The sequence below is a fragment of the Salmo trutta genome, chromosome 23 (assembly GCF_901001165.1).
Source record: "Salmo trutta chromosome 23, fSalTru1.1, whole genome shotgun sequence".
NCBI classification, from domain to species: Eukaryota; Metazoa; Chordata; class Actinopteri; order Salmoniformes; family Salmonidae; genus Salmo; species Salmo trutta.
In genome coordinates this window covers 25,089,826-25,234,004 of record NC_042979.1, presented here as the reverse complement: position 1 = coordinate 25,234,004, position 144,179 = coordinate 25,089,826, and the positions used below count along the sequence as shown (strand labels likewise).

Genomic DNA, 144,179 nt, shown 5'->3' with positions numbered 1-144,179 from the left:
TTTTTTTTTAAGTGAGATTTCATCATACATGTGTTACTGTTGAAACAGGTTAATTGCCATTTCTACTGTCCCTTAGGGCTCTGGTCAAAAGTAGTACACTATATAGGGAATAGGGTCCCATTGTCTTCTTTCACCATATTGATTTTGTAATGTTCCTTTGGATGCCTCTCCTCTCTCAGGTTTGCTCAGCGAAGGAGCGATGGTGGTAGAGAGAGGAAGAGGGACTACGAGCAGGAGGAGGAGGATAGGGCTCTGAGGTTAACTCCTAGAACATCAGCTTTTGTACCTCGACAGCCTCTAAGACCTGAACTGGATATCAGGAAGTCATGGGCTGTATCCCAAATGTTACCCTATTCCCTATAGGGCTTTGGTCAAAAGTAGTGCACTTTATAGGGAGTAGGGTGCCATTTGGGACTCACATGGGACACGGATTACCCTTTACATACATATATACAGTACACTACACAATACACTTCCCAATACACTTCACATTACACTTCAACTATACATTTCACAACACACTTAACTATACATTCATCATTCACTAGAGTGTTATTTTTGCTGGGTACCCTAGGTGTAAGTCATCTGGCAAAATATTGATTTTTGTTTGTTTTATCTCCAGCGACAGATTCGGTGCATGCCCAGTCCACACTCAGATATCGGTCCTCCAGACGTATCCCAGAGTCCCCTGCATCACGTGGCAGAGCAGAGACAGTCAGGAACAGAGGAGCCCACAACAGTAAGAACGACTTCTGTTTGAATATAAGAATATATACCAATTAGTAGACCCATTTATCCCAAGTGAATGTGCATACATTTTACCTACGGGTGGTCAAACCCACTATCCTGGCGTTGCAAGAGTCATACTCTACCAACTGAGCTACACTAGGCTACATGTTGATATGAATGTAAAATATAGTATTTTCATCTGTATTGTATTGTGATTGCAGGGCAGAATGTCAGTATGTCTGTAGGTGGAGGTGGGTATGCTGGTGATGAACCTGACTGTAGAGGGAGGCAGGTCCCTATATATGTCTACAGTATGCTCCACAGACAGACACCCATGGACACACTACATGTAAGAGATTCTCTCTCAGGCTACATAGCAAATGGCATTCTATTCCCTATATAGTGTACTACGCATACGGCTTTGGTCAAAAGTAGTACAATACATAGGGAATAAGGTGCCAGCTGGGTCGCATTCTCAGACTGTGGTGTAATGGTAGTTTGTGTGTCACAGTGTCACTGTGTCGTCTCCACTCCTTTCTGCTCTGTCTTTATTCTTCTTTCTCTTTTCTTCTGACTGACAAGACCAGAAGAGGGTGATGGTGACACTGAGGCTATCCACAGTCACACTGGTCTTCATTCTCATCAATGTTCTATGTGTGGGAGGTCTGAGACATATTGGAACACAAGCAGTGAACACGGTGAGCAACAGACATGCCCTTATTAACATCAAGTCCTCCTATAGCTATCTACTGTCCACTCGCCATTCCCTCCAGTATGGCGCCGGAGGGAATGGTGGCCGTTTTACGGGCTCCTGACAAATTGTGCTACTCTGTGTATTTTTGGGCACTAATCTTAACTTTTTTTGTACATAATGTTTCCACAATCCTTTCCTATAACCGAATAGAGCATCTGGACATCTGAACAGCTATCACTATTTGGAGGAGGACTTCTACTTCAATGAGTCAGAGGCGAAAGACATATTGATTATCATGGACCAGGCCCAAATCCCCGACACTTGAAGAAGGAGGAGACGGTGCTATAGAGGCCGATGTGCTGGATACCTGACGAGACTTCGTTGGAGAGTGGATAAATCACCTCTAACCTCCGTTCTATTGGTGAAACTCAAACAGGAAGTACCAGTGACGCACTCAATACAGAAGTGGTTCGATGAAGCGGATGCTAAGCTACAGGACTGTTTCACTAGCACAGACTGTAATATGTTCTGGGATTCATCCGATGGCATTGAGGAGTTTACCACATCAGTCATCAGCTTCATTAATAAGTGTATCAACGATGTTGTCCCCACAGTGACCTTATGTACAGTTGAAGTCAGAAGTTTACATACACCTTAGCCAAATACATTTAAACTCACTTTTCACAATTCCTGACATTTAATCCTAGTAAATATTCCCTGTCTTAGGTCAGTTAGGATCACCACTTTATTTTAAGAATGTGAAATGTCAGAATAATAGTAGAGAGAATGATTTATTTCAGCTTGTATTTCTTTCATCACATTCCCAGTGGGTCAGAAGTTTACATACACTCAATTAGTATTTGGTAGTATTGCCGTTAAATTGTTTAACTTGGGTCAAATGTTTTGGGTAGCCTTCCACAAGCTTCCCACAATACGCTGGGTTAATTTGGGCCCATTCCTCCTGACAGAGCTGGTGTAACGGAGTCAAGTTTGTAGGCCTCCTTGCTCGCACACACTTTTTTAGTTCTGCTCACAAATGTTCTATAGGATTGAGGTCAGGGCTTTGTTATGGCCACTCCAATACCTTGACTTTATTGTCCTTATGCCATTTTGCCACAACTTTGGAAGTATGCTTGGGGTCATTGTCCATTTGGAAGACCCATTTGTGACCATGCTTTAACTTCCTGACTGATGTCTTGAGATGTTGCTTCAATATATCCACATCATTTTCCTCCCTCATGATGCCATCTATTTTGTGAAGTGCACCAGTCCCTCCTGCAGCAAAGCACCCCCACAACATGATGCTGCCACCCCCGTGCTTCACGGTTGGGATGGTGTTCTTCGGCTTGCAAGCCTCCCCCTTTTTTCTCCAAACATAACAATGGTCATTATGGTTGAACAGTTCTATTTTTGTTTCATCAGACCAGAGGACATTTCTTCAAAAAGTACGCTCTTTGTCCCCATGTGCAGCTTTAAACCGTAGTCTGGCTTTTTTATGGCGGTTTTGGAGCAGTGGCTTCATCCTTGCTGAGTGGCCTTTCAGGTTATGTCGATATAGGACTGTACATTCGTCTCTAGGAGACAGAATGTGTCTCTTACATAAGTATTCAGACCCTTTGCTTTGAGACCGGATTGTGTTGAGGCACAGCTCTGGGGAAGGGTACCAAAAAATGTCTGCAGCATTGAAGGTCCCCAAGAACACAGTGGCCTCCGTTCTTTTCTTAAATGGAATAGGTCTGGAACCACCAAGACTCTTACAAGAGCTGGGCGCCCGGCCAAACAGAGTCATCGGGGGAGAAAGGCCATGGTCAGGGAGGTGACCAAGAAACCAATGGTCACTCTGAAAGAGCTCCAGAGTTCCTCTTTGGAGATGGGAGAACCTTCCAGAAACCCAACAACTCTGCAGCACTCCACCCATTAGGCCAGACGGAAGCCACTCTTCAGTAAAAGGCACATGACAGCCTGCTTGGAGTTTGCCAAAAGGCACCTAAAGAACTCTCAGACCGTGAGAAACAAGATTCTCTGGTCTGATGAAACCAAGATTGAACGCTTTGGCCTGAATGCAAAGTGTCACGTCTGGAGGAAACCTGGCACCATCCCTACGGTGAGGCATGGTGTTGGCAGCATCATGCTGTGGGGATGGTTTTCAGCGGCAGGGACTCGGTATCTAGGGAAAGATGAACGGAGCAAAGTACAGAGAGATCCTTGATGAAAATCTGCTCCAGAGTGCTCAGGACCTCGGACTTGGGCGAAGGTTTACCTTCCAACGGGACAACAACCCTAAGCACACAGCTAAGACAACGCAGGATGCCCTTCACTGGCCCAGCCAGAGCCTGAATGTCCTTGAGTGGCCCAGCCAGAGGCCGGACTTGAACCTGATCGAACATCTCCGGAGAGACCTGAAAATAGCTGTGCAGCGATGTTCCCCATACAACCTGACAGAGCTGAGAGGATCTGCAGAGAAGAATGGGAGAAACTCCCCAAATACAGGTGTGCCAAGCTTGTGCCAAGCGTCATACCCAATAAGACTTGAGGCTGTAATCGCTGCCAAAGGTGCTTCAGCAAAACACTGAGTAAAGGGTCTGAGTACTTATGTAAATGTGATGTTTCAGTTAAAAATAATTAATAAATTAGCAAAAATGTCAACAAAAAAAACCCAACGTTTTTTTCCTTTGTCATTATGGTTATTGTGAGTAGATTGATGAGGGACATTTTTTTTTACATCCATTTTAGAATAAGGCTGTAATGTGGCAAAATATGTAAAATGTTTTTTCGACTATTTCTCTTTTCTTTTCTTTGCATTGTAGGGACGGCCCGTATGTGAGCATTCCACTGTTAGTCTACACCTGTTGTTTACGAAGCATGACAAATACAATTGTATTTTATTTGATTCAATTCCTGTTTTCTGTTGTGTTTAAACGCTTTGTCATTTTAATTGACAACAAGCCTGTGTTGATTTCTGCATTGCAGACCGGAGGACGGAGAGAGAGACACGGGTCCCGCCCACAGAGGCACCCGGCCAATGAGCTCTCCCCACAGAGATGTGAGAGGCATGTCCTTTGTAGCCCCGACCCTTCCATGCTGGGCAGTGTGCCGCTGGTCCATTGTGTGCCAGTGTGCCCGCCAGTTCTGTGAGTTCCCTGCTCTCTCTCTCTTTTTCTTTCTTTCTTTCTTTCTTTCTTTCTTTCTTTCTTTCTTTCTTTTTTTCTCTCTTTCTTCCTCCGGACATGAAAAGTGTCAATTAGGTTAATTAATCATTTCGCTACAACCCCCTCTTCATCTGCTGCCAACCCTAATGAAATCTCTGAGTTGAGACACAGACTCACCACTTAATGGTGACAACACGAGCAAGCAGCACACTTATGTGGATGAACTCCTGCAGGTGCAGGAGTTAATATTTTTTCCAAAATACTGACTTGAGGAAATAGGTGCTTACGTTTTGCATTAATCCTCTAATAGTTTTATTAGTGTGAATATTTGAATCACACATAAGTATCTGTCATGATTTCAGCATTGTTTAATATCCCACTTTCTCCCCCTATGTAGTAAGACGAGTAGTAAGTAAGTGTAGTTAGAATCTGTCCTGTTCCCTGCAGGTACTACTCCAGCCCAGTGATAAAGGCAGCTCCATCCCACCCCCAGCCCATCTGTGTGTCTCTGAGTGGGGGTGTGGCCTCTGGAGTCAGGGGTTGTGAGCAGGTCAGAGGTGGAGCTGGCCGTTCCGTCTGCTGACCAGCGCTCTCTGAGCCATGCCGTTGAGGCGGCCAGGGGGATGAGGGAGGCCTCCAAACGCATGGCCCGCTCCATCGCCGCTGAACTGCACCACCAGAAGGCGCTGTCACAGTCCTGCATGCACAGATGGATCAGACCAGAAATACACCAGGGTCATATTTATTAGGCACCAAGCAGAAGAAAACCGACTGAAACGGGGAGGGACTTCCTGAATTTGTCCAATAAGAAACGCTTGTTTCCGTTTCCGTTGCAAAACGTTTTGTTACGGTTTGCACTAATGAATACGACTAGGCAAGTCTTTGGACTAACCACTGTGAGGACACAGATGTCTCTAAATGTGCCGTTATGTGTACTGTACACTTAATATTCGGTGTAAGAGTTTGATATGTGGAGTAACATGAAGCAAGGGACTGGGTACGGATATTAGGACCTCAACCCAGTCATTAAGCCGCTGGCTTCTTTGGACCTATTTGATCGTCACCCAGTGGCTCAGCACTGATAGTAAGGTAGGGTCTACACACACTGTACTTTATACAGGTTACTACAGGTTATAGGTTACTTTGTACAGTACATGTTATAGCTTTAGATCAAAGGTGGAGTGCCAATATTGCCATCTCCGGTATCATCTAGAAACAACAAAAATTCATCTCTTACTCATAAAATGCACTAGAATCTGAATTATTTATATATGAATGATTTACGTTTCAAAATAACGGACATATGCTCGTTGTTTGTTTAGTTTGCTTTGAAACCTGGAATATTCTTTTCACATTTGTTTTGTTACATTTGAACAATGACTGTGACAAAGACAAAATAAATAGCTGCTATGGATCTTCAGGTGAGGAGATTAACTACTCACACGTTGATTTCTTCCATTTTTTTACCCTAATTTATTGATTCTAAATAATTTGTTTTGTATTTTGTTCTTGATCATTTGTGTATTGTGTGTAATATTTAGTTAATACGGTTACTAATTGGTGTCAGTGTTACAGTAGTGTAAACTTGTACCCATCAGGAAAATATTTTATCCGAAAAATAAGCACGTTTGTGTATTAATAGAGTTTGTGTTGAACACAAAAATAAGATTTCAGAAATACACATTTATAGGATTTCAGAAATGCAGATTTGGAAAAATCTAGATTCTGGTATATTTTGTACTTTTGTACTGATTGATTATCAAATGATTTTTGTTCAAATATTTTGTAGTAAAACATTTGTATTTCTGATTTGAAGCCAAATAAATGTTGATGTTAAAACAGAACACAGAACACTTTATAATGTCACATTCTTGAAACAGTTTTCTATATTTCTCTGGTAATACTGAGTACATGACAGTATGCACCTGTCTCTAATGGTTTGCAAAGTTGTACTAATAGTTGTTATTAAGTAAAGCTAACTAATAGTTGTTATTAAGTAAGGCTGACTAATAGTTGTTATTAAGGCTAACTAATAGTTGTTATTAAGTAAAGCTAACTAATAGTTGTTATTAAGTAAGGCTGACTAATAGTTGTTATTAAGTAAGGCTGACTAATAGTTGTTATTAAGTAAGGCTGACTAATAGTTGTTATTAAGGCTAACTAATAGTTGTTATTAAGTAAGGCTGACTAATAGTTGTTATTAAGTAAGGCTAACTAATAATTGTTACTAAGTAAAGCTAACTAATAGTTGTTATTAAGTAAGGCTAACTAATAGTTATTAAGTAAGGCTAATGTTGGTTATAACCAGCTTGTTACTCTTGGCCATGAACTGCAGGTATGGATGAGTCACCTGGGTGTCACACTGTCAGAGACTGAGACACACTGAAGTTGTACAAAATATGTGTAACGCATTTGACACAACCCTTTTGATACAATGCAGAGTTTCTCTGTACAAAAATAATTACACGTTGTTGTGGAGACACCCCACAACTCCGTTGTATCACAAAAATATAATTTGTATCACAACCAACGAGTGAAATGTGTTGTACATCAGTTATACAACCTATGTACGGGGCCAGAGATATTCTGCAGGATCTTACTGAAAAATGTGAACCTGAAATGAGTGTCAACTCACAGATACACCACAATGAAGAATAGCATAATTGCAACAGAGTAGCTTACAATGTAGCTAAGAATGTGCTGAGTCTTTTGTCCTTGTAATGGAAGCCAATTTATTAGACAGCCTTAGTACATTGGTACACATGAAGTATACTTTTGTTTGTGCTTCAACACTTGCAAATATAGAATCCCAATAAGTTAAACCGGTTAAGGACACAGACTTATGTTTCATTTATTAATATTTCTTCCCTCTGACAAAAATCTTGGATATAAATTAATTGAACAGACAGTGAACCCTTTACAACAACTGATAATAGAAAAAATGAAATAGTGTTGGCATAACAGAAAACGCATAGTGCTATCAATATACAACCTGTTTTTCCAGGAAATAGAGAGGAAAAACAGAGAAATAAAATGTTAGAAATATTGGGGTTACATTTTCTTTGCAAAGCCATTCACCATTGGAAGAGTTAAAATGTACCAAAAGATAAAACTAACGGACAGACAAACAAAATATAGATATTAGTTCTTTTCCCAGTTGACCACTACAGCTACAGCTAAAACATCACAAACACATGACTTCATATTGGATTTTTTTTAAAGGAAATCTTTTACTACTTCACAGTCAAAAACATCACCAGTCAACAGTGAGACACTAAAACATCAACATATGGCATATACACAACACACTACTCAGTGCATGACCTGGTTAAACATTTTGATACTAACCAATGATAAGACTTACAATGTGACAGGCTACAATACTGAAATACAAATCGGCCCTTTATGATTATTCTTTAAACATCTGCAAGCAATGGCCTTTTGACACTCAACCGTGAAATCTCTCCAGAGAAAAGGAAAAGGATGTGGTGAGTAAATACTTCCAGTCTTATGGCTGGAGGAAGGATGCTTCTACCATTCTGTAGCTATTTACAGAGTCCCGTTTTTCTCTATCCTCAGACCTAGGGTCAGTTTGGCTGTTTGTTACTGTCTAACTCACAGAGAGCACTGTGATTAAAGGATCTCTTAGGTCGCTTGGTCTCAGTATTGCCATACTGAAGGATATACAGTAACAGTCCACACAATGTTCAGGCATGCTACCAGGGATGGAAATTAAGCTAGCCTGCGGCTAGTACTTTTCAGACCGGGCTAGTAGAAAATGTGCCCAACTAGTCCAACGGCTAGTGAAATGTTGTATTTTCAAATATCGCATGGCACAGATTTTGGACTAGTAAAAATTGCAGTCTACTAGCCTGGCTGGCCAGTGCCCAAAATCCTTAGGTTCCATCCCTGTATGCTACTGATACAAATGTCTTGACCAGCTAGGATTCTCCCCCCTAATAGGACAGGGATGAGTTATATTGCATGTTGAGTGATATGATCTTACTGCATTGACTTTCCTAGTGCCAACCAACTCCAGTAAGGCATCCCTCCTCCACCCACTACCAATACAAATCACACCAATAAGATAAACTGAGGGAACAAACAGAGAAAACCTCTACGTTTTACACATTCTAGCAGGTTTCATAGCATACAATATTACATTTGGTACTTTCAGTTTCAAATGACCTTAGTTGATATTTAAACCTTTTTTAAATAAGTTCCGTTATTTGCATCCATTGTAAAACATGAGAATACTTGCAACATGATTTTATTTCTGTTTCAACATATATTTTTTTCACCAATGCTATCATTGTTTTCTATTTTTATTCTTCTCGTGCAAGATGAGATGCTTACACAATTCATGAAGGATTTTTGGGAGGGTGACTGGGGGATGTGTAGGGTAGAGGAAAGGAGATAGATAGATGGGGCTGGGTGATTTTAGCTTGCTGGTTCCTCGTCTGGTTTGTTCATGGTCTTGAGCTGTTCCAGGAGGGCGGTGGGGGTGAAGACGTGGGTTGATCCTAGAGAGGTGGACAGATACGCAGCAGAGGAAGCACACAGACAGAGCATTATATTAGAGCTGCCCAAACATAAGCCTGCCAGGAAAATGTGTTTTCAGCTCTTGCTCTGAATGCTTAGATGAAACCACTGTATTCTTGAGAAAGAAAAATGTTGGAAATAAGATAAACATATACGTACAACCAAAAAACTTGAAATCATAGTCAATAGTCAGCATTTGGAGAATGTATTGGTTATCATTATTGGTTATCATACGATGTGTGGGCTATTCACACGTTTTAGAGATTCAAAGAAGATTGGTGGGGTAATGGACTGCCTGCCAAAAACACACATGCACTGACATCACAGCGCTGGCAGGATTCTGTGAGCTGCAAAGCACTGGTGGTAGAACCCTGTGACCACACCTATAGGAGAGTGCAGCGAACCAGCTGTAAGCTTGTGCATGTGACCTAAGAAGCTTTTATCACAGTGCATGCAAACATCAGCAATATGAAAAACCTGGTCAAAACACTTCAAAAAAAGAAAAGCAGATTTCAGTCCAACCATTCTCTGATTGGATGACATCAGGGAAGTAATTTTGCCTATGCTTGTGAATGAAAACGTGAAATTGAAAGCTAAACACAACAGCACCACCAAAATATGAATGAGCTGACTTTTTCATAGCTGAAGACACATTTCGGACACAGTATAACTCAGGAGGTATAGGATTGGAGTCAACCAAACATTTGTCCATCTAGTTTATCACTTTGTCACTAAGATGTTGAGTGTGTCAATGGCTTACCCTCCATCTTGGACAAACCAAGGCCTTCATAAAGCAAACCGCTGGACCAAAGTTTTGATTTACTCCCCATACCTACTCAACAGTTTAATCAGTAGTATTGTTATTCTTCATCGGTTTGTTTCTAAAGCAAAGCTGCATGTTTCTGTCATATTGGCTCAACAAGGAAGACGCATAGGTTTACCTGTTGCTAGGTAGAATTCAATTAAAGCTCAGTAAATCTAATTGGTCCTGGCAGTTAGGCCTTTCTAGCTGTGGCATGACAGCCAATCAGGAGTGGTTTATCCCAGCATCAATAGGCATAGGCAGAGACAGGAGAGGAAGAGGCAAGTCCATCTTAAGTTGGGTCACCATGGGGATGCAGGCATCATGGGTGTAAGGGAGCGTGGGGTGGGGTGAGGTGGGGTTGGGGTGAGCAGTAGTCACAGATCAACTTTGGACTGGCCTTGCCTGGTTCTCTCCTGTCTCTCAGCGTCTGAAACACACATCTTTGCAGGCCTTTGGCCAGAAACACAACACTTTGATCCATGTTGCTCCCCAACACTCACTACATATCCAAATACCAGATAACAGAAACAAACAGTTTTTTTGTAAATAAACAATGGTCATTTTGTTCTGGAAGTGTTGAATGTGGCAATATGTGGTAAAGAGTCCATACTGCACGGTGATCGATACTTACTAAGAAAACACCAAAACCATGAAACCAAAAGTTGTTTGAAAAGGATATAGCTTTAGCAGATAAGCAAGAACGAAATGGATGTCCTTTGCTAATGTGTTGAGGGAAACTCACTCAGGAGACAGCTTTAAAGGGACAGTGCGAGACTCTGGCAATTAAGCCGTTTTTCTACTTACCCAGAGTCAGATGAACTTGTGGACACCGCTAGCGTACCTGTTGACTTCCAGTCGTTGTGCTAACACTAGTTAGCATTAGCTTGTGAAACTACCTCTAACTTCCTTCATACTGGACACAAAGACATAAAAATGCTATCCACTAGTTCATTTGACTCTGGGGAAGTAGAAAATAAATTTTAATTGCCAGAATCTCACACTATCCCTTTAACAAAGTGTGCAGGAAAATATCTTTGACAGTGTGGGGAAAATCTTACTTACTTAATTAAACAAAATCCCCAAATTAGGCAGTGATGTGGTAATTGATAATATTGGTGTTCGAAAAGTAGACCTATGATATGTGCTTTTATATGCCTGTCTTTATGTCCCAAAACCCATATAGGTCTACTATTGGTTGACTATGCTGTATGGGCAACATATGGTGTTGCTAGGGGGAAAATATGGAGCTATATGCGAAAGAAAGTGAGGGAGGCAATTGTGAAGGCTTTTTATGATGTGTCACATCTTTTCTAGGTGCTAAAGCATATCGAGTGAACATCGCTACATTCCCAGTGTCAGTGTCTGCAGAGAAGCACAGTGTCCGAGGGAGTGGAGATAGCAGTAGGGACAAACATTAGTGTTCTCTGCAGATGACTCGTGGGCCATGTAAGCATGCATGTGATGTCTGGTGGACTGAGAGAGCGTGAAGTGGAGGAGAGGGGGAGAAAGTTGGAAGATTGAGAAAAAAAAGAGAGAACGAAAAAAACGAGAATCCTTTCTTGAAATCCAACATCAACTCAAGAACCTATCCTGTAAGAAACCACTAAATCAAGTTGATTGTCTTGAAGGTGTTAATTATAAAAAAAGAATTAGATTGTAATAATAAAGTAGAAAAAGATGGATCTCGGGGGTAGATTAAATCTGCGCCAAAAAGGATTAATTCTGGGAAGTAGGGTATGAAACAGGCTGAGAGGGCCCTGAGGGCAGAGAGGGCGATTTAATCCACCCAGCTGAGATGATGTGGAGGGGGAGAGGGGCAGCAGGGATGAGGTCAGGACGCCTGTTGCAAGGCCAGCTCACACAGGCTTCACTACCTGAAGGCCCAACAGACAGATACTGCAACACATGCCCATTCTATCTGTCAGCAGCATGGCATGGCCAATCGCTACCGGCTGTGAAGGTCACCAATCACACTGTATCACGCTGTGATTGGGTGTTGGCCTGCAGGAGGTGGAGCTTGAGGTAACTGGGAAATGCAGTGAGCCAGGGACCAGACAGCCATCCCTGAGGGTAGGGGGCGGAGTTAAACAGTACTGAGTGTAGTAAGAGGAGTACGGAGGGGAAAAAAGCCCTTGTGCTGTGGGGGTTCAGAAAGGGCTTCTTTGCGCGGCTGCCTTTACTTTGTCAGAGTGTGATTTCTCTCTCCCTCCCTCCCTCTCTCTGTCTGTCTCACTCGTCTGAGCCTGCGTCTGGCTCCTCAAAGGACACCCTAGTGGACTCTCGGAAGTCAGGGTGCTGCAGGTCCGTTAAGAATTTGATGGGGGTGATGGTGTGGGTGGAACCTGTGGAGGAACAGAGGGTGCTTCACGCTCATTTCTCATCACATGCCACGCCCCCCACGCCACTTTCTCTCTTCTGCCCCTTCCTTGCCATCTCCAAAAGAAGGGGTTAAACACGCCACTGCACAGCACCACCCACATACTGTACACACACACACACACACACACACACACACACAAAACCCAGATGCACAGAAAAAGACAGGGTGTAGCTGCAATTCAAAGACAACAGTGTTATAGACAGAACAAGACTGAATCCAAAAGTAAAAGCATAGCACAGCAAAAACAACATAGGAGACACCCCCTCCCTTAGGACAAGGACTGGCTGACTCGACAGACAACATTCAATGAACAGGGAACACGTGTCACCCAAAAGGGGTTTAAACATATCATAGGTGGTATTCCAGATAAGTGTTCATCAGAAACATAACGTTTTCCTCCATCTAAGTTGCTAGATATAGCACTAAATCCAGCACTACAAAAATAGTGTTGATTGCTTCAATAGGAAAACTAGGGTCATGACATAAGCTTATGCTTAATTAACCTTTACTGACTGGGATTCATGGAGTGGGTGTATGGGAGTCAGAAAGCAAATTGAGGTCAACTCTGTTGGTGTGTGGATGAGTCAAAATGTTCATGAAGTACGGTCGAGTGCGGTAGGCGCTCAAAAGAGAAAGATTATCTGGATGACTTCTCTGCTTCGTTCTTCTTTATTCACTTGTGGTCAACACAGTGGGAACAGAATACAGTTACATTGGCACTGATGATGGCAGACATATGTATTCATGTTCTGCTATGCTGACCACAATGAATGGGGACATAACAGAAGTAGCTAATGTACGATAGTCAGTCAGTTAGTGAAGGACGCCCATTTCACAATCTACGTCCTAGCCCACATCCCTAAGGCACCTTGTGTAGATCTTGAAAAGAATTGTGTAGATATAAGCCATTCCACCTAGCCTATCAGAGGGCATTGTGGACATATTACCGTACTGTGGCTACCTATCCAGACTTTTCAGACCTACAAGTGCCCAGAGGGAGGGGCTCTGTGTCCATTTGAAATGAATCTGCATTCTTGAATAAATTAAAGGAATCTGTGTGTTAATGTACCACCAATGTCACACTCCCTACGGAGGAGTCCCTCGTATCCCCCCCTCGACCTGCGCCCAGTGGCGCCCCCCGGTGTCAGACTCACCAATGATGGCCTCCCACTTCCCATTGGCCTGCGTGACCTCGTAGGCAGAGCGCATCTCGCTGAAGGACGCGCCTCCAATGATGAAGACCATGACGCGTGGCCCAGTGCGGTACTCGCCTGGGGTCTTATTCTTGTGCCAGTGGCCATAACGGGCACTGCCAGGGAGGGAGAAGCACAATCACAAGGATGGAATATCACAGTCTTACTCTATTGAACTATTTCAACACTGCTGTACTGAGTTAGGAATGAGTCTATCTAACTAGGAAGAGAGGTAAGAGGGCAGAGGTAGAGTCCTCCTCTGTGTGGAGAGAACTAGCTAATCTTATCCATCTGTCTTTGTTCCAGGGTCTGTCTCCAACTGAGTCAATAACACACACCGCCACGTTCCAGGCTGAATACATTGCAGAAACATGCCAGATCTCACGACGCCGGGATTATTTTTACAATCCTGAGTGACTTACAGTTAGTGTATTCATCTTAAGATAGCTGGGGGGGGGGGGGGAAGAGTCAAACGCAAGTGTTATAATGTATCAGCAAACCACATCATATGATGTAGCAATCTGATGCCTCACTGCGCAGTCTAACGTCTGTAATGTAGTCAGTCTGGATTGCGACCAGTGTGTGTGAGCGTGTTTGGCTGTGGCATGGGTGTGCGAGGTGTGAAATATGCTCATGTAACTGAGCCTGCCTTTGGATTCCCAGAGCTTCTTTCCCAATAAGTCAATAACATTGGAGGGGTGAATGACTGGTGGATGGTTTTGGAGGTGGCTCACATTCTCAGCAGCACAGATCTGATCAATGTGCACACAATGAAGGTCTAGAGGGGAGAGGGATATTCAAGATGCAGGGGTCAATGTGTCAGCACCCTCTCATCCTTCCCCAGTGCCCACACCACCACCAATCCTCTCTCCCTGTGGTAGTAGTGTGAGGGTCAGATACCTTGGCTGGGTCCCAAATGGAACCCTTTTCCTTATTTTGTGCATTACGTTTGAACAGAGCCCTCTGTTGCAGTATGTTTCATTAAATGCCCTCTTCTCCGTAACAGAATATTTGTTTGGTTTCACTGCTCTTAGTCCCGCTCTTCTACAGCCAATCAGAGTATAGATCTCCCCTCCCCTTCGGAGCTCAAATTACTATTAATCTACGTCCCTCCATTCTTTGTAATCTCAATAGTGCTACTATAGTGCAATACATTCTAGTGACTATTCTGCAATACATTCTAGTGACTATTCTGCAATACATTCCAGTGACTATACTGCAATACATTCCAGTGTGTGTGTGTGTGTGTGTGTGTACCTGACTGCAGTGCTGCTGAAGGAGGCAGAGGAGCGGGTAGAGATGTACGGGTAGTGCTTGGTGTCCAGCTTATCTTCAATAACATCCTACAGGGATGACAAGGAGAGAGGCAGAGCAAGAGAACGGTTAGCAAATACACACTAAAGACAAGCTGGGATGGCCTGAACCCCCCGCCACACACACACACATCCACATACAGACTATGTGAATGTCCAGTAACTGACCTCCATGATGTCCTTGACCAGTGGTGTCCAACGGGACAGCTGATAGGTCTGCGCACTCACACGTTCCTTCCTGTCCAGCTTCTTTCCCCTGCGAAGGGTGGACTAGAGGAGGGAGGAGGAACATGGGGGGAAAAGAACAAAGGGATAGAGAGAAATTATTCATTCGATTGTTTAAGTGTTTATTTGGAATCCATACAAAAGGAATAATATGGTAGGAACGTAGAAGAGAGCGTGTGACAGAGAGAGAGAGCGAGAGAGGATAGAGAGAGTGAGAGAGAGTGAGAGAGAGAGAGAGAGTGAGAGAGAGAGACAGTATGGGCAGGAGAGAGAGATGGTGTGTAGTAGGTGTTGAAAAGGTGTTGGTGCATCTATGCCCTTGATTGCAGCTCCAGGAGGGACGGAAGAGGAGGCTGGATAGACCGAAGGTGGAAGTGCTGACTCACGTCTGTGATGATGGGCACGCCCAGGTGGGCCATGTTGGTGATGATCTCACTGTCCTCAGGTGGGATCTGAGCATGCTGGATGAGCTTGTTCAGGTTCTCCTCCGTGATGCCTACCCAACAACACACCACAGCTTGTTAAGCTCTTATGGGTTACCATTAAACCATCATTTATACCCTTTGTATAGCATGCAAAATGGCGATCCTGCATCGTTGGATGAATTACAAATTGCGTCGCTGCACACATTTGTATATTGATATGCAACTACTGCCAATTTGCGCAGCTTGCATTACGTTTGTATGTAGGTTTTAAAATAAGCTTCAGGAATAAACAGGAAAAGCTGATCCTAGATCAGCTGTTAGGGTTAAGGTTGTGTTTGAGGCTAGAGTTGAACTGGGATGTGGACATGCAGCTAGGGTTACAGTTAGGGTTACAGTTAGGGTTGAACTGGGATGTGGACATGAAGCTAGGGTTACAGTTAGGGTTGAACTGGGATGTGGACATGAAGCTAGGGTTACAGTTAGGGTTACAGTTAGATTTGAACTGGGATGTGGACATGAAGCTAGGGTTACAGTTAGGGTTACAGTTAGGGTTGAACTGGGATGTGGACATGAAGCTAGGGTTACAGTTAGGGTTGAACTGGGATGTGGACATGAAGCTAGGGTTACAGTTAGGGTTACAGTTAGGGTTGAACTGGGATGTGGACATGCAGCTAGGGTTACAGTTAGGGTTGAACTGGGATGTGGACATGAAGCTAGGGTTACAGTTAGGGTTACAGTTAGGGTTGAACTGGGATGTGGACATGCAGCTAGGGTTGTGGTTGAGGGTTGAACTGGGATGTAGACATGAAGCTAGGGTTACAGTTAGGGTTGAACTGGGATGTGGACATGAAGCTAGGGTTACAGTTAGGTTTACAGTTAGGGTTGAACTGGGATGTAGACATGAAGCTAGGGTTACAGTTAGGGTTACAGTTAGGGTTGAACTGGGATGTGGACATGAAGCTAGGGTTACAGTTAGGGTTGAAATGGGATGTAGACATGCAGCTAGGGTTACAGTTAGGGTTGAACTGGGATGTGGACATTAAGCTAGGGTTACAGTTAGAGTTGAACTGGGATGTGGACATGAAGCTAGGGTTACAGTTAGGGTTGTGGTTGAGGGTTGAACTGGGATGTGGACATGCAGCTAGGGTTAAAGTTAGGGTTGTGGTTGAGGGTTGAACTGGGATGTGGACATGCAGCTAGGGTTACAGTTAGGGTTGTGGTTGAGGGTTGAACTGGGATGTGGACATGCAGCTAGGGTTGCAGTTAGGGTTGTGGTTGAGGGTTGAACTGGGATGTGGACGTGCAGCTAGGGTTACAGTTAGGGTTGTGGTTGAGGGTTGAACTGGGATGTGGACATGCAGCTAGGGTTGTGGTTGAGGTTTGAACTTGGATGTGGACGTGCAGCTAGGGTTGTGGTTGAAGATTGAACTGGGATGTGGACGTGCAGCTAGGGTTGTGGTTGAGGGTTGAACTGGGATGTGGACGTGCAGCTAGGGTTGTGGTTGAGGGTTGAACTGGGATGTGGACATGCAGCTAGGGTTGTGGTTGAGGGTTGAACTGGGATGTGGACGTGCAGCTAGGGTTGTGGTTGAGGGTTGAACTGGGATGTGGACATGCAGCTAGGGTTGTGGTTGAGGGTTGAACTGGGATGTGGACGTGCAGCAAGGGTTACAGTTAGGGTTGTGGTTGAGGGTTGAACTGGGATGTGGACGTGCAGCAAGGGTTACAGTTAGGGTTGTGGTTGAGGGTTGAACTGGGATGTGGACGTGAAGCTAGGGTTACAGTTAGGGTTGTGGTTGAGGGTTGAACTGGGATGTGGACGTGAAGCTAGGGTTACAGTTAGGGTTGTGGTTGAGGGTTGAACTGGGATGTGGATGTGCAGCAAGGGTTACAGTTAGGGTTGTGGTTGAGGGTTGAACTGGGATGTGGACGTGAAGCTAGGGTTACAGTTAGGGTTGTGGTTGAGGGTTGAACTAGGATGTGGACATGCAGCTAGGGTTACAGTTAGGGTTGTGGTTGAGGGTTTAACTGGGATGTGGACATGAAGCTAGGGTTACAGTTAGGGTTGTGGTTGAGGGTTGAACTGGGATGTGGACATGAAGCTAGGGTTACAGTTAGGGTTGTGGTTGAGGGTTTAACTGGGATGTGGACTTGAAGCTAGGGTTACAGTTAGGGTTGTGGTTGAGGGTTGAACTGGGATGTGGACATGAAGCTAGGGTTACAGTTAGGGTTGTGGTTGAGGGTTGAACTGGGATGTAGACATGAAGCTAGGGTTACAGTTAGGGTTGTGGTTGAGGGTTGAACTGGGATGTGGACATGCAGCTAGGGTTACAGTTAGGGTTGTGGTTGAGCATTGAACTGGGATGTGGACGTGAAGCTAGGGTTACAGTTAGGGTTGTGGTTGAGGGTTGAACTGGGATGTGGACGTGAAGCTAGGGTTACAGTTAGGGTTGTGGCTGAGGGTTGAACTGGGATGTGGACGTGCAGCAAGGGTTACAGTTAGGGTTGTGGTTGAGGGTTGAACTGGGATGTGGACATGCAGCTAGGGTTGTGGTTGAGGGTTGAACTGGGATGTGGACGTGCAGCAAGGGTTACAGTTAGGGTTGTGGTTGAGGGTTGAACTGGGATGTGGACGTGCAGCAAGGGTTACAGTTAGGGTTGTGGTTGAGGGTTGAACTGGGATGTGGACGTGAAGCTAGGGTTACAGTTAGGGTTGTGGTTGAGGGTTGAACTGGGATGTGGACGTGAAGCTAGGGTTACAGTTAGGGTTGTGGTTGAGGGTTGAACTGGGATGTGGATGTGCAGCAAGGGTTACAGTTAGGGTTGTGGTTGAGGGTTGAACTGGGATGTGGACGTGAAGCTAGGGTTACAGTTAGGGTTGTGGTTGAGGGTTGAACTAGGATGTGGACATGCAGCTAGGGTTACAGTTAGGGTTGTGGTTGAGGGTTTAACTGGGATGTGGACATGAAGCTAGGGTTACAGTTAGGGTTGTGGTTGAGGGTTGAACTGGGATGTGGACATGAAGCTAGGGTTACAGTTAGGGTTGTGGTTGAGGGTTTAACTGGGATGTGGACTTGAAGCTAGGGTTACAGTTAGGGTTGTGGTTGAGGGTTGAACTGGGATGTGGACATGAAGCTAGGGTTACAGTTAGGGTTGTGGTTGAGGGTTGAACTGGGATGTAGACATGAAGCTAGGGTTACAGTTAGGGTTGTGGTTGAGGGTTGAACTGGGATGTGGACATGCAGCTAGGGTTACAGTTAGGGTTGTGGTTGAGCATTGAACTGGGATGTGGACGTGAAGCTAGGGTTACAGTTAGGGTTGTGGTTGAGGGTTGAACTGGAATGTGGACGTGAAGCTAGGGTTACAGTTAGGGTTGTGGCTGAGGGTTGAACTGGGATGTAGACATGAAGCTAGGGTTACAGTTAGGGTTGTGGTTGAGGGTTGAACTGGGATGTAGACATGAAGCTAGGGTTACAGTTAGGGTTGTGGTTGAGATTTGAACTAGGATGTGGACATGCAGCTAGGGTTACAGTTAGGGTTGTGGTTGAGGGTTGAACTGGGATGTTGACATGCAGCTAGGGTTACAGTTAGGGTTGTGGTTGAGGGTTGAACTGGGATGTGGACATGAAGCTAGGGTTACAGTTAGGGTTGTGGTTGAGGGTTGAACTGGGATGTGGACATGCAGCTAGGGTTACAGTTAGGGTTGTGGTTGAGGGTTGAACTGGGATGTGGACGTGCAGCTAGGGTTACAGTTAGGGTTGTGGTTGAGGGTTTAACTGGGATGTGGACATGAAGCTAGGATTACAGTTAGGGTTGTGGTTGAGGGTTGAACTGGGATGTGGACATGCAGCTAGGGTTACAGTTAGGGTTGTGGTTGAGGGTTGAACTGGGATGTGGACATGAAGCTAGGGTTACAGTTAGGGTTGTGGTTGAGGGTTGAACTGGGATGTGGACATGCAGCTAGGGTTACAGTTAGGGTTGTGGTTGAGGGTTGAACTGGGATGTGGACGTGAAGCTAGGGTTACAGTTAGGGTTGTGGTTGAGGGTTGAACTGGGATGTGGACATGCAGCTAGGGTTACAGTTAGGGTTGTGGTTGAGGGTTTAACTGGGGTGTGGACATGAAGCTAGGGTTACAGTTAGGGTTGTGGTTGAGGATTGAACTGGGATGTGGACATGCAGCTAGGGTTACAGTTAGGGTTGTGGTTGAGGGTTGAACTGGGATGTGGACATGAAGCTAGGGTTACAGTTAGGGTTGTGGTTGAGGGTTGAACTGGGATGTGGACATGCAGCTAGGGTTACAGTTAGGGTTGTGGTTGAGGGTTGAACTGGGATGTGGACATGCAGCTAGGGTTACAGTTAGGGTTGTGGTTGAGAGTTGAACTGGGATGTGGACATGCAGCTAGGGTTACAGTTAGGGTTGTGGTTGAGGGTTGAACTGGGATGTGAACATGAAGCTAGGGTTACAGTTAGGGTTGTGGTTGAGGGTTGAACTGGGATGTAGACATGAAGCTAGGGTTACAGTTAGGGTTGTGGTTGAGGGTTGAACTGGGATGTGGACGTGCAGCTAGGGTTACAGTTAGGGTTGTGGTTGAGGGTTGAACTAGGATGTGGACATGAAGCTAGGGTTACAGTTAGGGTTGTGGTTGAGGGTTGAACTGGGATGTGGACATGAAGCTAGGGTTAGGGTAAATGTTAGGGTTAAAGGTCAAGCGTCTCTCAATCGCACCGTTCTTGAGGAAGATGTAAAGGAGGATGATGCGGATCTTGTCGTGCGTGGTGACATTGGCATCCAGCAGGATGGGCACGATGGCCCTCATGGGGTCCTTGATCTTCTCCCCCTCAGCGTCTGTACCCATGGCCAGATCCTACGTGCCAGAGACAGAGAGGAGATTAGCGATACATCCCATAGCACCCTATTCAATATATAGTGCCCTATATAAGGAAGTAAGTAAGTAGAGCAGAACGGCTCATAGGTTCCTGCTCCTATCTCCTGTTTCTGTAGCGTGAGGCAGCTTGATGTACAAGTACACTCCCTGGACAGGACGCTAGTCTATCGCAGGGCCTTACCCCCAATCTCCTTAATGCTAAGTGCCAAGTAGAGGATTCATCGGGTCCTATTTTTTACAGGTATGGCTCGGTCGGGGATCGAACTCCCAACCTTCCAATATCAGGGCGGACACTAACCACTGAGTTCATTATAGTGCCCTAGAATGAGTCTCTTCTCTCATCTTCTCATCCCTTTCCACCTCTTCTATCCCTCTGCCCCTTCCCTGCTCTCCCCTCCTCCCCTGTTTCTCTCCTTTACCTGCTCCACACGACACAACTTGTCCACTGTGCCCTGGTAGTGCTTCATGCAGTCCTCAGCCAGCTGCAGGTGAGTGGAGTACTGCAACACACAGGGAGAGGTCAGTATACACACACACACATACACGTCACATGCACGCACACACACACACACACACACACACACACACACACACACACACACACACACACACACACTCTAACCTTGCTCAGCTCCTTCTGGTACTGGGGCATCTTCTTCAGCATCTGAGAGAGGTCCCTCATGGTGGTCTGTTGGAACACACAACATGGTTACTTTCTCTCTCCACTCAGCCATAAAAACATACTGACAGGGAGGCTTTCTGAAAGCATCTCTCTCTCCTTACCTTATCTCCAGCAGTGTTCATCCTCTTGCTAGCAGAAAAGTCCTTCAGTTGGCGTGTCACCTCCCTGATGGCAGTTAGAGAAGATAGATAGCATAAGAGAGCTAGTAAGTAATAGAGCTCGACTTTGTTCTGACTTTATTGAGTTAATATCAACCAGTGGCAGTGACATACACGAGAGAGAGAGAGAGAGAGAGAGAGAAACAGAGAGAAAGAGAGGGAGAGAGAGAAACAGAGAGAAAGAGAGGGAAACAGAGAAAGACAGTGAAACAGAGAGAAAGAGAGGGAGATGGAGAGATAGAAACAGAGAGAAAGAGGGAGAGGGAGAGAGAAAGAGAGGGAGAGGGAGAGAGAAAGAGAAAGAGAGGGAGAGAGAAAGAGAGGGAGAGAGGGAGAGACGGGTATGTGACTTACGTGGACACCTCAGCGATATGTTTGTGTCTGAGCCCCACCCACAGGTCATCATCCTCATGCAGCAGGACCTCCTTCTGAGAAGTGTCTCCCATCCCAGGGGAATCATATCTGATACAGACAGACAGACAGACAGACAGACAGACAGACAGACAGACAGACAGACAGACAGACAGACAGACAGACAGACAGACATGAATAGACAGACAGATAGACAGACAGACATGAATAGACAGACAGATAGACAGACAGACATGAATAGACAGACAGATAGACATGAATGAACAGTCAGACAGATAGACATGAATTGACAATCAGACAGATAGACAAGGGGAGAGACAAAGATAAATTGGATCCATACATAAAAACAGGCAAAAGCACTCCACGTATATTTACTGTAATCAACTTTAGCAACATTATGTGTTACTTTTTCTACACTACAGAAACTCTAGCATTTGGGATTTCCAGCACAGCCAAGTATTTCAACACAAAACCTCACCAGATTCAAAAGCTATTCTTCGAACCTGGCACAGATGCTTGAGTCCTGAATGTGTGTGGATGGGAAAGGCACTCTGATCAAAGTCTCTAGTGATCTAAAACACCACAGATGATTACCTTGTAGTGAACGCTTTGTGGGCGCTACAGCAGCCCTCTCTCAACTGATTGTGTTCTTCTATTTACAGTAGTTACACCTAAACCTTAGCAGCTAGCTAGGCCTTAGCCTGTCTGTTTCCTTGGAGACAGCTGAAGAGAGGGATGTGAATACAGAGACACACACACACACACACACACATTGGAACATGCACATACATACACACACAAACACACGCACGCACGTACCTGTAGACGTCGTTTTCGATGGGCAGCAGGTCGTAGCCCATGGCCTGGAAGGTGAGCTCATGCAGGACGGGGGAGACGGGGTCAAAAGCCCTGTCCAGGATGATCAGCTGAGAACGAGCCTTATCAGGACCCTGCAGAGAAAGTAGGATGGAGAGATGGAGGGATGGAGAGATGGAGGAGGGGTAGAAGAGAGAGGTGAAGATTCACTCTGTGTCCTGATAGGTCCTACATGAAAGATATATGTAGTATAAATAATAATAATAATAATAATAATAATACATTTAATTTATAACATGCTTTTCATTGAAAGACAATTACAAAGTGCCACAGTGAGTGCAAGGTGGGATCTTTTGTAGCATGGTGCTTATTAAAGTAGCACACAATAACAATACATTTCAGTATAGTATCTTCTTCTAGGTTCTCATATTTTCACTGCTAAAACATTTCTTTCTGCCTCTCATTTTGTTGTTATCTAATAAGCACTCTCCCCTCCTTCCCTCGTTCCATCCCTGCCTCACCTCTCCCATGGTGGGGTCATCAGCCTTGTAGGCATCCAGTTTGTCCTGCAACAGCTGGGCCAGGGTGGCATTGTCTTTGTACTCACTGATAGAGAGGACAGACAGACAGACAGACAGACAGACAGACAGACAGACAAAGAGGACAGATAATGAAAACTGAAAATATTAGCCCCACCTCCCTCCTGTCAACGAGAGGTTGCCTCCCTCCTGTCAACGAGAGGTTGCCTCCCTCCTGTCAACGAGAGGTTGCCTCCCTCCTGTCAACGAGAGGCTGCCTCCCTCCTGTCAACGAGAGGTTGCCTCCCTCCTGTCAACGAGAGGCTGCCTCCCTCCTGTCAACGAGAGGTTGCCTCCCTCCTGTCAACGAGAGGTTGCCTCCCTCCTGTCAACGAGAGGCTGCCTCCCTCCTGTCAACGAGAGGTTGCCTCCCTCCTGTCAACGAGAGGTTGCCTCCCTCCTGTCAACGAGAGGTTGCCTCCCTCCTGTCAACGAGAGGTTGCCTCCCTCCTGTCAACGAGAGGTTGCCTCCCTCCTGTCAACGAGAGGTTGCCTCCGTCCTGTCAACGAGAGGTTGCCTCCCTCCTGTCAACGAGAGGCTGCCTCCCTCCTGTCAACGAGAGGCTGCCTCCCTCCTGTCAACGAGAGGCTGCCTCCCTCCTGTCAACGAGAGGCTGCCTCCCTCCTGTCAACGAGAGGTTGCCTCCCTCCTGTCAACGAGAGGTTGCCTCCCTCCTGTCAACGAGAGGTTGCCTCCCTCCTGTCAACGAGAGGCTGCCTCCCTCCTGTCAACGAGAGGCTGCCTCCCTCCTGTCAACGAGAGGTTGCCTCCCTCCTGTCAACGAGAGGTTGCCTCCCTCCTGTCAACGAGAGGTTGCCTCCCTCCTGTCAACGAGAGGCTGCCTCCCTCCTGTCAACGAGAGGTTGCCTCCCTCCTGTCAACGAGAGGTTGCCTCCCTCCTGTCAACGAGAGGCTGACTCCCTCCTGTCAACGAGAGGCAGCCTCCCTCCTGTCAACGAGAGGCTGCCTCCCTCCTGTCAACGAGAGGTTGCCTCCCTCCTGTCAACGAGAGGCTACCTCCCTCCTGTCAACGAGAGGCAACCTCCCTCCTGTCAACGAGAGGCAACCTCCCTCCTGTCAACGAGAGGTTGCCTCCCTCCTGTCAACGAGAGGTTGCCTCCCTCCTGTCAACGAGAGGTTGCCTCCATCCTGTCAATGAGAGGTTGGAAGGCAGGAAGCCTAGTGGTTAGAGGCAGGTAGCCTAGTGGTTAGAGGCAGGAAGCCTAGTGGTTAGAGGCAGGTAGCCTAGTGGTTAGAGGCAGGTAGCCTAGTGGTTAGAGGCAGGTAGCCTAGTGGTTAGAGGCAGGAAGCCTAGTGTTTAGAGGCAGGTAGCCTAGTGGTTAGAGGCAGGTAGCCTAGTGGTTAGAGGCAGGTAGCCTAGTGGTTAGAGCATTGGGCCAGTAACTGAAAGGTTGCTAGATCTAATCCCTGAGCTGGTAAGTTAAAAATATGTCCTTCTGCCCCTGCACAAGGCAGTTAACCCACTGTTCCTAGGCCGTCAATGTAAAATAAGAATTTGTTCTTAACTGACTTGCCTAGTTAAATGAAAGGGTGGCACCCTATTATTTACATAGTGTACTACTTTTGACCAGTGCCCAGAAGTACACTATATAGGAATAGGGTGACATTTGGGACACAGACATGTTTTTGTCCCTATAGTCTCAGTGGCGCCCCCCTGTGGCTCACCCTCGGTATCTAACAGCGGGGTACTCCTTCAGAGTGGCACACAGGGTGGCCAGCTGGTCTGCCAGCCTCTCCATCACTGGGTTCTTCAGCTGGGTCTTATGGGGGCTGTAGAAACTCTGGAAGGCATCCGGGTTGTCCAAAGAGTACACCTGCGCGCACACACACACACACACAATCAAATTTGATCAATTAAATGTTATTTCTATAGTGCTTTATGTAAGCAGAGCAGACATTGACAGGGAAAAGAGCATCATTCTCTAGCCAACCTCATTGTTGATAAGCTCAGTTTTATAGAAGAGAGTTATCATCCACACTACCAAGCTTACCACAGTTGTGGTACTGGGAGTTACTGCCAAAAAAATCTACATTGTAGAAAAATAACATTGTCTTGAAAGGTGTACAGTATCATACCGAAACGTCGACCTCAATAAATGTGCAGAGGTCAAATGTATGTGTGTGTGGGTGTTATAATTTTTCTACAAGCCTTAGTTCTATACCATGTAGATCCATAGTTACACCGTATATTATGTTCTAAGGATTGTGATGGTGTAATCATTTGATAGCAACAACAGAGTATTTTCTATCTAGGTTTCCTGTTTTGTACTACTGGCCTGCTCTGGGTCTTTCTGAGGGCAGAATCAGGCCTCCTAGCTTCTGTATGTGTGTGAGCTGATATTCAGTCACAGTGCCTAGACTGTGGCCTTTCCTTCCTGCCTTTGTCTCTGCTGCAGTCCTCTCTTCTCCTCTCCTCCCCCATCCTTCATCACATTCACTGTCTGTCTCTCTCATTGCATCTCCTCTCTTCTGTCCTTTCCCTCTCCTCTCCTTCACCATTCCTCTTCTCTCCCCTCCCGTCCTCCACTCCACTTTTCTCTTTCCCCTCCTTCTCCTCTCCTCTCCCCTTCCTATAGAACACAACCACCCCCCCCTGCGGCCCCATCTGCCCAAGGTCACATGACCACCCTTCTGCTGTACATATGGGTCCCTCTCCTTGCCCCACTCCTATTGGCTGCTGTATGGTGTGTGGAGGCTGAGGGAGCCAATGAGGCGGGGTCCTTAAACAGGCTTACGAGGCAGCATTTCGCCAGGAGCAAAAACCTATGGCTCTGAAATAATAATCCAAGACAGGATGAGCAAAGCATCGTCAGCCAGCCAGAGAGCTGTGAGTAGTTCTGGAGCAGTCTATCAGTAAACAGTCTATCAGTAAACAGTCTATCAGTAAACAGTCTATCAGTAAACAGTCTATCAGTAAACAACCCTTAGCTCACTGGTGACTCACACAGTCAGTCTACGTCCCAAATAGCACCCTATTCCTGATAGAGTGTGCCCTGGTCAAAAGTAGTGCACTATAAAGGAAATAGTGTGTACCATTTGGCGCGCAGACTCCGTCAGCCTACTGTGGTGTTAAAGACTCCGTCAGCCTACTGTGGTGTTAAAGACTCCGTCAGCCTACTGTGGTGTTAAAGACTCCGTCAGCCTACTGTGGTGTTAAAGACTCCGTCAGCCTACTGTGGTGTTAAAGACTCCGTCAGCCTACTGTGGTGTTAAAGACTCCGTCAGCCTACTGTGGTGTTAAAGACTCCGTCAGCCTACTGTGATGTTAAAGACTCCGTCAGCCTACTGTGGTGTTAAAGACTCCGTCAGCCTACTGTGGTGTTAAAGACTCCGTCAGCCTACTGTGGTGTTAAAGACTCCGTCAGCCTACTGTGGTGTTAAAGACTCCGTCAGCCTACTGTGGTGTTAAAGACTCCGTCAGCCTACTGTGGTGTTAAAGCTGCCATGGCCCTGGTGATATAGGTACCTATGTGGTTAGATATGTCTTTCTATCTTCTCTCTTTCTCCCTCTCTTTTTTGTTTTCATTCTGCCTCACTCCCTTTTTCTTCGTATCCCTATGTCCTTTCCTTGCTATCTATCCATCTATTTAGGGCTGGGTATTTCCAGGGACCTCACAATACAATATTATCATAATACTTAGGTGCCGATACGATATGTATTACCATTCTCACTATTCTATATGAATTGCGATTCGATACTGTGATTTTATTGCGATTTGATGTTCCAAACATATTGTTCACCATATGTCTGCTGCAAAGGGACAAGAGAGAGTCATGAGAAGATGAGTTTTTAATCAGTCATGGAAATAAAAGTGCTGAAAACAAATTGTCTCTCTATTTAAATAGAAGATACTGGGGTTTTGGTGCAGGTACAGTCAAGTAGCACAAAAATAACATTGTGATATTGTACAAACGATACGACATATAATGAAAAATAATATCCCGATATGTAACTGTATGATTTTCTTCCCCTCATCACTACTATTTATATATATATATATATATATATATATATATATATATATCTGATTCTCTTTACTGATATCCCTCCATACCTATTTCTATCTGTCTCCATCTCTTTCTGATCCTCTCTCCCTCCTACCTTTCTCCATCTCCATCGATCTCTCTGGCTATTCTAGGATCTCTGTATCTTGCGGTTGTATTTTTTCTACTATTTAATTCTGCATTGTTGGGAACATTTCACTGTTAGTCTACACCTGTTGTTTACGAAGCATGTGACAAATACAATTTTATTAGATTTTCTCTGCTTAGCTCTTTCTGGATTGATTCATCTTCCTCCATATCTCTCTCTCTCCCTGTTTCTGTCCCTCCCTCTGTTTCTGTCCCTCCCTCTGTTTCTCTCCCTCCCTCTGTTTCTCTCCCTCCCTCTGTTTCTGTCCCTCCCTCTGTTTCTCTCCCTCCCTCTGTTTGGTACCTGTGATTCGTAGGGCAGGAAGGCGATGTTGATCTCAGTCAGGGTCTTGATGGATTTGGAAGCACGGCTCTTTACTAACTCGTTGAACAGTGGGTCCGGGCAGGCTGAAACAGGGAGAGGTTGATGTGAGTTTTAGTGCTGGTTCTGTGTGGCTCATTTGGTAGAGCATGGCACTTGCAACATCAGGATTGTGAGTTTGATTCCTGCTGGGGCCACCCATATGAAAATGTATGCACACACTGCTGTTAGAGGCTTTGGATAAAAGCCTCTGCTAATGGCATATACTACATTGTATTAAAACATGGGCCTGTATATTGAAAACTCTTGTTTCATAGGATTATGTTGGTGAAATTCAGAGCCATTTTCTACTTTGGATGTCTAGATCAACTCCAGTTTTGTAATAAATTGAACAGTGAAAAAAAGTGTTCTCTTTGGTTACACATTATTCCTTCCATGAAACCCTTTTACCAACATCACAGCCCTCTCCACTAAGAATGAATGGCTGTGAGAGTATTCAATGAATGGCTGTGGTTGCATTCAATGAATGTCTGTGGTTGCATTCAATGACCTGTGTAGTGAATCTGCAGAGCACTCAAGGTGTAGTGGAGAGGCTCCTCAGGTATCTACTCACAGTCAGTGAAGAAGACATGGGCTGCTTTGTATTTGGCTGAATGGGGGTCTTTGAAATCTCCAATCAGGGTCTGCACAGACTGGAAAATGAAGGATACAAGATAGTGAGATGTCTGTGTGTGTGTGTGTGTGTGTGTGTGTGTGTGTGTGTGTGTGTGTGTGTGTGTGTGTGTGTGTGTGTGTGTGTGTGTGTGTGTGTGTGTGTGTGTACCTTGTCCGTGGGGGTAATCAGGTAAATGGCCTCTAGGGTGGGAAGAGGCTCTCGCCGCTTGTTTATGTCCTCCACAACTAGAGAGAGAGAGAGAGAGAGAGAGAGAGAAAACCGAAACAGAAGGGAGAGATGTGGTTATATCATGTTTGCTGATGGCTGAGTCATGTTTACCAAATGGTAGCTACAGTCAGAGATGAAGAGGAGAAGCAAGAGGGTTCAATCTCATCATAATCTGTCCACAATAAGTAGACCGATAAGCAGACTGCCTGTCTTCCGGCCTTTGGAACAACAAGTCCCATTAAGGCGGAGACAAGACCATTTCGTCATTATATACAGTATCTTTGCTGCAGTGCAGTATAACAATGAAGGCTGAAGAGGTTCAAAAACAGAGCAGAGTACTTACTGGTGATGCCATCTGACATGATGTCTGTCATCTTGCAGCAGGAGGACAGCATCCTCATGCTCAGCTGGTCCACAATCAGCGCCTGAGACCAGGAAGAGAAACCAATGAGAAACCAGGGAGAATGAGATACACAAAATAATTAGTCAGAGGTTTCAGAAAACACAGTTAGGGCTCTCTAACCATGTTGACTTTTAACATTGGGAGCACCGGTGCACCCAACGTTTAAAAGTTAGAAGCACCTGACCAAACAGTATTCAGGAGCACCAGAAAAAGACATTGATCTAAATTCATTCCTACATTAGGCCAATGTGACTACTTCTGAAAGACATGTCCTGAAGTAGCTATCCAGGAGCCCCTTTCCTGTCTTCCAGTGCCATCTTAAACCATACTCATCAAGTTACCAGGTTGTTGGTTACCAAACAAGTTTGCAGCCCGAGTAGTTTAATACAGCCCGTGACATGGTTTATGAAATGGTCAAATGTGACCCGCATATTTGTGAAAAAAAGGCTGTGACTACAGATCAGTGTGTAACACCCCATTCTGGGATACATCTTCATACTGGTCCCCCATGGGATTCAAACCCAGAACCCTGGCATTGCAAGCACCATGTTCTACCAACTGGGTACAAGGCCTCAAAATGCACCATTTTGTTTCTCTCTGTCGCCCATGCATTTTCAACACTTGGATAATAAAGCATTTAAAAGGCTGACATTGGTTGATTTTCAGTTTTTAAGTATACGTTTTTTCAAGTTGATTGACTACAAAAGTATTGTCCAACCCATAGGGTATCTCATTGCACCCTTACATGTCATGTCTTGAAATATGCAGACAGATGGATAAAAAAAATGTATTTCCATTGTAATACATCTGACAGCCAACTTTCTAACGCCACCACCAACTTTTGGACTTTATAACATTCCCAGAAGGCATGGATCATTATAACCTAATGAAAAATGAACCTGGTAATCTAATTTAATCTACTGCAGGCCTAAGTCCTATGGGTCAAACCTTCTGAATTAATGATTATATTGAAGATAGAAGCCGCCTCTTAACAGCTCCGAGAGCCGATTCATTACTGTTACGGATACAGGTATCCTGTGTGTGTATCCTGTGTGTGTATTTTCTTTCCTTCTCCCCTATTCACTGGTGTCGCCAATCAGTCGGCAATCAGAAGACACCTGCTATTTTTCCCTTACCCAATCACATCCCCTTTCCCTTGGTTTAAAAACCCAGCCAGTTGTTTTCTCTGGAGCTTGATCTCTCTGTGTCTCAATCTCTCTCCCTCTTTGGATTGAGCTCTTTTTTGTTTTTTGTTGCTACATGTCACATTTGTCAGGAATTATGTGAGTATGTATTGTTGCGCTTCATGACTGTTTGTTGGTGGGAAAAGGGGGTACCAAGACAAGTCGCCCATGGGCATACACTACCCGTAGGTAAACTTTGTCTAAATACCCTAGTTACAACTGGGCGGACCACCCACTGTATTTTTGGTTAGTTAGCTAGCTGTTAAAGCAGGCTAGTCTAGCTTAGGGGTGTTTGGATATTTATTTCTTTCCTTGGGTCCAGCTCGCCCCCCCCCCCCCCCCCCCCTTAACCGTGTGTTTACCAAATAAACGTATAGTGTTTGAAGGTAGATTTTAAGTTGTCTGTGGTTTGTTTTCACTGTTGCATGAGTTATGTTACTCTAGTGCGAAAGGAGAGGCTCTCGGACTGAAATATTCACACCACAATTAATTTACCAAAGGATAGTCTAATAGCTCAGCTATAGGTGTGAAAAATCCCCCAATTTGTGCCACAGTTTAGACTACCGATAGATAATGCGGTCAGAGTTGAGTCCTATTGTAACGTATGGCCAAAAAGGGCAAACTTGCAATGTATTTGATGCTTAAGTCCTCAAGTTTTACTTTTTGAACTCCTTTCCTTTTAAATATCACAGACCTGATTTGTCCTAACAAAATGCATCAACCTGTGCAAATATATATACATATAATCGCATAATTCAAATGTGATGTAGCAAGAGGAGACTGCATATGCTAAAGACAATCAGAAAGAATGTGTCTTTAACCCTACATTATAATATGAACAAAAGCCAGAAATGAGTGAGTCACTCAGCCCTCCCTATGCATCTGTTCCTGCTTCTGTTGCATATGTGAGTTTGTTTATCCTACTGATTCTGTGATCACCAAGCCTCACGCAATGCAAAGTGTCAAAGCCACTTCACAAATCTGTCTGTTTTAGAACTTTTCTATGCTGTATTAAAGGCTTTACTTTTTTCATTAGAACACTCTCTGTTTACTTATTTATTTAGTGTTTACACTGTTCCAAATGGGCAGAACAATTATATTGTAATCTAACAGCCCCTGTTTGTCATGCAACAGTATCTCTTGCACTTTGACAATGATTTTACATGCGGCCTAATTCACATGATATGCCTAAAATACTTATATACACTAGGCTAATAAATAATCACATTTTCCTTTGGGTTAGTTCAAGTTATCCCTTTGAAACGCATGCAAAAGTGACTTGGAGTTGTTGAACAGGAGTGACAAAATGTATTACAATTGAATTTGAGTGAACAGAATGAGGGTGACTAAATTTAGAACAATAGTGTAAGAATTACTCTTCCTCTGTAGCTGTTACTTACACTAACAGTTCTAGTAAGAAACTTATGTTATAGTCGTAATATATGGTTTACTGAATATACGCAAGTATGTCTGCTAAATTAACAAGTTGATGGCGAAGCCATAAAGCCTCGGCTACTAAGCAGACAAATAAAACCCCCGAAAAGGTTTGTTTTACCAGAGCTGTTTTTTATTACACTTACCTGTGGAATGTTACCGACTAGAAAGAAGCATCTGGTGGCAAAGAGTCATGCGGAGAATGGCGTGAAAGAGCACCGTACTGTAAGTAAGTTTGCGCAGCATTTCACTTCACCCAACTCTTTGCATAGTCTACCACATGCACTGTTTTCTAACCACATCTGGATGGATCCATAACGAATAAATATCACTGAAGGACACATATTGGAATAAAGTAGGCTAATGAAATTGTTGCATACTGAAACACCCAAAGTCATCCAATTGTTATAGGATTTGAAGCAATAGCCGGAGTGTGGTCAACTATTTCAGCACCGTTTCACTCAGACCATCTGTAAAACATTTTGTGTTGCTTGGCAAAACTAGGTTCATTAACCTTTCAGATAGGGTTTAGCAATCAAAACATCTGGCCTGCATGGACCTCTGTAGGATTATTTGTAAAAGTAAGCAAGCACCAACACGCTTCATAAAGACCCCCTCTGGTGGTCAAACTAGCATCAACGGCAATGTCTGACAGGAAAATAAAATACGTCATGCACTCCAACATGCCATAACATTGCGCAGCATCCCGCAAGCTGTATGACGCAACTTTTAAATGAGGACCCACTGTACTTTTGTGAATATCTGAACATTGGATCCAAAAATAAACTGGTCACATTCAGGACAACTTTGTAAGGACTGTGTTTGTGCAAAATGTTTCAATGAAAAAACTCTGGGACCAGCTCAAACCCTGACTGTTGGGTCAATCGAAACTGGACGTTCTAATCACACCAGTTTGAGAGTACACTGCAGGGACCACAGAATGATCACACCCATTTGTTGCTAAGTGTAAGAAAAGAAAGGAACACAAGGTGGACTGCAAAAATAAACTCTCACCTTCCATTCCCCCTTCTTCTTCACCTTCTTGATGACATCATTCATAATCTCTGTGAACGAGGAGAAGCACAGGTCAGAACATTCTTTTCTTCACATGCTTCTTCACTGTGTGCATCTGTCCAATTTCAATTGATACAATTCTATTTCTGTTACTTTCAATGTCAAAACCCCTAGCATATAGATTTGAGTGTACAGTACAGGTTCATAATATTCAGTCATTTTCTCTGTCTGATTTAATTTCCTTGACAGGAAGCAGACTGTTTCCATAGTGATGAGTGACAGTGGAGCACAGGAGACAAAAACACTCTCACACTCGCATCTGGGAACAAGGCTGTGAGAAGAGTCAGCCCTCTATGGAGGACTCACACACGTATACACACACACATACACGTTTCCCTGCACCAACTTCATGACATCTAACACAGCCCTTTGCTTGCTCCCAAGCCCTAACCCTGTCAGGAATCTATCAGCATCCTGCTGTGCCAAACACACCTAAGTCAGGCTGTGTGCCCAGAGAGCCCCATGCTCACAAATAGATACACACACACACACACACACACTTGTGAGATAAGTGACGAGTGAGAATATGTTGAATGTCAGTAGGGCCAGGTGAATAGTACATCCCTGCAGTGAGCTCCACTCCCAGATCAGCCACAGAGCACACTGAACCTTATACATGGTTCTATTGGACCGCATTGCTACTATATGCTCTTGACAGCCTGTCTCATAGCTGTCACGTATAATTGCTGGTCATCGGACCACTTTAAGAATACATCAGCATGCTGGCAAGGGTTCTGTTCTATGTTAAGTGAATGGGTTGTGTGTTCGTGTGTGAGTGTGTGTGTTTAGTCATGCATGCATTGCCGACCGTAATGAAATACTCACATCATTGTGAACATATGGCTCATACTGAGGGTATACGCTCTATTTGTTAGAGTTCATGTGTCTGTGACTCTGGGTATGACTGTGGGTACAATTCGGCAGGTAGTCTAGCAGTTAAGAACATTGGACCAGAACCCAAAAGGTCTCTGGTTCAAATCCCCGAGCCGACTAGTTAAAAAATCTGTCAATTTGCCCTTGAGGAAGGCATTTAACCCTAAATGTTCCAGGGTTGCCGTCAATAATGGATGATCCGTGACCACACTCTCCAAGGGTGTCTCAGGGGGAATGGGATTTGCAAAAAGCTAAATTCAAATTCATGTATAATACACAGTTGTACATGTGTGAAATAGGACAAACGTAAGCACCTACATTGTCTGTTGTGCTAGGTCCATACCTATAGTTATGTATAGTGCCTTCAGAAAGTATTCAGACCCCTTGACTTATTCCACATTTGTTGCGTTACAGCCTGAATTCAAAATGGATAATTTTTTTCTCAACCACCTACACACAATATCCCTTAATGACAAAGTGAAAATATGTTTTTAGAAATTTTAGCAAATTTCTTGAAAATTAAAAACAGATGTCTTATTTACATAAGTATTCACAACCCTGAGTCAATACTTTGTAGGAGCACCTTTGGCAGTGATTACAGCTTTGAGTTGTCTTGGATATGTCTGTATCAGCTTTGCACATCTGGATTTGGGATTTTCTTCCATTCTTCCTTGCAGATTTTCTCAAGCTCTGTTAAGTTAGATGGAGAGCGGCGGTGAACAGCAATCTTCAAGTCTTTCCACAGATGTTCAATGGGATTCAAGTCTGGGCTTTGGCTGGGCCACTCAAGGACTTTGACATTCCTATTCTGACATCATTATAGCATTGCTTTGGCTGTATGCTGTGGCTGTATGCTTGGGGTCATTGTCCTTTTGGAATGTAAATCTTTGCCCCAGTCTAAGGTCGATTGCACTCTGAAGCAGGTTATCATCAAGGATTTGCCTGTATTTGGCTCAATTCATTGTTCCCTCTATCCTTACCACTCTCCCAGTCCCTGCTGCTGAAAAGCATCCCCATAGCATGATGCTGCCATCACCAAGCTTCACAGTAAGGATAGTGTTAGGCAGGTTATGAGCTGTGCCCGATTTTTCTACAGACATAGCTCTTTGCGTTCAGGCCTAGGAGTTACATTTTTGTCTCATCAGACCAGAGCATCTTTTGCCTTATGCTCTGAGTTTTTCACGTGCCTTTTCGCAAAATCTAGGCGCTAACATGTGCCTTTTCCTTTAGGAGTGGCTTCTGTCTGGCCACTCTCCCATAAAGCCCAGATTGGTGAAGTGCTGTAGAGACTGTTGTCCTTCTGGCAGGTTCTCCCATCTCAGCCAAGGAACTCTGTAGTTCTGTCTGAGTGGTCACTGGGTTCTTGGTCACCTCCTTGACCAAGGTCCTTCTTGCCCGGTTGCCCAGTTTGGTCGGATGGCCAATTCTAGCTTAAATTTCCCAATGATGGAGACCATTGTGCTCTTGGAAACTTTCAACACTCTAGAAATAGTTTTATTCTCTTCCCCAGATATATGTCTCATAACAATTCTATCTCAGAGATCTAAGGACAGTTTTTTGGATTTCATGGTATAGTTTCTCCTCTAACATGCACTGTCAACTGGACCTTATATAGACAGGTGTGTTTCTTTCTAAATCACATCCAAACATTTGAATTGGCCACAACTGGACTCCAATCAAGTTGTAGTGACGTCAAGGATGATCAAAGGAAATTGGTTGCACCTAAACTCAGTTTATAGTGCCATACCAAAGGGGTGTGAAATACTTATGTAAATTACATATTTCTGTATTCCATTTCCAATAAATTTGCACACATTTCTAAAAACATGTTTTCACTTTGTCATTATGGGTTATTCTGTGTAGATGGGTGAGAATGTATTTTTTTAAATTATCCATTTGGAATTCAGGCTGTAACACAAAAAAATGGAATAAGTCAAGGGGTATGAATACTTTCTAAAGACACTGTATTGGACACCATTTTCTTTCATATTTATGTTATGTGCCAAATGCTTTTAGTGGTACACAAAGGTACCCACAGTATCAGATAAAGAAGTAATTTGACATGGAGCTAAAAGCCACAAGAGACTAGCATATCCACAATGCTACTCAGATCACTGCCTCTGTATTAAATGCTGTCACTGGAGGGAAGGTCTCTGAAAGCATCATGTCTACTCTATCTTACACTGTAGCTAGCGAAATGGAGGGCTGCCTCCACCAATGAGTCAAAATGCATGATGAAATACAGCTCGTCTATTGCCTTCTCATGCAATTCCATTCCAGAATGGACTGAATCTATTTTGACTCCATTACAGGTAAATAAAGAATCAAATGTATTATCCAATAAAGAAGACACATTTTTGCTAGATGCAAAATTCATTCTCTGAACTTACAAATCAATTATTTTTGGTTGGCTCTAGGTCTTCTCTGCTGCAGTATGAATAAAGTCATCCCATTGGTCATCTGTGGATCAGGCCAAGGCAGGGCCATGTGTGTGTGGCAGAGCCATTATTAGCCTGATCGCTGTTGTTGGCCATCTGGCTGCAGTATTGGGATAAATCCATTTAGGATCACTCTCTAACATTTTGCGGTATCACCATATAAAAACCGCTAAGCCCTTTGGCGCAGTAGTGCCCAACATCTGGGCATACAAAGAGATACAGATGGATTATCACAGATTAAACAGGCTGTGTGTGTGAATATGCAACGTGGGGACAACAGGGCTATTCAGAGAATGAGGGGGATTTTTGTTGGGTAATTGCTGCCGATAGTAATTTGTAAGGACAACATTCACATGATAACTAAAGGGATAGCTCACCCAATTTACTACATGACATATTGGTTTCCTTATACCCTGTACACAGTCAAAGGACAAGGTCATTTTGGTGGACTATCCCTTAAAGCACAGACCACTCAAAGCCAGGGGTTTAGGTCTGTACATAATACAGCACTCCACCCGTAGATGCACTGATGTCATCATGATGTGACCTCGGTAGGGAAAGAGTATAATCTTGCAATCTTTGTGGGGAATGGCAGAGAGTGAATCCAGAGTGAATCCTTGATTCAGCTCTTGTCTATTTCCAGCTCTTTCTAGGCTGTCACAAGAAACTGTCAGCAAACAGGATGACAGAACTGTAGGAGCACAAGGGATATCCTTTTCTCACTTTCCCATTTCCTCTGTCCTGTGTGGTTCTCTTTGCCCTCCTATCTTCCCCCCCTCTTTCCCTCATACAGAAACACAAACTGCCAGTCCACATGACTGCACATAGACATAAAAGTTAGAACCAAAATGGCTGTTTTTTCAAGGGCATGGGGCATATACATATATACTCTCTCTGACTCGCTTCTCCTGAGCTGAGGTATGTGTATGTAAATGACAAAGAGACTGAGGGATAGCCAAAAGACAAACATCAAGATGAACAAAGGACATAGGAGGAAGTGGAAGTGGAGGCTGTTCTGGGATTGTTCTGGCTCTTCCTTGACCCCTGTGTGGCATAACAATGCAGTCCCATAGCAGGCAGACTAAGAGGAGGGAAGGAACCTGAACAAACACAGTGGAGCAGCTGTGTCAACTAGCAGAGTAGAGAGGCTCACCGTCTCATTCAGCCACATGCAGGAGTCTCCTTCAGATAGGCCTGGTCATATTCTACCAAACATAAATGGTAGAGTAATACAGTATGCAAGGGTTCTGCCCCTGAACAAGGCAGTTAACCCACTGTTCCTAGGCTGTCATTGTAAATATGATTTTGTTCTTAACTGACTTGGTTAATTAGATAAAGGTTCAATTCAAAAATATATTTAAAAAATTCTCAGTGTTTGTGTCAGTCTGTGTCTGTGACCAGACCAGTATAAGCAATTGTCCATTGTGGGATGGGTTGGAACCAGAGCTCTTTCTAGGTGAATCAGGCACAGCTGTCCTCAGCCTGATCCGTGTGTCACTGTAAATACGAAATCAATTTGACATCTCAGAGTTGTTCAAATTAGGGGGATACATAACCCTCACCTGAATCTTGATACTGACTTTTGTCTTCCAAAGTAGAGCAGAGAGAATTGGAATGGGTTAGACACATACAGATGTTCTCCAACCATTCACCTCACACAGGAAGGCAGTACTCTGTGTTCACAGCATACTCAACAGCTGTCGCTTTAGCAGCCTAGCATTAGCATCAACAATAACATTAACATCAACCCATACCACACTTCTAGGCTAGCATTAGCATCAACCCATACCATAATGGTAGGCTCCAGCAGGAGTCACTCAACACACTCTTCATACAGATAACCAACACAGCGTAACAAAACTAACAGAATATCAGACCACTATCTTTTCCACTTCCATATGTTTTGGTATGAAACATTAACCCCCATCAAAATAGATATAATTGTGGTAAAACACAGTATGCTATTGCTTCTAAGCAGTATAGTAAATTCAAGCAGTATAATCATTCATAGACAGACTGAGGGATTGGATGTTATTTATCTGCCTTTATTGTAGGTCATAAGTGTGCTTAGCACAGGATAAGCCTTTTATCCACACAGGAAAAATGAGTCTCACTGAGAGGCTGGCTGGCTGTATGTTGTGTCATTGATGTGTATTGGTTTTGTCATGGTTGTGCATTATGTCATCCACTCCTGTAGAATCCTCAACATTGACCCCAACAAACACACAGCTTTCGCTACTCAACACTGAGACTTTCCCCCTTTACCTTCCTATTCTCCCTTGGGGGTTGGCGCCTATGATTGCCTGACCCATTTTCTCTGGATATCAGCATTAGTCCCCAGGGAATGTAACAACCCTGCTCTTAAAGAGAAGCGCGGCCATTTTAGCAGGACACAGCCCTCCCATCTCCCTCTCATCATCAGAACCATACTCTAGTCCTGGAGGGCACACAGCAGGAGCTGCATTCACTCTTAATTATCTCAGTTAAAAAGATTAGGATCTTGACTGATTTGGTCCTCTCTGACATTTCGGATGGCTCTTGAAAAGACAAGAAGAGAATAGACACATTTGGTAAAATAGTCATATTTGGTTTAATTATGCACTGTTTATACTTCATTAAGAATACTAAACACAGTTCTAACATGTATGTAATAGTGTGGATACGACACAAATTAAAAAACAGAGGAGAATGGATTCTCAGATGTAGATATTGACTACTGCTCTCCATGGTATGATCCTCAGTAACAGAAGGAGCAGAGTGTCTCAGAGCGCCCTTCCACAGACTTAGCCAATCACAGGCAGCCATGAGTCGACAGTACCTCAGTCAGCTCTGTGAGGCCAGCCTGCCGTTACGCAACCTCTTGTCTCTCACAGCGTCACCGCAAAACAGATTCCAGATCAGCTGAGAGACATCTCAGGAGAACTGAACAGGAATAACAAGCAAGCAGCGACTACTCTCATCCCCATCCCAGACTGGGTCAAAGGTTGTGTTGTCAGAGGCTGGCTGCCGGTCATGACCACTCTCTCAGAGCAGGAAATGGATGGATGTGAGTGTGACTCTGCTGTAGCCACACCCAGTGGGAAAGGGACAAGGTATTGTGAGAGGAAAAATAATAGACGTCTGATTCTAACAAACACAGACAAGATGAAGACCATGAACAATCCCTCACATAAATATTGTATTCTTAGTATGTTGAGGTAAAGTATTTGTCTGCCACAACAATCTCTCCTGGTGTCGGAGTTATATTCCATCTGTTTCTTCATTTTCCTACAACAGTGTAATGAGACTAGAGCAGGGTTGGGCAACATGCAAGCCTATTCGATCTAGCCCGGGGGAGGTTTTAGTACAAAACAAATACATGATAAATCCACCTGCAGATACATTTCCCTCTATGTTTGAGTTCATTTTCCTCCTTATTTGAAAGCTGTATCTACTGACTGCAGTCAAGTGCAACGTTAAAGCAATTTACAAAATGCCTAGTCTAGTGCTGAAAATGGCTGGCAGTAAAAAATGTCAATGGAGAAGCAAGTGATGCATTGCAATGCCGCAGGCTGCTATGTCCTGGCAAGATCAGTTAAAAGGTTTCTCTCTCTCTGTCTGAAGTCTGAGCGGAATGTGTACATGCATAAGTGTCTGGTGTCTGAGTGAGGGGAGGGGGGCTGTGATAGGTGAAGGAGCTCTGCAATCTCATGAGGTCTGAGGTATGAGGGTTTAATGACTCTGCACATCACCATCTAGATTAAATCCCTTCCCATAAAGCAATAATACTACTTTCTACATCACTTCTCCTCCATCACTCGCTCTCCTCCTCTTCCTTCTGTCATTATCCATCTCTCCCACTGGCAGCCTAATCTGCATTCTGTGATGTCGTTCCTCTCTTTCTTCCGCAGGAATGGCAGTATTGGCCGATGCTACTTGGCCCTGCTACAGCAAGCCTCTTGATGGTCTCTGGTACATTTTGATGTTTCTATGTTAAGTATGATAATATATTTAATTAGTATGGTGCATTTCGCTGCAGAGGAATCTCAAATCTAAATACAAGTATGTCTTTGCTGTGTGTCAGTGTGGTCTGCTGGAGAGTTGAGTGGGAGGAAGGAGGAAGAGTCCCTGCCAGTGCTGACACAGCAGCACTGCTCCTTAATCAAGGAGAATGGGATGTAATTATTAATGGTCATAATCATGACTATTCTAATCTAGCATATAAAGAGGGCTAGTCTGTGTCTAGAAAGTCATTAGAAAATATATTAAATGTTGGGTCTGTCTGTGTACAGTGGCAGGCTGAGGGCACCGCGTCACACAATGAACCCAGCAAGTGTGTGTGTGTGTGTGTGTGTGTGTGTGTGTGTGTGTGTGTGTGTGTGTGTGTGTGTGTGTGTGTGTGTGTGTGTGTGTGTGTGTGTCCTGGTGTTGGCCTGGGCTGTGCAGCTGATGAGTGCTTGGGCTGGGGTAATGAGATGTACAGTAACTCCCTCTCTCCCTATACTGCAGAGCCTGGTCAACCCTGAAGTCCTACATGGTGGTGAGCATCCTCCGTCCCTCCTTCCATCCCTCTCCTCTCCCTGCATGGTCACCTCTCTGTCCTTCTGACTAACATCTTAGCAAGCCTCAGAAAACCCAGGCTTCTCACGTTCTGCTGTAGATTTGGAAGGATGGAGCCGCAAGATCTTAGCATTTTATTAACAAATTGAGTGATGTCCACTGCAGACTATTAAAACCACCCACTCAAGCAGCAGGGACAATGAAGTGGGAGAAATACTATGAGTCACTGGGTAGGATGCAGTCGCTTGGGTCAGTTTGGCTACTGTGTCTCTATCTGGCATGTGTCACACTGGATTTACAGTCATGATCACACTACTCCTGGTTTCCTCCTCTGCACTGTCAGGCTAGTCTCTTCTCACAGCCCCTGTACTGTCAAGCTACCTACACAAGCCTCATATCACACCCTGTGGACCTCAGTCTGACAGAAAGGCTAGAATGTAAGACAGGGCCATTGTGATAATACTGAAATGCATGTTTTAGGCTAAGTATTTCCAACAAGTAAAAGATCAAGACATGATAGAATTGAGAGCAAGATGTGTGACATCCTTCTTGTCTAATCCATATAAAAGTAAAACATAAACGTCCACTGTATTACATTTTACATTTTAGTCATTTAGCAGATGCTCTTATACAGAGCGACTTAGAGTAGTGAGTGCATACATTTTCATACTGTATGAAGCACAGATGAGACTCCGCACAGACAGTACCCTAGCCCCTGCAATACCACTGATTCACTATAGTGGTGATAAAAAAGAGAGCAAAGAGATGGTTTTATGTTGCAGAATGCTGCTGAAAAAATTAATTATTTGGTTGAATGATAAAAATATAGGCTATGATACTAAGCATTCTCAATTATTTTAAAATTAATTATTTTTAAGGGCAGGTAATGCAACTAGAATCACGTGATCCCTCTCATTTCGTTTAGGGGTGTAGGCAGCCTACAAATTAATGTCAATTTTCATTTACACATCTATGGACTTTGGCCTTTCATTCCTATCGCTAGCCCTATTTTGTAGTCGGCTGCTTCATGGAATTGATGCTCACAGTCGTGAAGGCGGAGGGAGAGAGAGATAAACGCTATACGCTGCCCATCCCCCTTCAACAGAGGCTGCTACTGCGCGTGCTGCAGAGGGCCCGTGGTGTATCGCGTCTTACTGCGAACATTCCCGTTGTAAACCAATCCTAGCCAATCTCCTCACCATCAACCCAGTTAAATAGCACGCAGGTTCTAGATGCATCCCTCCCTGCCTTTATCGACATGGAGAGGTGGGTCATCACACAATGTTTACTTTGGCTTTAATTCTGCAAATGAGGAATTCAATTGACATTGAAACCCTGTGTCCGGCTTTTATTTCACAAATAGTTCATTTATAAATTCAGTACAGTGAAATGCTTAACTCTCAGGCCCTACCCAACAACAGTGCAGTATTCAATATAAAAAACTATAATTAATAAGAAGAAAAAAACACACAAATGAACAATAAGTAAGAAATAAGAGAAGAAGCTATATACAGTGTCAGTGCCAGTACCAAGTGTACAATATGCAGGGAAACTGGAGTATTTCAGGTAGATATTCACATGTAGGCAGGGATTAGGCAGGGGCAGATTGACCATCTGGCAATTCTGGGAAATGTCAGATGGGCTGGACCATTTTTTAGTTGTGTGGGCTGATCGAATTTGACACACAAAAAAACGATGTTTTTATATAAAAATAAAACAATGAAAAAGGTGACAAGGCCGCCAGCCCATGGTCCTGTTAAGATTATTTTTTAAAGATTTTTGCCAATTTCTCTTGTTATACAAATCTACAGTACCTACTACTTTTTATCTACTTTGCAACTACTTAGCATGTTAGCTAACCCTTGCCCTGACCTAACTCCTAACCTTAACCTAAGCTTAACCTTAACCCCTAAACCTAACTCCTAGCCTAGCTAACGTTAACCATCTAGCTAACATTAGCGTTAGCCACCTAGCCACCTAGCTCATGTTAGCCACAACAAATTGGAATTTGTAACATATCATAGGTACTGCAAATTCGTAACATAATGTACAAATTGCAATTCGTAACATATCATACGAATTGTAATTTGTAACATATCATATGAAATGGATGATGTACATCCACAAATTAATACATAACATACCAAACGTAACATATCATACTCATTTGAATGGCCCTGATTTCCGTTTACTATGTCACGTCTTCCTCTCTGTCTAGGTTGGTATTTGGGTAGGCTAACCTGATCAATAGGCTATCTCTTGAGAATCAAGCTATTGGGTTCGTTTATTGAATATTCTTTGCATATCTAATTACACTACCATTACTTATAGTAGGCTTGTAGGCTATACTTACACATCCATAATAACCTCTGGATATAAATCCGTTGCTGTTGATGGTGCCATTATCCGATAAGAACATGTTTAATCTTAAAACAACATATATTTGGTGAGCCTTTAGACTCAGGACAATGCCTCACCCCTAATAAATCTGGTTTGTGTTTAAGATGCGCACACTTGTTTTTGTCTGCAGTTTTCGGTTTGGCTATTTGTTTCAAGTGTATGTGGCGTTTCTAGCTTGTATGGCACCCTGAGCGAATACCCCCTTCAGCCCCCCGGCAAGATGCCAACATTTTACTCCCTCCTCTATGTTTAATATAGCACACATACATTAATTATTAATTTCTGTTGCCTATCCTGACGTGAAGTTTGTTCTATAGAAAGTATTTGACTCTGATGGCAGGAGGGAGATTTTCGGCACAACACCTGTTATATTTTGAGTGATGATTGTGAGGCGATATACAAATACGACAGTCATAAGACAAGGACTTCAAATAGGCCTATTACACGTCAATGGAACTGTAGCCTACTGTTCAGATGGGTTAAATGGACATTTACATTTGGACAATGACTGTAGATCTATAATCTCTCACATAGCCTTAATATTAACTCCAGCAGAATTAATAATTTATTGCAGTATAATGATACACCAAACGTAGGCACAGTTTTGACTTGGGAACAGCAGTGGATAAATATTATTTATTTATTTCAGCATCTTGAGAGAATGCGAATGCGTTAGATAGGTTACCGTCTGGTGCTATCTTTAGTAGTATCATAAAAGCTGATAATAGTATTTCAACCAATAAAATATGCATCCAAGCCGAACTGAAATCGTATCAGAAACATGTTGGGTCGTTTTCAAAGCGTTCTATTTCTTTACAACCGATCAAACTGATATCATTTGGCAATTTTGCACAGAAAATCTTTCCAGGTTTTTAGGTATTGTATTTTCTCCCCTGACCCTAAACGTACTTGCTTCGTAAAAGAAGCAGCAGTGAAAACTTGACCGATGTCAACTAGATTGAAGCATCCATTCTATCGATTTATTACATTATTCTGGTGAACAGAGGTTTATTTAGTCGAATGACTAAATAAAACCTGCATGTATCTAATTATAGACAAGTTGACTAACAAATAGCCTACCAAAATGTAGGAAATTATAAGCAGAAACATATCTAAATCAGGCAAAAAAGCGTTACGCCTTCTCTGACTAGCCTACTGCGCATTTTATATATTAGTGATTAGGGTCGTGTGCGGTTCTCAGATTTTCACTTTAGAACATATAGTCGGACGGTTGCGGATGGGTTAACAATTGCGGGCGGGTGAACAAACGGCTGACCTGCGCACCACTAGTCCACAAATGTTGCCATCTGATTTGTCTTAAAAAAAGGGTTCTGGATTTAACAAAAAAGTGTCCTAAACTTGCTTCGTATATGGCACCCGTAAAAGTTCTATATGGAACCAAATATGAATCCATTTTGGTTCAGTCAAGAATAACCCCGGGGGTTCCTACACAAGGGTTCCATATAGAACCTTTAGAAGTGCAATATGCTATATGAAGCAAGCAATATAACCATTTTTGTTTTTATCCAGAACCTTTTTTCTATGAGTGTACAGAATATTTCGTTTGAACAGTTAGAGAGATGTCACAAAAGCCCCTACATGGCCATGGCCTACAACATCCATGGACTTCAACCTCCAGGGGATTGGGCAATAGCACTGTCTGAAAACAACCACTGATGCTTATTTTGAAACCATACACCGATGCTGTTTCATTAGGCTTCAACTGATACGTATACTGCGCAAATGATGCTTGTAGATCGTGGGCAAGTAGGCCTATGAGTCAAGGCGCATTGCCTCCTATTATACGCGGATGAAAACACCGTAATATCCGTATTCGGAAAGGTGTGTTATCATACGGAATGCGGATTTTTTTCTGTTTTTACTGTCTATTTCATTCCTGTCCTCCATATAGAGGACAGCTCACCCTCCGCCATTACTCTAATACTGCAGTTTAACCTTCATTTTCTTGTTTGAACCGTTCATGCTGAAGGATGATGTTCTACGCAGCGTATTGCACTGGTGATCCATCATAGGGGTGAGGCATTTCTGAAACACGGGAATCCCATAAACGCTCTAGACGCAGCACTCCTGGGTGGAGAATATTAATTTACGATCCATCTAATCATCAATGACATGACATTATGTAATTGTTATCGGCCTACAACGTTCTACTATGCAGTTAACATTGTGCCTAAATAAAAAAAAATCACTGGCCTGGAATAGCATATGGTTTTAGACGTTGTGTAATGTCACCCTACTGCTGCACAATTTGTATTTTAATTTTAGATTCGTAGTATGGGCGTATCTGTGTCTTTCTCAACCAAAGCACCTTCTTATGCAGAGTTCGATTTTTCATAGTTGATAATTGGCCGCAGCGCGTTCAGATTATAGCCTATTCCGTCGAAATTGTAATGCGCGTCAGCATCGCTGTAGCAGAGAAATTGCACATCTATAGGTACCTGGCTAATGCTATAGCTCCCTGGCTCATGCTATAGGTCCTTGGTTAATGCACATCACCACTCTGTCTGAGAAAAACGCACAGTGCATCCCATCGATGTGTATCAATGGATGTTCAATCTATATAAAATGGTCAACAGGCTAAATATAATAAGGTTTTCTTACTTTCACCAACCACCGCCTTGAGTCCTATGGGTGCCATGATGCTCTTGTGTGTTTGACCGTATTCTCAATCTCTCCCTTTGACTCCCTCTTTCTCCCTCGCAGTATTCCTCTCGTTTCTCTGCTCGACCGAATGTGCACACCTCACATCGCTGCAGAGCTTCGAATGGCGACGTCACTGCTTATCTCTCCACCCCCATATCAGTGGCTACATTAGCCAATTACATTTATAAAAATGTCATTATTATATGTTTTAGTGGAGACCCGTCATTCAGGGCAGGTGGGGCAGAGCCACATTTTTTAGCATATTATTTTTACATTAATAAGTTTGCAAACATATCAGTTTGCAAACAATGTAAAAATTAAATCATTATTGAGTTTATACAGTCACATACAAACATGGTCTCTTTTTTGCTTTCTTTAGTAAGGCAGCAACAAAATGCAGGTGTTTCAGCCAAGCTCAGTGCTTTTTGTGGTGGTGGGGCAGCCAGCAGAAAATACAGAGTGTAGGGGTTGGTAATGTTATCTAGTTGCGCAGTGATTGGCTCAGCGTTCTGTCACTCATGGGGACACAATGTCACCTCAAAATCTATGGGGAGAGCTCGAAAATTCAAGCCACTTGGGTGCTGCCATAGAGTTACATTAGAAGTGCCCATCCAAGAAGGCTCAAGGTCATTGGCCACATATAAAATTATATCAAATCACGTTATTCTACTGTAGCTTTGATTGGACTGATCATGTCATCATCATACTTTAAAAATCTTAGCTAGCAAGCTAGACAAGCAGTCATCATCATGAATCACGTCGACAATCTACTGGCAAATCCTTTTCAATCCTTGTTATATGAAGAGAAATTATAGATAAAACGTATTGGTGCTCATCGGCCATAAACATTACACAACAAGTTGGAAATCGCAAATTCAACAATGAGTGGTTTGGAAGGAATCAGTGGCTAACTGTAATAAGAAAACCTTATTGCAAAGCAATCACTAGCCTGCTATTCAGTGGAGTGGGTGTGTTTGTAACCGATGTGAAATGGCTAGCTAGTTAGCGGTGGTGCGCGCTAATAGCGTTTCTATCAGTGACGTCACTCGCTCTGAGACCTGAAGTAGTAGTTCCCCTTGTGTGACAAGGGCCCCGGCTTTTGTGGCGCGATGGGTAACGATGCTTCGGTGGGCGTCAGTTGTTGATGTGTGCAAGGGTCCCTGGTTCGAGCCCGGGTTGGGGCAAAGAGAGGGACGGAACCTACACTGTTACATTGGTGCCGTGACCCGGATCATTGGTTGCTGCGGAAAAGGAGGAGGTCAAAGGGGGGGTGAGTGTAACCGATGTGAAATGGCTAGCTAGTTAGTGGTGGTGCGCGCTAATAGCGTTTCTATCAGTGACGTCACTCGCTCTGAGACCTGAAGTAGTAGTTCCCCTTGTGCGACAAGGGCCGCGGCTTTTGTGGCGCGATGGGTAACGATGCTTCGGTGGGTGTCAGTTGTTGATGTGTGCAAGGGTCCCTGGTTCGAGCCCGGGTTGGGGCGAAGAGAGGGACGGAACCTACACTGTTACATGTAGTCCAAGTCTGGGTTTAAGGGTCTATTTTCCAAGCTTAAAAGGATAAACATGCACATGTCATGGGCCAGAAAAGGTTGAATACATTGGTCATGCTATCAATGCAGCATGACTTCGGCGGCGTTCAAAACAACTGGAAACTCGGAACTGGGAAATCTCAGACTTCAATTTTACATTTACATTTACGTAATTTAGCAGACGCTCTTATCCAGAGCGACTTACAAATTAAGACAACTGAAAACTCTGAAAAAAACTGGGACCACCACGCCACCTTCCTGTTCAAGTGAGCACAGCACAACAAGGTGAGTCCAAAAATATATTGTATGCTGCTGCATAATGATGCCAGGAAAATATGTATACTGAGCAAAGAAATTAATACTATGTGTATGTTGTGTAGTAAGCTGTTAATAGCCCGTGTGCCTAACCCTAATAATTTAGTCCCTTTCCCCTCATAACTTAGCCTACTGTTCTGACTTGGTGGTGCACATGTAGCCTATAGGCTGTTTTAGAGAAATGTAATCTTTGAATACTGTAAGAGCTTTCATTGTCTGCTTATATGCACTCTATATTTATCCTACGGTTCTGACTTGGTGTAAAAGGATAATACTGTAAGAACAGCCCATGTTCTGAATTCTGTCGCTGTACGTTTCAAATGTGCTGAACAAACATTTGTTTAAGCAAGTCAGCCATATCTGCGAGTTTTTTTAAAGGCAGTAAATTAGGCTAAATGTACTGTTTCGCTGCCAGTCAATGCTCCGCTGACAGCCAGGTGTAGCAGCCAAAAGGATTCACTCCATGGTGCTGAAAAGAAAGGTCTGCTGTTTGGAGAGCGTTATGTAGGCCCTAACAGTTTGTGGGCACCGTTTGTCACAGTTATAGTGCACTTAATGCAGGCCTGGGCAAAGGCCGGCCCGGGGACCGTATGCGGCCCGCGACCTGTTTCATTACGGTCCGCGGAATCATGCTCATATCACATCAAGAATTTGCAATAGTAAAGTTTTGAAAAACGTATTTGTTATTCAAATTAAAAGCCCAATGAATGCCAGCCTTTGTGTAATGATTTAACTCCCACCGCTTGTGTGACATTTATTTTGAAAGCACGTATAAATAACAACTGCACGAGGACGGACAGTGACTAACAGGCTGACACACGTCACAGTTACGAATAATAGTTAGCTAGAAATTGCGCCAAAATGTGTTTTTCAAATATTTCAAAGAAAAGGAAAGTAGACAATGAATGTAGGGTGTTCCTGCAAGAGTGGACATCAAAATATGTATCTATTGAGGTATCAGGGAAAGCTGTGGGCTTAGTGTGCAAAGAGAGCATCGTTGTCTTGAAAGACTACAACTTGTCCCGACACTACCAGACGAAGAATACAGAGAAATATAGGAATATGTCTTCTGAGTTGCAAAAGCAGCAAGGACTTTTCACAAAACTGCAGTCAGCAAATGACGGAATTGCTAAACATAGCAAGCCATTCGCTGAGGGCGAATTCATTAAATAAGGTTTAATTGACTCTGCAGCAATACTTTGCCCCGACAAGAAACAGCTGTTTGAAAATGTTTCCCTGTCAAGACGAACAGTGACACAGCGTGTCGAGGACATCGCAGAGAATATGGAACAGTTGAAAGACAAGGTAAATTATTTCACCTGTTTCTCCTTGACCCTGGATGAGAGCGGTGATGCACGTGACACGGCGCAGTTGTTGATATTCTTACGAGGCAGAACCCCAGACTCTGAAATTACAGAGGTGCTTGCTTCAGCGCAGTCAATGAAGAGCACAACCACAGGGAAATATTTATTGGAGGAGGTTAATAAGTGTGTGGCAAAGCTGGGACTGAGTTTTGAAAAGTTATCCAGTGTGACCACTGCCCAAACTTGACAGGAAAAAACGTTGGCCTTTTGAAAATGATACAAGATCAAGTAGCTGAGCTGAACCCAGATCAAACAAGTATTTTCCTGCATTGCTTTATTCATCAGGAGGTGCTCTGTAAAACTGTGTTCTGAAAATGAGCCATGTTGTGGATACAGTCACTAAAGTGGTAAACTTCATAAGAGCTAAATCTTTAAAGCACAGGCAGTTTGTCTCACTGTTGGAAGAGACAGAGTCGGGTCATGGAGATCTCCCCTACCACACAAACGTGAGATGGCTGAGTTTGGGGAAAATGATTAAAAGGGTGTGGGATCTGAAGTTGGAGATTGCTGAGTTTTTGCAAATGAAAGGAAAATGTGGATTTCCTTCAACTGCAAGATAAAGAATGGTTGGATGATTTGGCCTTCACCGTGGACATCATGGGCTTCATGAATGAACTGAATTCCAAACTACAGGAGAAGGGCCTTTTTGCACATCAGATATACAGCCTTGTCAAAGCTTTCAAGGGAAAATTGTTCATTCTGACCCGCCAAGTAGAAGCCAACAATCTCACCCACCATCCGACACTACTAGTCTGTTCCCTATCAGATGACCAGCGGGAGAAGTATACATCGCTGCTGCGTGCTTTGAACGGTGAGTTTTCTCCTCGTTTTGAGGATTTCAAAGTGTTGGAAAATGACATGCTGTTGGTTTCCTCTCCTTTCACCTTCAATGTGGATAACGCTCCCACTGACCTGCAATTTGAGCTTATCGATCTTCAGCCTGATGCAGTGACTGGAGAACTATTCAAAACAATGTCACTGACGAGGTTCTATGCATCTCTCGATGAACAAAACTTTTCAAATATTAGGAGTCATGCTCAGAAGATGTTTGTACTGTTTGGGTCAACCTATGTATGTGAACAGACATTTTCAGTGATGAAATATAACAAGTCAAGGCACAGATCATCTCTTACTGACTCTCACCTATCCTGCGCATAGCGACGTCAGAAACTATACCTGACTTCACTGCTCTAGTCAATGCCCATCAGAGACTTAACTACTCACACTGATTGAGTAGTTTAAATGTAATGTTGAGCTCTCTCTTTTTCTTGTGTTTCTGTGCATACCAGGTTAACAAGAGTTCTGTCCGTGGTGCTGAATGCACAGTGTACTTTTCCCTCCGTGTAGTTCATTGATGTTTAATAATGAAAATACCTACCAAAAGGAGAACATGGATGTGGTTTATTTCTGTGCATGTTAAAAAGTAAAATAAGTAGCATATCTGGACGTGATTTACAGTAGATATATCTGTCAACACAGTCATACACATGATGTATAATCCTGTAATACGATTCTGGCCCGCGATGGCAAAAATATATTCTAATGTGGCCCTCAATGGAAAATAATTGCCCAGGCCTGAATTTATGTATTCTTTAGTGTTGTGTTGTGGCTTTGTTGGCATGCATGTCACGTTTTTTCTTTAAGTTTCCCCCAGCAAGATTGACATACTAAAATCGCCATTGATACGTTTCCTAATGGTTCCTAATCTTTAAGAAACGAATTCATTCCTTATGTAGTTCATCTCTGTCGTTTTTTCTTAATTGGTGTAGGTCATTTTAATTGCCAAATTGCATCTATGTGTTTTGTTGATAGGCCCATAGTTACTTTTGCTTTTTCGAGTACATTTGTAGTGCAATTATGTTACGTAGACTATACGAATCACCGACGCATTATAATAGTCTGTAACGTTTACAAAAAAATTAAATTAGTATTGGTCAAGAATCTTCAGCCAAAACTGGATGGAAATGGTCCGTGTTGGTCCTTTCACTTTTGCCAATGTTGATGGTCCACACGGAGGCAGTATACCTCCTCGTTTGAGCAGTCTCATCCCCATCCCGAGCTCATCATCGTCTCCCTAAACATGGCATTTTGTTTCCTGTCAAAGATGACTTTCTTACAAAAACAGAATTCAAACATTTGACAAAAACTTTACAGAATAACATCATACATTTCATAGATGGCTGTAGTGTAGCCTACGCTATATTAGTGTTGAAAAACGATTATTAGCCTACATTTTTTTGCAAAGGCTAAAAGCAACATTTCCGCACCTCAATAATGAAGTTGAAATTTGGGCCAGATATAATTTCTGTAAATCACGCACTCAACAGTCTGGTAATTGTATACCAAGAAGATTCCTTTAAAAGCCACACCCATGAGGCTGAACACGATGGAGTGATGATTTTGAGAGGGTGTGTCTTGTCAGAATGAACTAACATAGCCCGCTTTCTAACTTTTCATTTGAGTTTTCTCACGATCCAGAAAAGGTACAACACGACACGCTCTTCCACAACTTTTTGTCGACCCAGATTTTCTGGCGGATAAGCGACCAACTTGCTTTTGAAACATCGTATGTGGCGTCGTTTCGGGGAAAGGCGAAGTCATACGCGATAGGCTAGTGTATTTGTTCCTCTCCTAGGTTGAGATACTGTCCTTGACATTGGCCAACGCGCCTTTCTTGCCCCTTCTCTTGGGGTTTGTTGGTTAACCAGCGGGGCTGTAACGATGGGGGATGTCATTTCCACTCACCTGGACGAAGGCAAGCGAGAGATGATTACCGGTAAGCTCCTTGACTTTCCCTACAATTTACATCTTGGATTGCTGCTTAATATATTTGCGTAAAATGTGAAGAGGGATACAAGACAATTCATTTAAAGGATATGGGCTCCTTACCCATTGTTTTTTTCTATTCTCGCACAGGAAACTTACTCGACAGTCAGCATCCCTCGAAAGTTACAGGTTTTAAAATGTATATTGTTGCAATAAATTAGAATTCTACATAATGTCAAGTTGCCTGGCATAAAACTCAGCTGAATTACATTCAAAACGGACAAACTCTCCCTACTTGAATCAAGCCCGATCTGAAATAACTTATTTCTCAGAGATGATAATAATTACAGATTGTTACACAAAATAATGTGATTTAACCAAATCTTTTTGGTATCCATTACTGGGAGTTACAGGTTAGGTCGCTCAAAAAGAGCACAGTGTTACTCCTTTGTCCAAGGACATTACACGTTCTGTTTAAAGGGTGAATTGTCTCTGGAAGACAAAACAGCCAAATACTCCATCTAAACGTGAAACGATTCTCCATCGTGGTATGGTTCTAAAACCATAAATCCCTCTACTTTCATATCACAAAATAATTTCACAAATGCATTATACACAGTTACTGTATGCTGTTTTAACCGTTTTTTTACACCGTTGCAGCCGACAGTATTTTTCAGTGACAACACGTTTGTGGTGTCTCTTCCATTTACACACACAGGTGTATGGCGAAGCAGATAGCTAATTAGCACAGGTAGTCCATGTTGTCTTCTATATGTTTCCCGTAAACAAGCAGTGGTGGAAAAAAGTACCCAATTGTCATACTTGAGTAAAAGTAAAGATACAAGTGGCGCAGCGGTCTAAGGTACTGTATCGCAGTGCTTGAGAAGTCACTACAGCCCCGGGTTCGATCTCTGGCTGTGTCACAGCTGGCCGTGACCGGTAGACCCATGAGACAGCGCACAATTGGCCCAGCGTCGTCTGGGTTAGGAGAGGGTTTGGCTGGCCGGGACGTCCTTGTCCCATCACGCTCTAGCGACTCCTTGTGGCTTGCGGGGTGGCTGCAAGCTGACTTCGGTGTTTCCTCTGGCACATTGGTGCGGCTGGCTTCCGGGTTAAGCGAACAGTATGTCAAGAAGCAGCGCGGCTTGGCAGCGTCGTGTTTCGGAGGAGTCATGGCTCTCGACCTTCGACTCTCCCTAGTCCGTATGGGAGTTATAGCAATGGGACAAGACTGTAACTACCAATTGGTTAACACGAAAAAGGGGTCAAAGTAAAAATAATACTTTAAAAGAAAATGACTGAAGTAAAAGTTAAAGTCGCCCAGTAAAATACTACTTGAGTAAAAGTATTTGGTTATAAATATACTTTAAAAAATAAATGTAATTGCTAAAATATATTTAAGTATTAAAAGTATAAATAGTTAAAAATGACTTATATTAAGCAAACCAGACGGCACTATTTACATTTATTTTTATGGATAGCCACTTCAATACTCAGACATGATTTACAAATGAAACGTGTTTAGTGAGTCCGCCAGATCAGAAGCAGTAGGGATGACCAGAGATGTTACATTTTGAATAATGATCAAGAGAACAAGTACTTTTGGTTGTCAGGGAAAATGTATGGAGTAAAAAGTACATTATTTTCTTTAGGAATGTAGTGAAGTAAAAGTTACCCCAAAAAACGACTTAAGAAGTACTTTCAAGTATTTTTATTAAGTACTTTACACCACTGTAAACAAGCGATGTAACATGGAAATATGGCGTTGTGGGAACCTTACAAAGATGTGTATCAATTTCACTTTTTTTAATATATAATTATTTCTTGCTGATATGAAAGATAAGGTCCTTATACTTCCAAAATCCTACCGTAAACTCCCCCATACAGAAGACACCTTTGTCTAATGACTCATTTGTGTAATGTAATGGAACTGAAAGTCACGATCAAGGGCTACAGGTTAGGTACTGTTTGGTGTATAGGACAGATCATTTTCGACCAACCTTAAACCTCTCTAGGGTAGGTGGGACGATTTCGTACTCAACAGCCAGTGGAATCCCATGGCGCGTTGTTCAAATACCTTAGAAATGCTATTACTTCAATTTCTCAAACATATGACTATTTTACACCATTTTAAAGACAAGACTCTCGTTAATCTAACCACACTGTCCGATTTCAAAAAGGCTTTACAACGAAAGCAAAACATTAGATTATGTCAGCAGAGTACCCAGCCAGAAATAATCAGACACCCATTTTTCAAGCTAGCATATAATGTCACATAAACCCAAACCACGGCTAAATGCAGCACTAACCTTTGATCTTCACCAGATGACAATCCTAGGACATTATGTTATACAATACATGCATGTTTTGTTCAATCAAGTTCATATTTATATCAAAAACCAGCTTTTTACATTAGCATGTGACGTTCAGAACTAGCATACCCACTGCAAACTTCCGGTGAATTTACTAAATTACTCACGATAAACGTTCACAAAAAAACATAACAATTATTTTAAGAATTATAGATACAGAACTCCTTTATGCAATCCCTATGTCCGATTTTAAAATAGCTTTTCGGTGAAAGCACATATTGCAATATTCTGAGTAGATAGCCCAGCCATCACGGGCTAGCTATTTAGACACCCACCAAGTTTAGCCCTCACCAAAGTCAGATTTACTATAAGAAAAATTGGATTACCTTTGCTGTTCTTCGTCAGAATGCACTCCCAGGACTTCTACTTCAATAACAAATGTTGGTTTGGTTCAAAATAATCCATAGTTATGTTCAAATATCCTCTGTTTTGTTTGTGCGTTCAAGACACTATCCGAAGGGTGACGCGCCCGACGTGTTTCGTGACAAAAAAATTCTAAATATTCCATTACCGTACTTCGAAGCATGTCAACCGCTGTTTAAAATCAATTTTTATGCGATTTTTCTCGTAAAAAAAGCGATAATATTCCGACCGGGAAACCCTGTTTACGTTCAAAGACAGAGAAAATAAAAACATGGTGTCGCCTCGTGCACGCGCCTCAGTCTCATTGTCCTCTGATCGACCACTATCCAAATGCGCTAATGTTTTTCAGCCAGGGGCTCCAAAGACATCATTCACCGGTTTGCCGCCTTCTGAGAGCCTATGGGAGCCGTAGGAAGTGTCACGTTACAGCAGAGATCCTCAGTTTTCAATAAAGAGAGTGTAGAAGCCCAAGAAATGGTCAGACAGGCCACTTCCTGTAAGGAATCTTCTCAGGTTTTTGCCTGCCATATGAGTTCTGTTATACTCACAGATACCATTCAAACAGTTTTAGAAACTTTAGGGTGTTTTCTATCCAAAGCCAATAATTATATGCATATTCTAGTTTCTGGGCAGTAGTAATAACCAGATTAAATCGGGTACGTTTTTTATCCGGCCGTGCAAATACTCCACCCTATCCCCAACAGGTTAACTTACCAATATGGGGCGGCAGCGTAGCCTAGTGGTTAGAGCGTTTGACTAGCAACCGCAAGGTTGCAAGTTCGAGTCCCTGAGCTGACAAGGTACAAATCGGATGTTCTGCCCCTGAACAAGGCAGTTAACCCACTGTTCCAAGGCCGTCATTGAAAATAATAATTTGTTCTTAACTGACTTGCCTAGTTAAATAAAGGTAAAAAAAAATATATATATATATATATATATTTCAAATGGATGTATTTTAATAATGGAGCATTCTCTAAATTCAAATGCACCATCTGCAACTGGACACATACATTTAGAAGATACATGTTTGGCCGAATCGAGAACAAAAATAGTGTCGTAAATGTTCTGTGCTACACCAAACAGTACTTAACCTGTAACTCCCAGTAATGGATACAAAAATATTTGGTTAAACCACATTATCTGTTCTAACAATCTCTAGCTAAGATAATAACTGCTTTCCCAAGGACAGTCACCTTGATCATAATGTTTGGGCAGTAGTTTGACCCTGTCCAATTGTGGTCCCACCGTCAACGGTGGGCTTTTTTCAAAATGGGGGCGGTATTCATTTCTACAGGTTCATGGGAGCTATTTTACCATGCACTAAATAACTACAATGGCTGCTTCTGATTATTACTTTTTCCAAGAAGAGCTGGACAAAAAAAAAAAAAAAAAATTACGTAGGAAGGTACAACCCTATTTATATGAGCCGGAATGCATTGAAGAGGAGTTGAGACGGCGAGAAAAATAATTGCGAGACCAGCAAGCAGCAGCGGCTGGATAAGGAGGGCAAATGACAAACAAGTAAGTTGTTTTGCAGTCGATAGCTAGCTAGCAATATAAGCTCTCTTTTTACATGAGGCAGTGTTGTTCAGTACAATTTTGTGACCGATTCGGCCATAACGGGGCTTGCTAGTACCACTACAAGCCAAGTTTTGCTAGCTAGCTTTGTTTCCTATACCTAAAATGTACTGTAGTCGAAGTTATAGCTAGCTAACTAGCCTAGCTAGCTTCAGTGCACCTCATTAGGAGCGAAACTAGGGAAATATTTTGATGACGAAGAGTAAAGGAATGACTCTGGATTTATGACTCATATTAGTCTTGGAGTAACTATACCTGTAGTTAGTTATAGTTATAGTTATACCTCTAGCTAGCTAACGTGTGTCTGTGAGATTTCAAAGTGTCTTATATTATAAACTGGGTGGTTCGAGCTCTGAATGCTGAAAGACCAGCATCAGACCGTATACCATGGGTATGACAAAACATGTATTTTTGCTGCTGTAATTACATTGGTAACCAGTTTATAATAGCAATAAGGCACCTCGGGGGTTTGTGGTTCATGACAAATATACCATGGCTAAGGGCTGTGTCCAGGCACTCGCGCATAAGAAAATCCCTTAGCTGTGGTATTTTGGCCATATACCACACCTCTTCAGGCCTTATTGCTTAATTCTAAATCATGCTGCTACAATAGGAATACAGACAGTACAAAGCGATTGCCCACAAATGTCTAATAGAGTTTGTCTTTCTTTTACAGACAATTCCGCTTGGATACAAAGAAGTTGATGACTCTCAAAAAGAGATGTGAAAGGTCCCATAACAACAATCTCCCCTTGTATAAAAGTGACTTCGAACACCTCACTGCACCACCTAAACTAGAGGTCGACCGATTATGATTTTTCAACGCCAATACCGATATCAATTATTTGAGGACCAAAAAAAAGCCAGTGCCAATTAATCGGGCGATTTAAAAAAATAAATATATATATATATTATTTATTTTATTTGTAATAATGACAATTACAACAATACTGAATGAACACTTATTTTAACTTAATATAATACATCAATAAAATCAATTTAGCCTCAAATAAATAATGAAACATGTTCAATTTGGTTTAAATAATGCAAAAAAAAGTGTTGGAGAAGAAAGTAAAAGTGCAATATGTGCCATGTAAAAAAGCTAACGTTTAAGTTCCTTACTCAGAACATGAGAACATATGAAAGCTGGTGGTTCCTTTTAACATGAGTCTTCAATATTCCCAGGTAAGATGTTTTAGGTTGTAGTTATTATAGGAATTATAGGACTATTTCTCTCTATACAATTTGTATTTCATATACCTTTGACTATTGGATGTTCTTATAGGCACTTTAGTATTGCCAGTGTAACAGTATAGCTTCCGTCCCTCTCCTTGCTCCTACCTGGGCTCAAACGAGGAACACATCGACAACAGCCACCCTCAAAGCAGCGTTACCCATGTAGAGCAAGGGAAACAACTACTCCAAGTCTCAGAGCGAGTGACGTTTAAAACGCTATTAGCGCGCACCCGGCTAACTAGCTAGCCATTTCACATCGGTTACACTAGCCTAATCTTGGGAGTTGATAGGCTTGAAGTCATAAACAGCGCAATGCATTGTGAAGGGCTGTTTGAATGAATGCTTACGAGCCTGCTGCTGCCTACCATCGCTCAGTCAGACTGCTCTATCAAATCATAGACTTAATTATAACATAATAACACACAGAAATACGAGCCTTAGGTCATTAATATGGTCGAATCCGGAAACTATCATCTCGAAAACAAAACGTTATTCCTGTTACAGTGCACAATCTTCAATGTTATGTCATAATTACGTACAATTCAGGCAAATTAGTTCGCAATGAGCCAGGCGGCCCAAACTGTTGCATATACCCTGACTGCGTGCAATGAATGCAAAATGACACAATTTCACCTGGTTAATATTGCCTGCTAACCTGGATTTCTTTTAGCTAAATATGCAGGTTTAAAAATATATACTTCTGTGTATTGATTTTAAGAAAGGCATTGATGTTTATGGTTAGGTACAGTCGTGCAACGATTGTGCTTTTTTCGCAAATGTGCTTTTGTTAATTAAATCATCCCTGTTTGGTGAAGTCGACTGTCTTTGTTAGGAAGAAATAGTCTTCACAGTTCAATGAGCCAGGCGGCCCAAACTGCTGCATATAGCCTGACTCTGTTTGCAAGAGAAGTGACACATTTTCCCTAGTTAAAAGAAATTCATGTTAGCGGGCAATATTAACTAAATATGCAGGTTTAAAATATATACTTGTGTGTTGATTTTAAGAAAGGCATTGATGTTTATGGTTGGAGCAACGTGTACCTAAGCGATTATATGCAACGCAGGACAGGCTAGATAACTACACATGGTTGATGATATTACTAGTTTAACTAGTGATTATGATTGATTGTTTTTTATAAGATAAGTCTAATGCTAGCTAGCAACTTACCTTAGCTTCTTACTGCCTTCGCGTAACCTCGTGGAGTGCAATGTAAAGCAGGTGGTTAGAGCGTTGGACTAGTTAACTGTAAGGTTGCAAGATTGAATCCCTGAGCTGACAAGGTAAAAATCTGTCGTTCTGCCCCTGAACAAGGCAGTTAACCCACCGTTCCTAGGCCGTCATTGAAAATAAGAACGTGTTCTTAACTGACTTGCCTAGTTAAATAAAGGTCTAAAAAAAAATACAGATTTCCGATTGTAATGAAAACGTGAAATCGGCCCTAATTAATCGGCCATTCTGATTAATCGGTCGACCTCTAACCTAAACCCACCATATGCAAGTATTCCCTTTGTAAAACTGTAGAATTTATTATAGTAGTATATTTTTCTTCTAGTGTATATATGTCATATGTTGCCTTAACTGTTCCTGCTTATTTACATTTACATTTTAGTCATTTAGCAGACGCTCTTATCCAGAGCGACTTACATTGTGAATACATTTATTACATTTATTTTTTTTCGTACTTACTGCTGTGTAAACTCACCTCGGTCTCCAGAGCAAATAAACTTGTCTTAAACAAACCATGTTTACTTATTTGACAGAATAATCTACTGTTTTATTGAAACATGTTTACTTGCCAACAAATTTTAGTTGAAATGATCTGTTTTCGCAGTAAGATTGTAGCTAGTTTATGCAAATTAATTTAATGAATACCACAATGAGACGATCCAGATGTTGAAGTCAACACTTTATTGGTTTCCGATGCAGCAGGAATCATCTAGTCACTTGTCTGTACACTTGTTAAAAAAAAATATACATATATACTTTTTCCACATTTTGTTACGTTACAGCTTTATTCTAAAATATATATATTTTTTAAATCTGTCTTTCTACACACAATGTATTAAAAATGAAAAAACAAATGCCTTATTTACATAAATATTCAGACTCTGCTGTGAGAATCAAAATTAATCTCAGGTGCATCCTGTTTCCATTGCTCATCCTTCAGATGTTTTTACAACTTGATTGGAATCCACCTGTGGTAAATTCAATTGATTCGACATGATTTGTTCAAGGCACACCTGTCTGTATAAGGTCACATGTTGACAGTGCATGTCAGAGTAAAAACCAAGCCATGAGGTCAAATGAATTGTCCGTAGAGCACCGAGACAGGATTGTGTCGAAGCATAGGCCTGGGGAAGGGTAACAAAAAATGCCTGCAGCATTGAAGGTCCCCAAGAACACATTGGGCTCCATCATTCTTAAATGGAAGAAGTTTGGAACCACCAAGACTCTTCCTAGAACTGGCCACTCGGCCAAACTGCGCAATCGAGGGAGAAGGGTCTTGTTCAGGGAGATGACAAAGAACACGATTGTCACTCGGACAGAGCTCCAGAGTTGCTCTGTGGAGATGGAAGAACCTTCCAAAAGGACAACCATCCCTGCAGCACTCCATCAGTCAGGCCTTTATGGTAGGTAGAGTGGCCAGACGGAAGACACTCCTCAGTAAAAGGCACATTACAGCCCGCTTGGAGTTTTCCAAAAAGGCACCTAAAAGACTCAGACCATGAGAAACAAGATTCTTTTGTCTGATGAAACCAAGATTGAACTCTTTGGCCTGAATGCCAAGTGCGATGTCTGGAGGAAACCTGGCACCATCCCCACGGCGAAGCATGGTGGTGGCAGCATCATGCTATGGGGATGTTTTTCAGCAGCAGGGACTGGAGGACTAGTCAGGATCGGGGGAAAGATGAACAGAGCAAAGTACAGAGAGATCCATGATGAAAACCTGCTCCAGAGCGCTCAGGACTTCGAACTGTGATCAATAGAATTGTCCGTAGAGCTCAGAGACAGGATTGTGTCAAGGCACAGCTCTGGGGAAGGGTACCAAAACATGTCAGCAGCATTAAAGGTCCCCAAGAACACCGTGGCCTCCATTCTAAAATGGAAGAAGTTTGGCCATGCGGCCAGCTCTTCCTAGTGTGGAATGAAGAAAAACAAAAAAATTATTTTTGTTTTTTGAATAGCCAGCGTATTATGAAAGCTGGGGAAATGTTGGTTTAGATAAACAAATGTAGTTCGCTAGCTAGTTGGCTAGGAAACGTCAGCTCGACTTCTTCTTTTCTGCTGCACTGATGTTGGCTGATCGGATGCCTTCTTCTTTGACCTGAAGGGGAAAATCGATGGAATAGCATCACTTTTCAACGTTCGACCTGGCAACACCATGAGTTGAGACTTCCGATCCGTTTCAAAATCCGTTGTCTGAAAGTGTTGGCTACAAACAGACATTTTTATTTCTCCATGGGAGTATTCACATCAACTGGATCCACCTCCAACAGGACGGTACTACATCCTGAAATTGTTATGAATTCTGGATATGGTGGTTGGTTTCAAACCAGCAAATGTAGATGGCCCGTTTTCTACCGGTGAAATGCAGAAACCCTCGATTTCCGTGTAGTGAATAAATTCTTGAATTTTATGACATATTAATGGGCATATATAGTGAAATAGAGCAGCAGTGAAATTTCCCTTTTATGTTTCTCATATGTCACATGCACTTAGGTATTGAAGTATTTTTAAAGACTTCATCATTGGTGTACAAGATAAATAACAATTGGTCATCACACAACATAACACTTATTGGAACGACTAGCCCGAAAACCCACATGGGGCCAATGGGGTCATGTTTGCTGGGGTGTGTTTCACTTAACCATTTCTCAATTCAGTCATGTTGAATTGATTATATGAGTTTGCTTGGGTGAAGTGCGGTCCGATCAGGCTACTCCAGACCTGTATTTTCCATGACTAGCCACTCTGTCTGGGGTTCCAACCTCAGAATCCAGGATATGTGACTGTGTGGTTGTGGCTGGAAACACTGTATGCCACTTTCCCCCCTGACTGACCCTCACAGGGCTCCAGACTAACATTTTCCCCTGGTGCCACTAAGTTTTTCAGTTGCACCAGCCCATGATTTGGTCACACCACGCCGTCACATAATAAATATATACATTTACCAGACGCTCCTATCCAGAGGGACTTACAGTAGTGAATGCATACATTTCATTAAAAAAAATTCCGTACTGGTCCCCCATGGGAATCGAACCCACAACCCTGGCGTTGCAAACACCATGCTCTACCAACTGAGCCACACGGGACTTTTATTTATATATATATATATATATATATATATATATATATATATACACGGGACTTTTATTTATATTTATATATATATATATATATATATATATATATATATATATATCTTATAAAGTAATTCAGTGCTTTATTAAAAAATGAGATCGTATTCAAGAAGTACATTGTTTCATGTTGTGATTCAAGTTAATGTCACATGCATAAGTACAGTGAAATGCCTTTCTTGAAATCTCGAAACCCGACAATGCGATAATCAATAACTATGTAATACTAGAAAAAAACACGGAAAATATGAAGGGAAAGTGGGATACCTAGTCAGTTGTACAACTGCATGCATTCATCTGAAATGTGTCTTTCGCATTTAACCCAACCCCTCTGAATCAGAACTAAGTAAGTATGCATACTATACAGGGTCAGTTCCAATGCAATATTTACAATTTGCAGGGATACTGGAGTGATGGAGGTATATGTGTAGGGGCAGGTGCGCAACTTCGGTTTTAGAAGTGGGGGGGCATTATTTTTTTTACAATTATAACTTTTTATCTGGTCGGATATACACACCAAACAGCCTACCTGACCGCTCGGAGGCGTCCACATGGCCCTAAAGCACACCATCGTCTCGTTTTGTATCACATTCCAATTATAAATCTGAGGGGGGAAAAAAATGCAATTTCAGAATGTCCCCCCCGCGCCCCTGTGTAGGGGTAAGTTGACTAGGCAACAGGATATAAGAAACAGAGTAGCGGCAGCTTGTATGTGAGTGGTTGTGCGTGTGTGTGGAGTTAGTATAAATGTATGTGCATATTTTGTGAGTGAGAAGAGGATGGAGTGAATGTGTGTGTTTAGGGACCCTGTGAGTGTGCATAGACAATGCTAAATAAAAGGTCAATAAAAATACAAGGTTAACTCAGTCCGCGTGGTCATTTTGTTAGCTATTTATCAGTCGTATTGCTTGGGGATAGAAGCTGTTCAAGAGCCTGTTGGTCCCAGACTCGATGCACCGGTACTGCTTGCCATGTGGAAGCAGAGAGAATAGTCTATGGCTTGGGTGGTTGGAGTCTTTTACGATTTTCCGGGCCTTCCTAATGTGCAACCTAATCCAGTGATTGTCATTCATTATGGGTTGACAATTAGGCTGTTTTATTTTACATTTTAAAATAGGGCTCCAGAATTAAAAAAAAAAAAAAATTCTCCAATTGAATGAATTTGCCTACGTCTTAATGTGCACTAATACCAAAGGCTAGTTCATATTGGAAACTCAAAACACATTAGCTAGATTGCTAAATCTAAATATGATACTCACTGTTAGTAGTCATTAGTGATGGGAAGTTGGGCTCAAAAGAAGGAATCTTTCGACTTTCATTCATTTGAGTCGACATTTTGTTGTGTGACAGCCTAAATTTAAAATGGATTCAATTTGTTTTTGTCACTGGCCTACACACAATACCCTGTAATGTAATTATGTTTTTCGAAATGTTTACAAATTAATAAAAAATGAAAAGCTGAAATATCTTTAGTCAGTAAGTATTCAACCCCTTTGTTTATGGCAAGCCTAATTCAGATTCAACCACAAAGACAAGGGAGGTTTTCCAATGACTTGCAAAGAAGGGCACCTATTGGTAGATGGGTTTTTCTTCTCTTTGCTCATTATCTGTTTTCCTGCGCGCATATGAGAGATAGTTGGTGGTCGGCGCATGTCTCTGGAGCCGCTGAGCCGGAGGAGCGTGTATTAATCCTGCTGTAGGACTCATTGCGGCCAGCACTAGCAGGTCAAACAAATGACTAGTCACTCAGAAAAAAACAAATCATGACTCTCGAGTCAGTACAAAGAGTTAGTTCAAAAAGAATGAATCGTTTGCAAACTGCATATAACTTAATGCCCTACCTTGGTAATCGCAATTGCCAGTGCGCATTTCATGCGCGCCATATCTCAAAGCCATATAAAATATTTTGGTTGTAAAAAAGTTGCTATTGAGCTCAAAATTGAGAGCTGCGAAATAAAAAGTATAGCTATAGAAAGCTGATAACCTCATTTATTCAACTGTGGCAACAGAATGGCCCAAAATATGATTTTTAAATGTTATACAATCAGAAAACCCTTTTTTTTCTCCCAGAGCATTTTTTCCCCCCTGGGAAAGAGAGAGTGGTTCTCTTGACACAGCAACAGGCCCCAACGAAATGGGTACAGGGGCAGGCAGACACTTTCATTACAGGAATCATGAGGATAATGTACTTTTATTTTGGATAAGAGCAAGATCATTTTTATTTGTCAAATGGCAGCCAAACATCGATCATCATGTCACCAGAATAAGACCCTCGATATAAGGCGCATCAAGCTCATCGCAGTGCACTTTCGCCACCCTTTGAAGTTCATCGTAACTTATTGTAGCCTAATAAACTGCATGGTTTCCAGAGTTGTAGTGGGAGGACCAGACATGTCATCGCATGACTCCAAGTTAACTTTGATATGATGGTTATTATTAGGGCTGACCACATTTAGTCAACTGGTCGATAGGCTGTTGGTCAACCAATATTATTATTTTTTTGTCGAGCTGTGGCAAATATATCAAAATAAATGTTATGGCACACGAGACACCTGTCTGATTCACGCCTGTCTGAGTGGTCTAATCCATTGTGTAGGCCGCGGGGATGGTTCACCTGTAGTACATTTACCATTTCTAATCTACAATGTTTGTTTGGATAAGGTCATTTCTGTTAATGCATTCAATGTAGTAGTAATAATAATATAGTCTTACCATTGTCACTGTAGGAATGGACACGTTATTTGATTCCGTTTACGATTAGTCAATTTATTCATTGTCTTCTGTTTGGAACGCTCCTGTCAAATTTGAGTTATGCATAGAACTAGGTCTAGGCTACCTGGCCTGAGTGCAAATGTAGGCTTATAAATGTGCCCATTTGGGAATCTGATACTATTTCTGATTGTCTTAACTCACCACCACTGTGGAGCTTCTCAAAGTAATTTTTTCTTCGCCTCAAAAAAAGCAAGTGAACAAAGTCTGTTTTTACATCCATTGAGAATGACAGTAGTTCATGCTCTGATCTGATGCAAATGTCATAAAATAAAATAGATTACTTCTTATCCCTTGTGCAAATACCCTACAGCTGTCTGTCTGGAGCTCACTGGCACGGTAAACTCTAAGGGCCCAGAATATTGTATACAATGTTGCAAGTTTGCTGCACCAGCTTCAGGCCAGACCCAAGTTAATAGTTGATACAATGTTTCAAGTTTCTTGCAGACAGGCCATGTGTAGCCAATGTGATTTATAGGATACTTCTTTTTATCAGGATATTTTCAACCTGCGGGCTGCAATGTTTTTATTTGTTGGCTTTATGTAGGCTATTTTTTACGCAATGGCAATAGAAGTTACTTTTAGGTTTGTATCACTTTCATTTAGATATAATTTTGATTAACCACATTACATTGATGTTGAGATATGAAGACTTTATTAGAAATTATATTAAAATGTTCCACGAAGATGTGCATATGAAAATCATAACTGGCACACAGATCAGTAGAAATGGTATAATAACTTGGCACTCCAAATGGAAAAGGTTGCCGACCGCTGGTGTAGAATCTGCAAAGGCCAGCAGCGGGAGGAGGAGGGTTGGGCTATATTGATCTCTGGCTCCCTCTTTAGTAATTTGTATCTTCATTTTTTTATTGCAGTGCTTAAAGCATCAGACAAAGTAGCCTACATATAGTTGATTTTATTCTAACATGGGGTGTGTCTACATATTGAAAAATACACGTTTTAAAATTTCAACCAATCGATTGGTCGAAAGAACCGATGACTCTCGGTTGACTATTATATATACTGAGTGTACAAAACAAGAATGATCAAACCAAAGGACATCCAGCCAACTTGATACAACTGTGGGAAGCATTGGAGTCAACATGGGCCAGCATCCCTGTGGAATGCTTTTGACACCATGTAGAGTCCATTCCCCAATGAATTGAGGCTGTTCTGATGGCAACAAGGGGGTGCACAACTCAATATTATGGAAGGTGTTTCTTATGTTTCGTACACTCATTTAATGTTTTTGGACAATGTTTTTTTTATATTTTTTTATAATGCAATTCTACAGATTTTGTCAGGAGGCTAAGAGAAAATGTTGTGGTTTTAAAGACAATTTCCTGTAATACTAACATTTTTTTTTGTCATGGGTGTGAGAAAAATGTGCTGTTTTGTAGCTCATCTCAAGCTAGTCTACATCATTTGCCATGAGGCTGAGAGATTCAGGATTCTGTCCCTGTGTAGCTTCTAAATATGTCTAAAGCTGCAGATTTAGAAGGAAAGGGAGGGAAGTGAGTGTGTGTACAGAAGAAGAAACAGGTAGGAACATGCCTTGGGATTACTGAGCAGAAAGCCAGTTTGGTTCTCACATACTGCTGTATTTTTGTCCTCCCTCTCTCTCTCGCTCTTTCACAATGTAGTTATTTTGGCCTACAAATCCTATATAAAGGTTTTTCATTCTCTCTATGCAGCTTTATTTCTACCTGTCATATTTCTATTGTTTCATCTTAAACCTTTTGTCTATTTCCCAGCACTACCCAACCCACTGCATAAGGTGAGAGGTGTGTATGTGTGTGTGTACACATGTTTGTACCTGTGGGAGGAGTGGTTAGTCAGCTCTTTTCCTTTGGGAGTATACTGTTTGGAGTAGTTGGCTGTACTGGTCGACGTCTCCACATTTGTTGTCAAGGCACATTCTCAGCAGCTGAACTCCTCTTTGACACACACACATTTCTGTTTTCTTTCCTACTCCTAGACTTGTGTTAATCATGTGTCAGTGAACCTCTTGAACCTAGTCCATCACTCCTTCATCCCTTTAACCCTCCTATTGTGTTGGTTTCATGTTAATTCATTCTGTTTCTTCTGTTTGCTTATTGACCTGAGCTCATACAACTTGTTTTTGAGTAAAAAAAGCATAATGTATGGATTATTTTGACTATAATAAATACTCAGATGAAACATATTGTGCTATTTATCACAGACTACTTTGTGTCAAAGTTTAATAGGGACTCTCTCCTCCTCACCAGTGTCATGATCAAGATATGATCAAGAGCCTCACATACAGTATATCGTTTGGTCATTGTACTGCTACAGAATGAAATGTGAGCAAGGCCTCGAAAAAGCTTTATATGACAAAGCTGCGAGAAAATATATATTATTGAAACAATGTTGTGATTGTTTGTGAGAATGCCAACAGGTGTGGTTCCCGTGGAGGAAAGATTCTGTTGGGGAAAGGTTCCCGTGGGGGTAGCCATGGAAGCCAAGAAGGGGAGCGAGGTGTGTGTGTGTGTGTGTGCTCAAACACACATGCATGTGGGGGTCTGGGAGAGGAAGTGTGTCCATCTGATGAACGGGCTTGTGCCTGAACTAAATTTTATACACTAAAACCGGGAACGCCACAGGTGTACAAAAGTTAGATAAAACACCAAAAATGTAATGAAAATCATCAAAATGTATTTTGTGTGTTCAGATGCCCTGTGTGGACCAAGTCATGGAACATTATGACAATCAGATGAAATGAACTACATTTTTCAGAGAGAACTTGTAAATCGGTCCAATTCAACCGGAACACAGTAGGAGGGTTAATACATTATATGGTACAGTAGGCCTACCCCTCATCCCAGTGTGACAGTGGGCCATTCAAGCTACAGGATGTCTGCTGATTCTTAGAGTTTTCCAGCTGTTTAGACGATCTGCACCCAATGGAAACAGGAAGGGAAATGATCAATGCACGCTGACTACTGTACTCTCACTCACTCTGTCTGCCTTTCTACCTCTCACTCACTCACTCACTCACTCACTCACTCACTCACTCACTCACTCACTCACTCAAACACAGGCTAGAAGTAGGTGGTTGTGCTGTCAGTCTCTAATCCCCGGTACTGGGACTGCCTGCTTCTTGTATTTGGGATGACAGGGCACTAAGTAGACACACACACACACACACACCGTTTCCTAATTTAGCCCTTAAGTGCATTCAAATCTCCATCAGTTTAGTTTGCTGCAGACTGTCATTCAAGCCATGCCTTCATTCCAGTGGGGAAGTGTGTCATTTGACCTAACTCTCCCTGTGGCCAGTCTGCAGGCTTTGGCACACTAACCCAGCCTGTGGAAAGTGCAGCATGTGAATGGAATAGCAGCTCTAGCCTCTGGTTGTGAATGGGGCTAGCTCTGGTCCTCAGAGAACACACATGGGTGTCTAGTGTATTGTTCTCAGTCAGAGGTCACAGGCACAGTACAGAGGATGTGTGGGAAATAATGGATCAAAGTGCTCACAGATGTAGCAGGAGATATCTGGTACCCTCATGATGACTCAAACAACATCCAAGCCCTGCTGGCCTGTTTCCACTGTTATACAAATACACACAGGGTGGTGTCATGATGAATTAGACCAGTGTGGAATATATTATACAGGTGGAACTGAGGGGAACACCCTTTTTAGTATCTATGTCTAGATCCTTCTCAGTATTTATTTTGGGGGATCTGAAACCTAGGATTGAACCAAGTATGTTTTTTTTTTTATACAGTGCATTACAATACACAGAGTGTGTGAACGTGTGTTTGAGTGTTACTTTGAGATTACTTCTCTCCCCTTTTTCCTATCTTGTCAGGTCTTTCCTTCCTGCCCTCCTACTCAAAGGCTGCTCTCTCTTTCCTGTGGCGCCTCTACCATAAACATCTCACAGATTACTGTGTCATGTCAGAGTTGAGAACACGGAGCCACCACAAGCTAAGCCTGTGGACTATAAGGGATCTTTAGGAAAAGTGCTATATTTAGGAAAAGTACTACTGGTATCTTAAGGAAAAGTCCTACCAAAAATAACTTGTTTTTATAATAAAGAAGATGGTCTTTATTGCTGGTTAGACCATGGTATTTTACCATTCAACATCCTGATGCTTGAATCTCCATATAGTCTGTAGTGTGGTACAAATTCAGTAGGTACAATGTTATTGTAGGCTCTAATGTGCCTTGACTGTAGAAGTCTTCATTATCTGTTCCAATTTAGAATTCATTTATTGAACTACCTTTATGAACTGAGTGTAAAAAACATTAGGAAATCTTTCCATGACATAGACTGACTAGGTGAATCCAGGTGAAATATATGATCCCTTGTTGATGTAACTTGTTAAATTCACTTCAATCAGTGGAGATGAAGGGGCGGAGACAGATTTAAAGAAGGATTTTTAAGCCTTGAAACAAGGGTGAATGGGCAAGAGAAAATATTTAAGTGCCTTTGAACGGGGTATGGTAGTAGGTGCCAGGCACACCGGTTTCAGTTAGAGGTCGACCGATTAATCGGAATGGCCGATTTTAATTAGGGCCGATTTCAAGTTTTCATAACAATTGGTATTTTTGGCCACCGATTTGCCGATTTTATAATAAAAAAATATATATATATATATATATTTTTAACACCTTTATTTAACTAGGCAAGTCAGATTAAGAACACATTCTTATTTTCAATCACGGCCTAGGAACGGGTGTTAACTGCCTTGTTCAAGGGGGATTCGTTTTTGCAACCTTCTGGTTACTAGTCCAACGCTCTAACCACCTGCCTTACATTGCTCTCCACGAGGAGCCCGGATGGCAGGCTGACTACCTGTTATGCGAGGGCAGCAAGAAGCCAAGGTAAGTTGCTAGCTAGCATTAAACTTATCTTATAAAAAAACTATCAATCTTAACATAATCACTAGTTGACTACACATGGTTGATGATTTTACTAGTTTATCTAACGTATCCTGCGTTGCATATAATCGTTGCCTGTTAATTTCTCATTGAATCACAGCCTACTTCGACAAACGGGTGATGATTTAACAAGCGCATTTGCGAAAAAAGCAGTCGTTGCACCAATGTACCTAACCATAAACATCAATGCCTTTCTTTAATATATATATATATATATATATATATATATATATATTATTATTTTTTATTTAAAAAAAATAATAATTTTAAACCTGCATATTTAGTTAATATTGTCTGCTAACATGAAACTGTGTCACTGCTCTTGCGTTCATTGCCTGGCTCGTTGCGAACTAATTTGCCAGAATTTTACGTAATTATGACATAATTACGGTTGTGCAATCTAACAGGAATATTTAGACTTAGGGATGCCACCCGTTAGATAAAATACAGAACGGTTCCGTATTTCACTGAAAGAAAAAAACGTTTTTTTTCGAGATGATTTCCGGATTCCACCATATTAATGACCTAAGGCTCGTATTTCTGTGTGTTTATTATATTATAATTAAATCTATGATTTGATAGAGCAGTCTGACTGAGCGGTGGTAGGCAGCAGCAGGCTCGTAAGCATTTATTCAAACAGCACTTTCGTGCGTTTTGCCAGCAGCTCTTCGCAATGCATTGCGCTGTTTATGACTTCAAGCCTGTCAACTCCCAAGATTAGGCTGGTGTAACCGATGTGAAATGGCTAGCAGGTGTGCGCTAAAAGCGTTTCAAACGTCACTCGCTCTGAGACTTGGAGTAGTTGTTCCACTTGCTCTACATGGGTAACGCTGCTTTGAGGGTGGCTGTTGTCGATGTGTTCCTGGTTCGAGCCCAGGTAGGGGCGAGGAGAGGGACGGAAGCTATACTGTTACACTGGCAATACTAAAGTGCCTATAAGAACATCCAATAGTCAAAGGTATATGAAATACAAATGGTAGAGAGAGAAATAGTCCTATAATTCCTATAATAACTACAACCTAAAACTTCTTACCTGGGAATATTGAAGACTCATGTTAAAAGGAACCACCAGCTTTCATATGTTCCCATGTTCTGAGCAAGGCACTTAAACGTTAGCTTTCTTACATGGTGTAACAGTGTAGGTTCCGTCCCTCTCTTCGCCCCAACCTGGGCTCGAACCAGGGACCCTTGCACACATCAAGAACTGAAACCCACGAAGCATCGTTACCCATCGCGCCACAAAAGCCGCGGCCCTTGCAACGCAAGGGGAAACCCTACTTCAGGTCTCAGAGCGAGTGACGTTACTGATTGAAATGCTATTAGCGCGCACCACCGCTAACTACTAGCCATTTCACATCGGTTACAAGGGCACATATTGCACTTTTACTTTCTTCTCCAACACCTTTGTTTTTGCATTATTTAAACCAAATTGAATATGTTTCATTATTTATTTGAGGCTAAATTGATTTTATTGATGTATTATATTTAGTTAAAATAAGTGTTCATTCAGTATTGTTGTAATTGTCATTATTACAAAGAGAAAAAAAACCGGCCGATTTAAACGGTATCGGCTTTTGTTTGGTCCTCCAGTAATCGGTATCGGCGTTAAAATCATAATCGGTCGACCTCTAGTTTCAGTGTGTCAAGAACTGCAACGCTGCTGGGTTTTTCACGCTCAACAGTTTCCTGTGTGCTTTCGACACCTTGTAGAGTCCATGTCTAGTTCTGAGGGCAAAAGGTGGTTGCAACTCAATATTAATATTTGGAAAGTGTTTTTAATGTTTTGTACACTCAGTGTGTTTAGCCCTTTTCTCAATTAATGAAGTCTCTGTTTAAACATACTATAACTCATGATTTGGTATAATTCCTTATAGTGACATGTGAGAGCAATTTTAATTTTACTGCTTGGCTTTTCATATACGGCTGATAGAAAGGTGGTAGAAATACTGGAGGGTTAATGCCCTCTCTTCCACAGTCTCTCTTTGCTTTACCTGTCTGAGTCCGGTCCAGTCCACCTTTCGTTACGAGTCACCGTATAGTATAGCCTCTCTGCAAGCCTGTCGTCTATGCCCCCTTCGGTAGTCTCACAGCTTCTCTTCAAGACCATGTCCTCTGTGATCTGATGAGTCACATTACTGATGTGTCATGCTCTGGCCCTGCTGCCAGTTGAAGTTTCTGGGACTGTGTGGCCTAGCTGTGCTCTCTCTCCTGCTCTCCTACATTCTCTCCTGCTCTCCCGCATTCTTTGCTGCTCTCACTCTTTCACTCTCACTCTCTTTGTCTGTGGCTGTTTTTCTGTGACTGTCTAGCATGTTGTCTCTCTCTCTCTCTCTGTGTGTGTGTGTGTGACTGTTTTGTCACATTGACATGTCTGTTTTGATGTTGATGTTTGAGTAACTTGGCACCTGTTTTCATTTACATTACATACTGGGTTATTCAGGCTGTGTTGTGTGCGTTCTGTGAATATGTCTCTAACTGTAAGTTCTAACTGTCATCTATCTCTGCCCACAGCTCGTACCAGGCAGGTGATGGGGGAGTTTGGCCATGTGTACGAGCAGCAGTATGCAGTGGCCCTCTTCAACAGTGTCCGCTTTGAGATCGAGGGGGGAGGAGGGCCCCAGTCACAACTCCTGCACCGCAAGGCAAGAGGCCGGCCCGGAAACGACTGTCTGTCGCACTCGTTTACCCCCTGTTGCTGTTTTTGTGTCTTCCTCTGTTCTTCTCTCACTCCATCTGTCCCTCTTCCATTTTTTTTATTTATATATAAACTCAGCAAAAACAAGAAATGTCCTCTCACTGTCAACTGCATTTATTTTCAGAAAACATAATGTGTAAATGAACATATTTAAATTAACATAAGAATATTCAACAACTGAGACATAAACTGAACAAGTTCCACAGACATGTGACTAACAGAAATGGATTAATGTGTCCCTGAACACAGGGGGGGGGGTCAAAATCAAAAGTAACAGTCAGTATCTGGTGTGGCCACCAGCTGCATTAAGTACTGCAGTGCATCTCCTCCTCATGGATTGCAACAGATTTGCCAGTTCTTGCTGTGAGATGTTACCCCATTCTTCTACCAAGGCACTTGCACATTCCTGGACATTTCTGGGGGGAATGGCATAGGACACTAAAGAGGCCTTTCTACTGACTCTAAAAAAACACCAAAAGAAAGATGCCCAGGTTCCCTGCTCATCTGCGTGAACGTGCCTTAGGCATGCTGCAAGGAGGCATGAGGACTGCAGATGTGGCCAGGGCAATAAATTGCAATGTCCGTACTGTGAGACCCCTAAGACAGCGCTACAGAGAGACAGGACGGACAGCTGATGGTCCTCGCAGTGGCAGACCACGTGTAACAACACCTGCACAGGATCGGTATATCCAAACATCACACCTGCGGGACAGGTACAGGATGGCAACAACAACTGCCCGAGTTACACCAGGAACGCACAATCCCTCCATCAGTGCTCAGACTGTCCTCAACAGGCTGAGAGAGGCTGGACTGAGGGCTTGTAGGCCTGTTGTAAGGCAGGTCCTCACCAGACATCACCGGCAACAATGTCGCCTATGGGCACAAACCCATCGTCGCTGGACCAGACAGGACTGACAAAACGTGTTCTTCACTGACGAGTCGTGGTTTTGTCTCACCAGGGTTGACGGTTGAATTCGCGTTTATCACAGCAGGAATGAGCGTTACACCGAGCCCTGTACTCTGGAGTGGGATCGATTTGGAGGTGGAGGGTCCGTCATGGTCTGGGGTGGTGTGTCACAGCATCATCGGACAGAGCTTGTTGTCATTGCAGGCAATCTCAAAGCTGTGCGTTACGGGGAAGACATCCTCCTCCCTCATGTGGTACCCTTCCTGCAGGCTCATCCTGAGATGACAATGCCACCAGCCATACTGCTTGTTCTGTGCGTGATTTCCTGCAAGACAGGAATGTCAGTGTTCTGCCATGGTCAGCGAAGAGCCCGGATCTCAATCCCATTGAGCACGCCTGGGACCTGTTGGACTGGAGGGTGAGGGGTAGGGCCATTCCCCCAGAAATATCTGGGAACTTGCAGGTGCCTTGGTGGAAGAGTGGGGTAACATCTCACAGCAAGAACTGGCAAATTTGGTGCAGTCCATGAGGAGGAGATGCACTGCAGTACTTAATGCAGCTGGTGGCCACCTCAGATACTGACTGTTACTTTGACTTTGACCCACTCTTTCTTCAGGGACACATTATTCAATTTCTGTTAGTCACATGTCTGTAGAACCTGTTCAGTTTATGTCTCAGTTGTTGAATCTGGTTATGTTCATACAAATATTTACACATGTTAAGTTGCTGAAAATAAACGCAGTTGACAGTGAGAGGACGTTTCTTTTTTTGCTGAGTTTATGTTTATATATATATTTATGTGATTTTAACAATACAAAACATACACAAACGACAGCATACAGACACACACAAACATCAACTACATCACACCTGCCCAGACCCACCTGCTCACCCCCATCTCCAGCGCCCACATTACCCTCCTCCACATGGCCTCAAACTGCACCATTTTGTTTCTCTCTATCACCCACGCACTTTCAACATTTAGATAATAATGCATTTGACCTTTCCATTGTGTTACTGGTGGAGGTTTTGTTGATTTCCTGTTTTTAAGTATATATTTTTTGAGATGATTGATGGTAAAAGTATCGTCAAACCCATTGGGTATCTCACTGCACCCTCGTGAATTCTCTCTTTTTATAATAAATTCTATACGTTCATTTACACATTCAGCTGTCCCTCTTCCGTTTATTCAGTTACTTCATTTTCCTCTATCACAGTATTCCCACGCCATCTGTGTCTCTCTTACTCATCCTCCTCCGCTCCTCATCCTCTGTTTTTATCTACCTCACCATCCTCCTCTGAGTCTCCCTTAAGATTTGATCTCATTGTTAGGTTGTGAGTGTTTACACTCTAACAGTCAAAATGCTATGGACACAGATGAAACGTGTACTGTAGCCATCCCCACTGTGATACTGTTGAGTTCTGTGTTAGTCTCCACCATCGAGTCACTGGAGGGAATTAAAGCAGATTTCACACATGAACAAACAGTGATGGTGCTAAGAATCTTGTGACTGCTTTCCTTGTCTATTCTCTTCAGTACCCAAGTGATGCTCTGGGTAGTGACACGCTCGCATCGACACATGCGCGCACAAAAACACAAACCCACATGCACATACTTACATTCACACAAGGAAACAGCACAGAACTCTTTCAGATTAAAACAGAGGCACTCATAGGCACCACCTCTAACCAAGCATTCCCAGTTAGCACCTTCCAAGCACACATAACCTTTCTTCTTCTCCAGCTCCACCCCACCACCCCTCCTTTCTTGCTCAGCTGGGGATTATGCTGTTTGAGTTCCAGTATTTGATCTACAACAGGAAATCTAAAAACAAAGTGGTGTAAACAATATACCACACCTGTGTTTTCTCACTGTAGCCATCCAGTCTCAACCTCCACCAGCGTGTCAAATGATATCAGACCTGACATTACTGTATGTATGAGTCTCAAATGGCACGCTATTCCCTGTATAGTGCACTGCTTTTGACCAGAGCCCTATGGTGCCATTTGACATACAGCCTGTCTGTGTCAGGACCTTGTTGTTCCACACACGTGATGCCTTCTCTGTATGTTACAAGACATGTTTAGACCAATGGTGTCCAATGTATTTCCTGAACTGCTTTAGTGTGTGGTTTTCAGTCCTTCCTTTTAAATAGTGTCTGAATTAGATTGATTGATCTGTAATTGACTTGGTAACTAACTGACCAAGCAGATCAGCATCACTTGTACAACTGCAAACACCACAGTTGTGTCCCAAATTGCACCCTATACCCTTTGTAGTGCAGTATGTTTGACCAGACCTGGTCAAATGTAGTGCACTATATAGGGAATAGGGTGCCATTCGGGACGAAGGACCATCATTACAGCGTTTGCTGGTACTAACTAACTAGGGCTGGGAATTGCCAGGGACCTCATGACACGATATTATCACGATACTTAGATGCCGATACAATATGACATTGTCCTGTGTAATTGCACACTATTCATTGGGTGCTGAAATCAGTAGTTTTTGATAAACATTTTGTGTTGTTGGAGCTCCAGTCTGCCCACACTAGTCGCCAATCAACTCCATCGTAAATTGTGGAGTTGAGTTTAATCGGCTAGAAAGATCATGGAAATAAGTGCTGAAAACATGTTGGATTACTATTTAAAAAGAAGATGGAGAACAAGCTATAGAATGAAAAATACTTTTGTTTTTGCGTAGGTAAAAAAATGATCTGATCTGATAGTCGTAGTGGGGTAGTAGATGCCTAGTCTCCCTTATGGCTCAGCTCAAGTGCCTACATAATACATACACCATGGACATACATCATTTACACACGCACGCACGCACGCACGCACACACACAGAAACAGACAAACAGAAGTCTGCACAGACAGGCCCAGCTCAGAGTTTCATTTAGAATGGAAAATGAATGTGTTTATGCAACAGTTGTTAGTGCATCGAATCGAATTGTATCGATTTGTTCTCTAAACAAACCAAATTGCATGCAGTACAATAATACAAGTGATAGCAGCTCTAATGCTAACTGTCTGTTGTGGTAGAACCCTCTGGAGGACCGCTCCATCTTTTCTGGGGGTCTGTTCCAGTACCTGGAGGAAAACAAGAGATGGAGGAACCGCTTTGTCTTCGTGGCCGACACCTACAACATCAGCTTCTACGAAAACAAAGTGGTGAGGCTGGTCGGAAAACTGAAACCATCTCTTTTTTTGTTGTTGCTAGATTTGTTTTTACTTTCATAATCAGACAGATTTACATGCCAGCTAGTCTGAATCGTTTAGGTCACAACCTTAACTGTGATTTGATGGTTCTGAACGGTTTGTACATTTTTCACCTTTTCTTGAAACTGCACCCTTACTCTCTGATAGGCTCACGAGAGGAGCTTGCACCCTAAAGGAACCATCAACTGTGCTGGATACAAAGCTCTAACTTCCATGGAGGAGTATCTTGAACTGATCAACACCAGCCTGCCAGGTGAGAGATGAATGGGTTACACCTGACTAGCTGATTTGTATATAATAAACAGCTGATCATTAGACACTGTTGGATTTTGGTATAACCAGCACTTTCCCCAATGTGAGATCAAGTACTCAGTGACTGGCTGGGCCATATTCATTAGGGAATACTGTAGCAAAACATTTAGCAATGAGTGTTTTCTATTGGACAAGTTCTGGAATTCCTTTTCTGATTCAATATGTTTTCTTTGTTTTGGTGCCCTGTTGAGGAGGCTATGAACACCTATAAACGTGAATGTGTGTTTGTGTTTTAGGCATAAAGGCCAAGGTGGGCAGTGGTCCGTTTGTGAAGTGTGCCACCCAGTTCCCCCTGATCCTGTGGCACCCGTATGCCCGCCACCACTACTTCTGTGTGCTGACCGAGAAGGAGCAGAAGAAGTGGCACGCTGTGCTTCAGGACTGTGTCAGACACAGCAACAATGGTGAGGAGCTGTCTGAACACACACCACACACACACTGTCATAATAACGCACACAAACAGCATATACTATCCTTGTCGGGACCTGAAATTGATTTCCATTCAAAATTCTACACTACACATTTACAGCAAGAATATCATCTCATGCAGACAAACCCATTGGTGGTGCATGACAGAGGATTACCCATCTCAGATAGAGAACAACATAGACTCTCCTTCAGCTCCACCTTGACCAATTACTGCTCTTTTGCCTCACTGCCATTGTTCACAACACAGACCTGTGTGTGTCTTGTGAAAGTTTGCATACCATCACAATGAGCTGGTCTATCAGTGACGGTGAAACGCAGCAGGGCAGGAATGTGTTATGGAAGTTATTGTCTTGGGCAACATCCCAAATGGCCCGCTATTTACTATATAGTGCATTATTTCTGTCCAGAGGCCTAATGGGCTACACATTGGTATAGGATGAGGTGAGCCCCCCCTTTCCATGTCAATCGTAAATGTGCTTGTGTGTATTCCTGTACCTCATCCAACACACACAAACACACATTTTCAGAGAAACTTGGAGAAGTGAGAAATCCCCTTAGGGAGGATTTCACAGGAAGGTGAAACAATATGTGATTATTCATTGAGTGACAAAGTGGGCCGATGAAATCACATGAACAGACTTGCTAGGATCCCACAGTTTGCAGAAGCAGCTCAACAATAAAATGGTGATCACTGCACTGATCCACTGATGGTCCTCCGACATCACGTCAGCACCTTCCCATAATGCACTTTAAATAAACACACTGGCATGTCTCGACCACTAACACCCCACGCCCTGGGAGGATCTGAGCCGTGTTCACTTGGGATCAAAGCGCACATGCATTCACACGTGCATACACACACAAACACACACACACACACACAGACACACACACAATGACAAGGTGCTGACACAGTGTTTGTGTCCATTTTGACCTTTGAAGATGTCTTCTGCTGATTGATTTAAAGCATCCTCTATACAGTCATTTCCATGCAGTATATAGTTAGTAGAACTATAAGTACATACTTTTTTCTCATAGACTCATCATTTGCCTATTTTTATGGCGGCGCCTAGCGGTTAAGAGCGTTTGGCCAGAAACCGAAAGGTTGCTGGTTCGAATCCCCTAGCCGACTACTAGGTTAAACATCTGTCTGTGCCCTTGAGCAAGGCACTTAAACCGTATTGCTCCTGTAATCTGCTCTGGTTACTAAAACATTCTCATAAATAGGATATATATTTTTTAACACCTAGACCACATTGGGTGCACATTGACTATCGTCTCTGACTCTTTGTACGAACAATAAGAAGCTCAAGAATCTTCACCCCTTGTTGGCCCCTCCTCTGGAGCCAATCAGAGCCATGGTACTCCCCTTACCTGTCCAGGCCTGGAGCCAATCAAAGTCATAGTACTCCCCCTACATGTCCAGGCCTGCCAGCTGTCCAAACAGCAAGCAATGCAGAAGCACGGTGGCTAGGAAAAACTCCCTACAAAGGCAGGAGCCTAAGAAGAACCCTAGACTGGGTGGCCAGTCCTCTTCTGGCTGTGCCGGGTGGAGATTATAACAGAACATGGCTAAGATGTTCAAATGTTCATAGATGACCAGCAGGGTCAAATACTAATCAGTGGTTGTAGAGGGTGCAACAGGTCAGCACCTCAGGAGTTAATGCCAGGTGGCTTTTCTTAGTCGATATGAGAGAGAGAGAATTCATACAGGAGAAATACTCCAGATATAGGAAGAATGGGCCAAAATTAACCCAGCGTATTGTGGGAAGCTAGTGGAAGACTACCTGAAACGTTTGACCCAAGTTAAACAATTTAAAGGCAATGCTACCAAATACTAATTGAGTGTATGTAAACTTTTGACCCACTGGGAATGTGATGAAAGAAATAAAAGCTGAAATAAATCACTCTACTATTATTCTGACATTTCACATTCTTAAAATAAAGTGGTGATCCTAACTGACCTAAGACAGGGAATTTTTACTAGGATTAAATGTCAGGAATTGTGAAAAGTGAGTTTAAATGTATTTGGCTAAGGTGTATATACAGTTGAAGTTGGAAGTTTACATACACCTTAGCCAAATACATTTAAACTCACTTTTCACAATTCCTGACATTTAATCCTAGTAAAAATTCCCTGTCTTAGGTCAGTTAGGATCACCACTTTATTTTAAGAATGTGAAATATCAGAATAATAGTAGAGTGATTTATTTCAGCTTTTATTTCTTTCATCACATTCCCAGTGGGTCAAAAGTTTACATACACTCAATTAGTATTTGGTAGCATTGCCTTTAAATTGTTTAACTTGGGTCAAACGTTTCAGGTAGTCTTCCACAAGCTTCCCACAATACGCTGGGTTAATTTTGGCCCATTCTTCCTGACAGAGCTGGTGTAACTGAGTCAGGTTTGTAGGCCTCCTTGCTCACACATGCTTTTTCAGTTCTGCCCACAAATGTTCTATAGGGTTGAGGGCTTGGTGATGGCCACTCCAATACCTTGACTTTTTGCCACAACTTTGGAAGTACGCTTGGGGTCATTGTCAATTTGGAAGACCCATTTGCAACCAAGTTTTAACTTCCTGACTGATGTCTTGAGATGTTCCTTCAATATATCCACATCATTTTCCTTGTGATACAGTGAAATAATCTGTCTGTAAACAATTGTTGGAAAAATTACTTGTGTCATGCACAAAGTAGACGTCCTAACCAACTTGCCAAAACTATAGTTCGTTAACAAGAAATTTGTGTAGTGATGTGTGTATGTAAACTTCCGACTTCAACTGTAACAGACTGATCCTAGCCCCCCGACACATAAACTATTGTGGCATAAATACTGAAGGCTGAGACAGGAGGGGTCGGGAGACACTAACCAGGCAGGATATAACACCAACCACTTTGCCAAAGCCCAGCCCCCACACCACTAGAGGGATATCTTCAAACCACCAACTTACTACCCTGAGACAAGGCCAAGTATAGCCCATGAAGATCTCCCCCACGGCACGAACCCGAGGGGGGCGCCAAGCTGGACAGGAAGATTACGTCAGTGACTCAACCCACTCAAGTGAAGCACCCCTCCAAGGGATGGCATGGAAGAGCACCAGTAAGCCAGTGACTCAGCCCTTGTAATATGGTTTGAGGCAGAGAATCCCAGTGGAGAGAGGGGAACCGGCCAGGCAGAGACAGCAAGGGTGGTTCATCGCTCCAGTGCCTTTCCGTTCACCTTCACACCCCTGGGCCAGACTACACTCAATCAAGGCTGTTAAGAATGCTCAGTTGGATATATATATATATATATATAGTCCTTTTTCTCCCCAATTTCATGGTATCCAATTGGTAGTTACGGTCCTGTCTGATCACTGCAACTCCCGTACGGACTCGGGAGAGGCGAAGGTCGAGAGCCGTGTGTCAGTGGAGATACTGCGTTGTGATATAATCTGAAACAACCTGATAAGTCTAACCACCAATACACACACACACATTGTGTGGCTTGCTGCATACTCGCAGCGGAATTGGTTATCATGAAGTACAGTCCAGTAAAAGTGTTAGCAACAGTGTTTTGCATCACGTTCAGAGGATCTATTGTTTGCTGGGGTAGGACTGGGTTGGGCTGAGTCCCAAATGGCACCCTTAATAGTGTGCAGCTTTTCCAAAATAGGGTGCCATTTGGGATGCAGGCTGGTTTTGTGCTTGTGGCTCAGTGTCCTGTTGTATGAATGCCTGAGTCCTATTTGAATACAAGCCTTCTTTAAGAAATGTATTACCACACTAAAAGCTGAGGCCTTAGCACAAAGCTAGTGGAGTGCATGGAAGGGAATGGCTGATTTCTCTATTTTCCCTTTCGTAGAGAGTTATAGCAGAATAGGGAAGACTCACAGGCACTTGTCACTGTGGGGGAAAATTGCCATGTTGCTGTTATTAGCTGTTATACCTGGTGTCCATGACAACCACTCAGAAAAACCGCCCATCGTTCCTGTGGCCTCACCTGTGGCAGGTGACGGTATTGTCACTTGATGACATCTTCATTACCAATGCACCCACACGTTTAGAATAGTAACTGAGGGATTTTGTCTTTTGTGCAAAAGCTGACTTCAATCAATGTAATATATCAATGCCGTGCAGATATAATTAATTGTCTCTTCTCTATAAGATCAGACTATTTCCATACTGTTTCTCCAGCACATTTTCTCCTTTTGGTTTAACTTTTCATAGTCCTATGCTTATGGTCGGCTTATGGTATGTGATCGAGATGATCTCTCATGATTAGTCAGCCTGTCTGTAGTACGTTTCAGTATCTTACCATGAGGCGCTATCATGGTATACACTTGAACTCTGAACCCATCTTGCCTCTAAGCTAACAGAGAGCCGGTTGATGGTACTGTCTCGCAGACTCCTGTAAACAAGTGATTAACAATATACACGCACAGGCTAGATGTGAAGGGAACTGGGATCTGGCTGTGGCAGGAGTCACGCCAACTGCAGTAGTGCAGAGATGGACAGGGAAATGTCTCAAATAAAGAGACCATGGTAAACGCTACCACATATTTTTACACAGACACACACACACTTTTTCATGCTACTCTGGATGCAATCTGCTCCCTGATCTTGGTATAAGTAATGGTTTCCAACAAGTCATATTGTGAATCAAACATTTATTCTCTTTTCCAGGATTGCCCCCCCCCCCCACCACCCACCCCCCTCCCGTTTTGCCATCAGAACAGCCTCAATGTGTCGGGGCATGGACTATATAAGGTGGCAAAAGTGTTCCACAGGGATGCTGGCCCATGTTGTTGGATGTCCTTTGAGGGGTGGACCATTGTTAAATGTGTTGTCTTGCCCATTCACCCTCTGAATGGCAGACATACACAATCCATGTTTCAATAGTATCAAGGCTTAAAAATCAGACTTTAACCTGTCACCTCCCCTTCATCTACACTGATTGAAGTGGATTTAACAAGTGACATCAACAAGGGATGATGGCTTTCACCTGGATTCATCTGTCATGGAAAGAGCAGGTTTCCTTAATGTTTTGTATACTCAGTGTAAATACATGTAACTTAGTAAAGGTTCACACTAGTCCCCATGTCCCAAGAGGTACATGGTATGAGAAATTGTTATTTTTATGAAGAAAGGAATTCATAGCAGTCCTGTTTTAAAAGGGGTTCAAACTTCATCCCTAGCAACACGTTTTTCTTGGTGTGCATCCGAAGTGATGCCCTATTCCCTATACAGTGCATTAGTTTTGAGTGCACTTTATAAGGTACGGGTAGGACACTATATAGGGAATAGGGTGCCATTTGGGATGCAGAATTGGTCAGCTGATCTATATGTCCAGTGTGTTCTCATGAGAGCCAATGCCTAGACAAACTAGCCCTGTTTCACCCTCACCCATCAGCCCAGAGTTGGCACCGGGGGCAGAGAGAGGGCTTCCTGTCTCTGTCAACCCCTCCCCAACTCGCTCCATTTATTTCCTGTCTTTGTCTAACCCACAGCCAAAGCATGCAAGAGACTCTCACATGAGCAGCACACCACCCTGCATCCCACTACTGGCTTGCCTCTGAAGTTAAGCAGGGTTGGTCCTGGATGGGAGACCAGATGCTGCTGGAAGTGGTGTTGGAGGGCCAGTAGGAGGCACTCTTTCCTCTGGTCTAAAATAAAATATCCCAATGCCCCAGGGCAGTGATTGGGGACATTGCCCTGTGTTGGGTGGGATGTTAAATGGGTTTCCTGACTCTCTGTGGTCACTAAAGATTCCATGGCACTTATTGTAAGAGTAGGGTAAAATAATCAAAAACACACATATGCTACACAGTGGTGTAAAAATACTTTAAAGTGCAACTTAAGTAGTTATTTGGGGTGTCTGTACTTTACTATTTTACTTTTATTTCACTACATTCCTAAAGAAAATAATGTACTTTTTACTCCACACATTTTCCCTGACACCCAAAAGTAATCGTTACATTTTGAATGCTAGCAGGAAAGGGTCCAATTCATGCACTTATCAAGAGAACCTCCCTGGTCATCCCTACTGCCTCTGATCTGGCGGACTCACTAAACACAAATGCTTTGTTTGTTTGTAAATTATGTCTGCATGTTGTAGTGTGCCCCTGGCTATCCATAAATAAGAAAATTGTGCTGTTTGCTTAATACAGTGCCTTTGGAAAGTATTCAGACCCCTTATTTTTCCAAAATAAAAAATCTCAGCAATCTACACACAATACCCTATAATGACAAAGCGAAAACAGGTTTTTAGAAATTATTTTCATAAGTATTCAGACCCTTTGCTATGAGACACGAAATTGAACTCAGGTGCATCATGTTTCCATTGATCATCCTTGAAATGTTTCTACAACTTGATTGGAGTCCATCTGTGGTAAATTCAATTGATTGGACATAATTTGGAAAGGCACACACCTGTCTATATAAGGTCCCACAATTGACAGTGCATGTCAGAGCAAAACTCAAGCCATGAGGTCAAAGGAATTGTCCGTAGAGCTCCAAGACAAGATTGTGTCGAGGCACAGATATGGGGAAGGGTACCAAAACAATTCTGCAGCATTGAAGGTCTCCAAGAACACAGTGGCCTCCAACATTCTTAAATGGAAGACCTTTGGAACCACCAAGACTCTTCCTAAAGCTGGCCACCCTGCCAAACTGAGCAATCGGGGGAGAAGAGCCTTGATCAGGGAGGTGACAAAGAACCCAATGGTCACTCTGATAGAGCTCCAGAGTTCCTCTGTGGAGATGGAAGAACCTTCCAGAAGGACAACCATCTTTGCAGCACTCTACCAATCAGGCCTTTATGGTAGAGTTTCCAGATGGAAGCCACTCCTCAGTAAAAGGCCCATGACAGCCCGCTTGGAGTTTGCCGAAAGGCACCTAAAGGTCTCTCAGACCTGAAACCAAGATTAAACTCTTTGGCCTGAATGCCAAGCGTGATGTCTGGAGGAAACCTGGCACCATCCCTACGGTGAAGCGTGGTGGTGGTGTCAGCATGCTGTGGGGATGTTTTTCAGCAGCAGGGACTGGGAGACTAGTCAGGATCGAGGCAAAGATGAATGAAGCAAAGTACAGAAAGATCCTTGATGAAAACCTGCTCCAGAGCGCTCAGGACCTCAGACTGGGGCGAAGGTTCATCTTCCAACAGGACAACGACCCTAAGCACACAGCCAAGACAATGCAGGACTGGCTTCGGGACAAGCCTCTGAATCTCATTGAGGGTCCCAGCCGGATTTAAACCTCTTCGAACATCTCTGGAGAGACCTGAAAATAGCTGTGCAGCAACGTTCCCCATCCAACCTGACAGAGCTTTTGGATCTGCAGAGAAGAATGGAAGAAACTTCCCAAATACAGGTGTGCCAAGCTTATAACGTCATACCCAAGAAGACTCGAGGCTGTAATCGCTTATGTAAATGTGATATTTCAGTTTCCTATTTTTAATACATTTGCAAAAAATTCTAAAAACCTGTTTTTGATTTGTCATTATGAGGTATTGTGTGTAGATTGATGAGAGGGGAAAAAACAATTTAATCAATTTTAGAATAAGGCTGTAACCTGACAATGTGGAAAAAAGTCAAGGGGTCTGAATACTTTCCGAAAGCACTGTATAAGCAATTTGAAATTATTTTTACTTTCGATACTTAAGTATATTTTTGCAATTCCATTTACTTTTGATACTTAAGTAGATTTAAAACCAAGTACTTTTAGACTTTACTCAAGTTATATTTTAGTGGGTGACTTTTACTTGAGCCATTTTTTTATTAAGGTATCTTTCCCTTTACTCAAGTATGACAACTGGTAACTTTTTCCACCACTGTTACTACATGACTACACTACATCACAGACACTCACACTCAAGTTGAGCCTTTCCTGTATGCTTGACTATTGTGGAGTCATGAAGTGATATGTGATGCTGTTTTTGGAGCTTATGTCAGACATATTTTTTTCCCATATATGGCTATACCTCTTGGTTATATTTAGCAGGGGTCTCCTTTATATAGTCCTTTCCCAGTAGGTAGCTTGGCTTCTACTAAGCTGAGAGCCATCCTCTACTGATTCTGTGGAGGGTTGTAGTTGTTCAATCCCACCTGTCACATTTGTGCACTGTGTCTAGGGTTTACAGAGAATGGTGCAACAAACAAAAAACAGCGGCAGTCCTGTGGGTGAAAACAACTCGTTGATGAGAGTGGTCGAAGGAGAAAGGCAAGAATTGTGCAAGCGAACAGGCGGGCCACAAACAGACAAATATCGGCGCAGTACAACAGTGGTGTGCAGAACAGCATCTCGGAACACACAACTCGTCGGTCCTTGACACGGATGGGCTGTTGCAGCAGACGACCACACCAGGTTCCACTCCTATCAGCTAAAAACAAGAAGAAGAGGCTCCAGTGGGCACACGATCACCAACAATGGACAATTGAGGAGTGGAAAAACATTGCCTGGTCTGACGAATCCAGGTTCCTGTAGTGTCATGCTGATGGCAGAGTCAGGATTTGGCGTAAGCAGCATGAGTCCATGGCCCCATCCAGCCTGGTGTACTGGTGAACTGGTGTACTGGTGAACTGGTATACTGGTGAACTGGTATACTGGTGTGTGGGAAATGTTTTCCTGGCACTTGTTAGGTCCCCTAATACCAATTGCGCAACGAACATTTCCAACACCTTGTAAGGTAAGTGGGGGGTGGGGGGGTCTGCCCTGGTTTTAGATGGGTGTACCTAATCAACTGTTCTGGTGTGTTTGTGTGTTGTGTATTCTTTGTATACATGCTGTGGCACTCTGTCTCATCCGCCAATCCATATGGCAGACCGAGGCAGGCACACCCGCTTGTGGCTGTTCAGTTCATGGCCACACTTCTCAACACACTCATTTTTAGAGGGTGTCACAATACAGAGACCTTAATAGAAACAGATCCTCATTTCAGGATCCCCTGAATTTGAGTTCTGGTGTATTTTCACTACATAAACCAACCCACACGGTGAGTGCCTACTTCCTGAAAGTGAAAGTGAATAGATTTTTCAAATTTCTCTATCACCTTTCGGACACACGTCAAACACCACCACCACTGCAGAAGCGCCAACCTATCCAAAATGTGTGCTCTCTGGTGCCCCCTCCAGGTCTGTCAGAGGAGTGCAGGGTGCAGACCCCGGCCTTCACAGATGCGATGCGACTCCACAGGCAGGCTCAGGGACACTACGGCACCTGGGACATGATGTGTGGAGGGCCACCACAGGTGAGAGGAACACTATAGAGTTGGCTCTAGCTCTTGAGGACTTTGTTACATTTAGTCAATCTCATTTCATTTGATTGTATTCTGAATTAGTGATGCTAACACCTTACAGTATATGTACTGTATTCAAGATCGCTAACCAAAGTTCAGGAGCAATCTTACAGCAGGTCATTCCCGGCCTTAGCTAAACCTCTTGAGTGGTCAGTGGCCATGATGGATGTCAGTCAGGCAGCCGGTGTGTATTTCACAGCTGTTTGTTAAGTATTGGCTGTTTCTGAGAGTACACGTGGAAGGAGAAAATACTCTTCCCCCTGAGAAAACAGTGTAGAGAACATGTTGTACCTCACCACCTCCCTCTGTCAGTGATGCCAGACTCCTGCTCCTCTGGGTGGGGTCTCCCCTAAAAGAGCTCCATTTCACTCATACTCTTCCCCCGATTATCATCACCACTTCCCACTGTCGACCTGTTTGTGCCAACAGTGGGACTGGGTCTTCTGCTTGCTACCATTGTAAAGGTACAAGTAGGGACTAAGTGGTGTCATTCCCAGAGTCGAATCACTCTGGTTTCACTTGATAAAGTATTGCGGTGTAAAGGTAATAGGGTGCCATTTGGGACGGGACACTGTTACTCTGTGAAGTCCTGAAGTGATCACACTTACTCAGTAGAAATGAGACACTAAACTTTAAAGGGGTCCAAGTGTTGGGCATTAGACAGTAGGTCTGCATCCGAAATGGCACCGTATTCCCTATATAGTGTTCCCTAAACTGGCCCTGGCCAAATTAGTCCACTATAGGGAATAGGGTGCTATTCAGACAGGCACCCAAGATTTATCATGTCAATATCATGGCCCTGTGTATACTGAACAAAAATATAAATGCAAGATGTAAAGTGTTGGTCCCATGTTTCATGAGCTGAAATAAAAGACCCCAGAAATGTTCCATAAGCACAAAAAGCTTATTTCTCTCAAGTTTTGGGAACAAATTTGTTTACATCCATGTTAGTGAGCATTTCTCCTTTGCCAAGATAATCCATCCACCTGACAGGTGTGGCATATCAAGAAGCTGATTAAACAGCATGATCATTACACAGGTGCACCTTGCGCTGGGGACAATAAAAGTTTTGTGCAGTTTTGTCACACAACACAATGCCACAGATGTCTCAAGTTTTGAGGGAGCGTGCAATTAACATGCTGACTGCAGGAATGTCCCCCAGAGCTGTTGACAGATAATTTAATATTAATTTTTCTACCATAAGCTGCCTCCAAAGTCGTTTTAGAGAATTTGGCAGTACGTCCATCCGGCCTTACAACCGCAGACCACATGTATGGCAACGTTGTGAACAGAGTGCCCCATGGTGGCGGTGAGGTTATGGCATGGGAAGACACAAGCTACAGACGACAAACTTTAATTGCATTTTATTGATGGAAATATGAATGCACAGAGGTACCGCGACGAGATTCTGAGGCCCATTGTTGTGCCATTCATCCCACGCCATCCCCTTATGTTTCAGCATGATAATGCACGGCCCCATGTCGCAAGGATCTGTACATAATTCCTGGAAGCTGAAAATATCCCAGTTCTTCGATGGCCTGCATACTCACCAGACATGTCACCCATTTAGCATGTATGGGATGCTCTGGATCGACGCGTACGACAGTGTGTTCCAGTTTCCGCCAATATCCAGCAATTTCGCACAACTTCGCCATTGAAGAGGAGTGGGACAACATTCCACAGGCCACAATCAACAGCCTGATCAACTCTATGTGAAGGAGATGCATGAGGCAAATGGTGGTCACACTAGATACTGACTTGTTTTATGGTCCACTCCCCTAACTTTTTTAAAAAGGTATCTGTGACCAACAGATGCATATCTACAGTGGGGGAAAAAAGTATTTGATCCCCTGCTGATTTTGTACGTTTGCCCACTTACAAAGAAATGATCAGTCTATAATTTTAATGGTAGGTTTATATGAACAGTGAGAGACAGAATAACAACAAAAAAATCCAGAAAAACGCATGTCAAAAACGTTATAAAATGATTTGCATTTTAATGAGGGACATAAGTATTTGACCCCTCTGCAAAACATGACTTAGTACTTGGTGGCAAAACCCTTGTTGGCAATAGAGGTCAGACGTTTCTTGTAGTTGGCCACCAAGTTTGCACACATCTCAGGAGGGATTTTGTCCCACTCCTCTTTGCAGATCTTCTCCAAGTCATTAAGGTTTTGAGGCTGACGTCTGGCAACTCGAACATTCAGCTCCCTCCACGGATTTTCTATGGGATTAAGGTCTGGAGACTGGCTAGGCCACTCCAGGACCTTAATGTGCTTCTTCTTGAGCTACTCCTTTGTTGCCTTGGCCTTATGTTTTGGGTCATTGTCATGCTGGAATACCCATTTTCAATGCCCTGGCTGAGGGAAGGAGGTTCTCACCCAAGATTTGACAGTACATGGCCCCGTCAAATGATGCGGTGAAGTTGTCCTGTCCCCTTAGCAGAAAAACACCCCCAAAGCATAATGTTTCCACCTCCATGTTTGACGGTGGAGATGGTGTTCTTGGGGTCATAGGCAGCATTCCTCCTCCAAACACGGCAAGTTGAGTTGATGCCAAAGAGCTCCATTTTGGTCTCATCTAACCACAACACTTTCACCAGTTGTCCTCTGCCAATGAACATCTGAATGATTCAAACTTCAGATGGGCATGTATATGTATTCTTGAGCGGGGGACCTTGCGGACGCTGCAGGATTTCAGTCCTTCACGGCGTAGTGTGTTACCAATTGTTTTCTTGGTGACAATGGTCCCAGCTGCCTTGAGATCATTGACAAGATCCTCTCGTGTAGTTCTGGGCTGATTCCTCACCGTTCTCATGATCATTGCAACCCCACGAGGTGAGATCTTGCATGGAGCCCCAGGCCGAGGGATATTGACAGTTCTTTTGTGTTTCTTCCATTTGCGAATAATTGCACCAAATGTTGTCACCTTCTCACCAAGCTGCTTGGCGATGGTCTTGTAGCCCATTCAAGCCTTGTGTTGGTCTACAATCTTGTCCCTGACATCCTTGGAGAGCTCTTTGGTCTTGGCCATAGTGGAGAGTTTGGAATCTGATTGATTGCTTCTATGGACATGTGACTTTTTTACAGGTAACAAGCTGCGGTTAGGAGCACTCCCTTTAAGAGTGTGCTCCTAATCTCAGCTCGTTACCTGTATAAAAGACACCTGGGAGCCAGAAATCTTTCTGATTGAGAGGGGGTCAAATACTTATTTCCTCATTAAAATGCAAATCAATTTCTAACATTTTTTAGTTGTTATTCTGTCTCTCACTGTTCAAATAAACCTACCATTAAAATTATAGACTGATCCTTTCTTTATCAGTGGGCAAACGTACAAAATCAGCAGGGGATCAAATACTTTTTCCCCCCACTGTATATCATGTGAAATCCACAGATTAGGGTCTAATGAATGTATTTCAGTTGAATGATTTCATTATATGAACTGTAACTCAGTAAAATTAGAAATTGTTGCGTTTTATGTTTGCTCAGTATAATAACAGCTGTCCTGGAAGGACTAATAGTGTGTTTCTAGCTTACGTAGTGTTAGTTGCACCAGAGCATCACAGGCATCCTAAAATATGGACTGTACCTCACCAACAACACAGTAGTTTTATATGGACATCTATGCTCAAGGGAAACATCTTCTGCATGTCATGTATCTAGCCACTTTGTTCAGCTCCAATATGCTGCCTGGACTGCATTGAGACGATTATTCAATTAGGACTAAAGCAGAGTGGGCAAAGTCAAGCCCTGGTCCAAGCATATTCAATTAAAACACGTGAGTTATGGTTTTGTAATCTGCAGCCAAGACCACTGCACGTTTAGATGATACTGACTGAATGATGTGTTTAATATTTAGATCTTATTTGTACCCTGAATTATTTTCCATTTAATGGAAATGGAAATGGAGAACTGGCCCTCTGACAAACACACTCCCAGCAGATGTATGCATGTTGGGCTTCTTTGGAGTGTGTGAGTATTTTACTGCATTTTAGAGAGAAAATAGTATTTCATGAAGTTGTGGGTGCTGAGATTAGGGAGACAATAGCATAGCACTGAATACATATGATATTACAGTTTTTAATTCAGTTGACTTTTCACAGAAAAATCTATTACACGCCTTTAAACTATTTGGTGTTGTATTGGATAGGTATTGTATGGTACCTTGTATTGGGAACGGCACCTTACTCATACATTTAGTTGTTATTATTATGTTTTGTAGAGGAGCCACATAATGTAGTGTTTCAACATCACTGCCCTCTTTCCCACCTCCATGGACTCATGTACTAAATCCTCAGAATCACACACCACTCAACCCATTCATATGGGTGACTCAGAAGTTGTTCCTGCACTCCATAGGTTGAGTTGTGTGTTTGTGACACAACACCATGTCCTTTTCTCTGTTGTGGAAACACGTGTGTGTGTGTGTGTGTGTGTGTGTGTGTGTGTGTGTGTGTGTGTAGATCCTAGCCAACCTAGTGATGGAGACCCTCCATCCAGAGTTGAGGAATCTGATTGGTCCTCGTCTAAAGGGGAAGATACAACAGCGACAGAGGAACTGGATGCTGGTGAGTTGTTGTCCCTCCTACATGCTGCACTGTGTTCTTTCCTAGAACCTGGAGTTTACCCCAGCCACATGTTAAGTTTTTTTCCCATTCAGGTCACATAGTCAGAAACTCCTGAACCTACCATTCCTAACCACATTCCTGATTGCGCCGGCGTCCCAAATGGCACCCTATTCCCTACAGAGTGAATTTACACTACGATAGATTCCCGAGAGCAATTGGAAAAAATACCCGCGGCTAGATATATTACAATAGTGTAAAGACTAGAATCTTGTTTCATTTTTCACATCTCTTACGCCACCTCCGCATGCGAGACTGCCCCCGCCAAGCAGTTAATGTAAACAAAATAGTATCCAACAGAAATGTTTGCTCCTATAGTAAAAAATCTTAATTGCAGAGCAATGTTTTTGAAACAGCTGAAATGTATAGACATTTACCTTATATTTGAGACTTGTTTTATATATGTTTTATCTGGAATTTCTGTAATAGCCTGTTACTCTCAAATTGGTCGCTGTAGCTTTAAGGGAATCTCAGAACACAGCAAGCAGGAACTGCAAGCAGCAACTCCCCAGTGAATTACCAACATTTTCAGGCGCAATGAAACATTTTTCATATAATGATTTGCATGATATTGGTCAAATGAAGCCTGGTTTGTTCTGAGGTAACTTCAATACGCTAAAGTTGTAGCTAATGTAAGCCTAAAAGCTATCTATCTACAGTGGCAAGAAAAAGTATGTGGAATTACCATTTGGAATTACCCGGATTTCTACATAAATTGGTCATCAGATTTGATCTGATCTTCATCCAATCAATGAGACGAGATTGGAGATGTTGTTTAGAGCTGCCCTGCCCTATAAAAAACACTCACAAAGTTTGAGTTTGCTATTCACAAGAAGCATTGCCTGATGTGAACCATGCCTCGAACAAAATAGATCTTAGAAGACCTAAGATTAAGAATTGTTGACTTGCATAAATCTGGAAAGGGTTTACAATAGTATCTCTAAAAGCCTTGATGTTCATCAGTCCATGGTAAGACAAATTGTTTATGAATGGAGAAAGTTCATCACTGTTGCTACTCTCCCTAGGAGTGGCCGTCCCGCAAAGATGACTGCAAGATCACAGCGCAGAATGCTCAATGAGGTTAAGAAGAATCCTAGAGTGTCAGCTAAAGACTTACAGAAATCTCTGGAACATGCTAGTATCTCTGTTGACGAGTCCATGATACGTAAATCACTAAACAAGAATGGTGTTCATGGGAGGACACCATGGAAGAAGCCACTGCTGTCCAAATAAAACATTGCTGCACATCAGAAGTTTGCAAAAGTGCACGTGGATGTTCCACAGCACTACTGGCAAAATGTTCTGTGGACAGATGAAACTACAGTTGAGTTGTTTGAAAGGAACACACAACACTATGTGTGGAGAAAAAATGGCACAACAAAAACATCTAAACCTCATCCCAACTGTAAAGTATGGTGGAGGGACCATCATGGTTTGGGCTGCTTTGCTGCCTCAGGGCCTGGACAGCTTGCTATCATCGACGGAAAAATGACTTCCCAAGTTTATCAATACATTTTGCAGGAGAATGTAAGGCTATCTGTCCACCAATTGAAGCTCAACAGAAGTTGGGTGATGCAACAGGACAACGACCCAAAACACAGAAGTAAATCAACAACAGAATGGCTTCAACAGAAGAAAATACACCTTCACCTACTGACCTCATCATGATTTGAGATGCTGGTGCATGACCTCAAGATAGCGGTTCACACCAGATATCCCAAGAATATTGCTGAATTTAAACAGTTTTGTAAAGAGGAATGGTCCAAAATTCCTTCTGACCGTTGTGCAGGTCTGATCCACAACTACAGAAAACGTTTGGTTGAGGTCATTTCTGCCAAAGGAGGGTCAACCTGTTATTAAATCCAAGGGTTCCCATACTTTTTCCACCCTGCACTGTGAGTGTTTACACTGTGTTCAATAAAGATATGAAAACGTATAATTGTTTGTGTGTTCGTTTAAGCAGACTGTGTTTGTCTATTGTTGTGACATAGATGAAAATTAGATCAAATGTAATGACCAATTTATGTAGAAATCCAGGTATTTCCAAAGGGTTCACCTTTTCTTGCCACTGTATGGTTCAGCTAATGTTATGGGCCCTGGTCAAATGGTCCCCATCCCAAATGGCACCCTAAATAGTGCATTACATTTGACATGCCTACATAGTGCACTAGTTATGGGGCACAGTCAAAAGTAGTGCACTATGTAGGGAATAGGGTGCCATTTGGAACGCTGCGGGTGTGTTCAAGATCTCTCTCTCTCTCTCTCTCCCCCTCTACAGATCTCTGAGGCGGTGTATAAGCAGGTGTTGTCTCAGACCCAGGCTCAGTATGAGGCTTTAGTCCAGACCTGTGAGGTTGAGATATCCCGTCTAGACGCAGTGTTACGCACAGACATGGACCAGATAATCACCTCCAAGGAACATGTCAGCGGCAAGATCCGCGGTGAGAGACATACACACACGGCACCCATAGAAAACACTCCTTACTGATATGTCGACTTCATCCAAATCGGGACTAAAAGAGATCCTAATCAAATCACGCTGTATTAGTTCTATCAACAATTGTACTTCTGCAGTCTTAGCCTCTGTAATGTCCATTGTTAGAGTGCCTACCGGTTGTCATTTCAAGTGGTTTTGGTTTGGTGAGTGCAGAGCTAAGGGCTTATTGGCACAGTAAAGCAGTAAGACCAGTTACTGGCTACATCCCAAATGGCACCCTATTCTCTACATAGTGTACTACTTTTGACCAGAGCCTTATGGGCTCTGGTCAAAAGTAGTGCACTATATAGGGAATAGGGTGGCATTTGGGATGCGCCCATTGAGTAACACTACAGTATTAGACTATGGCATCATGTTACTGGTGAATTTCTATGGACAATTGCCACCAGAGGGATCCTGTACTGTAACTGACCCTCCCTTTCCCTCTCACATTTCAAACTTCTACTCTGTTTCTTTACTCTCCCACTTTCTCTCTCTCATCCATTACTTCTATCTCTCTCTTTCTTTACCTTATCTTAGCTCTCTCTCTCTCATGCTCTTATCTGCCTGCCTGCATGCTTGTTTTAACCCTAAAGCAGCTTTCACTATTTTATTCTAGCACCGTCACCATTCCACCTAAAAAGAAAAAGGGCACTTTTTTCTCTCTTTCTTGTGTTTTGTTTCCCATGGAGCCAATGTTGAAGGACTGCATTCCTTAGATGTTACTGGAGTCCAATGTTCACTTTATACCACTGGTACACTTAAGACCGGGCTCATGGCTCACAGGTCCACTATGTGATGGAGGAGCGGCATCTATTGAGGAACTTTAAATGTCTTTGAACTTTCGATTTGGTTTAACGTTGGACCAGAGCAAACTAACCAGAGCTAGCTAACAGGCTTGTGTGTGTAGAGCAGCACTAAAATTAAAAACACGTCTTACCTTTTTGTAGTTCATAAATCCAATGTGAAACGTGATAACTATGGTATCCTTAACTAGCATTGAAAAAAGTTCATACATTCTTTTAAACATCTCTCCCTAATTTCTGAATCATGCTTGTAACGTTGTCAGGAGGCTACAGAAATCTATGTAACGTTGTCAGGAGGCTACAGTAACATATGTAACGTTGTCAGGAGGCTACAGTAATCTATGTAACGTTGTCAGTAGGCTACAGTAATCTATGTAACGTTGTCAGGAGGCTACAGTAACCTATGTAACGTTGTCAGGAGGCTACAGTAACCTATGTAACGTTGTCAGGAGGCTACAGTAACCTATGTAACGTTGTTAGGAGGCTACAGTAACCTATGTAACGTTGTTAGGAGGCTACAGTAACCTATGTAACGTTGTCAGGAGGCTACAGTAATCTATGTAACGTTGTCAGTAGGCTACAGTAATCTATGTAACGTTGTCAGGAGGCTACAGTAACCTATGTAACGTTGTCAGGAGGCTACAGTAACCTATGTAACGTTGTCAGGAGGCTACAGTAATCTATGTAATGTTGTCAGGAGGCTACAGTAATCTATGTAACGTTGTCAGGAGGCTACAGTAACCTATGTAACGTTGTCAGGAGGCTACAGTAACCTATGTAACGTTGTTAGGAGGCTACAGTAACCTATATAACGTTGTCAGGAGGCTACAGTAACCTATGTAACGTTGTTAGGAGGCTACAGTAACCTATATAACGTTGTCAGGAGGCTACAGTAACCTATGTAACGTTGTCAGGAGGCTACAGTAATCTATGTAACGTTGTCAGGAGGCTACAGTAACCTATGTAACGTTGTCAGGAGGCTACAGTAATCTATGTAACGTTGTCAGGAGGCTACAGTAATCTATGTAACGTTGTCAGGAGGCTACAGTAACCTATGTAACGTTGTCAGGAGGCTACAGTAATCTATGTAACGTTGTCAGGAGGCTACAGTAATCTATGTAACGTTGTCAGGAGGCTACAGTAACCTATGTAATGTTGTCAGGAGGCTACAGTAATCTATGTAACGTTGTCAGGAGGCTACAGTAACCTATGTAACGTTGTCAGGAGGCTACAGTAATCTATGTAACGTTGTCAGGAGGCTACAGTAATCTATGTAATGTTGTCAGGAGGCTACAGTAACCTATGCTTCAGTGTGGAGGGGCAGGTAACCTACACACACACACACACACACACACACACACACACACACACACACACACACACACACAGTAGCAAAGTAGCAAAGATATCCAGCTGGCAGGCAGACGCTGGAATAAGTTTCTGAGTGACGGAGTGAGGGCTTTGCATAGGCGCTTTGTTAGGATTTTTGTGGGACTGGAAACAAAATGCTCGGAATGTAAAATAACGTTATTAACCGGTTTCCACGTTTATAAAATAACGGCTTTGTTCCGGAACAGTACAGATCACTTTAGTTTTCTGTTCAAGTTCTGTTCCTCAAATAATGTCATTATTTTTTGTGTTCTGTTCCCTGAACCTGTTCCCACCCTTGCTTTCCCCCTGACTTTTCAGTCTGATGCCTTTGGGTAAGCCGAGACAAGGCTTTGTGGAATCTAGCTCCAACTTGAAATTATGAAACGCCAACCTTTGTTTGTCCTCTGTAGTTGCATGCCTTTCTTTGTTTGCTGAAATACATACTTTTACAATAAATGTTAATCAAATACCGCCACTGACTTTTTCCTTGTTGAGATTCAATTGCCACATGCGCATTTGTGCTGAGTTGAAATCTTAGAGCAACACCATTGAGCAAACAGTTGGTGGTTGTATTTGATTAACGTTTATTAGAAAAGTATGGTTTCAGCAAACAGAGGCACGTAATTACAAAGGTGGCCATTTCGTAATTTGTATTTTTTTAAGTATTGACCTTGGGCGAATCGATGCAGTTAGAGCTAGATTCCACAAAGCCTGGTCTCGGATCCACTCCATTGGTGAAATTCATCAGAAACTTCCTTCACCATGGAGTGGAGTTTAGGCTGCTAGGTAATGCTCTGGGTAATACTGTGGTCTGGAAGTGTGGGTGTTTACTGTCTACTGACCACCATGGTGACTAACAATACGCCTCCATGTCTCCCCACTCTGTAGCTCTGGTGTTGCCCAGGGCAGAGCAGCTCCTGCGGGGCAGCGTCCAGCCCTTCCTCAGCTCCATCCTGGAGGCCCTGATGGAGCCCACTAGCCGAGGCTTTTCCGAGGTCCGAGACGTCTTCTTCAGAGAGCTGGTGGAGGTCAGCAAGAACACGCTCAATGGAGGGGGCAAGGACAAACTCGGGGAGGTGAGTGGACCACCGGACTGGACACACAAGAGGGGTTCGCAGGGACCCTGGGGGATTGTCTTTGGTGCCAAGTCCTCATCCCTGTCTGTCTTTAACCCCCACTCTTTCTCTCGCTCCCCTACCCTTTCTCTCTCTACCTACCCCCACCTCTTTCTCATTCGCTCCCTCTGTCTCTCCTTCTTTCCCCTCATCCCTTTCACCATCACTCTCTCAGCACATGGAGAAGATCTCTATGCTGGCGTTCCACCCGGTGAAGATGCAGAGCTGCTATGAGAAGGTGGAGCAGCTGAATCTGGAGGGACTGCAGCAGAGGTTTGATGTGTCAAGCCCCTCCGTGTTCATCCAAAGGGCTCAAATCCTCATGAGAGAGGTGAGACCTTAACCCACAAATCCCACCACCTAGTAGGCATAGTGGGCATGGATGTGCCCTGCCACACCAGACTACCAAAACTGTAGTTTTTAGTTTTGTAGTTGTGAAGTAGTAAATACGAGTTGGATGCATTCACGTGTTTTGAACATGTTGAGAAACGCTAATTGGCTATAAAAGTACAGCTGTCATGAGCTATGTTAGATCAGTAGGAATGTACCCCCCCCCCCCCCAATGTATCATTTATGTCCTCTCTCCTCTGTAACAGCAAATGGACAATGCTGTGTACACGTTTGAGCATCTGCTCCACCAGAGTCTGGAGGGAAAGGTCCAGGGAGGAGAGGACCTGTGTAAGACCATCCACTGCTGTCAAGACAGAGTGCTTAAGGTTCGTTAGTTAGACTGAGGGTGGATTACGATGAAGGCGAATGACTGGATTGATTGATTGATTGAATGGATTAATTGATTGATTTAAGAATAGATTGGCCCTCAATACGGTTGCAAAATTCCAGTTACTTTCCAAAAATTCCAAGGTTTTCCTGAAATTCTGGTTGGAGGGTTCCAGATTTCCCACCTGATACCGGGAATATTCCAATCGGGAGGCCAGAAAACCTGGGAATTTGGGAAGGTTTATGGAATTTTGCAACCCTTGCCATCACGGATCAAAGAGTCTAAGGTCTTGTGTCTTTATCCCTCTCTGTCCCTGTCAGAAATATGACTATGACAGTAGCACGGTGCGTAAGAAGTTCTTCAGAGAAGCCGTGCTACAGATCATCATCCCCTACATGCTGAAGCAGCTCTCTCCCTCCTTCCATCTGGTGAGGCTCACTGAATATAGTAATACCCCTCAGACTCTAGCCACCCGTATGGAACCCTATAACCTCTGGTCAAGAGTAGTGCACTATATAGGGACTGGGGTGCCACTTGGGACGTTGCCTATGTTGAGTGCATTCGTCTATAACCTCTCATCTCCTACCTCTCAGGACCTCCCTCGCTTCCAGGAGCTGATCTTTGAGGACTTCTCCCAGTTCATCCTGGTGGAGAACGTGTTTGAGGAGGTGGTGCTGCAGTCTGTCACCAAGGACATCATGATGGGTGAGTGGTGGGCATGCATGGAGACACTGGCCTGTCATAGATAATTGGAGAGTCCTTCTAGGCCCATATTCACAAATCATCTCAGAGTACTGAACAAGATTATATGGTCATCTTAGATCAGCAGATCCAGCAGTGCTATTCTGAGGTGATTGGTGATATGGCCCTGATGTAAATGTGATACAAATTAACTGTTAACATGGTAGTGCTTCTACACCTGCATTGCTTGCTGTTTGGGGTTTTAGGCTGGGTTTCTGTACAGCACTTTGAGATATCAGCTGATGTAAGAAGGGCTATATAAATACATTTGATTTGATTTAGTGATTCAATGTTTGCCTACAGCTGTGAAAGAGGCGGCAGTCCAGAAGAAACACAACCTGTACAGAGACAGCATGATCCTAACCAACAGCGACCCCAACCTCCACCTGCTGGGGGAGAACCCCTCGGTAGACTGGGCCACCCAATACAGGGGTGGGAATGAGGAGCCTGAAGGGGCCCTGGGAGGAGGCGGCCAGTCCAGCAGGAGGCGTAGGCAAGTGGTCTCCATGATCCAGCTGGACGAGATGGGTCCACTGCCCTACGAGTCATGCCTGGAGGTGCCGGGGGTGGACTTCATCCCCGAGGAGGGAGAGATGGAGGAGGTGGAGGTTAAAGCTCAGGAGCCCAAGGAGCAAGAGACCCCCACGGAACCAGACCCCCCCAAGGAGCCTGATTCTTCAGACAGCGTGCAGGAGATCCGTTACCACAGCAAACCGGTGGTAGAGATGATGGTCTCAGCTTCAGAGGAGGACTTAGCTGTTCTCACCAATGGGACAGGGACGCTGGAGGATTGGAAGGAGGAGGAGGTGACACTCATCACCACCGTGGTGGAGGAGATGCACAGGAAGTCACCACAGTGGATGAGCGCCCCACAGGAAGTGAACGAGCAGCTGGTAGAAACAGGAAGTCCAGACCAGGAAGCTGAGGGGGGGCTTCAGGAAAAGGGGGAGGCAGCTATTGAAGGCAAGGGGGAGGAAGACGAGGCGGCCATCAAGAACGCCATACAGGAAATAGAGATAGCGGTACAGGAAGAGGATGGAGAGAGGATAACTGAGTGTGCCGTAGACTCTGACTCTGAGCCGGGAGACACTGCACTTCACGAGTGAGACCGGGGAGGACTTCACTGGGAAAACAGCAGAGGGCGAGACAGAAATTGTATATAAGATTTTAAATGGTAGGACAAGGGAGCAAAAACGTTTCATTTTAGTCTGTGTTAACTGATAATTCCTGACCCCTCAGCATTGTTTTTCTGGTTTATATTCCGTACAGTCACATCTACAACAGTGGCCTATTTAACTGTGACTTCCAACCTCATCTGGAGTCATGTTTGTTCAAGTTTAATTTCTCTTCATTTTACATTTTATTCGTCAAGCTTTTGTGTGTGACACTGAACCCCAGGTATCTGCTGCATTATCTTTAGATTGTGTGGTCACTAAGGAGTAAGGAATTTAAATAATTTAAGTCAGAATTGGATAAGGGATGTGGGGAGAATTGTGGATGCAGAAGATACACATTACACTACAGAGGCCTATCTGCAAGGGCCCTAAGGATATGTACAGAGATGCATGACATAGATAGTTATAACTCTATGGTTCATGGGCAGTCACACACCCACTGGTCATTGCATGTCCTTTTATTCAGCAGTAGGGGGCACTGTAGGCAGGCAGTTGACGCAAACAGTCTGGCATGTCATCCTACTGTAATGGACATTGTTGTGTATAACATATCATTATAGAGATGTAGCTGTCATTGTATTCAGGGTCTGGGAACACTGCTTTTTAACATGTTTTTACATTGACTTAGCAACTTGTATAAAACCAGTCAGACATTTTGAATAAGTGTATGTTGAGCCTCCTTTTCAACCATTATTGTTTTATTTTCACAAGTGGCCTTATTGTTTCAACACTATCTTTTTACAGTGCATGACTTCAGCATGAAATGGCACTTGCTTACTGACTTATTTTCTATGTATGTTGGTCCAACCCTTTAGTGTGAGGGGAGCTGCTCAAATGGTAGCAGTCACTACAGTCGTATTATAGATGCTAGAGGTCCCATGTCGGCTACAGTGCTACTGAAATGCCACCGTCATAATTATGCTTACAGTTGTTACTAAAGGGACTTTCTCTGCTGATAACTTTTGACTGTGACGCATCAGCAGAATCTCATTGAGAGAGAATGCTCAGTCTGCATGTGGGAGGTCTGGATGACTGACGGCAGGCTATGTACCTTGTCATGAAGAGGCCTCTGTGTCAGTCTCTTCTGGCCAAACAAAGGGAATCATGGGAAAATAACCAAGTAATTTCCCCCACTCTTTTAAATGAGGGAAATCAAATGTATTATTTTCTAAACTATCAATGCTATGTTTATGGACACTGTATATTTGAGGCACATTGTTCTTAAATCAGGCTTAATCAGTTTGTAGCCTTGAGGAAAATATTTCCATGTAACTCCATGACTTAAAGGGTTACTTAGTTCACTCAAAGTGCCTCTGTTTCCTTCTTCTTATTTATGACAAATACTGTGTGGTGCTCAATGCACCAGCCATATTCTTTATTTTATATGTAAAGCTCCATGCAAGATCTTTTTATTGATTGTGTTTAGCTATATGTATGACTGGGTATAGTTGTATGGATAAATAAGTTGATTTTATGGTTTTCCTATTGATCATCTGTATCTCTAGACTAAAATGCATTTTCAAATCAATTAGATCATATTTGATTTACAGAATTCTTAGTTGGTGGTATTTTTATAATTAGAATAAAATGGCACAACAGTAAGCACATGTCTACATGGGTATTTCTCAATAGTAGTCCGTTATCTACTTTCAGTTGACTTTATAGATCAATTGGGCATAAAAAAAAGTATTGCATTCATTCATGTTTTTAAACTAGGCTACTGGATAATTCAACAGAAAATAGCTAATTAAAATGAAAATATTAATCTGTTTATTGGATATAAAAGGCACTAAAATGGTTGGTTTCACTATGGTGGCTCTCTTGCAAATGATTAAAAAACACAACATGACCCAGATTCTGTTATCCTCCGTATTTCAGAGCAATAGAACAATCTGTTACCCAATGAGCCTGACATGCAGTATCTATGGAGTTTCCAATACTCCATCACATGCTTCTGTGCTGTCAAGGTGGCAATTCCTCAATGTTGTCTTGTGACTAGAGTGCTGGCTGGAAGTCTGATCTTGGAGTGAAATGGTAGAATGACAAACCTTAGGTCAGGGTTGTCCAACCCTCTTCCTGGGGATCTACAGTCCTGTGGGTTTTCAGTCCAACCCTAATTTAAACACACCTGATTCTACTAATTAGCTGCTCAACAAGACCTTAACTAGCTGAATCAGATATCCTAAATTAGGGTTGGACTGAAAACCTACAGGACAGTAGATCTCCAGGAAGAGGGTTGGGCAGCCCTGCCTTAAGTCAAGTAACCACAGGTTGACACCATTGAACTCGAGCCCTGTAGCTACTCACGGGCCCTGGTAAAAATGATGACTGTGGATGTGTAGTACATAGTACAGGGTAACAGTTGCCTTGCTTGAACACAAAATGTAAAACTTAATGAAACTTTGATAAAAAGGTACCTTGGGTGTGCTTGATCACTCATCTACCATGCTGTACTCTGTGTACATCTGTGTCACTATATGGAAGTCTCCATCTTGCTTTTTACGTAAGATCATGTATAAGTAGGGAAGAAATACTGGAACAACCTTCCACTTCAGGTAACTTGATAAGCGACACAGTCACTTAGCAAGCTGATGCACTTGTTGCGCATCAGTGCACAACAGAGTCAGAATGACAAACACCATGGGAGTTTCTACGATATGCTCTTCAGATCAAATCTTTGACCAACAGGTATGGGATATCTAGTCCCTGTAGATCTATAGTCCAGGAAAAGGACTCTTTCGATTCTGCTGTTTGATCAGATTTGACCCAGTAGAGGGAACCATATGAAGTATCCCAGGACAGAGCCCAAGATGACCCCCAGGAAGATCCAGGTGTTGTAGGACATGACACACAGCATCAGTATGTAGCCCAGAGTCACCTGCAGGATGTGCATGGCTGTCTGGATACCATGGAGACGCCATCTGGTGGAGAGGAGACAGAAGAGTAATATACTCCAAATCGGTATTCAGGTCATAAGAAGGAATTTCCCCTTGACCACCACCACCAACAAATTGGGGAAAACATTGACCCCCACTGTAAAAGAGCCAACTGTCAAAGTTGTTATACAGAAATAACAAAACATGCCAAAAAGCTTGTGTTGTTCAATGTACATGTAATCAGATTAAAATAAAATCCCGACCTACAGGTTGCAATGCTTCCATGTAGGGAAATGTAGCCTGCTAGAAGAGCCCTGTTGCTTCGGGATATTCAGTGGGAAATGTGGGGACCCGGTGTCCAAGTAGGCTACACATAGCTATGTGTGTGGAAAAACATTTCGTCACAGGTAAGACATTAACTTATTTAAACTAACTCCACTCACTACTTGTAGCTGTGTAGACCGTTTGTTTGTGTTGTTCTTGGCTAGCGTAATGTTTCGGTTGGTAGCTAGCTAGCACTCTTGTGGCTGCTAGCGCCGTCATGAAAAGGGGCATGAGGGAAGTTCTAACATTACGTTTTTCTAAGTAGTGAGAATGTGCGGGAGCAGGCAATGTTTTGCTGAGCCAATGGGATAACCTAGGTAACCACAGGTTGTTTTCCACACAGGCGGACAGGGCCACAACAGTCTATCTAATACCAACTGGGACTACTGCAGTACTCTCTCTGGCGTCATTATATAGAGGTGCACAGTTCAGGTTCTCATGGGTCTAATTATCAGCTGTTATTTATTCATAATTTATCAGTGCATTATGTAGGCATGGGAAACCAGGTGCATGTCTAACTTGTGTGAATCAATCAAATGTATTTATAAAGCCCTTTTTACATCAGCCTAAAACCCCAAACAGCAAGCAATGCAGATGTAGAAGCATGGTGGCTAGGAAAAACTCCCTAGAAAGGAAGGAACTTAGGAAGAAACCTAGAGAGGAACCAGGCTCTGAGGGGTGGCCAGTCCTCTTCTGGCTGTTCCATAGCCGCAGACACAACAGTTTAAACTGAAGCAGCAGCACGACCAGGTGGACTGGAGACAGCAAGGAGTCATCAGGCCAGTTAGTCCTGAGACATGGTCCCAGGGCTCAGGTCCTCCGGGAGGGGAAGGAGTGAAATGGCTAGCTAGTTAGCGGTGGGTTCTTTTCAATCAGTGATCTCACTCGCTCTGAGTCCTTGAAGTAGTGGAGCAATTAGTAACGATGTTTTGTGGGTGACTGTTGTCTGTGTTCTGAGGGTCCCTGGTTCGAGCCCAAGTTGGGGCAAGGAGATGGACAGAAGCAATACTGTTACACATGCGCACTCTTGCCAATTTGTGAAGCAGTAGATTAAAGCCAGCATCTCTGGAACATGTTAATTACAGAGAAGTACATGGGTTCCTGTGTGAATCCTACCTGTTCATGGGGGAGGGAGTGGGAGCAGCCTGTTCCGTGGGGGCCAGAGAAGACTCTGACAGGCTGTCTGAGGAGTGGAGGGGAGGGGGCAAGGTCAGTGGGAAGGTTGGCTGAGTGGGCTGCTCTAAGGGCTTTCCCAGCCGGACCTTCCACACCTTCAGCAGCTCGTAGAACACTGTCAACAGGAGGACCACGAACACAGACAGCACCATCCCTGCAAACACATTGACAACAGAGCTTATCATGGCTGAAAGCAATAATGTTCAACAGAGACCACAGCTCGGTCTGGAACTATACAGTTGAAGTTTACATACAATTTAGCCAAATACATTTAAACTCAGTTTTTCACAATTCCTTACATTTAATCCTGGTAAAAAATTCCCTGTTTTAGGTCAGTTAGGATCACCACTTTATTTTAAGAATGTGAAATGTCAGAATAATAGTAGAGAGAATTATCTATTTCAGCTTTTATTTCTTTCATCACATTCCCAGTGAGTCACAAGTTTACATACACTCAATTAGTCTTTGGTAGCATTGCCTTTAAATTGTTTAACTTGGGTCAAACGTTTTGGGTAGCCTTCCACAATAAGTTGGGGGAATTTTGGCCCATTCCTCCAGACAGAGCTGGTGTAATGGAGTCAGGTTTGTAGGCCTCCTTGCTCGCACACGCTTTTTCAGTTCTACCTACAAATTTGGGGCACATTTTCTATAGGGTTGAGGTCAGGGCGTTGTGATGGCCACTCCAATACCTTGACTTTGTTTTGCTTAAGCCATTTTGCCACAACTTTGGAAGTATGCTTGGGGTCATTGTCCATTTGGAAGACCGATTTGCGACCAAGCTTTAACTTCCTGACTGATGTCTTGAGATGTTGCTTCAATATATCCACATCATTTTCCTGCTTCATGATGCCATCGATTTTGTTAAGTGCACCAGTCCTTCCTGCAGCAAAGCACCCCCACAACATGATGCTGCCAGCCCCGTGCTTCACGGTTGGGATGGTGTTCTTCAACTTGCAAGCCTCCCCCTTTTTCCTCCAAACATAATGATGGTAATTATTGACAAACAGTTCTATTTTTGTATCACCAGACCAGTGGACATTTCTCGAAAAAGTACAATCTTTGTCCCCATGTGCAGTTGCAAATCGTAGTCTGGCTTTTTTTATGGCGGTTTTGGAGCAGTGTCTTCTTCCTTGCTGAGTGGCCTTTCAGGTTATGTCGATATAGAACTCGTTTTACTGTGGATAAAGATAGTTTTGTACCTGTTTCCTCCAGCATCTTCACAAGGTCCTTTGCTGTTGTTCTGGGATTGATTTGCACTTTTCGCACCAAAGTACGTTCATCTCTAGGAGACAGAACGTGTCTCCTTCTTGAGCGGTATGGCAGCTGCGTGGTCCCATGGTGTTTATACTGGAGTACTATTGTTTGTACCGATGAAAGTGGTACCTTCAGGCATTTGGAAATTGCTCCCAAGGATGAACCAGACATGTGGAGGTCTACAATTTTTTTTCTAAGGTCGTGGCTGATTTCTTTTGATTTTCCCATGATGTCAAGCAAAGAGACACTGAGTTTGAAGGTAGGCCTTGAAATACATCCACAGGTACACCACCAATTGACTCAAATTATGTCAATTAGCCTTTCTGAAGCTTCTAAAGCCATGACATCCTTTTCTGGAATTTTACAAGCTGTTTAAAGGCACAGTCAACTTAGTGTATGTAATCTTCTGACCCACTGGAATTGTGATACAGTGAATTATAAAAGTGAAATAATCTGTCTGTTAAAAATTGTTGGAAAAGTTACTTGTGTCATGCACAAAGTAGAGGTCCTAACCAACTTGCCCAAACTATAGTTTGTTAACAATAAATTTGTGGAGTGGTTGAAAAACGAGTTTTGACTATAACCTAAGTGTATGTAAACCTCCGACTTCAACTGTACATAGTACTGTACAGACTACAACAGTGACCTAATCTAAGAATGTAAGAAATCAGTACATCCATCACTTGGGGCCCTATTGAAACAGATCTAAAATATCTCATTTGCAAGAAGTTAATTTGTTGTACCTGAAACACTATGCAGGATGAAGGGGGTAAACTGTGTATTCACAACACAATGAGGTCACCCTTTCAAAAAAAGATTGCCGTTTTGAAACTGTAGTAAAAGTGCAGTAACTGCAGTCGATTGTCGTATTTTGGACGCAGTAAGTACAGAATATACTGCAAAACTACTGCAGTAAAAATTACTTTTTGGGATGCAGTATTTGCAGCATACTGCAGTTATACTGCACTTTGACTGCCAGACAAACAGGTTGTGAAATATATGATTTACTCTGTAGATTCTCCTGAGGGCACAGGCCTGTCAATGTTAGCCTACCTGCGGGTCCGTGCACATCCCAGAAGTCAAACAGCAGCGTCACTCTACTCCCTGCCTCGAAGGTCATCTGTATGAGAAAAGAAAGCCATATAACTACAATAAAGAACAACAATATACTGCAAGGCAGCAGACCAGATCTGGGACCTGTGCAGCAAATCCATAACCAATGAACAGTGGTTACATCAACAAATGTCAAATATATAAAATGTACAAAATATTTTTTGTTTTGTCAGGTAGATAATGACAACACAGGAATGTGCTTTGTTGGTGTTACCCAAACTCTGCCAGACAGATGCAGTCCTGTTTAATATGTCACCTGTCCAATAGTCCTCCATTGGAATGCCTGATCATAGGAGCTGATACAGATAAAGAATGTACTGTATGTGAGGCCATGATGTGGACTTCATTATTATACCACGTGAAAGCAATTAGCTGTAGCTCTGGTAAGAGGAAATCAAACTCATTCTCTCCTTACATTTTGGGGAAGTATACAAAAGTTGGGCCCGGTTTCCTGATAGATAGATCTGGAATTTAGGTTTACGAGTGGTTTTGATGCATCTTTCTTTCCTACAACGGCCTAAGATGTAACATGCATTTCCCAACACACCAAGCAGAGACAACGTTTGTTAAGTTCATCGTAGAGGCATGTGTCGATACTGATAGGATCGAAAGAGCGGAAGCACTGCTCTCGGATCAGCGTTCTCCCTTTTAAATCTTACCTTAACATTCAAATTATTCCACAATAGTGACAACGAATCATTTCCCAGAGAGATATCAAATATTGAGGCGGCATATTCTAATGCATATCCTATAATAATGCACAAAATCTTTTGGGCTCCCAAGTGGCGCAGTAGTCTAAGGCACTGCATCTCAGTGTTAGAGGCGTCACTACAGACCCTGGTTCGATTCCAAGCTGTATAACAACCCGCCGTGATTGAGAGTCCCATAAGGTAGTGCACAATTGGCCCAGCGAAGTCCGGGTTAGGGTTTGGCCGGGGTAGGTCGTCATTGTAAATAAGAATTTGTTCTTAACTGACTTGCCTAGTTCAAATGTTATAATAATAATAATAATAAAACTAAATCAAGATTTGGCACATCATTCTGCACGTTACACATCATGAAATATATTGAGGCAAAACATTTGCCTAAAGACAAAAACTTACAAATAGCTAAATAAAACTATTGAAATATATGTTGTCATTGAAATATATAGGTCTATGTAGCCTATACTGTATTTATATTTTAATACAGTTCTCGGTTTTATATCCTTTGTTATGCAAAGAAAATTGCAATTTTGTATTTTTAGTTTCTAGGCAGGTTTCCATTGACCCAGGTTTATTTGACATAAATAAATTGGGACATGTGTAATGGAAATGACAGAGTCTACAGCAGAAATGTTCTAAAGATCAACATTTTTATCCATTCGACAGGGGTGTATTTTTCTTTTGTCAAACTGCAAGTTTCACCATGGCACGAACCGTGGGGATATATTGGCACATAATTATTAGAAAGTGGCAAATATTTGCTGGCTTTTGCGGGCTACCTGAACCATGAAACCGATAGGTGGGAGGTCATTACAGGCTGTCGCCAATATATTAATGCGCAATTTGCCTGAATGTGTAATGGAAACACTTTTTATTCGACACAGCAGGTTTTGTGAAAATGTTTTTTTTTTGTTTAGGTGTGACGTCACTACACCCAGCTGTTTTTATCTACAACATAGTTAAATGTAAACGCATCCTAGCAGGCAATTATCGCATCAATTTTCCATGCAAACTTTCTTAATGTCGACAAGAAACCCCTGGACAAGTGAATGGAAACATACTGTATCTAGTGTCACAGAAAGACAGAACAATCTTGATTCTGTGTTTAGCGGAGATCTGTGTATGTGACACAGAAAGGCAAAAAAGCATCTAACGATGTAGCGGTTTACGAGTTGACTGGTTTGAGGCAATCGTTAAATAACCAGCGTTTTCAAGAGAAACTTTAGTAACAATGGTTAACGATGCTCTTACTTAGGTTCCAACGATGAACGTAGCCTTAAAATACTTTTGGGGAAACGGCCCCGTACAATCTCAAAACCTTTCCTTACCTGCCCCTCAACCTACCTTTGTCAGGTTTTGCATTTTAAAAAAAGGGTGTCTGTCTTCCAATCTAATCCAATAGACCAAATCATTTGTGGCAATTAATGACAGCGTCCACAGGATATTCGGTTCTCTCGTGACTCGCTATTGAAACAAGCATGCCATGACTATGAAGACGGTATATTCTGAATCGGGTGGATGGAGAATAATCCAGACCTCAATTTATTGTATTTTTTAATCAATACGATTTCTGATTTCAATATTCGATAGTTCTTACACAAAGTGTGCCATGACTAATGATATATTCTGAATCGGGGAGGATGGACAAAAATCCACAGCTTTTTTGTTTTTGAAATGTAGTAAATTTTGTTATTCTGTCTTTAAATCTTCAATCACTCGGGTGGATGGAGAATAATCCACAGCTTCATTCATTCACAAAGCATGCCATGAAAATTATATTTTCTTAAATCGGAGGAGGATGGACTCTAACTTTTCCAAGCACTGTTCATGATACAAACTGTTCACACCCCTCTTGTTGGTGGAGAGAATTTTGCAAATTTAGAACCTTCTTTTCTGCAATTCTACACATCTTGTCACAGGGTGCAAAGAACATTTTGCAGTTTTAAAGCAAATTTTATGGCAATTCTATACATTTTGCCATGTCTAATGTGTATTCATGTTATATTTGAGTGACTACAATATTACAACAATATCTATGGGCACATTTTTTTATTAAAAAACGTTAGCTGACATGGGCTAGTATAAATAGCTCTCCAAGGTATGCAATGACGAACATGACAAGAGGAACTGATGATGCACTACCAAATTTCGAAATTGCACCTTGTGCATTCTACTATTACAACTTTCAAGAGTAAATTTAAAGCCGGGCTGAGCTCCTTTAAAAAAGCTGTATTTTAGGGGGGATAAATCAAAGGCAACACATAGAATGCTATGCGAAGAAACTACTTACAGACATGATTGATCAACTTGAGCAGACAAATAAGAATTTTATGGGGGAATCCTCAGGTCCTTCGACTCCCCATCACAGAAGACAGCGAACTGCAGACATTTTTTTTTTGCAATAATTTAGCTGCGTTCCACTTATACTTGTTTTGATCGCAGGGCTGTAGGCTACCATCAACAGCATGAGCCCGCCCCCATGCGACGTTAAAATATCGCAAGGGCAGATGGTAAATGGAGTCTCGTGGCCATTATACAATTACGTGCTGGAGGCAACTATGCGTATGCAGTATCTGTATATACACTACATTTCAGGTATAATCAAGTAATAATGCATATATAAAAAAAATAGGTACATTGCAGTGTTGTTTTAAAAGACTGGAGGAATTCATGTTTCTTCAAGTTAAAAAGTACGGATCGGATACATTGTAATCCAATATTATGCCCATAACTAGTAAGAATGTAACTTTAAAAAACAATATCACTCGCCATTTTAACGTGATACAAATGTAATAATGTTTTCATTTTACTTCCGCCGCCTTAACCAATAGAATCAAGAGGCACTCTCAGTCTCCAGCTTGTCAAGGGTTGTTGAGTAGCTAGCTAGTAAAGTAACGTTTGCTAGCTAATGAAGCACCAAAGAAACTGAGCACAGTCTAATTTCCGAAAATAGTTTTCTCGCTGGGGTTTCATCGACGGTTTGGTTGAAATACCCTTTTCGGGTCGGGAGACCCGGCGTTGTTCGTGAGACTGGGACTGACACGGAAGAATAGGGATATTTGTGTTGCAATACGAAAGAAGACACATCACCACCGGCGTTCAGTCTTGTTTGTTAATTAGCTAGCTAACTAGCTGCTAGCAAGCAAGTTAACCTAATGGAGATCCTCCCTGTCCTTTGGAGTATACGTCTGATTATAGACTCGGAAATCACACTAGTAGTGAACACGAGGAGCTTCGTGTGTGATTCGAAGTATATAGACATAGCTACTAGCTAGCTAGCAAGTTGGCTAGGTACACGTCTACTGTACAGATGTCAACTGGTTCACTTGTTAAGCCAGCTAGCTAATTAATTATCCTGAGCTGCCAGGGGTAACATGCCTTGTCATTGTGTACATATCAAGTAACCTGTTAGTTGTTGACAGTTGCTATCCCTTACGAAATAAGGTTGCAGTATAACTCCAGTTAAAGTGCTATATAACTGCAGTATTCTGCAAATACTGTGTCCCCCCCCCAAAATGTTTTAACTGCAGTGATTTTGCAGTGTAACTACTGTTACAGTGCAGTACACTGCAGTTAATCTGCAGTTACTGCGTCCAAAATACCACAGTCTACTGCAGTTACTGCACGTTTACTGCTGTTTCAAAACTGCAATCTTTTTTTGTAAGGTATGGGTTAATGTGACATTGTTGTCAATTAGCCATTTTGACAACTAGCTTGACAGTTAAACCCATCAACTGTAGTGGAGACAGCCAGTTATCAACTTTATGAACTCTTGGTGCTTGTCCATGAGGCCACACTATGAAGAGGAAATGCATTGGATTATTTGATATTTCTGGGGCGTCATTGAGGTCACAGGAACACCTACTTCTGTACAGACCTGTCAAAGATTAAATGGGAGAAAAACTGTTTTGCTCACCACAGGGTTCTCCTGGCATTTCCATGATGCTGAGAGCCCTACTCCTCACAAGCCTTCTTAGCTGGGCCAATGGCCGAGAAGGTTTGACCATGTTACCTGAAGAAAAGACCAAAATCAGGTGAGATAACAACCGTGTATGATCACACACTCCAGTATTACCCAATGCCCACCTCTACTGAGTGGCAAAGTCCATACTATAAAGATGAAGGGACTAAATCAATAAACACACCATCACTATCTATCCGTCCACATGTCTGTTAGAAATGACTTGGTTATGTTGATTTTGTATATTTATTTCTGTTACAGGGACCAGATTGTTGAGATGTTTGATCATGCCTATGGCAGCTATATGGTAAGTCGGTGTCTGACCACATAATTGCCACTTTCAACTATACTGGGCAAAGTTGGATGTTTCAACGCGTAGCTATTGTTGTCCATCTGTATTACTGACCATGTCGCAGGCCAGGGCATGCTGCTGTTTACGGTTTCATTGTTGTTGATGTTAGGGCTGTGATAATACCAGTATTGCAATATTTTTTTCATGGCAAAATGAAAACACGAAGCAGAGAACTTTTTGGTCCTTTTAATGTTATGTTAAATATTGTGTGCTAGAGCTTGGAAAATATATAAATGTGACTCTGGATGACATCATAATGATGTTTGTTTCCAACATTATGGCTGTTTTCCTGAAGAAGTCAAATCCGCTTGGTATTTAGTTTCCTTGCCACAATACTAACAAATATCGCAATACTGGTATCGTCCCGGCCCTAGTTGATATTATGTTACTGCTCAAACAGCCTCTCTAACATGACTGTGTGCCATACACTCAGCCTATACTTCTAAGTTCAAACCAGTGGAGGCTGCTGAGGGGAGGACGGCTCATAATAATGGCTGGTATGGAATCAATGGAATGGTATCAAATGTGGTTTCCATTGGTTGATACCGTTCCATTGACTGCATTCAAGCCATTACTATGAGCCGTCCTCCCCTCAGCAGCCTCTGCTGGTTCAAACATTTAAACAAAAGTTCCTCCTATTGCGTATGTGTACTGTACCCTGACTGTAGCCCCGTGCCCTGATTCTGCCACAGAAATATGCGTACCCAGCGGACGAGCTGATGCCTCTGAGCTGCAGGGGGAGGGTGCGTGGCCTGGAGCCCAACAGAGGAGACATTGATGACTCTCTAGGGAAGTGAGTATAACTGCACGGAAAGCCTCCTCACAGCCTCCTGTGGTTTCTCTGAGTTTAGCCTTTGTGGTGATTTTAGCTGTTTATCGGCTTACTTTTGTACTCAAAGGGGTCTCTTGATGTATAGAGAGAGACAGCCACTCAGCCAACTCAGTCTCACAATGGATTCATGATGTGTCTGTTATGTCACCCCCTGCACTGATGGAGGGATGGGGGCTAGGTAGAGAAAGATGTCCCATGTTTTTCAATATGTAATTTTCATAGGAAAAGTAAATTAATTGATGTGTGTTGTGAAATCATGTGGGGAAAATCTAGCCTATATTATGAAAATACAAGGAAGGAACACATCTCTGAATGGAATCCGACCTCGCTCTGATTCTTCCTTAAGACCTTGTATAGCACACTTAACCTGGAAACACAATAGACGATGAGGCTACATGGTGAAGCTGACATGGCGCATGATCCATTTCCTCTGCTGTGCACTGCAGTATGCCATCTTCCTGACCTGGGTCATATTTATTAAGCACCAAATGGAAGAAAATTACTGAAACTGTTGCAAAACATTTGCTATGGTGTGCTCTGATTCAGAGGGGTTGGGTTAAATGCTGAAGACACATTTCAAAGGTACATTTTGAATGCATTCAGTTGTACAACTGACTAGGTATCCCCCTTTCCTTAATGAATATAGCCCTGTTTTCTCTCTTAGGTTCTCCCTCACACTGGTCGACACCCTGGATACTTTAGTGGTGAGTGTCTTATCCTGTCTGTCTGGTTGTAAGTTTTTGAGTCAGCTATAGGAACACAAATGTCTATAGAGAAATCAAGGAGCAAATGGGATCCATTGTTCCAACAACCCCTCAGAGCCACACACATACAGTCAATGGCAGTATATATTAAATGGATAGTCCTTCTTTCTTACGGTTCTGGAAACCTTAGCAAAAAATCATTGAAATGTAGTAACTCACAGCAATTATTCAAATAGCTGTGTTTTTATGCAAGTCTTTTTTTGCCTAAGTATTGAAACACTTATTTATTCTGTCTATTCCACTATTAACGCATTTGTCTTGTCCAGGTGTTGAACAAGCTGGATGAATTTGAGGATGCAGTTAGGAGGACTTTGAGGGATGTTAGGCTGGACAATGATGTGGTGGTGTCTGTGTTTGAGACCAACATCCGAGTCCTGGGGTATGAACCTATACAATGCATTGTCTCACTACTACACAGATCACCAATATTGTGTACGATACTGGTTCAAATGTCTTATTGACTTTATGATAAAATAACTATATGACTTCATAATATAGGGCTGTCAGTATTTTTATGGGAAATGGGAAATTGTCTGGGCATTGCCACATGCTCACCACACGATCATCTTGCTCACCACATCATCATCTTGCTCTCCCTACAGAGGCTTGTTGGGGGCGCATGTGATGGCTGACATGCTCCGTCAGCGGGGGGAGAGGATGCAGTGGTACAGAGATGAGCTGCTCCACATGGCCAAGGAGCTGGGCCACAGACTGCTGCCTGCTTTCAACACTACCAGTGGCCTTCCCTACCCCAGGGTAACACCTCACTCAGTCTCCACGCTTCTGGTTTTCTTGGGACCCCTGGGTGCAAAACCTTGTTTATCAGAACTTCCACAATGTCACATGAACAGAAAAGTACCAGATTCAGGTCTGAGCGGACTGTCCACTCGAATATGAATTGAGGATTAAAAGTGATTCAAGATAGTAATAAGACTACAAAGCTATCTGACAATATGCATGTAGTACATTCAATATACTTACTACTTGTCTGTTTGTTTCCAGGTAAACCTGAGGTATGGGGTCCTTAACCCCCTGTCACGCACAGGCACTGAGTCGGACACCTGTACAGCCTGTGCAGGGACCATGATTCTGGAGTTTGCTGCTCTCAGTCGGCTGTCTGGGGAGGCTGTGTTCGAGGTACATTAGTAATTCCAGTAATAATCGATAGTGTTGTTTTGTATTTATTGGCCAGTGTGTATGACAATAATATCCCTGTGTTTCTGTGTCCCACAGGAGCATGCTAGGAAAGCATTGGACGTCCTGTGGGAGAAGAGACAGAGAGGAAGTGACCTCGTGGGCACCGTCATCAATATCCACAATGGAGACTGGGTCCGCAGGGGTGAGCCAAAGTTCCACTGTCACACACTCAACAATGCAGAAAGTAGAGGTCGACCGATTTTAATTGGAATGGCCGATTTTAATTAGGGGCGATTTCAAGTTTTCATAACAATCGGTAATTGGCATTTTTGGACACCGATTATGGCCGATTAAATTGCACTCCACGAGGAGACTGCGAGTGCAGCAAGGAGCCAAGGTAAGGTGCTAGCTAGCATTAAACATATCTTATAAAAACAATCAATCTTAACATAATCACTAGTTAACTACACATGGTTGATGATATTACTAGTTTATCTAGCTTGTCCTGTGTTGAATATATTCGATTCGATGCCTGTTAATTTATCATTGAATCACAGCCTACTTCGCCAAACGGGTGATTTAACAAGCGGATTCGCGAAAAAAGCACTGTCGTTGCACCAATGTGTACCTAACCAAATCAAATTTTATTTGTCACATACACATGGTTAGCAGATGTTAATGCGAGTGTAGAGAAATGCTTGTGCTTCTAGTTCCGACCATGCAGTAATATCTAACCTAACAATTTCACAACAACTACCTTATACACACAAGTGTAAAGGAATGAATACAAATATGTACATAAAAATATATGAATGAGTGATGGCTGAACGGCATAGGCAAGATGCAGTAGATGGTATAGAGTACAGTATATACATATGAGATGAGTAATGTAGGGTATGTAAACATTATATAAAGTGGCATTGTTTAAAGTGGCTAGTGATACATTAATTACATTTTTCCATTATTAAAGTGGCTAGAGTTGAGTCAGTATGTTGGCAGCAGCCACTCAATGTTAGTGATGGCTGTTTAACAGTCTGATGGCCTTGAGATAGAAGCTGTTTTTCAGTCTCTCGGTCCCCGCTTTGATGCACCTGTACTGACCTCGCCTTCTGGATGATAGTGGGGTGAACAGGCAGTGGCTCGGGTGGTTGTCCTTGATGATCTTTTTGGCCTTCCTGTGACATCGGGTGGTGTAGGTGTCCTGGAGGGAAGGTAGTTTGCACCCGGTGATGCGTTGTGCAGACCTCACTACCCTCTGGAGAGCCTTACGGTTATGGGCGGAGCAGCTGCCGTACCAGGCGGTGATACAGCCCGACAGTATGCTCTCGATTGTGCATCTGTAAAAGTTTGTGTGTTTTTGGTGACAAGCCAAATTTCTTCAGCTGCTTCTTCACCACGCTGTCTGTGTGGGTGGACCATTTCAGTTTGTCCGTGATGTGTATGCCGAGGAACTTAACTTTCCACCCTCTCCACTACTGTCCCGTCAATGTAGATGGGGGGCTGCTCCCTCTGCTGTTTCCTGAAGTCCACAATCATCTCCTTTATTTTGTTGACATTGAGTGTGAGGTTATTTTCCTGACACCACACTCCGAGGGCCCTCACCTCCTCCCTGTAGGCCGTCTCGTCGTTGTTGGTAATCAAGCCTACCACTGTAGTGTCGTCTGCAAACTTGATTATTGAGTTGGAGGCGTGCATGGCCACGCAGTCGTGGGTGAACAGGGAGTACAGGAGAGGGCTGAGAACGCACCCTTGTGGGGACCCAGTGTTGACGATCAGCGGGGTGGAGATGTTGTTACCTACCCTCACCACCTGGGGGCGGTCCGTCAGGAAGTCTAGGACCCAGTTGCACAGGGCGGGGTCGAGACCCAGGGTCTCGAGCTTAATGACGAGTTTGGGGGGTACTATGGTGTTAAATGCTGAGCTGTAATCGATGAACAGCATTCTTACATGGGTATTCCTCTTGTCCAGATGGGTTAGGGCAGTGTGCAGTGTGATGGCAATTGCGTCATCAGTGGACCTATTGGGGCGGTAAGCAAATTGGAGTGGGTCTAGGGTGTCAGGTAGGGTGGAGGTGATATGGTCCTTGACTAGTCTCTCAAAGCACTTCATGATGACGGAAGTGAGTGCTACAGGGCGATAGTCATTTAGCTCAGTTACCTTAGCTTTCTTGGGAACAGGAACAATGTTGGCCCTCTTGAAGCATGTGGGGACAGCAGACTGGGATAAGGATTGATTGAATATGTCCGTAAACACACCAGCCAGCTGGTCTGCGCATGCTCTGAGGACGCGGCCGGGGATGCCGTCTGGGCCTGCAGCCTTGCGAGGGTTAACACGTTTAAATGTTTTACTCACATTGGCTGCAGTGAAGGAGAGCCCGCAGGTTTTGGTAGCGGGCCTTGTCAGTGGCACTGTATTGTCATCAAAATGAGCAAAGAAGTTGTTTAGTCTGTCTGGGAGCAAGACATCGTGGTCTGCGACGGGGCTGGTTTTTCTTTTGTAGTCCGTGATTGACTGTAGACCCTGCCACATACCTCTCGTGTCTGAGCCTTTGAATTGCGACTCCACTTTGTCTCTATACTGACGCTTAGCTAGTTTGTTTGCCTTGCGGAGGGAATATCTATACTGTTTGTGTTCGGTCATGTTTCCGGCCACCTTGCCCTGATTTAAATGCAATGGTTCGCACTTTCAGTTTTGCGCGAATGCTGCCATCAATCCACGGTTTCTGTTTTAATAGACGCTGTGGGTACAACATCACCGATGCATTTGCTAATAAACTCGCTCACCGAATCGGCGTATTCATCAATGTTGTTGTTCGACGTTATGCGGAACATATCCCAGTCCACGTGATCGAAGCAATCTTGAAGTGTGGAATCCGATTGGTCGGACCAGCGTTGAACAGACCTGAGCGTGGGTGCTTCCTGTTTTAGTCTCTGTCTATAGGCTGGGAGCAACAAAATGGAGTCGTGGTCAGCTTTTCCGAAAGCCTTTCTTAACATCAATACACAAGTGTGTGTATATATATTTTAACCTGCATATTTAGTTAATATTGCCTGCTAACATGAATTTCTTTTAACTAGGGAAATTGTGTCACTTCACTTGCATTCTGTACAACAGAGTCAGGGTATATGCAGCAGTTTGGGCCGCCTGGCTCGTTGCGAACTGTGTGAAGACTATTTCTTCCATACAAAGACAGCCAACTACGCCAAACGGAGGATGATTTAACGAAAGCTAATTTGCAAAAAAAGCACAATCGTTGCACAAATGTAGCTAACCATAAACATCAATGCCTTTCTTAAAATTAATACACAGAAGTATATTTTTGAAAACCTGCATATTTAGTTAAAAGAAATTCATGTTAGCAGGCAATATTAAACTTGGGAACTTGTGTCACTTCTCTTGCGTTCATTGCACGCAGAGTCAGGGTATATGCAACAGTTTGGGCCGCCTGGCTCATTGCGAACTAATTTGCCATAATTTTACGTAATTATGACATAACATTGAAGGTTGTGCAATGTAACAGCAATATTTAGACTTATGGATGCCACCCGTTAGATAAAATACGGAACGGTTCCGTATTTCACTGAAAGAATAAACGTTTTGTTTTCGAATTGATAGTTTCCGGATTTGACCATATAAATGACCTAAGGCTCGTATTTCTGTGTGTTGTTATATTATAATTAAGTCTATGATTTGATAGAGCAGTCTGACTGAGCGGTGGTAGGCACCAGCAGGCTCGTAAGCATTCATTCAAACAGCACTTTACTGCGTTTGCCAGCAGCTCTTCGCAATGAAGCATTGCGCTGTTTATGACTCCAAGCCTATCAACTCCCAAGATTAGGCTGGCAATACTAAATTACATATTAGAACATCCAATAGTCAAAGCTATATGAAATACAAATGGTATAGAGAGAAATAGTCCTATAATAACTACAACCTAAAACATCTTACCTGGGAATATTGAAGACTCATGTTAAAAGGAAGCACCAGCTTTCATATGTTCTCATGTTCTGAGCAAGGAACTTAAACGTTAGCTTTTTTACATGGAACATATTGCACTTTTACTTTCTTCTCCAACACTTTGTTTTTGCATTATTTCAACAAAATTGAACATGTTTCATTATTTATTTGAGGCTAAATTGATTTTATTGATCTATTATATTAAGTTAAAATAAGTGTTCATTGTTCATTCAGTATTGTTGTAATTGTCATTATGTTATTTATATTTATTTATAAATCGGCATCGGCTTTTTTGGTCCTCCAATAATCGGTATCGGCGTTGAAAAATCATAATCAGTCAACGTCTAGCAGAAAGCACACACTCGCCCTCACCTTCACACATAGTCAACCACTCTCTCATTTAAAGTCAAAATTTAGCAGTAGGAACAAACATTTTATCACCTCGCATCATGTGATGACGCATCGTCCCACTCAGTTCCTTTATATACCGTTTAGTCACTTCCAATACTACTAGTTTGGTTTTGAATACGTGTCTCTGCCTGTTTGTTATTTACATTAGCTCAGTCAGATCCTATATTAACAGTATCTCCCCCCTCTCCCTTCCTCTGTGTATCTTCAGACAGTGGTGTGGGTGCTGGCATTGACTCCTACTATGAGTACCTAATGAAGGCCTACATTCTATTGGGAGACAACGTTTACCTGGAGAGGTTCAACACTGTGAGACTCTACTGTACTATCACCAGCTGCAGATATATTGCAATGTATTGCTCTATGCTTGTAGATAACATTCCAAATTCTCAGACACCATTTACATTTGACATTAAAATACTACCTGCATCCAGATTGCAGAACCAGACAACAAAAAATACATGTTCATATCAAATGCTCTGAGTTCAGATTAACTGTGGTCAGATAGTAATCTGATAAAACAAGATGTACATTAGTATGACGTGTAAACGGGGTCTCAGTCACATCACTGATCTAACCCCCCATATCAAAACACATCATGCATAATGTAGGTATCTTTAGTGACCCCTGCTGTCTGTTGTCTCCTACAGCATTACAACGCTATCATGAAGTACATCAGCCAGCCTCCGCTGCTGCTCAACGTGCACATGCACAACCCCACTGTGAGCGTCCGCAGCTGGATGGACTCCCTACTCGCCTTCTTCCCCGGCCTGCAGGTGAGTCCCATAACACAGCCTCTATCATCGCCACTTGTCAGGGTTATGGTTAGCCCCCCTGCCTCTAATAATATGACATAGGTTACATCCCAAATGGCATCCTATTCCCTATACAGTGCACTACTTTTTTTCTATGGGCCCATATTTGGAATGCAAGTATGACATAAGTGAACAATGAGACCCTCTGTTTGTATCATAACATCATCATGACCACATCTCTTTCCACTACAGCAAAATGGCGTTCTCTGGTTTTTAGGTTGAGTTTCTATAGTTTTCAAGTGGGTTGTATGATCAAGTATATGCTGAAAGGGAATCGTTCATAGTAAAGACTGCCTTATCAACCTCTTCACTATAGGTTTTGAGAGGAGACCTGAAACCAGCCATAGAGACCCATGAAATGCTCTACCAGGTCACCAAGCAACACAAGTTTCTCCCTGAGGTCAGAAAAAGTGGCATTTGAAATTTGAGTCGAGGATAATATCTGCTCTCAGCTCTGCTTGACTGCGGGGTATTCCTCACGTTGCAGGCTTTCACCACGGAGTTCAGAGTTCATTGGGGTCAACACCCTCTGAGGCCAGAGTTTGCAGAAAGCACCTACTACCTCTACAAGGTAATGCTGTTCCCACTGTGAAAAGCCAACGTGCATAGTAATGGTGTACTCTGAACTGGTTGAGAGAGGGGTTGGGAATGGGATAAACCATGTTTTCCCTTCCACAGGCCACAGGTGACCCCTACTACCTCAGAGTGGGCCAGTCCATAGTGGAGAAGCTCAACGCTCATGCCAGGGTGCCGTGTGGGTTTGCAGCCGTGCAGGATGTCCGCACAGGGACCCACGAGGATAGGTAGGGGAACACAGTGAAACATATGGGTTCAAATCTGAAACCTCAGGTCATCTCCACTGATTTCTTCTCACTCCAGCCTTCAACTGTGCTATTTCCAATATTACTAATGGATATGTTGGTCTTTAGCAAGAGAGCTCAAATGACAGTGTCACGTGACACATTATTTGTTCTGTTCAAGTGATTTCAAACATTCCCTTTCTCTTTAGGATGGACTCATTCTTCCTAGCGGAGATGTTTAAGTACCTGTACCTTCTGTTCTCTGAGAAGAACCAGCTTCACTTTGACATCGACGAATACATCTTCACCACCGAGGCCCACCTGCTGCCTGTCTCCCTGTCCACTTCACAGCCCCCCTGTCGGGGCAACAACACGGTGAGGTTCAGTCAGTTACCAACAGTTGTGTTATGGTCAGAGGAGCTGAAACTGATTTGCCATATGGTGTCTATTTGAACCAGCTGTCCAGTTATGAACGTGTGTTATGTTATGGTCAGAAGAGCTGAAACTGATCTGCCGTTTTGTGTTTATACGTTCCAGGAAGCACCCACTGCCGTGGAGGAGGACCTGTTCACCTACTCGTGCCCCAGCACCCAGACCCTGTTCCCCAACAACCCCTCCTTTGCCAAGACCATAAGGGACAGCTACAAGTACCTGACTGGGGTGGGCCGGGCTTTCCACGCTTCACCTGACAGGTGTGTCTGTGTGTGTGTGTTCATGTGTTGTAAATAGCTGCACATTCACTAAGATTTTTTATTTTATTTTTTTTAATTTTCCTTCTGTTACATCCTTTGTGTTAACCTCGGCATCCAAAAATTATACAACTTGAATAAACGCTTGGAGGTATAAGGATAACATCAGTGGTGTAGCCTACTGGTGATACTGATATCACTTATTATTGACAGTATAACCAGCATGTCCAGAGATGCACCCTCTCTTATCATCACTCAATGCCTGGACTTACCTCCACTGTACCCGCACCCCACCATACCCTTGTCTGCACATTTATGCCCTGAATCTATTCTACCACGCCCAGAAATCTGCTCCTTTTATCCTCTGTCCCCAACGCACTAGACGACCAGTTTTGCTAGCCTTTAGCCGTACCCTCATCCTACTCCTCCTCTGTTCCTCGGGTGATGTGGAGGCTAACCAAGGCCCTGCGTGTCCGCAGGCACTCTCATTTGTTTACTTCTGTAATCGAAAAAGCCTTGGTTTCATGCATGTTAACATCAGAAGCCTCCTCCCTAAGTTTGTTTTACTCGCTGCTTTAGCACACTCCTCCAACCCCGATGTCCTTGCCATGTCTGAATCCTGGCTTAGGAAGGCCACCAAAAATGTGGAGATTTCCATACCCAACTACAACATTTTCCGTCAAGATACACCTGCCAAAGGGGGAGGAGTTGCAATCTACTGCAGAGATAGCTTGCAAAGTTCTGTCATACTTTCCAGGTCTATGCCCAAACAGTTCGAGCTTCTAATTAAAAAAATTAATCTCTCCAGAAATAAGTCTCTCACTGTTGCCGCCTGTTATAGACCCCCCTCAGCTCCCAGCTATGCCCTGGTCACCGTATGTGAATTGATTGCCCCCCCATCTATCTTCAGAGTTCATTCTGTTAGGTGACCTAAACTGGGATATGCTTAACACCCTAGCAGGCCTACAATCTAAGCTAGATGCCCTCAATCTCACACAAGTTATCAAGGAAACCACCAGGTACAACCCTACATCCATAAACATGGGCACCCTCATAGAAATTATCCTGACCAACTTGCCCTCCAAATACACCTCTGCTGTTTTCAATCAGGATCTCAGCGATCACTGCCTCATTGCCTGCATCCGCTATGGGTCTGCGGTCAAACGACCACCCCTCATCACTGTCAAACACTCCCTAAAACACTTCTGCGAGCAGGCCTTTCTAATTGACCTGGCCTAGGTATCCTGGAAGGATATTGACCTCATCCCGTCAGTCGAGGATGCCTGGTCGTTCTTCAAAAGTAATCTCCTCACCATCTTAAATAAGCATGCCCCTTTCAAAAAATGTAGAACTAAGAACAAATATAGCCCTTGGATCACTCCAGACCTGACTGCCCTTGACCAGCACAAAAACATCCTGTGGCGGACTGCAATAGCATCGAATAGTCCCCGTGATATGCAACTGTTCAGGGAAGTCAGGAACCAATACACACAGTCAGTCAGGAAAGCAAAGGCTAGCTTCTTCAAACAGAAATTTGCATCCTGTAGCTCTAACTCCAAAACGTTTTGGGACACTGTAAAGTCCATGGAGAACAAGAGCACCTCCTCCCATCTGCCCACTGCGCTGAGGCTAGGCGACACGGTCACCACCGATAAATCCATGATAATCGAACATTTCAATAAGCATTTCTCTACGGCTGGCCATGCTTTCCTCCTGTCTACCCCAACCCCGGCCAACAGCTCCGCACCCCTCGCAGCTACTTGCCCGAGCCTCCCCAGCTTCTCCTTCACCCAAATCCAGATCGCAGATGTTCTGAAAGAGCTGCAAAACCTGGACCTGTACAAATCAGCTGGGTTAGACAAGCTGGACCCTCTCTTTCTAAAATTATCCATCGCCATTGTTGCAACCCCTATTACCAGTCTGTTCAACCTCTCTTTCATTTCGTCCGAGATCCCTAAAGATTGGAAAGCTGCCGCGGTCATCCCCCTCTTCAAAGGGGGTGACACTCTAGACCCAAACTGTTACAGACCTATATCCATCCTGCCCTGCCTTTCTAAAGTCTTTGAAAGCCAAGTTAATAAACGGATCACTGACTATTTCGAATCCCACCGCACCTTCTCCGCTGTGCAATCCGGTTTCCGAGCTGGTCACGGCTGCACCTCAGCCACGCTCAAGGTACTAAACGATATCATAACCCCCATCGATAAAAGACAGTACTGTGCAGCCGTCTTCATCGACCTGGCCAAGGCTTTCAACTCTGTCAATCACCGTATTCTTATTGGGAGACTCAATAGCCTTGGTTTCTCAAATGACTGCTTCGCCTGGTTCACCAACTACTTCGCAGATAGAGTTCAGTGTGTAAAATCGGAGGGCCTGTTATCCGGACCTCTGGCAGTCTCTATGGGGGTACCACAGGGTTCAATTCTCGGGCCAACTCTTTTCTCTGTATATATCAACGATATCGCTCTTGCTGAGGGTGATTCCCTGATCCACCTCTACGCAGACGACACCATTCTGTATACATCTGGCCCTTCTTTGGACACTGTGTTAACTAACCTCCAAACGAGTTTCAATGCCATACAACACTCCTTCCGTGGCCTCCAACTGCTCTTAAACGCTAGCAAAACCAAATGCATGCTTTTCAAACGTTCGCTGCCCGCACCCGCCCCCCGACTAGCATCACTACTCTAGACGGTTCTGACCTAGAATACGTGGACAACTAAAAATACCTAGGTGTCTGGCTAGACTGTAAACTCTCCTTCCAGACTCATATCAAACATCTCCAATCCAAAATCAAATCTAGAATCGGCTTTCTATTTCGCAACAAAGCCTCCTTCACTCACGCCACCAAACTTACCCTAGTAAAACTGACTATTCTACCGATCCTCGACTTCGGCGATGTCATCTACAAAATAGCTTCCAATACTCTACACAGCAAATTGGATACAGTCTATCACAGTGCCATCCGTTTTGTTACCAAAGCGCCTTATACCACCCACCACTGCGACCTGTATGCTCTAGTCGGCTGGCCCTCGCACATATTCGTCACCAGACCCACTGGCTCCAGGTCATCTACAAGTCTATGCTAGGTAAAGCTCCGTCTTATCTCAGCTCACTGGTCACAATAACAACACCCACCCGTAGCACGCGCTCCAGCAGGTATATTTCACTGGTCATCCCCAAAGCCAACACCTCCTTCGGCCGCCTTTCCTTCCAGTTCTCTGCTGCCAGTAACTGGAACGAATTGCAAAAATGGTTGAAGCTGGAGACTTACATTTCCCTCACTAACTTTAAACATCAGTTATCTGAGCAGCTAACCGATCGCTGCAGCTGTACATAGTCCATCTGTAAATAGCCCACCCAATCTACCTACCTCATCCCCATATTGTTTTTATTTACTTTGCTGCTCTTTTGCACACCAATATCACTACTTACACACCATCATCTGTTCATCATCATCTGCTCATCTATCACTCCAGTGTTAATCTGCTAAATTGTAATTACTTTGCTACTATGGCCTATTTATTGCCATACCTCCTCATACCATTTGCACACACTGTATGTAGTCTTTCTTTTTTTTCTATTGTGTTATTGACTGTACGCTTGTTTATTCCATGTAACTCTTGTGTTGTTTCTGTCGCACTGCTTTGCTTTATCTTGGCCAGGTCGCAGTTGTAAATGAGAACTTGTTCTCAACTAACTTACCTGGTTAAATAAAGGTGAAATAAAAAAAATCTTAAAATACTGTACATAGCGCATTGATGTGAATCACACTGCTGCTCTCTCATTTTGCTATTTGCGCCTTACGGATGCATTGCGGTTGTTGTGGATGGCTGTTCACAAATGTGTAGGCCTAGGTGTATTTTAACCCAGCTTCATAGTGTGGTTTGCAGCCTTTGGAATAAAAGTTTGAGGGAGTTCATTCTAAACTCCTCCATGGTCTATTGTGCTCCAGTCCATACTGTTAAAGTAGTTTAATTTTAGAAGAGTGGGGCTTTTATTGCTCGATCTAATTCGTGCTGATAAAAAAAATCCAAAGACCTAACGGACACATGCTTAAACTCTCACACTTTTATAGACTTACAACAAATTATCGAGATATGAGTGTCACCAAAAAAAAACTGACAAAAGGCCTATAGCAAATGCAACGTATGGCATTACATTTTCACATGCAAATGGCACTTTTCTGTAGTTCTCAAAGCATGCCATTCCATGAGGGCAGCTTTTTTTCTTCAACTCTAAGCAATGAGCCCAATCAATCCTCCATGACAACAAAATCATAAACAACAGAGTAGGCTAATAAATCCTTAGTTGTTGGGTTATGCTCAGGTAAAACAATTTGGGTAATCTATTTCATATTTCTCAGTCCTTTTTTTTGTGGATCAAGGGATATTAAATTGATTGGAAGGACTGGAAATCTGACAGACTTTTGCTTTTAATGTAAAGATATGGCATTATCATATTTATTATTATTATTATTATATGTAGTAGAAAGTGATGGGTTAGAAGAAGCCTATATAACCAACACATAAAGGAAAATGAAACATCCATTTATGGCCAGCTATGTAAACTCTAACATTGATTTATCCTGCTATAGACGTCGTTCAATTGGCAATATACATTTTTTGCTTCTAGAAGTAGAGCAATTTATATTACCTCTTGAAGGAAAACTCCACCCAAAACCACACATTCCTACAATTTACAGTGTTAAATAACATTATGTGACAACAATATCTTCTGTGAACAAATTATTAATGTTGTTGTTATTATAAGGTTGGTAGTAACGTGAAAATCATTGTGGAAATCTGCAGGTCACGCCGAGTACAAAACCCACAATCCAATGCTCCATGGGTTGGCTGGCTAGCTAGCTAGCAAACGTAGCTACACACAATAATACCAAAGTCTATATCAGAATGTGTATTAGGTAGTTAAGTGTAAAATTGCCTAAACAAACTCCACTATCAATTTAGGAGTCTACAATCTCACTATGTTTAAACTGCAGGTCGATGTGCCTCGCGGAGTGTAATCTGACATGCAATGGCCAGGCTACCGCATCATGCAATGCACCCTTGACTGAAGAGGCAGACAAATAGGATACATATGGTGGACCCTCTGTTAAATTACACATTTCTTGAGGTCAGACTATCGCAGAAATATGATCAATGACTCATTGGAAAGAAGACAACCTCCCGCGTTTTGACATCGGCCAGTGTTGTAATGTAAGATAGATGTTTTCACAATCTAAAAGTCGTAATCATATTAACTCCCAGTGTAGTGATAGCGGCTTTATCGCAATGCAACGTCACAGACTGGGTAATCCAGACACGTCACAGGGGCTATAAAATTGAAGCGTCCGTTTAGAACGTTTTTATCACCACCAAATATGGTAGTGGGAGGAAGTCCAGTCGCGCGGGTAGTGGGAGAGGATGAAACTAGGTGAAACTGGGACGACATTCTGCAAAATCTCAATACATTTCTGTTCCCAAAACTAGAATCTGTTACGAACACAGTGCACAAAGTTTTTTATAGACTTGACGATTTGCCAAAGTTATAGAAAATTACGTTGTTTAGAAGTGCAAGGTTGAATTGAGTTTGTGCACACGCGCACTTCAGAGGAGCCGTTCGCTAATGACAATATGCAAATAAATTCTACAACGCGCCAATAGGATATCACTAGCTCGTGCTTGTTCTGCCCACTGCTTCATTTGCTCCCACTGTAAACGACACAGATGAACCATCTTGAGTTAGTTATAAATGCGTCATACCAGCCAAATGTCGGCCTTCTTCAAAGACAATAGCTCAGATACAGAGTAATGAACCCTGGAATCGATAGAACATTGCTCAGAGATGAAAAAAACAATATAATGTTCAAAATGGGTGAATCTTTCCTTTTTAAGGGGAAAGTAATCTGAGTAACTGAAAGTAATCAGAATACGTTGGTTTGAGTAATCCAAAAGTTACGTTACTGATTACAATTATGGACAGGTAACTAGTAACTAACGGATTACATTAAGAAAGTAACCTATCCAACCCTAATGTGGAGTAATGACTAAGGATTCCGAGTTTTCACATGCTCCCCTGATAAAAACATATGTGCTTTTGCCCGGGGTCTACCCCAGTTTAGCTTAATCAAACTCCCTATCTGATGATTGTGTGTTTGCAGGGGCATAGAGCTGCCACTTCACGACCACGGTATGGAGCCAGTGGAGTTTCTGAGGAGCATGGGCATCTCCCTCACCCCACTGAATGAAGCTGGGGAAACAGAGCCACATGGGGTAAGATGATTGAGCAGCTTATTTATCTATAGCACTCTATTGCCTCTAGGGGTGCATCCCAAATGACACCCTTTTTCCTATGTAGTGCACTACTTGTGACCAGAACCCTATAGGCCATGGTCAAAGTAGTGCACTGTATAGGGAATAGGGTGCAATTTGGGATGTGGCCTAGCATTCTATTGTCTCTATTGCTTAGCAGGGCAACATGACCCTGTCTACCTCATGCTCCTGTGTAATTCATTTCACCAATGTCTTTCTTTTAATGAGGCACATGAAGGTGTTTACAGGGTGAAACTGGTGGCCGAGGTGACCCAGACCCCAGAGGAGGAAGTAGTGCCCCTCATCGTTCAGCTCATATCCCCCCCGTATCTGGGTAGAACGGTCCTGACTGCTGGACCAGCCAAGTTTGGAATGGACCTAATCAAGCAGGAGCACGGGGTGAGCTTTCTTGAATCTTGCATTCATTTTTATTTTCTTTCTATGTCACTCAGAATATTGATAAAAGACGGGCATGCACCTCCTAGTCCCCTTAAATGTATCAACCAAAGACTCAAATTTAAATATTTACCCATGTCAGCATTAGTTTTGGATATTTCTGGAGCTCTTTGGATGTCTGCATGTGTCACTGCTGTATGGAGTATTTACAGGAATATCTCCTCCGTTCTCTCTCTCTCTCTCTCTCACACACACACACACACACACACACACACACACCCTGTTCCTCTCCCAGGTGAAGGGCAGCATCGTGAAGACCTCTCCCTACACAGCGTGTGGGCCCATAGAGAATGCTCAGGAGCTGAGTGGGCACATTGCCCTTGCACTGCGTGGTGACTGCATGTTTGCTGCCAAGGCCCGCAGGCTACAGGAGGCGGGGGCTATCGGAGTCATCTTCATAGGTGAGGGAAAAAGAGACACACACCAATTCTGCCTCTCTCTCTCTCTCATATTACACACACACAGTCCATAATATGAGGACACAGCCTGTTACTCTGCTATAAGAGTCAGGAGCTTAGGGAAAGAGTTTAGTGGGGCTTAACCTAGTTTGAGAAGGCCATGTTGGTCTGCAGTGTTAGTACACTACTGTCTACTGTAACTACTTACAATCACTCACTTTTTTGTGAGTTTACAGTAGTTCTGTGTTTTACCCTTCTAAGTTAGTCCCCTAACAGGCATTGATTGTAATGCCGTTCCTTTTTTCATTCATGTCACTCACGAGCCTTCCCTCAGGGATGCAAACTAGTCACCTTTCATTTTGAATCCAAAATAGGTGACCTACATGTAGATCCGATGACAAAAGTTTTGGAGGGGGGGTTGTATCACTTGACTGGCTGTAAGCGAACGAGAGATGCGCGTTTGGAGCAGTACTAGTGGCCGTAGGCTCAGCCAATCATTCACATAACAACATAATGCAGCGCATCACACGACTGAAGAAAGAAGAGACAGCCAATTGACTAGTTACAGCATCAGTGGTGGTGAAGCGTACCTCATGAGCTGTAACTGAAAAACATTTGGAAAGTTTGAGATGAGGGAGAACGTGTGGTGGAACAAGTATTACCATTGTTAAGTATCTTGCTAGCTGGATCGAATTCTCCGTTAGCCAGAGTAATGTTGAGCAACATTAGCCAATTTAACTGATCAAATAATTGAGTTTATCGTGTGAAAATTAGCTTGCTAATAAAGTCAGACAGCCAACGTTAGATAGCTAACGTTACAACATCAGCTGAGCTATCATTAGTAACCTAACCAATTCACTCTAGTTTTAACTGGTATACGACTCTGTCGTTCCTCAAGTTATAACGCGTTAGTTGCTTACTGGACCCTGGCAATCTGTGTGAAACTAGTTAACTAGCTAACGAACTAACCACGATCTGTTAACTAATGTTTTCCCTCTACAGTATGTGGTTAATTTTCAGTTCGCTGCAGCTAGCGACTGGAACGAGCTGCAACAAACACTCAAACTGAACAGTTTTATCTCAATCTCTTCATTCAAAGACTCAGTCATGGACACTTACTAACAGTTGTGGCTGCTTTGTGTGATGTATTGTTGTCCCTACCTTCTTGACCTTTGTGCTGTTGACTGTGCCCAATAATGTTTGTATCAAATTTATTTATATAGCCCTTCTTACATCAGCTGATATCACAAAGTGCTGTACAGAAACCCAGCCTAAAACCCCAAACAGCAAGCAATGCAGGTGTAGAAGCACGGTGGCTAGGAAAAACTCCCTAGAAAGGCGAGAACCTAGGAAGAAACCTAGAGAGGAACCAGGCTATGAGGGGTGGCCAGTCCTCTTCTGGCTGTGCCGGGTAGAGATTATAACAGAACATGGCCAAGATGTTCAAATGTTCATAGATGACCAGCATGGTCAAATAATAATAATCACAGTGGTTGTCGAGGGTGCAACAGGTCAGCACCTCAGGAGTAAATGTCAGTTGGCTTTTCATAGCCGATCATTGAGAGTATCTCTACCGCTCCTGCTGTCTCTAGACAGTTGAAACAGCAGGTCTGGGACAGGTAGCACGTCCGGTGAACAGGTCAGGGTTCCATAGCCGCAGGCAAAACAGTTGAAACTGGAGCAGCAGCACGGCCAGGTGGACTGAGGACAGCAAGGAATGCCAGGTAGTCCTGAGGCATGGTCCTAGGGCTTAGGTCCTCCGAGAGAGAGAGAAAGAGAGAATTAGAGAGAGCGTACTTAAATTCACACAGGACACCGGATAAGACGGGAGAAACACTCCAGATATAACAGACTGACCCTAGCCCTTCAACACACAAACTACTGCAGTATAAATACTGGAGGCTGAGACAGGAGGGATCAGGAGACACTGTGGCATGTTTTGTGCTGCTATCATGACCGAGGTAAAGACATTTACATCATTACATTTAAGTCATTTAGCAGACGCTCTTATCCAGAGCGACTTACAAATTGGTGCATTCACCTTATGATATCCAGTGGAACAACCACTTTACAATAGTGCATCTAAATCTTTTGGGGGGGGGGGGTTAGAAGGATTACTTTATCCTATCCCAGGTATTCCTTAAAGAGGTGGGGTTTCAGGTGTCTCCGGAAGGTGGTGATTGACTCCGCTGTCCTGGCGTCGTGAGGGAGCTTGTTCCACCATTGGGGTGCCAGAGCAGCGAACAGTTTTGACTGGGCTGAGCGGGAACTGTGCTTCCTCAGAGGTAGGGAGGCGAGCAGGCCAGAGGTGGATGAACGCAGTGCCCTTGTTTGGGTGTAGGGCCTGATCAGAGCCTGAAGGTACGGAGGTGCCGTTCCCCTCACAGCTCCGTAGGCAAGCACCATGGTCTTGTAGCGGATGCGAGCTTCAACTGGAAGCCAGTGGAGAAAGCGGAGGAGCGGGGTGACGTGAGAGAACTTGGGAAGGTTGAACACCAGACGGGCTGCGGCGTTCTGGATGAGTTGTAGGGGTTTAATGGCACAGGCAGGGAGCCCAGCCAACAGTGAGTTGCAGTAATCCAGACGGGAGATGACAAGTGCCTGGATTAGGACCTGCGCCGCTTCCTGTGTGAGGCAGGGTCGTACTCTGCGAATGTTGTAGAGCATGAACCTACAGGATCGGGTCACCGCCTTGATGTTAGTGGAGAACGACAGGGTGTTGTCCAGGATCACGCCAAGGTTCTTAGCACTCTGGGAGGAGGACACAAGGGAGTTGTCAACCGTGATGGCGAGGTCATGGAACGGGCAGTCCTTCCCCGGGAGGAAGAGCAGCTCCGTCTTGCCGAGGTTCAGCTTGAGGTGGTGATCCGTCATCCACACTGATATGTCTGCCAGACATGCAGAGATGCGATTCGCCGCCTGGTTATCAGAAGGGGGAAAGGAGAAGATTAATTGTGTATCGTCTGCATAGCAATGATAGGAGAGACCATGTGAGGATATGACAGAGCCAAGTGACTTGGTGTATAGCGAGAATAGGAGAGGGCCTAGAACAGAGCCCTGGGGGACACCAGTGGTGAGAGCGCATGGTGCGGAGACAGATTCTCGCCACGCCACCTGGTAGGAGCGACCTGTCAGGTAGGACGCAATCCAAGCGTGGGCCGCGCCGGAGATGCCCAACTCGGAGAGGGTGGAGAGGAGGATCTGATGGTTCACAGTATCAAAGGCAGCAGATAGGTCTAGAAGTATGAGAGCAGAGGAGAGAGAGTTAGCTTTAGCAGTGCGGAGAGCCTCCGTGACACAGAGAAGAGCAGTCTCAGTTGAATGCCCAGTCTTGAAACCTGACTGATTAGGATCAAGAAGGTCGTTCTGAGAGAGATAGCAGGAGAGCTGGCCAAGGACGGCACGTTCAAGAGTTTTGGAGAGAAAAGAAAGAAGGGATACTGGTCTGTAGTTGTTGACATCGGAGGGATCGAGTGTAGGTTTTTTCAGAAGGGGTGCAACTCTCGCTCTCTTGAAGACGGAAGGGACGTAGCCAGCGGTCAAGGATGAGTTGATGAGCGAGGTGAGGTAGGGGAGAAGGTCTCCGGAAATGGTCTGGAGAAGAGAGGAGGGGATAGGGTCAAGTGGGCAGGTTGTTGGGCGGCCGGCCGTCACAAGACACGAGATTTCATCTGGAGAGAGAGGGGAGAAAGAGGTCAAAGCACAGGGTAGGGCAGTGTGAGCAGGACCAGCGGTGTCGTTTGACTTAGCAAACGAGGATCGGATATCGTCAACCTTCTTTTCAAAATGGTTGACGAAGTCATCCGCAGAGATGGGGGGGGAGGGGGAGGAGGATTCAGGAGGGAGGAGAAGGTAGCAAAGAGCTTCCTAGGGTTAGAGGCAGATGCTTGGAATTTAGAGTGGTAGAAAGTGGCTTTAGCAGCAGAGACAGAAGAGGAGAATGTAGAGAGGAGGGAGTGAAAGGATGCCAGGTCTGCAGGGAGGCGAGTTTTCCTCCATTTCCGCTCGGCTGCCCGGAGCCCTGTTCTGTGAGCTCGCAGTGAGTCGTCGAGCCACGGAGCAGGAGGGGAGGACCGAGCCGGCCTGGAGGATAGGGGACAGAGAAAATCAAAGGATGCAGAAAGGGAGGAGAGGAGGGTTGAGGAGGCAGAATCAGGAGATAGGTTTGAGCAGAGGGAAGAGATGATAGGATGGAAGAGGAGAGAGTAGCGGGAGAGAGAGAGCGAAGGTTGGGACGGCGCAATACCATCCGAGTAGGGGCAGAGTGAGAAGTGTTGGATGAGAGCGAGAGGGAAAAGGATACAAGGTAGTGGTCGGAGACTTGGAGGGGAGTTGCAATGAGATTAGTGGAAGAACAGCATCTAGTAAAGATGAGGTCAAGCGTATTGCCTGCCTTGTTAGTAGGGGGAGAAGGTGAGAGGGTGAGGTCAAAAGAGGAGAGGAGTGGAAAGAAGGAGGCAGAGAGGAATGAGTCAAAAGACAGTTTGAGGTTGGATATTTGACGGATATTCGCCTGTAGTTTTCCTTATGTTCACCAACAGCAGTTAGGGACCGTCAACATGGTGACAAATCAAATTTTTCAAATTTCAATAGCTATCTAACCATTACTCCTAACACTTTCAAAACTGGTTCTAGCTAACCCGATGGCATAGACACACATTGCACACATTTATTTTTTGTTGATTTTACATCTCGCACTATTTTAAATGATTTATTTACAATTTTGAATTTCAATGGCTCATTGGTCAAATGACCTACTGGACTCAAACAAGGTTCAGATTGTCCACTGACTACCCTTCTATATTGCACACCCTTTAGTTTGTCCATTTTCATCTCACACGTTTTTACATTAATTTTTCAAAATGTTACATTTCAATAGCTCATTGGTCATGTGACCTAGTGACTTCAAACAAGGTTCAGCATCCTTTTTCCAAAATTGATTTAGGTACATTTTTGTGAAGAGGTATGAGGGTTGTGATATGGGTCATTTAATAGTAAAATCATTTAAGGGATCAATACATTTCTATATTGCTTCCCCAGTATCTGCATGAACCATCAGGCCAAGTGTTTTTTGTTGACCCTGCTGAACAGAAAGAGAAGGAGGAATCGGAACAGGCTGCATTCAAATTCAGCTCTTAGTTATTCTATTGTACTGGATCTTATAGATATTAGCATTTTACATAAATTCATGTGTAATCATTTTTTATGACATACTGTGAAAACTCTCTTGGCTCTGTCACTTTCAGACATGCGCAGAGCAGACGGAAAGGGGAAGGGTAGCTCTTGACTTGAACCACGGGGGTTCTCTTTAAAGAGAGAGTAATCCAAAAGGCACAGACACACCCCTTGACTTTCAATTGGCATCGTTGACCTATATGTATTCTCTCCTGATTGGCTCTGTGGTGCACAGTCTGGCAGTCTGACTAAAGTGCCAGAGGTATGAGAAGAGACACTCCCCTTGACTTTCAATTGGCACCGTCCTCCTTTGTATTTATGGGAACAAATATTTCCTAACACTTTGGATCCTATTCTTGAATTGTTAGAAGACTCAGTGAAACATTTTATTTTTTTTACTAATTACTGTCCATGAGTAATCTCAACCTTGTGGGTGTTTTGGCCAATAAAGTGCCAACTCAATTCTACCAGTGACGAGTCTCTCATGCCCCTATGAACGGGGACACAGGGCAATAGTTTTTAATCTAAACCAGCCCTTTTTTACTGGAGTACACTAACCCCTAATTGGGGCTCTTTTCTTGACACATAGTAGCAGTTTACCAGATAAGAAGTGAAGAAGATCAAAAACTAGATTGTTGTAAGGGTGTATTACATCCTGTGCTGGCCCCATTGTCATATCCATTTTGGATTCTGAGTGGTAAAATCATAGCTGAAAAATGCCTCTATGTATGTGTATACATTTTCCCCCCAAGACAGAACTGCCAAAGGGGGTGGAGTTGCAATCTACTGCAGAGTTCTGTAATGCTATCCAGGTCTGTGCTCATACAGTTCAAGCTTCTACTTTTAAAAATCCACCTTTCCAGAAATAAGTCTCTCACTGTTGCCGCTTGTTACAGACCCCCCTCAGCCCCCAGCTGCACCCTGGACACCATATGTGAATTAATTGTCCCCCATTTATCTTCAGAGCTTGTACTGTTAGGTGACCTAAACTGGGATATGCTTAACACCCTGGCCGTCCTACAATCTAAGCTAGATGCCCTCAATCTCACCCAAATAATCATGGAACCTACTAGGTACAACCCCAAATCTGTAAACTCGGGCAAACCTCATAGGTATCATCTTGACCAACCTGCCCTCTAAATACACCTCTACTGTCTTCAACCAGGATCTCAGCGATCACTGCCTCATTGCCTGCGTCCGTAATGGGTCCGCGGTCAAACAACCACCCCTTATCATAGTCAAACACTCCCTAAAACACTTCAGCGAGCAGGCCTTTCTAATCGACCTGGCCCGGGTATCCTGGAAGGATATTGACCTCATTCCGTCAGTAGAGGATGCCTGGTTATTCTTTAAAAGTGCTTTCCTCACAATCTTAAATAAGCATGCCCCATTCAAAAAATGTAGAACCAGGAACAGATATAGCCATTGGTTCACTCCAGACCTGACTGCCCTTGACCAGCACAAAAACATCCTGTGGTGTACTGCATTAGCATCGAATAGCCCCCGCGATATGCAACTTTTCAGGGAAGTTAGGAACTTATCGGCAGACTCAACAGCCTTGGTTTCTCAATTGACTGCCTCACCTGGTTCACCAACTACTTCTCAGATAGAGTTCAGTGTGTCAAATCGGAGGGCCTGTTGTCCACACCTCCGGCAGTCTCTATGGGGGTGCCACAGGGTTCAATTTTCGGGTCGACTCTTTTCTCTGTATACATCAATGATGTCGCTCTTGGTGATTCTCTGATCCACTTCTACGAAGACGACACCATTCTGTATACTTCTGGCCCTTCTTTTGGACACTGTGTTAACTAACCATACAACTCTCCTTCCGTGGCCTCCAACTGCTCTTGAATGCAGAATGCAAGTAAAACTAAATGCATGCTCTTCAACCGATCGCTGCCCGCCCGCCTAGCATCACTACTCTGGATGGTTCTGACCTAGAATATGTGGACAACTACAAATACCTAGGTGTCTGGTTAGACTGTAAACTCTCCTTACAGACTCATATTAAGCATCTCCAATCCAAAATTAAATCCAGAATCGGCTTCCTATTTCTCAACAAAGCATTCTTCACTCATGCTGCCAAACATACCCTCGTAAAACTGACTATCCTACCGATCCTCAACTTCGGCGATGTCATTTACAAAATAGCCTCCAACACTCTACTCAGCAAATTGGATGCAGTCTATCACAGTGCCATCCGTTTCGTCACCAAAGCCCCATATCCTACCCACCACTGCGACCTGTATGCTCTCGTAGGCTGGCCCTCGCTTCATATTCGTCGCCAAACTCACTGGCTCCAGGTCATCTATAAGTCCTTGCTAGGTAAAGCCCCGCCTTATCTCAGCTCACTGGTCACCATAGCAGCACCCACCCGTAGCACACGCTCCAGCAGGTATATTTCACTGGTCACCCCCAAAGCTAATTTCTCCTTTGGCCGCCTTTCCTTCCAGTTCCCTGCTGCCAATGACTGGAACGAATAGCAAAAACCACTGAAGCTGGAGACTCATATCTCCCTCATTATCTTTAAGCATCAGCTATCAGAGCAGCTTACAGATCATTGCACCTGTACATAGCCCATCTGTAAATAGCCTATCCAACTACCTCATCCCCATATTTGGATTTATTTTATTTATATATATTTAACGTTTTTTGCTCCTTTGCACCCCAGTATCTCTACTTGCACATTCATCTTCTGCACATCTATCACTCCAGTGTTTATTTGCAAAATTGTAATTATTTTGCCACCACTGTCTATTTATTGCCTTACCTCCCTAATCTTACTTTATTTGCACACACTGTATATAGACTTTTCTATTGTGCTATTGACTGTACATTTGTTTATTCCATGTGTAACTCTGTGTTGTTGTTTGTGTCACACTGCTTTGCTTTATCTTGGCCATGTCGCAGTTGTAAATGAGAACTTGTTCTCAACTGGCTTACCTGGTTGAATAAAGGTGAAATAAAAAAATAAAATACATTTAAAAAATATTGTATGTGGGAATGTCTTATGTCCGTCCTACATGTAGTGTTGGTACATGGAATATTCCTCAACTGCATAAATTGCTATTGCAAATGGAAGTATTATGTTCAACAACTGACATTTTCAGATATTATTTTGACAAACGCACTTTGGTGCTTACAATTCATTCTCTATTGTCATAGACTTGGTGGGCACTGTCATCTGTGATCTTTGTGATATGACTTTCTTTAAGCACGTACTGATGAAACTGTCACTTCGTATTTTTTTCTTAGTCTACAAACGCTCTACATTTATTCACTCTGTGATAGGGTTGGATCCTATATGCTACTTTTATTATTGTCCTGTAAATTTACATTTTACATTTTAGCAGACGCTCTTATCCAGAGCGACTTACAGTAGTGAATGCATACATTTCATACATTTTTTTTTTTGTACTGGTCCCCCGTGGGAATCGAACCCACAATCCTGGCGTTGCACACACCATGCTGGCGTTGCAAACACCATGCTCTACCATGCTCTACTGAGCCACAGGGAAGACCTAAATGGTTCAGTGCCTATAATTTAGGCTGTGTGTAGAATGGGGCATAAATGAAATTACCTCTACTACTAAATTACTACTAGATTATAGTGGTTGATATTAAGGACGAAAGGAGATATTATCTGTCTCTCCTATTGTGTACTGCTGTTAAATACTGTGGAAAAATAAAAAAACTGGGAGAGTAAGTACTTAGAACTACCAATCATTTTAGATAAATATTAAAGAAAAGGGTAAACGTGACACTGGACTGAACCCCCTAATTGTCAAACTAATATTAATGTACAACAATATAGAAGAGACATAACTAGAGGTTATGCAATATGGGTGTATATCCACTGCACGCTTCTTAGGTGTGTAATTGACATTACCAAGGAGCTATTGAAATTTAAAACTATGAAAAAATGTACGTTACACCGTGTGATTTTACAGTACACAAACAAGTGTGCAATAAAGAAGGGTACATTCTGCACCATGTTTGAAGTCACTAGGTCACATGAGCAAGGAGCTATTGAAATTTTACATTTTGAAAATTCATGTCAAATCTTGTGAGATGAAAATGGACAAACTAAAGGGTGTGCAAATTAGAAGGGTAGTCAGTGGACATTCTGAACCTTGTTTGAAGTCATTAGGTCACATGGCCAATGAGCTATTGAAATTCGAATGTAAAAAAGGTTTGTTCTTTGTTTACACTCCCTAACCAATTCAACTAGGAATACACAATGCTGCTCACCTTTCCATATGTTTATTAGCTTTGGAAAGCGAATTAATGTCCAAATCGTGAAAATAAGACCTTTGCAATGTTGTGTGCAATTTTTCCAACATAATGACACTTATTTGGAGTCTATGGCTCAAGTGGTTTGAAAGCGCGAATATCTGTTGAATATCCAACTTGAAACCTCGGTGCTACCATGTTGTTGTTATGTTGTTGCTACCATGCTGTGTTGTCATGTGTTGCTGCCTTGGTATGTTGTTGTCTTAGGTCTCTCTTTATGTAGTGTCGTCTCTCTTGTTGTGATGTGTGTTTTGTCCTATATTTATATAGTATTTATTTATAGGTATATAGATGTTTTTTATCCCAGGTCCAGTCCCCGCAGGAGGCCTTTTGCCTATTGGTAGACCATCATTGTAAATAAGAATTTGTTCTTAACTGACTTGCCTAGTTAAATTAAAATAAATAAATGAAAAGGAACACATCACACTTTCCCTCTTTCTCACTTTTTCAATACAGTGGATAAAAAGGGGTATGCCAGGTGTACACTCTGCCTGAAAGAGATCAATTATGCCTACAAAGGGTATCATGCTCTGCTGGCACATTGTAGAACAGATGTCCACAGGCAGAAAGTGTACAATGTAATAATGTGCAGTGTAGCCCAAAGATATTGTTTTTGTCGTGTTGAATTTGACAGTAACACGAATGTGTGAGTGAGGGTGATTGTCATTTTCTTTACTCTGTGAACGTTATTTTTGCACACATGTAGCCTTGTGCACTTGATCAATGTCTACTATAGTGGCCACTATAATAGAGCAAAAATAGAATGCCTGTTTGTTTAATTCTATTTCTACTTAAAGATGTTTTTTTTCCCCAAGCGCAATATTTATGTGTGTGGTCACAAGCATTCTATTATAAAGGCTGTCATGGCTAACTGCAATATTAGTGAGGGTTTTTTCTCAAGATGTGAGTGTAGTAAAGTCTAGGCAACAATTACATTGGATTGCTTTCTTTACATTTTTTGGCTTTGAGTTAAGTTCACATGAACCACTTTTATTTTACACACAGAGACTGATCATGTCGGTCATATTCTTTGTTGTTTAATTAGTTAAAGCCTGCATTTCCCCCAGCAAGGATTTTCAGTTTGCATCCCTACAAAACTCAATTTCCCATGTTTCCCCGTCCCTCCTAGACCACCGGGAAGGGAGTAACAGTGCAGAGACGCCCCTGTTTCAGATGGTGGGAGATGGAGGGTCCACGGCTGACATCACCATCCCTCTGGTTTTCCTGTTCAGCCAGGAGGGGGCGCTGCTCACCTCTGCTCTGGAGGATCACAACAACGTAGATGTACTGATGCTGCCCAAGGAGAGACAGCTAGGTAAGACAGCTAGGTAAGAGAGGGGGCCTGCGCAAAGCCTGTGGTCTAGCGGTCAGTCACATATAATGCTCCCCACTGAAGACCCAGGGTTCAATTACCGCATCTATGCTTCCTGCTGTTCTCCCATTTGCTTGTACATTTACATTTAAGTCATTTAGCAGACGCTCTTATCCAGAGCGACTTACAAATTGATGCATTCACCTTATGATATCCAGTGGAACAACCACTTTACAATAGTGCATCTAAATCTTTTAAGGGGGGGGGGGGGGTAGAAGGATTACTTTATCCTATCCTAGGTATTCCTTAAAGAGGTGGGGTTTCAGGTGTCTCCGGAAGGTGGTGATTGACTCCGCTGTCCTGGCGTCGTGAGGGAGTTTGTTCCACCATTGGGGTGCCAGAGCAGCGAACAGTTTTGACTGGGCTGAGCGGGAACTGTACTTCCTCAGAGGTAGGGAGGCGAGCAGGCCAGAGGTGGATGAACGCAGTGCCCTTGTTTGGGTGTAGGGCCTGATCAGAGCCTGAAGGTACGGAGGTGCCGTTCCCCTCACAGCTCCGTAGGCAAGCACCATGGTCTTGTAGCGGATGCGAGCTTCAACTGGAAGCCAGTGGAGAGAGCGGAGGAGCGGGGTGACGTGAGAGAACTTGGGAAGGTTGAACACCAGACGGGCTGTGGCGTTCTGGATGAGTTGTAGGGGTTTAATGGCACAGGCAGGGAGCCCCGCCAACAGCGAGTTGCAGTAATCCAGACTGGAGATGACAAGTGCCTGGATTAGGACCTGCGCCGCTTACTGTGTGAGGCTGGGTCGTACTCTGCGAATGTTGTAGAGCATGAACCTACAGGAACTTGTCTCCCCATCTGTTGCCAACAGTTTAAATAAAGCGTAAAATGTAATAAAAAAATCCAAAAAGTGGCAGCCTGGCTATGAGGGTTCATTATGAGGATGAAGGGTTCTACATTTAGCAAAGGTCAAACAGCCCAAAAACCTCACTCATGTTTAATTCTGAACTTTAGTATTGTTTTTTGGGGTTCAATGGGAAAAAAAACACTTCTGTAACTTAAATGCTAGATGTTTGAGGTGTAACAGATTACATGTTTTCCACTTACATTGTCTCCTTCTCTCCCTCTGTCCCCCTGTCTTTCTCTTTCTTGTTCTCTCTCGGTCTCCCTTCTGATCACTACTCCAGACAAAGCAGATAAGCCCCTAGGGAAGATGAACATCAAGTTCCGCCTGGCAGAAGAGGGGGAGCTAGAGAAGGGGGAGGCCAGAGGCCCCACCCTGAAGTTTGTCCTGGAGAAGGGAGAGGTGGTGTTGGAGGAAGAGGAGTACAGACAGCAAGGAGACAGCTGCTTAACACCTGGAGGCGATCATGTGCCGTGTTCTTATGGACAGACTGCTGCCTCGCCCCCCTCCCACAGCCCCAACGACCCCAATACAGACCCCGGATCTCAGGACAGTCAGGTTCCTCAACCCCCTCCCACTGACCACAGGCCCTGGGCTCCCCAGCACTGATCCCTGATCAGTGTCTACAGGCATGTTGCTGTGCCAAGAGAGAGCCCTCACTGCCTTCCCGCACGTTCGGGACAGGACTGAATTGATCGTTTTAACCAAGAGGGGAGCTTAGTGTGACAGTCAATCCCACTGACTCACTCACGCTCCCTTCTCTTATTGTTAATAGTTATTGGGACTGCAGTATGTATTCATGGATGGGCATTGGGCAGGGGTAGTGCTACACAAACATAGCTTGTTAGTCTTACCTTGCTACTGTAGCCTCATCCCCAGTGGTATTGTGGTGATGACATAGATTTAGTCAGATGCTTGTAAGAGAATTGATGATGTGCACATTTCAGAGAAATAGCTGAGGTAAGCAGAGGGGATATTAGGCTGATATAGGGCACCCTTGTCTGAAGCCTTGTGTTTGAGTCTCTGTACTGTCGGCTAGATTGTGTTGAGCTACTGCAATGATGAGGGGATTTCTTTACTGTCCCCTGTACCAAGATGGTGTCCTGTCAATACAGTGATGTGTGTTCATTTCCACATTGTGGCAAGTAGTGCTGTTTGAAGGGATGTGTTATCACTCACAAGAATAACAAACTATAATGCTTTTCGATAAGGGGCCAGTTTCAGTGAACTGATGACTTCAGTCTTATTTATTTTGTACTGGTAAATCAGGGAAATTTAAGAGTGAAAAATACTTGAATGTGTGTGATCGTTACTACACAACCGAATCAAGACCTTGTATCGACCTTAGTCTTGCGCATTCCATTTTTCAATTGTCAGTTGGTTATTATTAAAGGTAGACTCGGCGATACACGAAGTAAACATCATACCTGGCCGATATCCGTAACAACTAAGACCGTTTAAGTGCCAAACTAAACTTCTCTGCTGTTTTGGACCCATAGCTACCATGTGGTAGCAGCGTGAAGTGCACCAGTGCATGATATGCAGATATTGTGTGAGAAGAAAGTCTTGCATTGCACTTAACTCAATATCTGCGAAGCTGCTCGTTGCAACTTTAAAACGCTGAGTCTACCTTTTTAAGTTAACGCCAATGCTCTTCTAGGTCTTTATCGGATGGTTTTAGCTCTAGGTTTGTACTCTTCCTGTCTTCACCACTGCCACCAGAGTCTTATAATGCCATGCACTTTGGCACATGGGCATCTTCCTACAAGAGCTATTGTGATGGTGGGGCCACACCCAGGGACTGCTCCTCAAACAGCTCACAGCACACTAAACGGTGTCTGTCTGTGTTTTGTCTGTTTGGTGTCTCTCATTGCAAATAGCCTTTGTATGATTGTCTGTGTGTGGACAGTGTAAAAACATCAGACTGTTCCATTGTTTTCTTATCTTTTTCTCTTTCCATTCATCTTTCTTTTAGCGTTGTGATTTACTAGGCATGAGTGTGTGTGTGTACCAAGAACAGCCATAACGTTTATATTTGTATGGTAAAATGCAGTCACTCACATGTGTATTTTATCATTCATTCCTGAGTCTCAATTTTATCTGCCAGATGTTGAATAATTTTTGCATGGGTTTTATGTGTATGTAATATATCATTTTAAGGTGTAAAAGTGGGTTATATTCCAATGATCCCTGTGGGAACATGGGAATGGTTTGTAAAGAAAAGCAGTGTTTTGTCATGACAGAGTGTATTCCAAACAGTTAACAGTGAAGTAGACCGGTCATTGTTGCTGCTCACATTTTAAATCTCATTCCAACATTGCCACCTATATACATGTGTATTCAAGGCAAAGTTAACCTGTATACATCTATGGCATCTAGGACCATTATTGTCCACTCAGAGAGGAAAGCGCCATGAGACGTTAAACATAAGTTGACTTTTTAGATATTTATTCTGCTAATATTATTTTCCTTTTGGAAATGTTGATGATAGGAATAGCTGAAGCTCCTAAAAGTGCCAAAGTGATTATTGCTGGTAACACAGTATCAGATTCTAATGTACTTTGTATTTTGTGAAGATTCTTTGAGAGCTAAAGCAACTTGATCTTGTCAATAAATTAAGAATCATGATCTCAGTTTTTTGTGACTAGGATTTTCATTTAAGTTCAGTAGCCTACTTGTTTTACTGCTTTATTGTGAGGTTTGGAGACTGATAAAATCCTTTTCTTTCAGGGGAAACAAACCACAGGCTTATAGCCAGGCCCAGTATACAGACCTGGTCATACGCAAGGATACTGGACATAAGGTTAAAAAACAAGCCCCAGTGTTATCTTTGATTTATTACCAACCTATTAGTGATAGGATTATATAACAATTGCTTTATTTGGTATGCAACATTATTTCCCATCCAAAAGACTGAAGAGAGTGGTATTTTGTATTGCCTCTGATCATATTTAAACCTTGTAAACCAGCCTGGTCTCATAGACTAGACGCAACATAGTAAATGTAAATCTGGGACACTCAAATTAGTATGATATGTTACGTTTGGTATGGTTAGTTAAGGTAAAAATGAAAGTGGGGTGGTTGGATGGGTGGGTGGGCGTATAACGCGAACATCTTGCAACCCATGGTTGGATGGGTGGGCATATAATGCGAACGTCTATCAACCCAAAGGTTGAGTGTTCAAATCTCATCATGGACAACTTCAGCGTTTTAGAAAGTTAGGAACGTTGCAAATACTTAACTTTTTTGCTGCTTTGCAACTACTTAGCATGTTAGCTAACATTAACCCTACCTTATCCTCTAACTCCTAGCCTAGCTAATGTTAGCCACAAGAAATTGCTATTTGTAAAGTATCATACAAAATGGATGATGCATATTCACAAATTAATACATACTATACAAAACGTAACATATCATACTAAATGGATAGTCCTGGATTAATTTTACTATGTTATGTCTACCCCTGGGTCCAGGTTATGTAAACTGCTACTCCTATTATTACTCTGGTGATAGTTTTAGTAATACATCTGTATTGCAGCTTATGCTTTCTACAATGGTCAGCAGGCTGCGCCCTCTCCCACAATCACAGATGTCCTCCCAGACCCATGTGTTCTCCTTGCGCAGTCTGGGCCACTCCAAACCCCTTATCTCAAAGAAAAACACTCCATAAAGTGTGATCTTTTCAATCTCCAAACGGCTGAATTTAGAATTAACTTCTCCTCTGTCCTCTCCTTCACCTGCAATTTGTATTTATTATGGATCCCCATTAGCTGCTGCCAAGGCACACTGCCAGGTCTCTGACCACCTTCCTATGGGCTGTCTCGTTGTCGGTGATCAGGCCTACCACTGTTGTGTCGTCAGCAAACTTAATGATGGTGTTGGAGTCGGCCATGCGGTCGTGGGTGAACAGGAAGTACAGGAGGGGATTAAGCACGCACCCCTGAGGGGCCCCAGTGTTGAGGATCAGCGTGGCAAATGTGTTGTTGCCTACCCTTACCACCTGGGGGCGGCCCGTCAGGAAGTCCAGCATCCAGTTGCAAAGGGAGGTGTTTAGTCCCAGGATCCTTAGCTTAGTGAATAGCTTTGTGGGCACTATGGTGTTGAACGCTGAGCTGTAGTCAATGAACAGGATTCTCACATCGGTGTTCCTTTTGTCCAGGTGGGAAAGGGCAGTGTGCAGTGCGATTGAGATTGCATCATCTGTGGATCTGTTGGGGCGGTATGCGAATTGGAGTGGGCCTAGAGTTTCTGGAATGATGTGTTGATGTGAGCCATGACCAGCCTTTCAAAGCACTTCATGGCTATGGATGTGATCACACAGTCGTCCAGAACAGCTGGGGCTCTCATGCAATGTGTCAGTGTTGCTTTCCTCGAAGTGAGCATATTAAGGCAATTAGCTCGTCTAGTAGGCCCGTGTCACTGAGCAGCTCATGGCTGGGTTTCCCTTTGTAGTCCGTACTAGTTTTCAAGCCCTGCCACATCCGATGAGCGTCAGAGCCGGTGTAGTAGGATTTAATCTTAGTCCGGTATTGATGCTTTGCCTATTTGATGGTTTGTCTGAGGGCATAGCGGGATTTCTTATAAGCATCCGGATTAGTGTCCCGCTCCTTGAAAGCGGCAGCTCTAGTCTTTAGCTCGGTGCGGATGTTGCCTGTAATCCATGGCTTCTGGTTGGGAAATATATGTACGGTCACTGTGGGGACGATGTCATCGATGCACTTATTGATGAAGCCGGTGACTGAGGTGGTATACTCCTCAATGCCACTGGATGAATCCCGGAACATATTCCAGTCTGTGCTAGCAAAACAGTCCTGTAGTGTAGCATCCGCATCATCTGACCACTTCCATATTGAGCGAGTCACTGGTACTTCCTGCTTTAGTTTTTGCTTGTAATCAGGAATCAGGAGGATATAATTATGGTCAGATTTGACAAATGGAGGGCGAGGGAGAGCTTTGTATGCATCTGTGTGTGGAGTAAAGGTGGTCTAGAGGTCCCCCCCCCCCCCCCCCCGGTTGCACATTAGGTAAAACTGATTTGTTTGCCTGCATTAAAGTCCTCAGCCACTAGGAGCCCCACTTCTGGATGAGCTTTTTCTTGTTTGCTTATGGCTCCCGAGTGGCGCTGCAGTCTAACGCACTGCATCTCAGTGCAAGAGGCGTCACTACAGTTCCTGATTTGAATCAAGGCTGAATCACATCCGGTCATGATTGGGAGTCCCATAGGACGGCACACAATTGGCCCAGCGTCGCCGGGTTAGGCCGTCATTGTAAATAAGAATTTGTTCTTAACTAACTTACATAGTTAAATAAAGGTTAAATAAAATATAAAATGGCCTTTATACAGCTTGTTGAGTGCGGTCCTCGTGCCAGCATCCGTTTGTGGTGTTAAATAGACAAGCGCGAGCAATATAGATGAGAAC

The 144,179-nt window shown here is 43.2% G+C and overlaps 4 protein-coding genes and 1 long non-coding RNA gene across 9 annotated transcripts in view; 3 read left to right on the top strand and 2 right to left on the bottom strand.

The window, feature by feature from the left end:
• Window positions 1-6,500, top strand: part of LOC115159665 (uncharacterized) — an 8,052-nt gene extending 1,552 nt beyond the window's left edge. Inside the window, exons 3-8 of the long non-coding RNA XR_003868928.1 lie at window positions 180-257; window positions 623-739; window positions 951-1,078; window positions 1,312-1,427; window positions 4,394-4,554; window positions 5,020-6,500. This is a non-coding gene — a long non-coding RNA (uncharacterized LOC115159665). The remainder of the gene's footprint in view (window positions 1-179; window positions 258-622; window positions 740-950; window positions 1,079-1,311; window positions 1,428-4,393; window positions 4,555-5,019) is intronic.
• A 779-nt stretch (window positions 6,501-7,279) lies between these two features.
• LOC115159664 (syntaxin-binding protein 1) lies at window positions 7,280-45,435 on the bottom strand. Of its 2 annotated transcripts, XM_029709606.1 has the most exons (20): window positions 45,274-45,435; window positions 32,342-32,391; window positions 28,650-28,731; window positions 28,247-28,323; window positions 28,037-28,115; window positions 27,406-27,509; window positions 24,636-24,784; window positions 22,892-22,976; window positions 22,374-22,504; window positions 21,537-21,644; window positions 21,126-21,189; window positions 20,965-21,030; window positions 20,762-20,842; window positions 20,183-20,321; window positions 15,417-15,526; window positions 14,974-15,075; window positions 14,750-14,835; window positions 13,454-13,608; window positions 12,100-12,261; window positions 7,280-9,095 (listed from the first exon to the last, which is right to left on the bottom strand). In XM_029709606.1, exons 1-19 carry the CDS (start codon window positions 45,308-45,310, stop codon window positions 12,149-12,151), a joined length of 1,818 nt encoding a protein of 605 aa, XP_029565466.1. In that variant the 5' UTR covers window positions 45,311-45,435; the 3' UTR covers window positions 7,280-9,095; window positions 12,100-12,148. The 2 variants fall into 2 exon arrangements, with proteins under 2 accessions (XP_029565466.1, XP_029565467.1); XM_029709607.1 differs by lacking the exon at window positions 12,100-12,261 and having other exon boundaries at window positions 45,274-45,434.
• A 5,531-nt stretch (window positions 45,436-50,966) lies between these two features.
• Window positions 50,967-100,346, top strand: niban2a (niban apoptosis regulator 2a). Its single transcript, XM_029709601.1, has 14 exons — window positions 50,967-51,302; window positions 71,393-71,523; window positions 75,528-75,656; window positions 75,852-75,957; window positions 76,253-76,420; window positions 85,555-85,670; window positions 90,181-90,285; window positions 92,621-92,783; window positions 95,884-96,071; window positions 96,286-96,441; window positions 96,707-96,826; window positions 97,149-97,256; window positions 97,422-97,533; window positions 97,873-100,346. Exons 1-14 carry the CDS (start codon window positions 51,248-51,250, stop codon window positions 98,673-98,675), a joined length of 2,460 nt encoding a protein of 819 aa, XP_029565461.1. The 5' UTR covers window positions 50,967-51,247; the 3' UTR covers window positions 98,676-100,346.
• A 145-nt stretch (window positions 100,347-100,491) lies between these two features.
• Window positions 100,492-110,190, bottom strand: LOC115159663 (probable low affinity copper uptake protein 2). 3 transcript variants are annotated; one of them, XM_029709605.1, is made up of 4 exons: window positions 110,108-110,190; window positions 105,428-105,494; window positions 103,061-103,274; window positions 100,492-101,665 (listed from the first exon to the last, which is right to left on the bottom strand). In XM_029709605.1, exons 2-4 carry the CDS (start codon window positions 105,492-105,494, stop codon window positions 101,500-101,502), a joined length of 447 nt encoding a protein of 148 aa, XP_029565465.1. In that variant the 5' UTR covers window positions 110,108-110,190; the 3' UTR covers window positions 100,492-101,499. The 3 variants fall into 3 exon arrangements, with proteins under 3 accessions (XP_029565465.1, XP_029565464.1, XP_029565463.1); XM_029709604.1 differs by lacking the exon at window positions 110,108-110,190 and adding an exon at window positions 108,482-108,933; XM_029709603.1 differs by lacking the exon at window positions 110,108-110,190 and adding an exon at window positions 107,536-108,028.
• On the top strand, window positions 109,032-141,392 carry LOC115159661 (ER degradation-enhancing alpha-mannosidase-like protein 3). 2 transcript variants are annotated; one of them, XM_029709600.1, is made up of 20 exons: window positions 109,032-110,225; window positions 110,414-110,459; window positions 111,197-111,297; window positions 112,001-112,040; window positions 112,367-112,479; window positions 112,703-112,856; window positions 113,103-113,237; window positions 113,334-113,439; window positions 117,814-117,911; window positions 118,253-118,378; window positions 118,734-118,817; window positions 118,905-118,988; window positions 119,096-119,220; window positions 119,427-119,592; window positions 119,755-119,909; window positions 126,070-126,181; window positions 126,449-126,619; window positions 126,912-127,077; window positions 137,672-137,870; window positions 139,043-139,183. In XM_029709600.1, the coding sequence occupies exons 1-20, from the start codon at window positions 110,083-110,085 to the stop codon at window positions 139,053-139,055; spliced, it is 2,337 nt and encodes a 778-aa protein (XP_029565460.1). In that variant the 5' UTR covers window positions 109,032-110,082; the 3' UTR covers window positions 139,056-139,183. The 2 variants fall into 2 exon arrangements, with proteins under 2 accessions (XP_029565460.1, XP_029565459.1); XM_029709599.1 differs by having other exon boundaries at window positions 109,033-110,225; window positions 137,672-137,857; window positions 139,043-141,392.
• The last annotated feature ends 2,787 nt before the right edge of the window (window positions 141,393-144,179 follow it).

Bases quoted from the DNA above. Each gene is read 5' to 3' on its own strand.
- LOC115159664 (XM_029709606.1), bottom strand. From the start codon at position 45,310: ATGGCACCCATAGGACTCAAGGCGGTGGTTGGTGAAA. The intron at 22,977-24,635 runs GTGAGCCACAGG...CCTCTCTATCAG, and splicing joins CCCGCTGTTAGATACCGAGG to TGAGTACAAAGACAATGCCA. The intron at 20,322-20,761 runs GTAAAGGAGAGA...TCTGGCACGTAG, and splicing joins AGTTGTGTCGTGTGGAGCAG to GATCTGGCCATGGGTACAGA.
- niban2a (XM_029709601.1), top strand. From the start codon at position 51,248: ATGGGGGATGTCATTTCCACTCACCTGGACGAAGGCAAGCGAGAGATG. The intron at 71,524-75,527 runs GCAAGAGGCCGG...CTGTTGTGGTAG, and splicing joins CACAACTCCTGCACCGCAAG to AACCCTCTGGAGGACCGCTC. The intron at 85,671-90,180 runs GTGAGAGGAACA...GTGTGTGTGTAG, and splicing joins TGTGTGGAGGGCCACCACAG to ATCCTAGCCAACCTAGTGAT.
- LOC115159663 (XM_029709603.1), bottom strand. The intron at 103,275-105,427 runs GTAGGCTAACAT...ATGTGTTTGCAG, and splicing joins GGATGTGCACGGACCCGCAG to GGATGGTGCTGTCTGTGTTC. The intron at 101,666-103,060 runs GTAGGATTCACA...CCTCTCCACCAG, and splicing joins ACTCCCTCCCCCATGAACAG to ATGGCGTCTCCATGGTATCC.
- LOC115159661 (XM_029709599.1), top strand. From the start codon at position 110,083: ATGGGAGAAAAACTGTTTTGCTCACCACAGGGTTCTCCTGGCATTTCC. The intron at 117,912-118,252 runs GTGAGACTCTAC...TGTCTCCTACAG, and splicing joins ACCTGGAGAGGTTCAACACT to CATTACAACGCTATCATGAA. The intron at 119,221-119,426 runs GTAGGGGAACAC...CTTTCTCTTTAG, and splicing joins ACAGGGACCCACGAGGATAG to GATGGACTCATTCTTCCTAG.